Source organism: Bubalus bubalis, chromosome 18 (assembly GCF_019923935.1).
Source record: "Bubalus bubalis isolate 160015118507 breed Murrah chromosome 18, NDDB_SH_1, whole genome shotgun sequence".
Lineage (NCBI taxonomy): Eukaryota > Metazoa > Chordata > Mammalia > Artiodactyla > Bovidae > Bubalus > Bubalus bubalis.
This window is the reverse complement of record NC_059174.1, coordinates 46,891,582-47,024,162: the sequence shown is the minus strand read 5'-3', so window position 1 is coordinate 47,024,162 and position 132,581 is coordinate 46,891,582. Positions and strand designations below refer to the sequence as shown.

Genomic DNA, 132,581 nt, shown 5'->3' with positions numbered 1-132,581 from the left:
GTTCTCTAGTAAGTAAAATGACATTCTCTTTGCCATTCCAACAAATTAAACAAGGAGGGGGCCTTCGGGGCCTCCAATCTATAGCCTGTTGGTTAGAAGCCCAGGTGAAAACCTGGACTTATGACTGGCATCTTGGGTGGAGGGAGTGGGGAACAGTCTTGTAGGACTGAGCCCATAACCTGTGGAATCTGATGCTATCTCTGGGTAGACAGTGTCAGAACTGAGTTGACTTGTAGGATATTTATCTGGTGTCTCAGAATGGCTTGGATATGTGGAGGGAAAAAAATCCCCACACATTGGAATTGGGGATACAAAACCCTTTAACTCTGGACCTGAGTTTACTTAATAAATCTCAGAGCTTTGAGATTTAATCTCTATGCTTTGAGGAGTTCTATTTCCCACACTCCTCTCTGGGTTCTGAGGCTCAGAGATGTGAAAATCCCTTTAAATTATAAACAATGGGAAAAAAAATCTAGTCATGCCTATTTAGGGAACATAACTGGTTAAAATTAACATCAGATAAAAATAAGTTAAAAAGGGAAAAAGTGAAAAAGTATTCTTTGGAACGAAAAGCTATACAAACTACCCTGTTACTGATGAGTCAAATGAGAAACTGACCTGCAATCTACAAAATCATTGGAAGAAACAATAGTGAAATACTTCAGATTGAAACCTGTGGAATGAGGTTACCTCAGTGCCAATTAAAAAAGGCAAAAACTTAAGTTCTACTTTCAGTAAGGTCAAAAGTTTGGATAAAAATGATCGCAAAAGGGAAGAACAAAACTCCAGAACTGGGGAGGAAGGGCTAGTCTAAATCACTGATGAGGGACTTCCCTGGTGGTCCCCTGGTTAAGAATTCACCTTGTAATGTCAGTTCGATCCCTGGTCAGGGAACTAAGATCGCACATGGCATGGAGCAACTAAGCCTGAGTGCTGAAACTATTGAGCCCGAGTGGCACAACCAGAGTCCTAGTGGTTAAGAATTCACCTTGTAATGTCAGTTCGATCCCTGGTCAGGGAACTAAGATCGTACATGGCATGGAGCAACTAAGCCTGAGTGCTGAAACTATTGAGCCCGAGTGGCACAACCAGAGTCCTAGCACTGCAATGAAAGATCCCTCACGTCGCAACTAAGATCTGATGCAGCCAAATTAATAAATATTAAAAAAAAATCACTGATCAGTCAAATTATTACAAATTTAGTTTCCAATGAATGATGATGACCGAAACAGTGGTTAGAGGGAAACTTTTTAGCCTGAAAGTAATCTATGACTTAGAAATTAAGGCAGAAAACCAAGACTCTAGCAGTCAACTTTCAGATCAGAAAACCAACAAAATAGGATATGAGAGAGGGAAGAAGCAATTAGATGAGGGCAGGGGGAGGTGCTTATGGGGATGCAGAAGACAGGAAGAACATGTGGAGTCCATGCACAAAATCACCTTAAAGAAACAGTCCTTGGAGAGGTGGATACACGAAGATCATGCTAGTTGTGGAAGGAAGACAACATATACCCCTAGAGGGTATATTCAGGAGTTAACATTGGATGAAAAACCAGAGTCAAGTGTGGAGCCTTTCCCATCCTATGCATAGACAGAAGGCAGTATGCATAACATTAGCAAGTGAGGGCACATGTGAAGATTCAATAAACACAGGAAACAGCCCTGCAAGAGGAGATGAAGAAAATAAGCAGCATCCTCTCCTCAGAAAAACAGTGCTTAAATCCACACATGTGGGAACTCAAGTCCAGAGGCAAGACTAGGAATCAGACAGCCGCCCACACCTCTGTTGTATCACCTGCAGCCACAGGGTGGCAGGCAACACCCTCCGTTCCATCAGGTACCACACAGACCAGATGTCTCAATTGAAATATGCTAGGTCTGGAGAAGCCCTTATCCCGTGGGGTAACATCAGGAGATGACACACATGTATTTGGGTGTGCATTTGAATGAGGGATAAAATTCTCATGCCCAGAGCTCCTCTGTCCCTCACTGGTATTGCAATCTGTGGCCTCTTGTCTTTTGGGGCGAGAGGAGGGGAAAGAGAGAAGGTAATCCACATTCTAGCAATTACATGGAGAAAGAGACACTTTGGAACTTTTGCCTTGATTTCTTTTATGCATTTACTTATTTTTGGCTGTGCTGTGTCTTCCTTGTGGTGCTTGGCTTCTCCTTGTGGTGGCTTGTTATGCAGTATTAGCTCTTGTTATGTAGTATTAGCTCTAGGCAAGAGGGCTCAGTAGTTGTGGCTCATGAGCTTTGCTGCTCCAAGGAATGTGGAATCTTCCCAGACTGGGGATAGAACCAGTGTCCCCTGCATTGGCAGGCAGATTCTTAACTACCTCTTTTGCCTTGATTTCAGAGGGTCTTTTCTCTTTCCCTTCTCTGTTATATTTACTTTCCTACTATCCAGTTTTGCCACTCCAAACTTGGTTCAAGTCACTTCCCAGAGCTTTCTCAGGGTGAATGTTGAAAGCTTAGACTTACCTCTTCAACCTCTAGAAAGATGCATCCAAAATTCCAACCCGAAAGAATAAAAAAACCAAGATTTGCTTGAAAAGGTTCAGCCTCGGCCTTCTGAGGGGAAAATTTAAGTAACAACTGTCCAGTCTCTGCCCTCTGTTCAACAGCAACTCATGAGCCTCCTTCAGGAGCGGAAGGCAAATTCTTACCAGGCCTACCTTCCTCCATGAAGTTATAGCACAGCACAGATACACAGAGAACAATAACCCAATATAATTTAATACAAATTCAGGAAGAGATGCCCACCATGAAATGTTTATGCAATAAAGTTACTGTTGGTGGGCAGAGGTGGGTAGGAGACTCTAAGGATCGACTTGGAAGTAGGTCTTGAGAAACTCCACTGGTAGAAGTCAGGGGTGGGCATCAGGCTTGGAAGAGACACATAAGCCAAAACTGAATCTGTGCAAACACACACAATTAAGATCACACCAGGGACTTTCCTGGTGGTCCAGTGGTTAAGAATCAGCTTTGCAATGCAGAGGACATGGGTTCAATCCCAGGTCAGGGAACTAAGATCCCACAGGCCGTGGAGCAACTAAGCCCACCTGTGACAACTACTGAGCCCACACACTCTGGAGCCCGTGTGCCACTACAGAGAGTCTGTGCACTTCAGTGAAAGATCCCTCATGACGCAATGAAGATCCTGCATGCCACAGCTAGGATCCGACACAGTCAAATAAATAAATAGTAAAAACAAAAAACAAAAAACAATTACACCAGGTTGAGTGAGGTGGTTTAGGAATGACAGAAAGCAGGGGGAAAAACTGAAAATGTGACGGAGCTTTTCTATAAACTGTATGGAGAATAAAAATGCCAGCCACATCTCCAGGAAGTGTTCATAACAGCATTTTTCAATGAACAGGGTAAAGGTTGGAGCAGTAAAGGAACAGATGAAGGCCAGGCACTTCTCCTGGGTCGTTACTGTAAACCTGGCAGTCAGCAACCTCTGGATGCTACCGTTTCCCCCACGATGAATTAAAGCCACAGAGAGGTTCATTGATAGGTTCAAGGTCAGACAGGTCATAAAGACTGGATTTGGGATTTAAATGAGGCCATTGCCCTCCCAGGCCTGTGCCTAATGCTCAATAAGTGAAAATCAACATCATCTGGTGATAAGTGCAAAGAAAGTATTTCTCCACATCTCTCAAGTTATTCTTTTTGGTTGATGGTTGCTCTGTGAGCTAGACATGACAGAAGAAAAATAAGAAAATGAAAACTCAAGAAAATAAATGTACTTTTAAAGTGATGAATGGTCAAAGAAGAAAACACGTAACATAATATGAGGATGAAAATGCCATTTGACAAAACAAGAAAAATTAGTCCAAAGACTAGCTTAGAAGGAAGCTTGCCTTGAAATGTATCCAAGACAGAAGAACTGGGCTGGAAAAGAACCTCCTAATCTCTATTGAGGTGTGAAAAAAAAGACGGAAATTAGACCAAAAAAAAAAAAAAAAAAAGATCACAGGCCAATTTCTAAACACTGCTGGGTCCAAGGCAAATGAGAACATCCTGGGGACTTCCCTGGCGGTCCACTGGCTAAGACTCTGCACTCCCAATGGAGGGGACCAGGGTTCCATCCCTGGTTATAGATCCCACATGCCACAACTAAGACCCAGCGTAGTCAAATAAATTTTTTTTTTTAAGTCCTGCCCTGACCAACAAACCAGGGAAGAAACTGTGCACCCCAGGGAAGAAGTCTGAGCCCCTTCTATGTCTGAGCACTCCTTTTGACATCTGAGAAAGTCCTTGAATCCTTCTCAGAATAATGTTATAAAATGCATGACATGAAATTTGTAGGATTTCAAGCAACTACATAGAAATGCATCTATCACAATTTTGGGGGGGATATATTAAAAGACTTATCACTTTAGCAGTGTTTCTTTTTAATGGCTGCACATTTCTTGACCCTCCTTCCATTAAGAGATAGGGTCCACAACCTGTCTCTTTGATCCTGGGTGGATTTGTTGTTTGAAACTAACAGAGTACAGCAGTGATTCTATGTAACTTACAAGGCTTTCATAAAAGACCATGCAGCTTCCACCTTGATCAATCACTGCAACACTCACCTTTGGAACCCTATGCCATGTAATAAGTCTGACTACCCTGAGACTGCCAGGCTCTGGGGATGCCAAGGCCATAGGGAAAAGTCACACATAGGCACTCCAGTGGGACAGTCCCAGCTGAGCCCAGGCTTCCAAACACTCCAGCCCAGGCACCAGATATGAGGGAATGAATATCCAGATTGTTTCAGCTGCTAGCTGTTGAGTCTTCCTTGCTGAGAAGGCCACAAAAATTGTGGAACTGAGAAAAAGTTGGCCACACTTGTGTCTTGTCTTAATTCTTTATCCCTACAAAACCCATGAGCATAATATTTTGCTTGTGGCACAAATTTGGGTGAAATTTCTTATGCAACATAGTTCCTGGACCAGCCACTTTAACACTTTACACATGAGCAACAACACTGAGTGAAAAAGCTGACTTAAAACTCAACATTCAAAAAGCTAAGATCGTGGCATCTGGTCCCATTACTTCACGGCAAATAGAAGGGGGAAAAGTGGAAACAGTGACAGATTTTCTTGGGCTCCAAAATCACTACAGATGGTAACTGCACCCATGAAATTAAGAGATGCTTGTTCCTTGAAAGGAAAGCTATGACAAACCTAGATAATGTATTAAAAAGCAGGGACATCACTTTGCCAACATCCATATAGTCAAAGCTATGGTTTTTCCAGTAGTCATGTATGGATGTGAGAATTAGATAATAAAGAAGGCTGAGCACCAAAGAATTGATGCTTTTGAACTGTGGTGTTGGAGAAGACTCTTGAGAGTCCCTTGGACTGCAAAGAGATCCAACCAGTCAATCCTAAAGGAAATCAGTCCTGAATATTCATTGTAAGGACTGATGCTGAAGCTGAGTGACTGAGCAACTAAACTGAACTGATGCTGAAGCTAAAGCTCCAATGCTCTGGCCACCTGATGTGAAGAGCAACTCATTGGAAAAGACCCTGATGCTGGGAAAGATTGAAGGCAAAAGGAGAAGGGAGCGATAGAGGGTGATGGTTGGATGGCATCACCAACTCAATGGACATGAATTTGAGCAAACTCAGGGAGATAGTGGAGGGCAGGGAAGACTGGCATGTTGCAGTCCATGGGGTCACAAAGAATTGGACACAACTTAGCAACTGAACAACAACACTGAGTGGCAGGCTGTCATAGGGAACCATCATTGGGAAGCAGGGACAACCATCAAGCCTATGTGCAGATGTTGTACCATGACATGAAAACTGCTATGGATTCCACTGCTAACAAAGCCCCATACCCAGATGGCCTACATTCAGGATGGAAGGGACACTCCATTTCAGTTGTTCTTCAGTTGCTCAGTTGTGTCTGACTCTTTGCAACCCTATGGACTGCAGCATGCCAGGCTTCCCATCATCACCATCTCCTGGAGTTTGCTGAAACTCATGTCCATTTTCTCGATGATGCCATCCAACCATTTTATCCTCTGTCATCCCCTTCTCCGGTTGCCTTCAATCTTTCCCAGCATCAGGGTCTTTTCAAATGAGTTAGGTCTTCACATCAGGTGGCCAAAGTATTCAAGCTTCAGCTTCAGCATCAGTCTTTCCAATGAATACTCATGATTGATTTCCTTTAGGATTGACTGGTTTGATCTCCTTACAGTCCAAGGGACTCTCAAGAGTCTTCTCCAACACCACAGTTCAAAAGCATCAATTCTTCTGCACTCAGCCTTCTTTATGGTCCAACTCTCAGGTCCATACATGACTGCTTGAAAAACCATAACTTTGACTAGATGGACCTTTGTTGGCTAAGTCTCTGCTTCTTAATACGCTGCCTAGGTTTGTCATAGATGAACATTAAGATGGGGTTTTCTCATGGTCCTCTAAAACTTGGTTCATGGAACTAGGGATAAGTAGGAATCCAGAGTTGGCTCATGGAACTGGGAATAAGGACTCCTGAGTTAGAGGGAGCCAAAGGCATCGAAAGGCTGGTCATAAAGGAGCTGAGGTCACTAACTCAAGTTTGGACAAAAAAAGAGAGAAGAGAGAAAAAGAACAATAACTCAGCAGGGAGGTCAGAAGACTGTCCAATTATGATTTCCAGAGATCCAGGAAAAGGGACACCCATTTGAGTAATGGATTCAGTATGTGGAGAAATACCAGGGAAAGACAGTGGTTTAGTGCTAGATATTTCTACAACTCTCACATAACTAACAAAAACTCCATTTAATTTTAGGTACAATGTCAGGAACCAAGGGATGCTGAGAATCAAGGACAAAGCCTGTGAAGAGGGTAAGGGCTACTTTATAAAGCCCCCAACTCTTTATACTTTATGAAGATAGGGACTTAAAACTTACATGAGGTCGCTCATCCAAGTGTATGAAATAAATCCCATGAAAATAAGGGATCTATCAAGAAATGTCTTAAAAGAGCTTTATTACCATTATTAAAAGAATCAAAACCAGGGATGCATTTTTTATTGCAGTATAATTGATTTATAATGTTGTGTTGATTTCTGTTCTACAGCAAAGTGATTATGTTATATATATAACATATATATATTATATATATAAAATATATATATATTATGTTATATATATAAACACACACATACACACCAGCTTTCCTGGTGGCTCTGACAGTAAAAGAATCCTGCCTGCAATTCAGGAGACCTGAGTTCGATCCCTGGGTTAGGAAGATCCCCTGGAGAAGGGAATGGCTACCCACTCCAGTATTCTTGCCTAGAGAATACCATGGACAGAGGAGCCTGGCAGGCTACAGTGCATGGGGTCGCAAAGAGTCAGAAACAACTGAGCAACTAACACTAACACTGCAGAAAAACAAAAGGGTGCTTTACCCAAGTGGGCTGCAAACCTCCAGTTTTTACTTTTAATACCGAGTCGCTGCAAGTTGGAAGCTAGGAAACCACATGGACCTGCCCAAAGGGTTTGGGCAGCCACCAAGTAAGTTCAGTTTGAAACAGGAGGGACCTAAACATATATATATATATATATATATATATATATGTATAAATACATTCTTTATATTCTTTTCTACTATGGTTTATCTCAGGATATTGAATATAGTTCCCTGTGCTATACAGTAGGACCTTGTTTTTTAAAGGATTACATTTTTTAAACAACAACAAAAATCCTCAAATCTCCTTATTTGACTGTACCTTTCACAAAAGCCATTCTCTATATATCTGCCAAAAAATAAAATTTTAAAGAAACTGGGTATCATTACTAATAATAAGATACCAAAATCAGAAATGTATTTTCCTTTAAAAGAAAAAACATCCAAAGTAACTTGCTGTGACTTTCACAGCTACTTCTCAAAGTAAGCAAGGTTTTATGAAACCTAAGAACTTGTTAGGACAACCAAAACTAAAAATTTGTCTTATCAACAACAACATTCCAAAGCCACTTATTAGAAGATATCCCACTAAATAATATAACTAGCAAGAATAGGATTGTTTAAAGGTTGAGGAGTACATACACAGAGTACTAACACACTCTTAATTAGGCATTTATTTTATTTAATAAACCTGAACCCGTCGGCTAACCCTCCCACTCCCCCACCCCACCCCCAAACCCCTGCCACCACGTGGCATCACCCCCTCCCAGGGCGTTCTGCAAGAGAAGACACCTGCGGAAAAACAAAAGGGTGCTTTACTCAAGTGAGCTGAAAAACTCCCGATTTTACTTTTAATCCCGAGTCCCTGCGAGTTGGAAGCGAGGAAACCACGTGGATCTGTCCAAAGGGCTTGGGCGCCCACCAAGTACAGTTTGAAACGGGAAAGGCTTGGAGATAGCTCGGAATTTGCCACTACGTGGTAAATAGTGTTCCCAGCCAGAGTCCCCAGTTCCCCCGTGAGAGCCGACTTCCCAGAAGGACCCTGAGGAGGTTCCCCCTGCCCGCCAAGCCTCCTTCCTCCCACGTTCCGTAGCCTCTTGCCAGGATTACCCACAGCTTCCAACTCACATTTAGCGCAGTCAGCCAGGATTGGCCCTGCTCTCGTCTGGCACCTTGTGAGGGAGGGCTTCAGGGAACGGTAGCCAATGGGAAACACGATCAACTGTTATTGCTTGGACACGGTTTCCAGGCAACACAAAGGCTACAAGAAAGCAGATACCTTCAAGTATATAGACAGCGCTCTTAGTCAACGCCAAGTGCAAGGGAGGGGAGGTTTCGCTGACACTGTTCGACTCCTTGCCACTCCATGGACGGCAGGCAGCCTTGCAGTACTCCTTTCCCAATTGTGAATCAGTCTGTTGTTCCATGCCCAGTTCTAACGATTGCTTCTTGACCCGCTTACAGGTTTCTCAGGAGACAGATAAGGTGGTCTGGTATACCCATCTCTTTAAGAATTTTCCAGTTTGTTGTAATCCACACAGTCAAAGGCTTTAGCATAGTCAATGAAGCAGAAGTAGATGTTTTTCTGGAATTCCCTTGCTTTCTCTATGATCCAATGAATGTTGGCAATTTGGTCTCTGGGTCCTCTGCCTATTTTAAACCCAGCTTGTACACCTGGAAGTTCTCAGTTCATGTACTGCTGAAGCCTAGCTTGGAGGACTTTGAGCATTACCTTGCTATCATGTGAAATGAGCGCACTTCTACCGTAGTTTGAACATTCTTTGGCATTGCCCTACTTTGGGACTGGAATGAATACTGACCTTTTCCAGTCCTGTGGCCACTGCTGTTTTCCAAATTTGCTGACATGTTGAGTACAGAACTTTAACGGCAACAGCTTTTAGGATTTTAAATAGTTCAGCTGGAATTCCATCTAGCTTTGTTCATAGTAATGCTTCCTAAGGCACACTTGACTTCACACTCCAGGATGTCTGGCTCAGGTGAGTGACCACACCATCATGGTGACCTGGGTCATTAAGGCCATTTTTGTATAGTTCTTCTGTGTATCCCTGACACCTCTTCTTAATGTTTTCTGCTTCTGTTAGGTCCATACTGTTTCTGTCCTTTATTGTGCCCATCCTTGCATGAAACGTTCCCTTGGTATCTCCAATTTTCTTAAACAGACCTCTAGTCTTTCTCATTCTATTGTTTCCCTCTATTTCTTCGCATTGTTCACATAAGAAGGCTTTCTTATCTCTCCTCACTATTCTCTACATTCAGTTGGATATATCTTTCCCTTTCTCCTTTGCCTTTCACTTATCTTCTTTTCTCAGCTATTTGAAAGGCCTCCTTAGACAGCCACTCTGCCTTCTTGCATTTCTTTTTTCTTTGGGACGGTATGTGCCTATAAACGTTAACAAAATCTGTGGATCTCTGCACCAGAATTCTTGTGCTGGGCACCCAAGTCTGACTTGACAGTCAACCCTTCACGCTGTTGGTTGCTCCTTCTCTGAAATTTACATTTGACACTCGAGACCCTCCAGCATTTTCCAAGTGCTAAGACCCTGTTAACAATGAGACTCGATTTTGCATACAGCTGGTCTCATCAATGGGCTAATAAATTAGAAGTAATAAAATGAAGGAAAGGACAGTGGAGATATTAATGCAAGAGATCAAACAGATGCTTTCAGTGAAGGGTCCCTTTGCAAAACCGAACCCAGGGGCAGGTTGCACATTTTTAACCAGCAATTACTACAGAGAGGGCTGGCAGCAGACACTGCATTTAATTCAAGTGACAGCCATTTCAATGTTCCACAGTTCACCTCAGGTCTGAGCACAACACTGCATTTATAGGCAACAACAACCGACAGGTTTCATTTCAGTAAACTCTTTGTGTGGGTATTTAAAATTTTTCATTTCAAAGTGGACGTTGGCCTTCCTGCATTTTTTTTTTTGGCCTCCCCAGAGACCCATCGGGCCCCTTGATTTAATCCCTACCCACTGAGTCTAGAACCCCATTCTTCCACTAGGAGACTGTTCCCCAAATAATATTATTATAGTATAGTATTATGCAGAAAATAGGGGTAAAAACCTTGCCATTCTTCAGTACAGAACCCCACACCAGAAGATGGGGAAAATAGGATTTTAACTAGAATATGCTTTCGTTCTATTTTAATCCATACATTTTTATCTCCTTTACAATTGTTGTGTAGAGTTTCAAAATCAATCAATAAACTTCCTTAGGTTTATCCTTATGTACATCTTCCCTGGTGGCTCAGATGGTAAAGAATCCTCCTGCAATGCAGGAGACCCTGGTTCGATCTCTGGGTCAGGAAGATACCCTGGAAAAGGAAATGGCAACCCACTCCAGTATTCTTGCCTAGAGAATCCCATGGACAGAGGAGCCTGGCGGGCTACAGTCCACAGGGTCGAAAAGAGTCAAGACACCACCAAGTGACTGACACTTCCACTTTGACTTCACAGTGCCCCTTCCACATATGTAAGATGAAATGCAGGCCACATCCCTCCTAGTGACAAGGACTGTGAGACCCACATCCCAGTTCATCCACCTCAGTGCCTTCCAAGGTGCTAAAACCAAACTGCTCACCCCAGAAAACAGATGCCTCAAGAAGTAACAGTGACCCAGCAATTCCTCTTTTAGGTATATACTCAGGAGAAATGAAAACATATCCACAATTCATGTGCAAGATTTTGTGGACATATGTTTTGTCTGGTCTGCAGCAGGGGCCAAGGGGAGGCCTGGTGGGAGGTACCAATGGATAGTAAATGACTGGGTAGGGCAGGGCCTCTCAACAACAAATGAGCCAATTGGAAGCCTGGAGGCTAGGCCTCTGCTGTGAGTGACCCGCGCTAGTGGTAAAGAATCCACCTGCCAATGCAGGAGAGGGGGGTTTGATTCTTGAGGGTTTGATCCTTGAGTTGGGAAGATTCCCCTGGAGAAGGAAATGGCAACCTACTCCAGTATTCTTGCATGAAGAATCCCATGGTCAGTAGAGCCTGGTGATCTACAGTCCATAGCATCGCAAAGAATCAGACATGACTGAAGCGACTGAGCACAGGCAGAGGCGTAACTATTTTTTTCCCAGGTGGATAAACAATTGTCCAAACACCATTTACTAGAGTCACCTTTTCCCTCTCCCATGTTTGTTAATGTTCCAATACCACTGTGAAGTTCTGCAGACAATCTGACTTCTGTTAGGGCAAGTCCTTCCATTATATAATTATCTTCCAAAATTTTTCTGGCTCTGCAAGCCCATTTTGTCTTCCAAATGAGTATCAGAATGAGCTAGTCAAATTCCACTGAAGAAATGATGCTGGGATTCTGATTGAAATGGCCTAGAATTTATAGATTATTTTAGAAAGAACAGACACTTTTAACATTAAATCCACCTATCAGGAACTATGGTATTTGTTTCCTTTCATTCAGACCTTTTATGTCTTTCAGTAAAATCTTAAACTTTTATTCAAATAGATCTCCCATAATTTTTTTTTAAGACCTATTCTGAGGCTGTATTCTAAGACCTAATCTCAGACCTATTCTAAGTTTTTACTTAGCTTTATAATGACTTATATTGTGATTATTACATTTTCTAAGTAATTGTTACTTGTGTGTACATTTTTTAGTGTTGGTCTTGTTTTTGTTTTTTTAATGAAGCATATTTGATTTTCCCATGGACAGAGGAGCCTGATGGGCTACAGTCCATGGGGTTGTAAAAGAGTCGGACAAGACTGAGCAACTGAGCCTGCATACATAGTTGATTTACAATGTCATGTTTCAAGTGTACAGCACAGTGACTCAGTTATAAATATATATTTGTATATATGTATTCTTTCTCAGATTCTTTTCCCTTATAGGTCATTACAAAAGAGTATATTCTCTGTGCTATACAGTAGGTCCTTCTTGGCTATCTATTTCATATATAATAGTGTGTATATGTTAATACAACAGACTGGTTCCAAATCAGGAAAGGAGTACATCATGGCTGTATATTGTCACCCTGCTTATTTAACTTATATGCAGAGTACATCATGTGAAATGTCGGGCTGGATGAAACACAAGCTGGAATCAAGACTGCTGGAAGAAAGATCAATAACCTCAGATATGCAAATGACACCACACAGCAGAAAGCAAAGAAGAACTAAACAGCCCCTTGATGAAAGTGAAAGAGAGTTAAAAAGTAGGCTTAAAACTCAACATTCAGAAAACTAAGATCATGGCATCTGGTTCCATCACTTCATGGCAAATAGATGGGGAAACAATGGGAACAGTGACAGACTTTATTTTGGGGGGCTCCAAAATCACTGCAGATGGTGACTGCAGCCATGAAATTAAAAGACACTTGCTCCTTGGAAGAAAAGCTATAACCAACCTAGATGGCATATTAAAAAGCAGAGACATTACTTTACCAATAAAGGTCTGTCTAGTTAAAGCTATGGTTTTTCCAGTAGTCATGTATGGATGTGAGAGTTGGACTATAAAGAAAGATGAGCCCCGAAGAATTGATGCTTTTGAACTGTGGTGTTAGAGAAGACTCTTGAGAGTCCCTTGGACTGCAAGGAGATCCAACCAGCCCATCCTAAAGGAAATCAGTCCTGAATATTCATTGGAAGGACAGATGCTGAAGCTGAATCTCCAATACTTTGGCCACCTGATGCAGAGAGCTGACTCATTGGAAAAGACCCTGATGCTGGGCAAGATTGAAGGCAGGAGAAAGGGACGACAGAGAATGAGATGGTTGGATGGCATTACTGATACAATGAACATGAGTTTGAGTAGGCTGTCTCTGGGAGTTGGTGATAGACAAGGAAGCCTGGCATGCTGAAGTCCATAGAGTCACAAAGAGTTGGACATGACTGACCAACTGAACTGAAATGTTAATAATATTACTTAATAGGATACAACATTTATGGAATAGGTAGTTTTACTTTATGTACATAAATTATACATACTGTTTTATACCTGGTTTGATTAGTTAACATTATCTCTTGGGAATTTTCCCATCTTGATACACAAAAATATTACAGATATTTCTGGTTTTGTTTTAAGCCTCATACTGTTTCATAGTAAAAATGAGCCATTATCTATCCACTCCTGTACTGGTGGATATTTAAATTATTTTCAATGCTTTGTTTTCAACGCTGTACTGAGCATTTAAAAAATGTTTACCTTTGTTCATTTATGTGATGTGTGACTATAGTTCTAGGTTGGAAATACTCACCCAAGAGCCTGTGAGTTTCAACTTTTAATGGGCACTGAGACTGTCTGTAAACATCCTATCCCAGAAGCCACCCATGAGGGTGTCCATTTCTACCACAGCTGCCAACACATGACACTCAAGACTGTTTGTGGCCCCTTGGACCATTTGTCTGCAATGAGAAAAATAGACTATGTTTTCCTCCCCTTCTTGTTGGCTGTTCTTTTCTTCTAGAACTTCTGTGAGATGAGAATACAGTAGATCTTCGGATTCCTCCATGACCTTCAGCTGTTGTTTCATACTTGCCATTTCCACTGTATCCGGCAAATTCCTCAGATCTATCTTCTTGTTCAACAAGTTCAACTTAAACTGTTTACTGTTCCATCCAGCTCACTTACTATACTGTTTTTATTTCAGTGATATCACTTTTTATTTCCAAGTTATTTTGTTGACCGTTTTTAAAGAAGTAATAACCTCTCACATGTCTGTGTAATTAGGCTCATTCTAACAGTCTGCCCTATTTGCTTTATTACCTCCACCCCTTGGTTTTATAAGTAACCAATTAAAAAGTTTTTATAGAACCTTTATTTATTTTTTGGCTGTGTTGGGTCTTTGATGCTGCATGCAGGCTTTCTCTAGTTGCGGCAACCAGGAGCTACTCCCTGGTTGTGGTGTATGGGCTTCTCATTGTGGTAGCTTCTTTTGTTGTGGAGCACGGACTCAGCGTGAGGGCTCTATAGCTGTGGGACACAGTCTTAGTTGTCCCACAGCCTGTGGAATCTTCCAAGACCAGAAAGTGAACCAGTGTCCCCTGCATTGGCAGGTGGACTCTTAACCACTGGTCCATCAGAGAAGTCCAGTATTCAAGTTTTTACTACAAGGTACTCTGGATGTTGCAAAAATAGTACAGAGAGTTTCTCTGTGTTGGCATCTTTCCCTAAATGTTAGCATCAGAAATAACCATAGTACAATTATCAAAAACAAAAAATGAACATTATACAACATGAGGTGGTTTTCTCCTAAAGATATCGCATGCCACAACTAAAGATCTCACATGCTACAAGGAAGACTGAAGATCCTGAGTGCCACAACTAAGACCCAGTGCAGTCAAGTAAAACAAAAAAAAAGAATAGATCTTAAAATATTGTATAGTCATACAATGAAATATTGTTTTGCCATAAAAAGAATGAAGTAGTAATATATGTTGCAATATAAATGAACCTTGAAAACATTATTCTAATAAAATGAAAGAAGCCAAGACATAAAAGGGCACATATTGTCTGATTCCTTTTATATGAAATGCCCAGAACAGGCAAATCTATAGAAACAGAAAGTAGATTAACGGTTGCCAGATGCTGGGGGAAGGGGAACATGAAGAATGACTGCTTAATAGTAACTGTGTTTCTTTTTGGCCTGATGAAAATATTCTGGAATCAGATAGTGGTGATGGTAATACAACCCTGTGAATGTATTAAAAATTATTGAATAATATACTTTGAAATGGTTAAAATGGTGAATTTTTTCTTATCTGAATTTTACCTTAATTAAAAAAAAAAGTTTTACATAGAGTGAGTCTTCGGAAAAAAATTTAAACAAGTCTTTATTTTTTGAAGATATAAAGATGACAAAATATCCTGGAATAGGATTTGCTTGTAAACTACTTCAGGGTGGAAGAGAGGAAACAAAATTCATCATGACTTGATTACTGAAGCTAGATGATGGGGACATGAGTATTTGTTACTGCTCTATTTCTGTATTTGCTTGAAATTTTCTAAGCCCAGTCTTTTAAAAGTTTTAAAATACCCATCAATTCTATTCCTAAGTATATACCCAGGAGGAATTAAAGTTTATGTCCACACAATGATATGTACCCAAATGCTCACAGCAGCTTTATTCATAACAATCAAAACCTGGAAAACCTAGAAATAGTCCAAATGTAAATGTCCATCAACAGGTGAATAGACAAACTCTGGTTCATTCATATAATGGAATACTACTCGGTAATAATATAAATGAACTTCTAAATACATGCAACAACATGGATGCAAACACTGAGTGAATCAAGTCCTATATGAAAGATTACATATTGTGTACTTTCAATTATATGATATTCTAGAACTTGCAAAATCAATCTATAGTTTTAGAAGTCAGGATAGTGATTGCCTTTGTGGGGCAGTGAGTGGAAAGGAGCACACAGAGATCTTCTGGGAGGGCTGGAAGTGTTCTTTCAATATTTCTCCATCTATCTAAGTGCTGTTGATGTGTCCTCTTTTATATATGAGAGCATGCTCAGTCACTCAGTCGTGTCCAACTTTAGCGAGTCATAGCCCGCCAGGCTCCTCTGTCCATAGGATTGTCTAGGCAAGAATACTGGAGTGGGTTGCCATTGCCTACTCCAGGGGATCTTCCCAACCCAGGGAACGAACCCGAGTCTTCTGTGTCTCCTGCACTGGCAGGCAGATTCTTTACCACTGAGCCACCTGGGAAGCCCCTTCTTTTCCGTATAAATACTAACAAATGCCATACATCATTAAGCCTGATCCATGTTGTGCACCTCAGCACTTATGCCCTGGCATTGGCCCTGCCCATGGAAGACACCTGCATGTGCAGAGCCCAATCCTGGAAGCCTCTCCCATCAGTGCACCTTCTGATGCATCTGCAGGTGGACTCTCTGACTGAAGCCCTTCCCACATATAGCACAGGGGTAGGGTTTCTCCCCTGTGTGCACCCTCTGGTGCCTCTTGAGGGCTGAGTGATGCCTGAAGTCCCTGCCACAAGCCGCACATCTGTAGGGCCGCTCACCCGTGTGGACTCTCCGGTGGATACCCAGGTCCTTGCTCCAGCTGAAGCACTTCCCACAGGCCTCGCACCGGAACGGCCTCTCTCCCGTGTGAACACGCTGGTGCAGGTAGAGGTTGGCTCTCTGGCTGAATCCCCGGCCGCATGTGTCGCACAGATAGGCCTTGTCTCCTGCATGGCCCTGCTGGTGTCGAGCCAGCGCAGAGCGTGAGGTGAAGCGCCTGTCACATACCTCACAAGCGTGGGGCTTCCTTCCTGTGTGGACACTCTGGTGGATCTGCAGGGCTGCCCTGCGGCTGAAGTCCTTTCCACACTCATGGCAGCTGAAGGGTTTCTCACCTGTGTGGATGCGCTGGTGGATGGAGAGGTTGGAGCTGCGACTGAAGTCCTTTCCGCACACACTGCATCTATAGGGCTTCTCACCTGTGTGCACTCGCCGATGGATGGACAAATTGGAGCTCCGGCTGAAGTCCTTCCCACATTCTTCACACGTGTGAGGTTTCTTTCCCATGTGCTCCTTCTTGTGCCTTCTCAGAGCAGATCCTGAGTGGAAGACTCCAGAATACTCCATACATCGGTAGGGCTCGTCTCCTGGGAGGAGCACAGGAAGGTTAAGGTCCGCTGTCCTTTCACTGAAGGCTTTTCCACACATGGCATATGGAGAAGGCTTCTCTCCAATATGGGTTTGCTGGTGAATTAGAAGGTTTCTGAGCTGGCTGAAGTCTTGGCCATGCTGGGGACAGTTATAGAGTTTTTCTCCTGGAGATACTGGCCAAGACAGGATCCCATCATTCTCATCCCTGACTCCTGGGACAAAGGAAATTAGATGATGAAAGTGAGCAGGGGGGGCTTCCCTGGTGGTCCAGTGGTTAAGAATTCACCCTGCAGTGTAGGGAACATGGGTTTGATCCCTGGTCTGGGAAGATCCCAAGTGCTGCAGAGCAACTAAGCCCTTGCACCACAACTACCGAGCCCATACTCTAGAGCTGGCAAGCTGCAACTACTGACCTGCATGCCTAGAGCCTGGGCTCTGCAACAAGAGAAGCAACTGCAGTGAGAAGCTTGTACACCACTACTAGAGAGTAGCCCTCACCTGCCACAACTAGACAAAGCCGGTGTATAGCAACAAAGATCCCACACAGCCAATAAATAGATAACAAATAAAAAATATATATTAAGGAGAAAAAAAAGAAAGTGAGCGGTGGTTTTGTCTAAGGCTGCACGGTGCTCCTGAACACTCTCAGACAGTAGTAGTCAGGCAAAGAAACTTCACTGAATAAAGAAGTGCCGCTGCTGGTCTCTGTCTTTCTTACTTTACATCTTCCATTTCTGCTTCAAAGGTATGGGGAAGATCATTGAGAACCTTTTCCTTAGTAGTTGCTGTTCAGTCACTAAGTTGGGTCCAGCTCTTTGTGACCCCATGACTGGCAGTATGCCAGGCTTCCCTGTCCTTCACCATCTCCCAGTTTGCTCAAACTCATGTACATTGAGCCATCCAACCATTTCATCCTCTATCACCCCCTTCTCCTCTTGCCCTCAATCTTCCCCAGCCTCAGGGTGTTTTCTAATGAGTCAGCTCTTCACATCAGGTGGCCAAAGTATTGGAGCTTCAGCTTCACCATCATCCTCCCCATGAATATTCAGGGTTGATTTCCTTTAGAACTGATTGATCTCCTTGCTGTCCAAGGGACTTTCAAGAGTCTTCTCCAGCACAATTCGAAAGCATCAATTCTTCAGCACTCAGCCTTCTTAATGGTCCAACTCTCACATCCATACATGATTACTGGAAAAACCATAGCTTTGACTATAGGGACCTTTGTCAGCAAAGTGATATCTTTGCTTTTTAATACACTGTCTAGGTTTGTCAGAGCTTTTCCTTAAAGAAATTAAATGTTACTAGAAACACCAAGTCAAATTCCATGAGCTAAAAAGCATAGTTATCAAAAAGTTAAAAATAGAACTTTCATATAAATATGGAGTGAACATCTGTCAAAAGTATTTTTTGTTAATATATTTATTTATTTGCAACAGGTCTTAGTTATGGCATGTGAACTCTTAGGTGTGGCATGTGGGATCCAGTTCCCCAACCAGGGACTAAACCTGGCCCCCGCCCCTGCATTGAGAGCACAAAGTCTTAGCCACTGGACCATCAGGGAAGTCTCTGTCAAAAGTTATAATGAGGAACCAATAAGATGGTAAGTTTGGTTCCAAAGGCATTTTGGAGTTTAGGCATTTAATGCTTAAAGTGTGTATATATATATATATATATTTATTTATCTATCTATTTATTTTTACCTCCAATCAAGTAAATATTTAGTATTTTCAATTAAATTATTGGCATAAAAAGTCAAATAATACATATTTTTAAAGTTGCTACCCACCCCTTCATGGATTCATAGGATTATTAATGGCATTTTCTCCTGGCTGACTGGTACTCACCTGAATAAGAGCTTCTTGGTATTGTTTCTTCCATCCACACATCATCTTCTTGTTCAAAATGGAAAATCATTTCTGGTTCAGACAGCAGATGCCCTGCTTGAGAGAAAAGACATGTTGATTAGGGCAATGTGGTATGGACAAGGACCCTCCCACAAGTCAAATCTTATCTTCTGGTATTTGTAAAAGGTGAATACAACATTGGGAAAGGTGAATAAAACCGTTAGGCATCAAAACCACATTTTATATTTTTGTATATTATATATATATACACACGTATACATATATATATATATACACACATATACATATACATACACACACACACACACACACACACACAGGCATGCAAACTCAGTAGCTCAGACATGGCCAACTCTTTGTGACCTCATGGACTGTATCCCACCAGGCTCCTCTCTCCACGGAATTTTCCTAGGGAGAATATTGGAGCTGGGTGCCATGCCCTTCGGGGTTCTTCCTGACCCAGGGATCGAACCTGAGTCTCTTGTGGCTCCTGCACTGGCTGGCGGATTCTTTATCACTGAGCCACCGGGAAATCCCATATATATATATATCCACACACACACACATACATATATAAATATATATACACAAAAACCGTAGAAGGCAATGGCACCCCACTCCAGTACTCTTGCCTGGAAAATCCCATGGATGGAGGAGCCTGGAAGGCTGCAGTCCATGGGGTCGCTGAGGGTCGGACATGACTGAGCGACTTCACTTTCACTTTTCACTTTCATGCATTGGAGAAGGAATGGCAACCCACTCCAGTGTTATTGCCTGGAGAATCCCAGGGACAGGGGAGCCTGGTGGGCTGCCGTCTATGGGGTCGCACAGAGTCGGACACGACTGAAGTGACTTAGCAGCAGCATACACAGAAACACACAAATAAACAAATAAATACATATTTTGCTTCTCAAAACAAAAAACTGTTCTAGGAGTTCCAGGGAACTTCAGCAAAGAGGCCTATTTGCAGTTTGTGTGTGTGCTAACTTGCTTCAGTTGTGTCCAACTCTTTGCGACCCTATGGAACCATAGCCCGTCAAGCTCCTCTGTCCATGGGATTATGCCCTCCTCCAGGAGATCTTCCCCACCCAGCGATCGAACCTGCATCTCTTACATCTCCTGCATTGGCAGGTAGGTTCTTTACTACTAGCGCCATGTGGGAAGCCCTATTTGCAATATACAACAGTAATAATTCTCAAAGGGTTGAACAGGCAGTAATGATTCTGTGCCCAAATTCAATATCCAGGTATCAAACCCAGGTCTCCTGCGCTGCAGGCAGATTCTTTACCATCTGAGCCACCAGGGAAGCCCTGTATTATCTCTTTAGTCTCCTTTAATTTGGATAGGAACTGGCATCTCCCGCCTTCATCCCAGGTATCTTAATGCTTTCTCAAATCTGATACCCACTACCATAAGGGATCAGGAATATGTGGACCGCTAAATGCAAATCCCCTCAGGATTTATTCCATACAACTGAACCAGCAGGAGATCAGGTGGGTTCTAGAAGATATGATTCTCACCCAAGGAGATGAGATTCCCAAAGTTCTCCAACATCACTTCTCGGTACAGGTGCCTCTGAGAAGGGTCCAGATGCTCCCACTCCTCCTCGGTAAAGTCGACAGCCACATCCTTGAATGTCACTAGCTCCTAAAAGAACAAACATGGTTATCCTCAGGTATACCTATCCCCACAGAGGAATGCAGCTGATGAGCACCAATGAATTCTGAAGTCTATATGTGGTCCTGGCAGTCTCCAGGGTCCTGAATCAGACTCACTTAGGTACACAACTATGCATCTGTTTGTATTATGTAGAATAGGGGGCCCCAACCTCTAGGATCTAATGCCTGATTATCTGAGGTGGAGCTGATGTAGTAATAATAGAAATAAAGTGCAATAAATGTAATGTTGCTTGAACCATCTTAAAATCATCCCCCACCCCTACACTGCACTGGTCCATGGAAAAACTGTCTTCCATGAAACAGGTCTCTGGTGCCAAAAAGACTGGGGACTGCTTATATAGAACATGGAAAAGATACAAGAGGCAGATTTAACAAAAAGAAAAAACAAAACTCTTCAGCCCTTAAAGTTTCTCTGGTAAGAAGAGTCAATTTCAACCAGAGCACATGAAAGGCTATATAATTCCAGAGGTGCTATCCACACAACAAATCTCAGTTTTGAGATATACTCAGGGAAGGGTCTGGAGAAAGAATCTAGGGTAGACTGGGGCCATGAGGGCAGGTACCCTGGAGAAAGCCAGGTACTAGCCTTGTGGGATGGTTAAAATGTGAATAGAGGAAAGTGGGGAGTTCCAGCTGGCAAGAAAAAGGAGTGGACAGTCGTGTGGGAAGGAGCAAGTCAAAGATCTAAAATAAGGACTCTGGTTAATGAGACATGTTATCTAGGAAACCTCCCTCTGATGATTATATACTAACAACGTTTATTTTGGACTCCGAATCCCCACTCACACATCCACAGTAGAAAGGTATACAAACTCTTGGTACAGTCACATGAAGGATTAATATTCAGTAGCAGTTCCCAAAGTGTGGTTCAGGGACCCATGAGGATCGCCAAGCTCCTGTCAGCGGTGTCTGTACAGTTAATATTATTTTCAATAATAATTCTAAGATATTATTGGGCTTATCCACTATCATTCTCTTACAGTTAAAGAGACGAATTTTTCAGAGGCTACATGATGTGCAATCTTGCAATAAAGAAACTGAGGAAGCAGGGGAGGAGCCAAGATGGCGGAGGAGTAGGACGGGGAGAACACTTTCTCCCCCACAAATTCATCAAAAGAGCATTTAAATGTCGAGTAAATTCCACAAAACAACTTCTGAATGCCGGCAGAGGACATCAGACACCCAGAAAAGCAACCCAACTCTTCGAAAGGAGAGAGAAGAAATACAGCTCCATCCACCAGAACATCGACACAAGCTTCCCTAACCAGGAAACCTTGACAAGCCACCTGTACAAACCCACACACAGCGAGGAAACGCCACAATAAAGAGAACTCCACAAACTGCCAGAATACAGAAAGGACACCCCAAACTCAGCAATTTAAACAAGATGAAGAGACAGAGGAATACCCAGCAGATAAAGGAACAGGATAAATGCCCACCAAACCAAACAAAAGAGGAAGAGATAGGGAATCTACCTGATAAAGAATTCCGAATAATGATAGTGAAATTGATCCAAAATCTTGAAATTAAAATGGAATCACAGATAAATAGCCTGGAGGCAAGGATTGAGAAGATGCAAGAAAGGTTTAACAAGGACTTAGAAGAAATAAAAAAGAGTCAATATATAATGAATAATGCAATAAGTGAAATTAAAAGCACTCTGGAGGCAACAAATAGTAGAATAACAGAGGCAGAAGATAGGATTAGTGAATTAGAAGATAGAATAGTAGAAATAAATGAATCAGAGAGGATAAAAGAAAAACGAATTAAAAGAAATGAGGACAATCTCAGAGACCTCCAGGACAATATTAAACGCTACAACATTCGCATCATAGGGGTCCCAGAAGAAGAAGACAAAAAGAAAGGCCATGAGAAAATACTTGAGGAGATAATAGTTGAAAACTTCCCTAAAATGGGGAAGGAAATAATCACCCAAGTCCAAGAAACCCAGAGAGTCCCAAACGGGATAAACCCAAGGCGAAACACCCCAAGACACATATTAATCAAATTAACAAAGATCAAACACAAAGAACAAATATTAAAAGCAGCAAGGGAAAAACAACAAATAACACACAAGGGAATACCCATAAGGATAACAGCTCATCTTTCAATACAAACTCTTCAAGCCAGGAGGGAATGGCAAGACATACTTAAAATGATGAAAGAAAATAACCTACAGCACAGATTATTGTACCCAGCAAGGATCTCATTCAAGTATGAAGGAGAAATCAAAAGCTTTTCAGACAAGCAAAAGCTGAGAGAATTCTGCACCACCAAACCAGCTCTCCAACAAATACTTAAGGATATTCTCTAGACAGGAAACACAAAAACGGTGTATAAATTCGAACCCAAAGCAATAAAGTAAATGGCAACGGGATCATACTTATCAGTAATTACCTTAAACGTAAATGGGTTGAATGCCCAAGCAAAAGACAAAGACTGGCTGAATGGATACGAAAACAAGACCCCTACATATGTTGTCTACAAGAGACCCACCTCAAAACAGGGGACACATACAGACTGAAAGTGAAGGGCTGGAAAAAGATTTTCCATGCAAATAGGGACCAAAAGAAAGCAGGCGTAGCAATACTCATATCAGATAAAATAGACTTTAAAACAAAGGCTGTGAAAAGAGACAAAGAAGGTCACTACATAATGATCAAAGGATCAATCCAAGAAGAAGATATAACAATTATAAATATATATGCACCCAACACGGGAGCACTGCAGTATGTAAGACAAATGCTAACAAGTATGAAAGGAGAAATTAACAATAACACAATAATAGTGGGAGACTTTAATACCCCACTCACACCTATGGATAGATCAACTAAACAGAAAATTAACAAGGAAACACAAACTTTAAACGATACAATAGACCAGTTAGACCTAATTGATATCTATAGGACATTTCATCCCAAAACAATGAATTTCACCTTTTTCTCAAGCGCACATGGAACCTTCTCCAGGACAGATCACATCCTGGGCCATAAAGCTAGCCTTGGTAAATTCAAAAAAATAGAAATCATTCCAAGCATCTTTTCTGACCACAATGCAGTAAGATTAGATCTCAATTACAGGAGAAAAACTATTAAAAATTCCAACATATGGAGGCTGAACAACACGCTGCTGAATAACCAACAAATCACAGAAGAAATCAAAAAAGAAATCAAAATTTGCATAGAAACGAATGAAAATGAAAACACAACAACCCAAAACCTGTGGGACACGGTAAAAGCAGTCCTAAGGGGAAAGTTCATAGCAATACAGGCACACCTCAAGAAACAAGAAAAAAGTCAAATAAATAACCTAACTCTACACCTAAAGCAACTAGAAAAGGAAGAAATGAAGAACCCTAGGGTTAGTAGAAGGAAAGAAATCTTAAAACTTAGAGCAGAAATAAATGCAAAAGAAACAAAAGAGATCATAGCAAAAATCAACAAAACCAAAAGCTGGTTTTTTGAAAGGATAAATAAAATTGACAAACCATTAGCCAGACTCATCAAGAAACAAAGGGAGAAAAATCAAATAAATAAAATTAGAAATGAAAATGGAGAGATCACAACAGACAACACAGAAATACCAAGGATCATAAGAGACTACTATCAACAATTATATGCCAATAAGATGGACAACGTGGAAGAAATGGACAAATTCTTAGAAAAGTACACTTCCAAAACTCGACCAGGAAGAAATAGAAAATCTTAACAGACCCATCACAAGCACGGAAATTGAAACTGTAATCAAAAATCTTCCAGCAAACAAAAGCCCAGGTCCAGATGGCTTCACAGCTGAATTCTACCAAAAATTTAGAGAAGAGCTAACACCTATCCTGCTCAAACTCTTCCAGAAAATTGCAGAGGATGGTAAACTTTCAAACTCATTCTATGAGGCCACCATCACCCTAATACCAAAACCTGACAAAGATCCCACAAAAAAAGAAAACTACAGGCCAATATCACTGATGAACATAGATGCAAAAATCCTTAACAAAATTCTAGCAATCAGAATCCAACAACACATTAAAAAGATCATACACCATGACCAAGTGGGCTTTATCTCAATAGATGCAGAGAAAGCCTTTGACAAAATTCAACATCCATTTATGATAAAAACTCTCCAGAAAGCAGGAATAGAAGGAACATACCTCAACATAATAAAGGCTATATATGACAAACCCACAGCAAACATTATCCTCAATGGTGAAAAATTGAAAGCATTTCCTTTAAAGTCAGGAACAAGACAAGGGTGCCCACTTTCACCATTACTATTCAACATAGTTTTGGAAGTTTTGGCCACAGCAATCAGAGCAAAAAAAGAAATAAAAGGAATCCAAATTGGAAAAGAAGAAGTAAAGCTCTCCTATTTGCAGATGACATGATCCTCTACATAGAAAACCCTAAAGACTCCACCAGAAAATTACTAGAACTAATCAATGACTATAGTAAAGTTGCAGGATATAAAATCAACACCCAGAAATCACTTGCATTCCTATACACTAATAATGAGAAAACAGAAAGAGAAATTAAGGAAACAATTCCATTCACCATTGCAACGGAAAGAATAAAATACTTAGGAATATATCTACCTAAAGAAACTAAAGACCTATATATAGAAAACTATAAAACACTGGTGAAAGAAATCAAAGAGGACACTAACAGATGGAGAAATATACCATGTTCATGGATCGGAAGAATCAATATAGTGAAAATGAGTATACTACCCAAAGCAATTTATAGATTCAATGCAATCCCTATCAAGCTACCAACGGTATTCTTCACAGAGCTAGAACAAATAATTTCACAATTTGTATGGAAATACAAAAAACCTCGAATAGCCAAAGCGATCTTGAGAAAGAAGAATGAGCTGGAGGAATCAACCTACCTGACTTCAGGCTCTACTACAAAGCCACAGTTATCAAGACAGTATGGTACTGGCACAAAGACAGAAATATAGATCAATGGAACAAAATAGAAAGCCCAGAGATAAATCCACGCACATATGGACACCTTATCTTTGACAAAGGAGGCAAGAATATACAATGGATTAAAGACAATCTCTTTAACAAGTGGTGCTGGGAAATCTCGTCAACCACTTGTAAAAGAATGAAACTAGAACACCTTCTAACACCATACACAAAAATGAACTCAAAATGGATTAAAGATCTAAACGTAAGACCAGAAACTATAAAACTCCTAGAGGAGAACATAGGCAAAACACTCTCTGACATACATCACAGCAGGATCCTCTATGACCCACCTCCCAGAATATTGGAAATAAAAGCAAAAATAAACAAATGGGACCTAATTAACCTTAAAAGCTTCTGCACATCAAAGGAAACTATTAGCAAGGTGAGAAGACAGCCTTCAGAATGGGAGAAGATAATAGCAAATGAAGCAACTGACAAACAACTAATCTCGAGAATATACAAGCAACTCCTACAGCTCAACTCCAGAAAAATAAATGACCCAATCAAAAAATGGGCCAAAGAACTAAATAGACATTTCTCCAAAGAAGACATACAGATGGTTAACAAACACATGAAAAGATGCTCAACATCACTCATTATCAGAGAAATGCAAATCAAAACCACTATGAGGTACCATTTCACACCAGTCAGAATGGCTGCGATCCAAAAGTCTACAAGTAATAAATGCTGGAGAGGGTGTGGAGAAAAGGGAACCCTCTTACACTGTTGGTGGGAATGCAAACTAGTACAGCCACTATGGAGAACAGTGTGGAGATTCCTTAAAAAACTGGAAATAGAACTGCCTTATGATCCAGCAATCCCACTGCTGGGCATACACACTGAGGAAACCAGAAGGGAAAGAGACACGTGTACCCCAATGTTCATCGCAGCACTGTTTATAATAGCCAGGACATGGAAGCAACCTAGATGTCCATCAGCAGATGAATGGATAAGAAAGCTGTGGTACATATACACAATGGAGTATTACTCAGCCATTAAAAAGAATACATTTGAATCAGTTCTAATGAGGTGGATGAAACTGGAGCCTATTATACAGAGTGAAGTAAGCCAGAAAGAAAAACACCAATACAGTATACTAACACATATATATGGAATTTAGAAAGATGGTAACAATAACCCTGTGTACGAGACAGCAAAAGAGACACTGATGTATAGAACAGTCTTATGGACTCTGTGGGAGAGGGAGAGGGTGGGAAGATTTGGGAGAATGGCATTGAAACATGTAAAATATCATGTATGAAACGAGTCGCCAGTCCAGGTTCGATGCACGATACTGGATGCTTGGGGCTGGTGCACTGGGACGACCCAGAGGGCTGGTATGGGGAGGGAGGAGGGAGGAGGGTTCAGGATGGGGAACACATGTATACCTGTGGTGGATTCGTTTTGATATTTGGCAAAACTAATACAATTATGTAAAGTTTAAAAATAAAATTAAAAAAAAAAAAGAAACTGAGGAAGCAGTTTTCTATTAAGGCAGACATTAAAGATGTTAGCAAAAATACAAAACATTTCCATTCTTTAAATTTTTTTTTGTTTGGAAAATAAGGTGTTTTTTTTTTTTAATGTGATATTAACTATAATGGATTAATTTTTGAATGGATTAATAAATACTTTAAAGTTTTGTTAGTTTGAACTTCTGATCTGGTAATATTGATAACCCACATAACAAAAGCCACTTTCAAAAGTGTAAAGGAGTCCTGATACCAAAAAGCTTTGGAAATTACTGCTCTACAAGAAACGAAAATAAACTATATATCCATGAAATAACACAGATCAATCTCACAACAAACACTGAGAAAAGACAGACACAGAAGAGTACTGTATGTATCCAGCTTCTATTTTAAAAGTTCAAAATCATACTAATCTACAGTATGAAAAGTCAGAATAGTGGCTATCATTATGGGGAAACACGGGTTCTTTCCTAGGGAGGGGTTTGTTCAGAGTATAAAGAGAAGACACAGAATGGCTATGAGGGGAAATCAAGGATGGTGCAAGGATCAGACAACAGAAGAGTGTCACACCGCAGCAGCCTGGTCTCTGGTCCATTTTTGGCCTAAATGTTAAGCCTGCCAAATAAAGAATAAGGAAAAGAGGATTTGCAAAGGGCTATTAACTCATGAGGTGGGGATGATGGGAGTACACAGAGGCAAGCAGAGTGTCAAGCCAGACTACACGGTCCTTCACGCAAAGCTGAAGCACTAAAAAACAGGTGATTCTGGGTAAAAAACCCAGAAATCCTTCTTTGAACTGCCTTCTTCTTCTCTGAAATAGTTATCTCCTGTATACCATACAGATTTTTTTTTTTTTTTTTTGAGAGGTGAGTTGTTTTTTATGTTGTTTCTGTTCACAAATTATTTCTCATTTAGGTTAAATACCCAGTGAACCAACATGAACCCTAAGTATACCAGCTGATGAGTTTTGACAAAAGAATACCCCTGTGTAACTCACATACCAATCATGACATAGATCATTTCCATCACTCCAGGAAGTCCCCTTGTGTTGTTTGCTCCTAGTTGATTCCCTGTCCTGACTCCTTGCTCTCAACAACCAATGATCTGCTGCCACTGTCAATTAATCTAGCCTGTTCTAGAATTTCGTATAAATGGAACTGATTCCGACCAGGATTCTTGGCCTTTCCCAATCAACAGAAAATGACAAGAGGTTAGGTAAGAAGTTCAAGCAAGGCCTTATTGGGTTTCCTGCAGCAGCAGAGGAGAATAAAAGCAAGTAAAGCCTTCCCTTGCTCGCTCACTGGCTCCCTCCCCAGAGCTGGTTCCTTATACAGGATGAGAGTAGGGGTGTGTCCAGTGGTTGGGCAGGAGGAATGGCTTAGGTGTTCTGTCTACCCCTTTGTTGATGCTGTGTGCAAGGGGCATGTGTAAGACCTGCTTTTGCTCCCAACACCTTGGTTTTGCTCCTAGCTCTTCAGAGCTGGCAGTTGGGGTTTTTTGCCCTTTATGTATCTTTTGTCCAGAATTTGCCCCAACTGTATATGCACAGTTATTGCAGTTATTTTTAGTCGCTTATATTTTTTTAGCATTTTGTTGCTCAAGGAGACATTTGTCCAGGTGTAAGCCCTGCATCACTGGAGCAAAGGGCCCCAGGTCCCACCCTGTCTGAGAAGTACACAGCACATATCTGCCTTATCTTTTACCTTATATTTTATCTGGTATATCTTTCATATCTGGCTTATCTTTCTCAGCCTAATGCTTTTGATATTTATTCCAGTTGTTACATGTATCAGCAGTTTGTTCCCTTTTTTTTTTTTCAACTGAGTAGTTCTTAATTATATGGATTAAGACATATTGTTTATCTACTTATCAGTTGACGGTCATTTCTGGTTTGGGGCTATTATAAACAAAGTTGTTAATAGTCATATACAGTTTTTTTTTTTAATATAATTTTATTTATTTTTGGCTGTGCTGGGTCATCGTTGCTGCACGGAGGCTCTTGTCTAGTTGCAGTGCGCAGACTTCTCACTGTAGAGGCTTCTCTTGTTGCAGAGCACAGGCTCTAGGGCTCATGGGCTTTAGTAGGTGCAATAGTTGCAGTTCCCAGGCTCTAGAGCACAAGCTCAATAGTTGTGGTGCACAGCTTTGGTTGCTCCGCGGCACGCAGGATCTTCCCAGACGAGGGGTCGAAGCTGTGTCTCCTGCATTGGCAGGCGGATTCTTTACCACTGAGCCACCAGGGAAGCCCCTAGTCACATACAGATTTTTGTGTGGACATATATTTTCATTTCCTCTGGGTAAATACCATGGGATTTCTGGGTCAATGGTAAGTGTGTGCTTAATTATATAAGAAACTCTAAAACTGTTTTCCAAAGTGTATTATACTATTTTACACTCCTACCAGCAATGCTCAGACATTTTGAGAAACTGGAGTAACATATGTCTAGCCCAGAGCCAGCACAATATACGTGTTGCTCTCCTCCCCCAACACCCCCAAAATGAGGTATGTGGGTGATATTTTCAGGGAGAGAAGGCAGACTCTAATTTACCTGTAATCTGGGCATGTCCTCCTCTTCCTGAAGAAGGACAGAGTCTTCAGAAGGCAGTGCTGGGTAAAAAGAAAGAAGCTGTGAAAAATGAACTTGGCTCACTGAAATAGACCAGTATCTTTGTTACCAAGAAGGGAGAAGGGGGCGTTATATTCAGTTGGTGCCACTGGTTCTCGTTTATCATTACTTGACACACCCTCCCCTAGAAAGATTTTTCTTCTTTGTACTTTCACAGATAGCCTTTCGACCCTGATACTTTCTTCCCAGCCCCCCAAACACTCAATGAATACCTACTATGTGCTTCAGCAGTGATTTAACTCTCACCTTTCTCCTTAGCCTCTGAGGTCATTCCAGCTTCAATATGGCCCCACATCCTGCCCGCCCTGTTAGGAAGGGAATCCCCGCAGCCCAGTGGCTCTGCTGGGGGAATCTCTCTTCAGCCTCTCCAAGCTCCACCTGGAACATCCAGAGGGAGTTTCAGGAGGTGTTGTCTCCACGAAAGACGGAACTCCTTTATGTGGGGGGCCTCCTGCGGCCTTCATGCTCAGGTAGCTGTTTTGTTCCTGTAGGCAGGAGAGGAGATGTCCCAGCAGCCCCGACTTCAGGTTAGGGCCTGGACTCTCTAAGTGAGGACGCTGTTAATGAACTAAAGTATAGTTAAGGTGATAAACATTTACTAAGCATCCACTGTGTACAAGGCATGCCCCTACTTCCCAGGGGTACCTGGCTCTGACTTTCTCAAGACTATAGGTTCACAGGTTGATCCAGTCACATGGCAGCAAATGCTGCCACCTCCATGAAGATTTCCTGAAAACTTCCCACTGTGGGATGCATGCGTGCATGCTCAGTCATTCAGTAAGGTCCAACTCTTTGTGACACTATGGACTGTAGCCCACCAGACTCTTCTGTCCATGGAATTCTCCAGGCAATAATACTGGAGTGGGTTGCCATTTTCTCCCTCAGGGGATCTTTCTGACCCAAGGATCAAACCAGTGTCTCCTGCATCTCTTGCATTGGCAGGCGGATTCTTTACCGCTACACCACCTGGGAAGCCCCACTTTGGGATGTTAGTTGCTCAGTTGTGTCTGACTTCTCAAAACCCCATGGACTGTAGTCCACCAGGCTCCTCTGTCCATGGGAATTCCCAGATAAAAATACTGGAGTGGGTTGCCCTTTCCTTCTCAGAGGATCTTCCTGACCCAGGGTTTCCTGCATTGCAGGCAGATTCTTTACCATGTGAGCCACCAGAGAAGCCCTTTGAGATACAGATCTATAATTCTCAAAAGGCAAACTTGTGAAATTCTTGAATTTCTCTTTTTTTTTCTTTTTTTTTTTTGGCTATCAAATCAGTAAATGTTTTAAAATCCGAAAAGCTTCTTGTTAGAGAGGCTATGGGAAAATGATCAGTCTTTTATGCTTTTAGAATGTAAGTAGGTACAGTCTTCTGGAGGACAGCAATTTGATTGTGTCCATCAAATGGAGGGGGCAGGTAGGGTCAGGAAGCACGGTTATGAAAGTGAACAAGGAAACTTTAGGAGGTGATAAGATATATTGGTCATCTTGACTGAGATGATGGGTTTCATGAGTATATTGAAATGTCAAAATATATAAAATTGAACACTTTAAATACATGTAGTTTATCATGTGTCTGCACTCAGAAGGGCTTTGCAGAGATACAGCCAGGCCAGTGACTCACATGTCACGTGTGATACCAAACTCGAAACTGGGATACCTCCACCTTTTACACCTGGAACTGTAACTTCCACTGAGACAAGAAAGGACATACAACTCCCCTTCGGTCCTCATTGGTCAAGAGTGTAGAGAATTCTCTTTTGCAGATAACTGGGGAGGTGATTGAGGGCTTCCCCAATGACTCAGTGGGTAAAGAATCTGCCTGCAATGCAGGAGACACAGGAGATGCAGGTTTGATCCTTGGGTTGAGACGATCTCCTGGAGGAGAGCATGACCAGAGCATTTCCAGTATTTTTGCCTGAAGAATCCTCTGGACTGAGGAGCCTGGTGGGCTACAGTCTATAGGGCCTCAAAGAGTCGGACACGACTGATTGACTAAGTATGCACAGACATGGCAGTGACCATAGGTGTGACCTTCCTGGCTTTGCTACCACAGAGGCAAGTACCCAGGGGAAGGTCATTCAACTCCAAAGCATCGGGGAGCTTAGCGAAGCTGCTGACCACTTTGAGCTCAGGAGTTTCTCAGATGCAAAGTGGCAGCAAGCCTTTGGCAATCCATAGAGGGCCTGGCTGGAGAAGAGCCCATCCTGGTGTCCAAGACAATCTGCCCATCCCTCTGATAACACATCCCTAGGCTCACTTATAGAAAAAGCCCACTGAGGGACTTTCCTGGCGGTCCAGTGGCTAAGACTCTGCACTCTCAATGCAGGGGGCTCAGGTTCGATCCCTGGTCAGGGAACTAGATCCCATATGCAGCAACAAGAGCTCTGATGACGCAATTAAAGATCTCGCATGACACAAGGAAGATCTAAGATCATGTGTGTAGCAACTAAGACCCAGCGCAGCCAAATTAAAATAATTTTTTTTTTAAATAAGTGTTAAAAAAATAAAAGCCCACTGAGTCAGACATGAAGGTGGTTTCACAGGAGCACCTACAACAAAAGTGAGGATACAAGATTTTGGCCCCGCCTCCTCAAAGTCCAAGTTATCTCCAAAATAAGAGACACCAGTATATATTGTCACCATAAACACCAAACCTCACGACATCCCTGTTGGCTTAGATAGTAAGAATCTGCCAGGAACGCAGGAGACCCAGGTTCGATCCCTGAGTCAGGAAGATCCCCTGGAGAATGGAATGGTTATCCACTCCAGTATTCTTACCTGGAGAATTCCATGGACAGAGGAACCTAGTGGACTACAGTCCATGGGGTGGCACAAGTCGAACACGACGAGCGACTGACACTTTCTTGACCCCTACTACGTCTCAAATCAAGGGGCACTTCCTAACTCCTCTCTACAGCTCCACACATCTAGCTGCCCTCATAAACACCTAAGAACTTACAGCCCCATAAGCTGCCCCTCTGGACTAAGAATGCTGCCTGCCATATAAGTAAACAAAGGATGTTGTGGCCAGCTAGTCAGCAGCCACTGCAGCCAGCCCGGAGACAGGCATATTTACCCTAGACAGTTAAGGTGCATATCAAAGGAATGACTTCAGGGAGCCCAGACTCCTGCACTTCCTCATACAAAGAAAATCGCTTAGTTCATTAACTTTAGCTGTCCGTTTTTTTCTAATTAACAGTAATCGTTTCTTGTTCTAACTACCTGGATTTTCTCACAAAACCCCTATAATCCTGGCTCCTCCTTAGCTCTTCAGAGCAGTCCCTGAGAGCCATCTGAGAAAGGCCACCAGATAAAACATAAACTTTTAGGTTGTGCGTTTTTTTTTTTTTTTCCAGTCAACACTCCCAAAGCCCTGGACCCTGTTTCACTGTCCCTTCCCCATCAACCTGGGGTTGCAAAGCCCCAGTTGCCTCGCCAACCAAAATGCCCGGCATAGGCTGTCTCCCAAATACAAGGAACCCTGCCCTCCAGCCCCTTAACCCATGGATGCCTGCAGGCCACCAACCTCGGGACCATTGTCATAGAGATTCATCCCTATTTCTATAAAACTAAGATGCTCCCTGCGTCCCCCATCAGACCCCGCGACTCCCGAACCTTCGGTTTTCGCCTTCCCCTTTCGCACGATCCGGGGACCTTCGGCTATTCTCGCTGCCTTCAGCCAGTAAAACTGGGGGACTCACCTCTCTAGGCCTGGAGGTCTTGGGCATAGAGGCCGCCACAGGGCCTTCACCAGCCTTCGTTCCACGCAATGAGCCCGATACACCCGCACCGCCGACCCAGAAGGCCCAGCCGATGGGGTCTGGGCGCAAGCGGGCGCGGAGGCCTGGCGGCTGGACCACATCTCCCAGAAGCCCCTGCGCAGGCCGGGAAGCTCTCCAAGCCCCGCCCCAAGGCGCGATCCGGGCGTGGCGAGGCCAGAGCAGGTGAGCTCCGGGTCTCACGTGGAAACTGCTAGCTTGCGAGGGCTGGGCGTACAAACACAAAACCAGACAAGCGCCTCGTCCTATTGTCTACAACCAGAAATAACAACACCTGTAATTTCTCGATTCAGGCATAACTGTGTTTAAGCTTACATGCATGCAGTGCTGTGTCACTTCAGGCGTGCAGGACTCTTTGCGACCCTATGGACTGTAGCTTGCCAGGCTCCTCTGTCCACGGAATTCTCCAGGCAAGAATACTGGAGTGGGTTGCCATGCCCTCCTCCAGGGGATCTTCCCGATCCAGAAATCGAACCCACCTCTCTTCCCTCTCCTGCGTTGGCAGGCGGGTTCTTGACCACTAGGACCAGCCAGGAGGCTCTTAAGCTTGTATCCTTTCATATAAATATTTGTCCTCTTTGTTGTCGCTAAGTCCCAACTGACTCTCTGAGACCGCATGAACTGCAGCATGCCAGGCTTCCCTGTCCTTCACTATTTGTCTTCTTAACCTGCTTTTAAAATCATATATATTGAACATTGTGTTCTTCCACAATGTTTTGTAAATTCTACATGCCATCTATGTAATTAATGTATTATCTCATTTTTGTTAGGTTGCTTCAAATTACTAGTATTGCAGCCACCACTGCTTGTGTTTGTCACTGACTCAAAAGCAGGGAACTGGCAGGGAACAGGCAAAGCTTTATACTGAAAAAAAAAAAAAAAAAAAAAGGAAGGCTTCAGGTGTATTTTGATCGGAGGTCATTGTCCAAAAGAAGCTAGAGGTGAGCCAACTACAAAAAGTGCAACTTTTGTGGTTGGTTTGGAGGTGGTGATTTGGTTTTCTCTGGTTGGTTCTGAGTTGGAAGCAGAGGCAAAAGATAGGGAAGCTAGCAGTTATTGACCAAGTCTTGAGAGTTCTGCACTGGTTGCTGCCAAGTTTGTAGTTTGGTTTTCTGGTTTCTGCAGATTTTGTGGGTCAGAGTTCTATCATAATATACAATCTGGCACTGTCTGTTTGTATATCTGTTCTTTCAACTTTAGTGGTTTCAAACAACAGCAATCATTTATTATCTTTCATGGTTTTTCTGGGTCAGGAATTCAGAAACAGCCTAGCTGGACAGTTCTGGCTCAGACTTTTCTTGATGGCTAAACCTGGAACAGTGTGAAATTCCAGGAGCAACTGGAAGCTGGCTGGACATCTATTTCGTGTAATCTCAAGGGTTTGTCCATGTGGTTTTTCTCTGTGGGCTAGTTTCAGCTTCTTAACAGCATGGTGTTAGTGTCAGTCAGTCAGTCGTGCCCAACTCTTTGTGACCCTGTGGACTGCAGTCCACCAGGCTCCTCTGTCCATGAGATTTTCCAGGCAAGGATACTAGAGTGGGTTGCCATTTCCTTCTCCAAGGGATCTTCCCAATCCAGGGATCGAACCTGGGTCTCCTACACTGCAGGCAGATTCTTTACCGACTGAGCTACACAGACATCTTACACTGTAGCTCAAAATCCTGAGAAAGATCCAGATGGAAGATGAATCACCTCTTATGGCTAGTCTCAGAATCACAGAGTATCATTTCCCCTGTACTTACAGTTTTAAAAGCCCATCCAGATTCAAAGGGAAAGAACATGCACTCCACTTCCTGATGGGAAAATAACAAGGTTCTGGAAGACCATGTGGAAACAAAAATATAGTTATGGCAATTTTTGGAAAATACAATTTGCCATGAACTACAAACAGATCAAAGCAGAGAAAGCAGTTTTAATTTCACTCTGCTATTAAGACTGGCTATTTATATTGTTGTTCAGTCTCTAAGGCCTGACTCTTTGCAACCCCATGGACTACAGCACGCCAGGCTTCCCTGTCCTTCACTATCTCCCAGAATTTGCTCAGACTCATGTCCATTGTGTTGATGATGCCATCCAACCATCTTATCCTCTGTTGCCTCCTTCTCCTCCTGCCCTCAATCTTTCCCAGCATCAGGGTCTTTTCCAATGAGTTGGCTCTTCTCATCAGGTGGCCAAAGTATTGGCTCTTCAACATCAGCATCAGTCCTTCCAATGAATATTCAGAGTTGATTTCCTTTAGGATTGACTGGTTTGATCTCCTTGCTGTCCAAGGGACTCTCAAGAGTCTTCTCCAGCACCATAATTGGAAAGCATCAATTCTTTGGTGCCCTGCCTTCTTTATGTCCAACTCTCACATCTGTACATGACTACTGGAAAAACCATAGCTTTGACTATACAGACCTTTGTTGGCAAAGTGATGTTTCACCTTTTTAATATGCTGTCTAGGTTTATCATTGGAGTAGGAAATGGCAACCCACACTAGTATTCTTGCCTGGGGAATTCCATGGACAGAGGAGCCTGGCAGGCTACAGTTCATGGGGTCGCAGAGTCAGACACGACCGAGCAACTAACACAAAACACAGGTTTATCATAGCTTTTCTTCCAAAGAGCAAGCTTCTCTTAATTTCATGGCTGCAGTCACTGTCCAGTGATTTTGGAGCCCAAGAAAATAAAATCTGCCACTGTTTCCATTTTGTCCTCATCTATTTGCCATGAAGTGATAGGACCAGATGCCATGATTTTAGTTTTTTGAACATTGAGTTTTAAGCCATATTTTTCACTCTCCTCTTACACCTTCATCAAGAGGATATTTATATTAGTGAGCTGAAATTATCTGTAGTAAGTAGGAGTGATCAAAAAAATCATGATCTTTAATTAAAGTTTAAGAGGATCAGAGAAGACCTAGCTCCACTGAGCATGTACTTCTTTAATTAAACTTTAAGAGGATCAGAGAAGACCTAGCTCCACTGAGCATGTTTAAGGTGATAATGAGAGTGAATTTCCTGGTGGTCCAGTGGTTAGGATGCCACACTCACTGTCAAGAGCTCAGGTTCAGTCCCTGGTAGGGGAACTAATATCCTGCAAGCTGTGCAGTATGGCCAAAACAAACAAACAAACAAAGAATGACAATGTAAGACAAAAATGAAGCTGTCTTCCTTTACCCTCCTTGAGTATTAGGTTCAAAGTGATAATAATTGATAAAGATTATTCTGCACAATTAGAGTATTAGGGCTAACTGAGACTAACTCAGACTGAGAATTTGTCTCAGTGAAAAGAGCAGGACTAACTTAGAGACTTTCTACAGGATCCAATATTACAGACATGGAAAACTCCTAACCCCAAATACTTTAACTACCTACAATAATCTCCTAAACTTAACTTCTTACTCATGTATTTTAGTTAAGTAAACATTTCCCAGATGTGTTCATTTCTCACAAACATTAATGACAAGTAGGAGGGAAAAGGTTTCATGGTCAAATTACTTTGTGACATGCTAGAATATACAGGTTGAGCTCTGGGGTCTGTTGTGGTGAATTTCTGTACTTTTTATTCTACTCCACTGACCTATTTGTCAATCCTTAGACAAATACCACAGTCTTTATTGGTTTATCATAGCTCTATACCAAGTCTTGAAATCTGAAGTTCTCCAATTTGTTCTTTTTCAATACTGATTTTGGTTGTTCTAGGTCTTTGGATTTCTCTATAAAATTTAGAATGCTTTTATCAATTTAAAATTAAAAAAACATTCTGGTACTTTGACTAGGAGAGTATTGAATCTATAGGCAAATTTGGGGAAATTTTACTAAAGACATTGAATTTTCCAATCCATAGCCATGGTATTGCCATCTGTTTAGATCTTTTCTAGGGAATTCTCTGGCAGTCCAGTGGTTAGGACTTTGCACTTTCATTGCCAGGGCCCAGGTTCAATCCCTGGTTGGGGAACTGGGATCTCACAAGTTATGCAGCGGGGCCAAAAAAAAAAATATCTCGACTAATTTCCCTTGGCAATGTTTTGCAGTTTTCCATATAAAGATCTTTCATATCTTTTACTAAACTTATTCCTAAGTATGATTTTATCTTGCCCTGGTTTTCTTGCTATCATGGGAATGAACACCTTTCATACCATACATTCAAACTGCAGTGAGAGTTGAAATTCTGTGATTGTTTTAACAACCTCTTTCCCACCTCCCACTACATCCTCATACTAAATGCATGTCAATGACTGGATTCATTAGCTGTTTTAAAGACTCTTCAAACGAGAAGTAGACAGGGTATAAATGAATGAACACAGTGATATTCCAGCAGGTCAGATAACTCTTGTTTATTTATAAAATATATCCCATTCTGTCAAATACTGATAAGAAAGGTGCAACTAGAAGACATTGAGGATTGATATTTTCACTTATAATATTTTAGTTATTTAAATTCTAGAAATTCCATGCAAATTGTCTTGTGTTGTATTCCAAGAACCCCTTGCTATCCAAGTCTATTTGGTTTCCAAGTTCAAATACTAAGGAACACTGTATTAACTAAATTGATTTGATTTCCAAATTTAAAAAAGTGAGTAGCAAGTTTAAATAAAGATTTTTAGAAATGTTTTGTTCCAAAATTCAGATTGTGACAAGTATTTATTTCCTTTCAATAGATTACTAGATTTAGCTTGCTAATTTTTAACATTGCATATTTTCATAACTGATCTGCGCATATTATCTTTTTGTGTCCTTCCACCAAGTTTTATCATTAGGGTTGTGACAGATTCATAAAATCAGATAACTTGCCACCTCAGTCTGTGTCCTGGACGAGTTCCTAACATATTTCATAATTTCATCTATAAATATATATATATATATATATATATATATGTCTTTAGTGTAGCTGACATTTATTTGTTTAATTTTTTACTTAACCTCATGGTTTGCAGGATCTTAGTTCCCTCATCAGGGATCAAGCCTGGACTCCCAGCAGTGGGAGCATGGAGTCCTAACCACTGGATTGCCATGGAATTCCCCTGACATTTATGTTTTTGGTTAAAAAAATGTTCATTTGGAAGAGAATCTATTAAAGATTTTATACTTCTCGAGTCAATTCTGATATCAAGTCAATCCAATTTCTTTCTAAAAATCATACACTTTGTCCAGATTTTTGGATATATTCTAAAAAACATCTATAGTACTTTTGAGATAAAATTCATACAGTGTATATATTTACCCTTTTAAAGTATAGAGTGGTTTTTAGTATATACACTGCCAATCCCAGAATATTTTAACCACCCAAAAAGATAATGTCCTTTTACATTTAAATAGGTAGTAAGTATGAAAATATTAGTCACTCAGTTGTGTCCAGCTCTTTTGCAAACCCATGGACTGTGGCCTGCCACGCTCCTCTGTCCATGGGATTCTTCAGGCAAGAATACTGGAGTGAGTTGCCATTCCCTTTTCCAGGGGATCTTCCCGACCCAGGGATTGAACCTGGGTCTCCCGCAATGTAGACAGATTCTTTACTGAAAGTCATTTCAGTTTCTCATTCATGGTACTGTTCAGCTGTCATTTGTACTCCCCAACCTGAATCAGTGGTTTGTCTACTTTCAATCAGATACATTTTCTATTTTAAATTGTTTACTTTTGTCATTTATTTCTGCATTTGATAACTAACAATGACTTTCTCTGTCCATATTTTAGATCTATTTTTGCTTGTTTTAGCTCTTTGGGTTCTGTATTCATTTTAATGATCTTTCTAGTACTTTAATGTATGCATGCATACTGAGTATTAAAATTTCCAATACAATTTTGCCTGCCACTCACAGGTTTTTCAATTGTGTTCTCATATTCAACCACATTTAAATAAGGCATATTCTAAGGATTTAGTTCCTTAAGCCACGTTAATCAATAGGAGTACTAAATTAATATTCAGATATCTGTTGACTATCGTTTTGTTACTGTTGCTCATTCTGGTCAAATAATGTGCCCTGTATATTTTCTACTTTGGGGGAATAATTAGGAAAAATATTCTTATCTATTCCTACTTATTTGACAGTTATGCTTTCACCAACCCATCATTATATCCATAGGGTTTCAAATGGGTATTAATCTTGTGCAGCATAAAAATGAAGTCTGAATGTAGACTACCCACAAAAACTTTTTTTCCCTTTTAAAATTTCAAGCCAAATAATGGGGATAGGAAAAACCTTCCTATGTTCCTTACACTCATTTCTCTCTCCCTTTTTAAAAAATAGAAGTGAGAAAGTGAAGTCGCTCAGTCGTGTCCTACTCTTTGTGACCCCATGGACTGTAGCCTACCAGGCTCCTCCCTCCAAAAATATCTGTTTATTTATTTGGCTGCACCAGGTCTTCATTGCAGCCTGCGAGATCTTTAGTTGCAGCGTGGGAACTCTTAGATGCAGCATGTGGGATCTAGTTCCCCAACCAGGGATCAAACCCAGGCCTCCTTCATTGGGAGCACGGAGTCTTATCTACTAGACAATCAGGGAAGTCTCTCATTTGTCTTTTTTCATTATGAATTCTTTGACTTAGATAAAGGTAAGCAACATGGTTAAAATCCTTTCCACAAATAATTGTTGCTTAAGTCACTCAGTTTTGTCCAACTCTTTGTGACCCCATGGACTGTAGCCTGCCAGGCTCCTCTGAGATTCCAGAGAATCCATGGGATTCTCCAGGCAAGAATACTGGAGTGGGTATTTCCTTCTCCAGGGGATCTTCCTGACCCATGGATTGAACCCGAGTCTCCTGCATTGGCAGGCAGATTCTTTATCCTGAGCCACCAGGAAAGCCCTCCACAAATAATAATGGCAATTATGAAAATGAGTGTATCGATGATAATAATGAACAACTTTTACTAGATATTTGCCACATGATAGGAAAAGTTCTGAATATTTATTAATTCATTGAATCATCACAACAAACCAACACATACACCATGATTATATTTACTAATACATAAAAAAGAAAATGTCACTAACATATATAAGTAAAAAGTTAAAAAAAATCTGAAAAGATAAATAATATTGATAATGGTGGTTAATTACCTTTCTCATATGAGATTGGGGTTAGGCTTGGTGAAAGGAATAAGACAGTTTACAAGGACAGAATGTAGATAATTTCACCAACTAAAGTAGATGTTTTAAAAGGAAAAAGCCAAAACATCCAAAGATAAACTTTGGGTCATATTAATCAAGGAAGATTTTATAACCAAAAATAATTAGATGCAACCATAACATGAATAATAAGGTCATTAAAAATGTCATTAAATATATCAATAAAAATAATAAAAATCTCTATATACTGAAATACCAATCATATTTTTGACTATATTATAAAATCAGGTAAAGGTACAACATGTGTACCATGACTACATTTTCTTTAAAAACAAAGTCTGGTAGGATTTGCTCTACCAATTGAGAGTCATTATCTATAGATGGCATGATTACAATTAATCCTGGCTTTTTTAGTTTCTAGTTTTCTGATATTCTGTTTTCTAGTAAGAAAATATAAATGTGTGAAATGAAACAAAAGGACTAAAACTTACTTCAAAAACAAGATCATAATTAATTCTACAAAGAATTAAAAAATACAAAGTCACACAGTTTAAACAGTGTGATACTGGTGTAAGCACAAACATATAGATCAGAGAAGAATAGCCTTGAGACTCAAGCAAATATAAACAAGAATATAATATATCACCAAGAAGGTAGAACAAAACAATAGGAAAGGATAAAACTGTTGATGTGACATTAGTACAAGATGGGGTGGGGGAGTAGAGGGGTGGAGACAAACAAATAGCAATTTAGAATCCAAATTCCTTAGAGTAAAATATATTTGGATTAAATATATTTTAAGAAATATATTTTTAAAATATATATATTTATAAAATAAAAAATAGTGAGAGAGGGTAACTATCAAACCTGAATTTTTTGTTTGTTTAAAAGATCAGGAAGGTGAAAAGAGCTTTAACTTGTATTATTCATCAGTATGAATTCCCTGATGACGAATGAGATCTGAGCCACTACTAAATGCCTTTCCACATTCCTTACAGTTAAAGGGCTTTTCACCAGTATGAATTCTGAGATGTCGAGTAAGGTTTGAGCATTTATTAAAGGCCTTTCCACATTCATTACATTCATATGGTTTTTCATCTGTATGAATTCTTTGATGTTGAAAAAGCTGTGAGTTCTGAGTAAAGGCCTTCCCACATTCAAGACATTCAAAAGGTTTCTCACCAGCATGAATTCTCTGATGTTGACGAAGTTGTGAGCTCTGAGTAAAAGCCTTCCCACATTCCTTACAATCATAGGGTTTCTCTCCCGTGTGAATTCTCTGATGATTAGTAAGTGCTGAGCCACTGCTAAAGGCCTTGCCACATTCTTTGCACTCATACGGTTTCTCACCTGTATGAATTCTCTGATGCTGTACAAGCTTTGAGCTCTGAGTGAAAGCTTTGCCACATTCCTTGCATTCATAGGGTTTCTCACCTGTATGAATTCTTACATGTTGAAAAAGTTGCGAGCTCTTAGTAAAGGCTTTTCCACATACTTTACATTCGTAGGGTTTTTCACCAGTGTGAATTCTCTGATGGTCAATAAGATTTGAGCAATAACTAAAGGCCTTCCCACATTCCTTACATTCATAGGGTTTCTTACCCGTATGAATTCTCTGATGCTGAGAAAGGTATGAGCTACAGCTGAAGGCCTTTCCACATTCTTTACATTCAAAGGGTTTTTCACCTGTATGAATTTTCTGATGTCGAGTAACATGTGAGCCACAGCTAAAGAATTTCCCACACTCTTTACATTCATAAGATTTTTCGCCAATATGAATTCTCTGATGTTGAATAAATTGTGAATTCTGACTAAAGACCTTTCCACATTTCTTACATTCATAGGGTTTCTCTTCATTGTTAATTTGATGTAAAGTAAAGAATGTCTGTTGAACAAATGTGGGCATGTACTCATGAGTGAGTATTTCTTGGCTGAAATGCCCATTTTGATATCCCAGTTGTTTTTCAAAGTGACTTCTATATTCCAAAACATCTCTGAAACTGGAGTATTCAAAGCCATGTTTTCTAAGTCCCATCATTTCCCTCTGGCATGATTCTATTTCGTAAACTTCCTTCTTTAGCGATAATAACTTGGTTTCACACATTGATTCCAGAGCTGAAAGAAAATAAAAGGTAAATATTCTTCTCCCACCTCATTTGTGAAAAGGTAAATTGCTATAAAGAGAAATGGAAAAATTAAAGTAAAAACAATATGTGGTAGTAAATGACATAGAATTTTCAAGTATATCTGTTGAATCTGAAAAATGGACAATACCCCAAAATTAATGAGATGTAAAGTAGGAAGCAGCAGGCAGAATCTATGGAAATAGAAAACCACAATGATTCTCAAATATTGATGTGGACCAGAGTCATTTGGAAAAGTTGATAAATATACAATGCTTAAGTATAAAAGATGACTAGTTGTATATGCATCTATATAGCTTATATGTATATGTGAGAAACAAAGTATATCATCATACAATATGTATTATACAAAGTGGCTAATTTTTTTTTACCCCCATTAAAGGTCTCCTAAGAGGAATAAAAGCATACAGGGAAAGATTCTTGGGCTCTCTGGTATAATAAAGTATAAATTTGATTTTTGTCCCTAGTTCCTAACAAAGAGCTTCAAAAACCCTTTGAATTTACTGAGTGATAGCAGTGTTTTCACTGTGCTAATAAGGTGACTCATGGTGGGTCCCCAGATTTAGGATGGGGACTGTTCACTAGAAAGACCCAACATACGATGAGAGGGCTAGGATTTTCAGCTACTTGACCCCTGGGAAAGAGAGGGAGGCCAGAGATTGAGTGGCTGATGCCCTAATCAATTATGCCAATTAATTATGTTTAAATATAATTATGTAATTAAGCTCCAGTAAAAACTCAACCCCAAAGTTCAGTGGAGTTTTTTAGTTGGTGCTTCACCAGAAGGCTGACACACTTTGACTTCACAGGGAGAGGGTGTGGAACCTCTGCATCCAAAGCCTACCAACTCATCTGATATCCTTTATAGTAAAACTCCAATTGTAAGTATAGTGCTTCCTTGAGTCTTCTGAATTGTTTTAGCAAATTATTGAGCCTACAAGGGGGCATGGAAATACCTGAATTTATAGTCAGTTGGTCAGAAGTGTGGGTGGGACTCACAGCTGGGGTCAGGAGTGAAGGCAGTCTTGTGTAAGGCTGGCTGTTAACCTGTGGGGTTTATGCTGACTCTGGGTTGTTGGGAGTCAGAAGTAAACTGCAGTTCACTCAGCTGGGGATAAAGAAGAATAGGGTCCATAATAAAGGACATATTGGACGTGAGGACATATTGAAAGTGATCAGGGAGTTAGCTACACGGGGGACTAGCCTGAGATAAGTCTAAAGTGAATGCATGCTCAGTCACTCAAATGTGTTCAACTCTTTTTGATCCCATGGACTGTGGCCCACCAGGCTCCTCTGTCTGTGGGATTTCCCAGGCAGGAATGCTGGAGTGGGTTGCCAATCCCTCATCCAGGGGATATTCACGACCCAGAGATCTAACCTGTGTCTCCTGCATCACTGGCATTGGCAAGTGGATTCTTTACCACTGTGGACCGGGGAAGCCCAAAGTCAAAGGTAGTGAACTAATTTGATGTGAGTAGTAGATCAGGAAGACTCAGAATATGTTGTGCTGGAGATTCAGTGAAAATACTATTTGTCTTCAAAGTTTGTGATGCTGATCCTGGGACAAGAGAGAGATTTGCTCGTGTACTAATACCACCACAGAGACTGGGAAGGCCACTGAAGTTTAAGGCATACAGAGAGAAAAAAGACACAGTGCAACAGCATAAGAAACAATACACAAAATGAAAAGACAACCTACAGAATGGGAGAAAATATTTGCAAGTGATGCAACTGAAAAGGGCTTAATTTCCAAAATATACAGATAGTTCATATAGCTCAATATCAAACAAACAAACAAACAAAAAAACCAATCAAACAATGGGCAGAAGATCTAAATAGATATTTCTCCAAAGTAGACATTCAGATGGCCAATAGATATATGAACAGGTGCTCAACCTAATCACCAGGGAAATGCAAATCAAAACCACAGTAAGATACCACCTCACACCTGTCAGAATGGCCATCATCCAATATTTACAAATAATAAATGCTAGAGAGGGTGTAGAAAAAAGAAAACCTTTATACACTATTGGTGGGAACATAAATTGGTACTGTCACTATGGAGAATAGTATGGTGGTTCCTTAAAGAACTAAAAATAGAGTTATTAATACCATAGATCCAACAATCTCATTCCTAAGCATATATTCAGAAAAGATGAAAACTATAATTCAAAAAGATACATACATCTCAATGTTCACAGCAGTACTATTTACAACAGCCAAGACATGGAAGCAACATAAATGGCCATAAACAGATGAATGGATAAAGGTGATATATACACATACACACCCACACACACTGGAATATTACTCAACCATAAAAAGAATGAAATGATGCCATCTGCAACAACATGGATAGACTAGAGATTATCATACTAAGAATCACACAGAGAAAGACAAATACTGTATGATATCACTTGTATGTGGAATCTAAAAAAAAATTATACAAATGAACTTATTTACAAAACAGAAACTTACAGATCTAGAAAACAAACTTATGGTTACCAAAGGGAAAAAGTCAAAGGGGAAAAAGAGAGATAAATTAGGATTTTCGGAATAGCAGATACACACTATTATATATAAAATAAACAAGTTCCCACCATATAGCACAGGGAACTATATTTAATATCTTACAATAAACCATAATGAAAATGAATCTGATAAAAATATGTGTATATATACATATATATGTATAACTGAATCACTTTGCTCTACACCAGAAACTAACACAACATTGTAATACCTATCAGTTCAGTTCAGTTCAGTCGCTCAGTCATGTCTGACTCTTTGCAACCCCGTGAATCACAGCATGCCAGGCCTCCCTGTCCACCACCAACTCCTGGAGTTTACCTAAACTCATGTCCATTGAGTCGGTGATGCCATCCAGTCATCTCATCTTCTGTCATCCCCTTCTCTTCCTGCCCCCAATCTCTCCCAGTATCGGGGTCTTTTCCAATGAGTCAACTCTTCGCATGAGGTGGCCAAAGTACTGGAGTTTCAGCTTCAGCATCAGTCCTTCCAATGAACACCCAGGACTGATCTCTTTTAGGATGGACTGGTTGGATCTCCTTGCAGCCCAAGGGACTCTCAAGAGTCTTCTCCAGCACCACAGTTCAAAAGCATCAATTCTTCGGCGCTCAGCCTTCTTCACAGTCCAACTCTCACATCCATACATGACCACAGGAAAAACCATAGCCTTGACTAGACGGACCTTTGTTGGCAAAGTAATGTCTCTGCTTTTGTATATGCTATCTAGGTTGGTCATAACTTTCCTTCCAAGGAGTAAGCGTCTTTTAATTTCATGGCTGCAGTCGCCATCTGCAGTGATTTTGGAGCCCAAAAAAATAAAGTCTGACACTGTTTCCACTGTTTCCCCATCTATTTCCCATGAAGTGATGGGACCAGATGCCATGATCTCAGTTTTCTGAATGTTGAGCTTTCAGCCAACTTTTTCCACTCTACTCTTTCACTTTCATCAAGAGGCTTTTTAGTTCCTCTTCACTTTCTGCCATAAGGGTGGTGTCATCTGCATATCTGAGGTTATTGATATTTCTCCTGGCAATCTTGATTCCAGCTTGTGCTTCTTCCAGTCCAGCGTTTCTCATGATGTACTCTGCATATAAGTTAAATAAGCAGGGTGACAATATACAGCCTTGACATACTCCATTTCCTATTTGGAACCAGTCTGTTGTTCCATGTCCAGTTCTAACTGTTGCTTCCTGACCTGCATACAGATTTCTCAAGAGGCAGGTCAGGTGGTCTGGTATTCCCATCTCTTTCAGAATTTTCCACAGTTTATTGTGATTCACATAGTCAAAGGCTTTGGCATAGTCAATCAAGCAGAAATAGATGTTTTTCTGGAATTCTCTTGCTTTTTTGATGATCCAGAGGATGTACTTCAATTTTAAAAAAATTCTCAGGAGTTTCACATGAGGATTGTAAATAATAATAAGACAGAGTGCAAGATACTGCCATGGAAGGATGACAGGAGTCAGAAGCAGACTAATGAGAGCTGAGTCCCAAAACTGACAGTTACTCACAACAGGTTCCAAGGCAATTATTTAACCTTTTTAGTCCCCAGTTCTTCATCTGCAAAAGGGAGCTAATCCTTAATTTGTGATTACCAGGAGGATGGGGAAAAGTAGAGTAAATGTTGTTGAGTAAAGTGTTCAGTATATGACAGCTAATGGATATTTTAGGCAAATTAAACAGTTTGAAGACATCAAAATGGAGCCTATTAGAATATCTCAAGCCAGAAACAGGGAATTCATTTCAGTATATTCTTTTCCTCCTACCTTCATAGGATCTTTCAGCAATTTCATCCAGTTAACCTCCTCAGTAATTTTTTATCTCCACTGCCAATGCCCTCTTTCAAACCAGAATCATCTCTAACCCAGACCACTCAAGGAGACTCCTAACCCAGATCCCCAACAAGTTCTCATACTCTCTAACCTATTCAAGGGCCAAAATGACATTTGGCCCAGACTTCCACTGCTCAAAGTCCATCAAAGACTGAATAATGTAGTTCCTACTTGTCTCTCCAATCTCAAGTCACACTCTGCTTTTGCTTGCTCCTGGGGTTGACAACACTGACTTCTTTCAGTTCTTCAAACACACCAACCCTTCCCCTCTTAGAAGGGCCTACACAGGGGTTCTTCCCTTTGCCTGGAGTTTTCTTCTCTATGAACATATCTAAGACTGGACATCCCTATTGGTCTAGTGGTTAAGAATCTGTCTGCCAATGCAGGGAACATGGGTTCCATCCCTGGTCTGGAAAGATCCCAAAAGCCAAGGAGCAACTAAGCCTGTGTGCCACAACTACTGAAGCTGGTGTGCCCTAAAACTCGTGCTCTATAACAAGAGAAACCACCGCAAAGAGAAACCTGCTCACCACAGAGAGTAGCCCCCACTCACCACAACTAAAGAAAGCAGCAATGAAGACCCAGCACAGCCATAAATAAATAAGTAAAATTAAGTAGTAAGTCCTAGCAGTGAGCTTGGAATTCTGAAATAGGGATGACTACAAATGATATTTCAGCATGTCTACAATAACAGTAAAATGATATGAAAATATCTGATTTCTATTCATGTCAAAGTCACAGCAACTACTAATACTATCATGGTTTGCTGCATACATCATAATAGGAAGACATGCTAAATTTCAATTACAGACTACTAGATATAAAGATGCATTTTTTTGTTTTGTTTTCATCCAAGTTCATGAGTTTCCTCAATTCTATCCAAAGGAATCCAAAATTAGCAACCTTTGAGTTAGAGGAATCCTGTAAAAACATGAAGTCACTTCCCTGTTCAAATCACCTCACTCAGAATGGAATGGCTTTACATCCCAGAGGAGCCTGGCAGGCAGTCCAGAGGATTGCAAAGAGTCAGACATGACTGAGTGACTGAGTACAAAATAGAATTCAAAGCCCATACCAAGGCCTATAAGACCTCAAGTTATCTGCAGATACACCCTTCCTCCCACTAGCACGGAGCACACAAACACACATGCATCCTGCTACTTTGCTGCTTTCCTTTCACATAATTCCCTCTTGGCTCATTCTGTTCCAATCACAAAGGCAGGAGCCAAAAAGCTCCTAACTCAGGAACTTCGTTCTTCCTGATCCTTTTGCCTGAATCTTTTCTACCAGACATCTACATTATTTGTTCCCTCACTTCCTTCTTCATCAGAAGGACCTTTCAGGACTTCCCTGGTGGTCCAGTGGCTAAGACTCTATGCTCCCAATGCAGGGGGCCCAGTCAGGGAACTAGATCCCACATGCTGCAACTAAGAATTTCCACACCACAATCAGAAGATACCACAACAAAGATCGAAGAATCCATGTACTGCAACTAAGACCCAGCACAGCCAAATAAATACATGAAAGTAAGAAAGAGATTTATTAAAGAAAAATAATAATAATTCTAAAAAGGCCTTCTCTACCTTCCTTCATAGCATTTATCATCATTTGACATATATATATACATATATATATATATATATATACTTTTTCTCTCTCATCCCCTAGAATATAAGCTCCAGGAGAGCAGAATTTTAAATGCTTCGTTCAATATTATAATCGCAGCATCTGAACCAAAGCTTAGTATATAGTACTGTTCCATAAGTATTCTTTTGGTTCTCCCACTTTATACCGAATCTCTTCTTCTCTGCCCTGTTCATTCCCAATTTAGGCAAAGACCTTTTTGTTTTTCCCAACATCGTCTCTTTAGACAGTGACTGCAATCACTTGTGAGGCTCTAACAGCTATTTCAGTATAGATTAAATCTGTTTCTGAATATTTAGCCCCTGACTTTCTGCTAAGCTCCCCACCATCTGATTCTTTTACCAGGCACTACTTTGTGAAAGTTATTTATGGATATATTTTAACACTACTTTTTAAAAAATTTAATGTGGTTTTTTTTTTTTGAAGTAGAGTTGATTTACAAAGTTGTGACGATCTCTGCTATACAGCCAAGTGACTCAATTATACACATACATTGTTTCTTTTCCATTAGATTTCCCATAGATTTTTTTTCCCACTATGGTTTATCACAGGATAAGGACTAGATTCCTTGTGCTATACAGTAGGACCTTGTTGTTTATCTATCCTATATGTAATATTAACGGTTTACAGCTGGTAATCCCAAATTCCCAGTCCTTCCCTCCCCCACCTTCCTACCTCTTAGTAACCACGAGTCTGTTTTCTATGTCTTGTGAGTCTGTTTCTGTTTTGTAGAGAGGTTCATTTGTTTAGCACTACTTTTTGACTCCAAGTTTTAAACAGCTGACACAATTAGAAAATGCATCATATGGCAGACTCCTTGGTACACATTAGGAAATAAAAAATATTAGATAAAGGAAAAATGCACAACAAACAAAAAACATCAGTCATTGGCGGGCAGCTATAATGAAGACTAGGACTTGGAGCTGGGGCAGGTACATGCAGACATGCACAAACATGCACACACAAACACAGGTATACTGTTTTGGGAGTGGTAACAGGAAACATTTAGTTGGAACCAGAGATCAAATTGCCAACATCTGCTGGATCATGGAAAAAGCAAGAGAGTTCCAGAAAAACATCTATTTCTGCTTGATTGACTATGCCAAAGCCTTTGACTGTGTGAATCACAATAAACTGTGGAAAATTCTGAAAGAGATGGGAATATCAGACCACCTGACCTGCCTCTTGAGAAATCTGTATGCAGGTCAGGAAGCAACAGTTAGAACTGGACATGGAACAACAGACTGGTTCCAAATAGGAAAAGGACTACGTCAAGGCTGTATATTATCACCCTGCTTATTTAACTTATATGCAGAGTACATCATGAGAAACACTGGACTGGAAGAAGCACAAGCTGGAATCAAGATTGCCAGGAGAAATATCAATAACCTCAGATATGCAGATGACACCACCCTTATGGCAGAAAGTGAAGAGGAACTAAAAAGCCTCTTGATGAAAGTGAAAGAGGAGAGTGAAAAAGTTGGCTGAAAGCTCAACATTCAGAAAACTGAGATCATGGCATCCAGTCCCATCACTTCATGGGAAATAGATGGGGAAACAGTGGAAACAGTGTCAGACTTTATTTTTCTGGGCTCCAAAATCACTGCAGATGGCGACTGCAGCCATGAAATTAAAAGACGCTTACTCCTTGGAAGGAAAGTTATGACCAACCTAGATAGCATATTCAAAAGCAGAGACATTACTTTGCCAACAAAGGTCCACCTAGTCAAGGCTATGGTTTTTCCTGTGGTCATGTATGGATGTGAGAGTTGGACTGTGAAGAAGGCTGAGCGCCGAAGAATTGATGCTTTTGAACTGTGGTGTTGGAGAAGACTCTTGAGAGTCCCTTGGACTGCAAGGAGATCCAACCAGTTCATTCTGAAGGAGATCAGCCCTGGGATTTCTTTGGAGGGAATGATGCTAAAGCTGAAACTCCAGTACTTTGGCCACCTCATGCGAAGAGTTGACTCATTGGAAAAGACTCTGATGCTGGGAGGGATTGGGGGCAGGAGGAGAAGGGGATGACAGAGGATGAGATGGCTGGATGGCATCACTGACTCGATGGATGTAAGTCTGATTGAACTCCGGGAGTTGGTGATGGACAGGGAGGCCTGGAGTGCTGCGATTCATGGGGTCGTGAAGAGTCAGACACGGACTGAGTGACTGAACTGAACTGAAGAAGAAGAAAACCTAGCAAGGAACTGAATCTAAAATATAGGTAGGAGGACTTCCCTGATGGTCCAGCAGTTAAGAATCCACCTGCCAAAATAGGGGACATGGGTTCAGTCATGGGTCCAGGAAGATCCTACATGTCAAGGGACAACTAAGCCCGTGCCGTGCTCCATAACCATCGAGCCTGTGCACCAGAGCCCAGGAATTGCAACTACTGAGCCCATGAGCTGTAACTACTGAGGCCCACGCACCTAGAGTCCATGCTTCCAACAAGAGAACCCATGCAATGGGAATCCTGTGCACTACAATGAAGAGAAAGCCTGCACACAGCAGTGAAGACCCAGCACAGCCAAAATAATAAGTAAATTAATTAAAATAAAAAAAAATACAGGTAGGGACTTCCCTGGAGGTCCAGTGGTTAAGAAAACATGCTTCCATGGCAGGGGGCATGGGATCGAACCCTGGTCAGGGATTAAGATTCCTCATGCCATGTGGCATGGCCCAAAAATAGGAAATAAAAAAAGTACAGGTAAAAGAGTTTTCTTTGCAGGGGATATGAAGGGCACTTTCTACTTGAAATTAAGAAGGGTATTGGAGAAAGAGTAGCAGCAAGAGCAGTAAGTGAGGAAAGGAATGGAACAGGTCATTCGTAAACTCATGCTCAAAGGAGTTAGTTTTTCCCACAGGCCTACTGTTTTGATGGGAGCTTCCAAGATCACATCTCAAGGGTGCTGTTTCTTCATGAATCAACTGAGTTATTACCTACAGTTCCCTGCCTTGGTCCAGTCATTTCTCACTTACCTGAGCACAGGCCTCTTGTCAGCTCTCTGCCAATCATCCATGGCTCTTTCCCTTGTTCCAATAAGGAAATAACTTGAGGCTTGGGAATGTAAAGTCCTGCTCACAAGAAAAGATATGGAACATGGTTAGGCTAAATCAGACCCGAATGTAATACCAGTCCCTTGATGATCAAGGAAGAGATGCTACTGTGGGAACAGTCAAAGAAGAGGCTCAGCTATAGCCAACTAGGAGCTGCCCATTTCCCACTCTTCCTTTCCATTTCAGTTCAAACCATTTATTTGAGAACAGGGAGCAGAAATTCAGCTGGTAACTTAAAAAGTAGCTGAGAAATTCACTGCAGAAGAAAGAGACATTCCAGGGGAGAACTCAAAATTACCAGTATAGATATCCTTACCCATTGACACCAGATTGCTATAGTTTTCCAACATCACATCTCTGTACAAGTCCCTCTGAGCAGGGTTCAGGAATTCCCACTCCTCTTGAGAGAAGTCTATAGACACATCACTGAACACCACTGATCCCTGAAACAATAAACACATGTATTATTTGTGCAACAAAAAGAAATATTTCACAAACTAATGTGCTTATATCTGGGGGTAAAGCAAAGAGCAATTACATTGGTATCACTGAGAACCAGTATCTTTGGACCCTAGAAGTAGATGCATGAGTTATCAGTTTATTTTGTATTAAAAAAAAAAAAATTCCTGACTCAGTCTATAGAAAAGGCCCAGAAACAATAATTAACCCAGTAGCAATGAGCATCCCTAGTGGCTAGCTTGTCATCTCTAAGCACTGTATTCAAATAAAAGGAACAAAAGTTGGCAAAGAGACAATTTCAGGACTGAGTCAAATGCAGCGGATGAGTTTGAAAATTCTCAGAAAGGAAGAGAGCTATCAAAAATGACTGGCATCATGTTAAAAGGGTTCAAGAGCCAACTTGAAAAGCCTCCCACCGGCCAAAGACGGCATAATTTGAGGCTCAAATGTAATGGACTGATTAGATCAAAAATGTTTAAATCCATCAGCTCCTAACAATATTGAATAAGAAATTACTAGTCATCTTTGTAGGATTCTAAGACACCAACTCATTATTTTAAAAACTGGTAAAGGACTTCCCTGGTAGTCCAGTGGTTAAAAATCCACCTGCCAATGCAAGGGATCCCTGCCAATGCAGGGTTTGATCCCTGGTCCAAGAAGATTCCACATGCCTTGGAGCAACTCAGCCCATGCACCGTAACTACTCAGTCCATGCTCTAGAGTCCAAACTCTGCAACAAGAGAAGCAGCTGCTCTTCACAACTAGAGAAAGGCCGTGAGCAGCAACAAAGACCCAGGCTCAGCCAATAAGTAAATAAATAATAAAATGAAAACTGGTAAATAGGGGGAAAGAATCAAACATTCTTTCCCATACAAATGTTAGTGACCAAAGAGTTGATGAGATATTTTACTTTAAACACAGTATGCTACCTAATCTATGGAAAATGAATGACAGAATTTAAATATCATTTTGCAACCTCTAATGAATTAATGAATCTAGACAATAATCCTCACTGGTAGCTAACATTACAAAAGGAAAGAGAACCAGAAATAATACACCTCCTAATGGAATCACACATCATCACCTAGGAAATATTCCTGACAAAAAAATCCCAACTGAATCTGATCAAGACCTACATACTAATTCCCAGGAAACACATGATACCCCAGAGAAAATATCAGCAAAATCCAAATAGCAGATAAATGAATCTTTTTTTTTTTTTCTTTTTGAACAACAACAAAAATTGCAAAGAAAGGAAAGAGATGGAAGGGCTACCTACAAAGTAAGAGATTGGGCCCAAATACCCTTAAAATTTTGTTTGTTTGTTTTTCTTAGAAAGAACTGAATGTCAGGAAAGTAAGAAAGAGCCTCAGCTAACTTACCTGGGCCATGGCTTTCGGTATTACAGGAGATGATCAGTCCTCCTTGGGGCTGTTCTCCTGAAAAAGGATAGTGTTCTGAGAAGGCAGGCCTGGGAAATCAAAGAAATATCTAGAGACAACTCTGGCCTTACAGCTTTTGGACTCTCCAGGCAAAATTACTTCCATTTTCCCTCGTCTCAGGATATAACTCTAGTTAGTGAGTGGGAGTCTGGTATAAATCCCCCTCATTCCTCAACTCCAGAAATACCAGGCTTTTGCTGTAGCAAGATGGATCCCAGCTAGTTGAGCCAAAGGAATGAAGAGTCATAATTCCTCTCCTTCATATTGTTACCACTTCGTTCTGTTACAGAAATAATTAGCATACTCTTTTAGGAAACGGAGAGTCCAAGTACAAGTCCTAAGGCTCTTTTATTCGGGGGTCTGGTTTTCCATTGGTATGCCATTTCTATAGACACTGGGCACAAAGTTCAGAGTCCATTGGGAGGGTGACCATGCATGTAGCCTAATGTTCGCAGCCTGGCCTAAGATGGAGTCCAGCTCTGTCTGCTTCCTCCTTCAGTATAAGCAACCCAGGTTCCTGACTCAGCCAAGTGATCCAGGCAAGACCTTGCCCCATCTCAGTGCTGCTGTTGCTCTGTACCCAAGACAGAGCTGCTATGACCTGCTCTGAGTGGACCCCTCCTCTGTAGCCCTCAGGTCCCTAAGCCAGCTTTACCTAAATGGTGCCTGTGGCCAGGCTGTGGCCAGAAACACAGTTTATTCTAATTAGGACTAAGTGTGAAGTGAAAGTGTTAGTTGCTCAGTTGCTCCAACTCTTTGTGACCCCATGGACTGTAGCCCACCAGGTTCCTCTGTCCATGAGATTTTTTTTCTGGCAAGAATACTGGAAGGGGTTGCCATTTCCTTCTCCAGGGGATCTTCCCAACCCAGGGATCGAACTTGGGTCTCCTGCATTGCAGGAGAATTTTTTACCATCTCAATCACTAGGGAAGCCCAATTAGGGCTAAAAACTTCCTTAAGCAATTCTCATTTTCCAAGCCTGAGAAGGTCAACTTCCCCCAACACACAACTACGCTCATATTCACACTGAGGCATTCCTTTCCTTTATGCACTAGCTCTGTTTTTTTCTAAAAAACAACTCCCTGGTGGTCCAGGGGCTAAGACTCAGTGCTCCCAGTGCAGGAGCATTTGATCCCACATGCCGCAACTAAAGATCAAAGATTCCAAGTGCTGCAACTAAGACCCAGTGCAGCCAAATAAATATTTTAAAAAGCAAAAACAAAAACCCCTGCTTATGTATTTTAGCCACACAAAAGTTAAAATGTCAACTCTTCTAGTTCTCAGGTAAGAGCTTTCTTACTCACACATATTTATATCAAAAAATTTTTCTTTTTTCTACAATTGTAATGCTTTCATTACATTTAAGCCTTTAATCAATTATTATTTTTATTTTGGTATTATTTGGTAAAAGACAATGGCATGAGATTATCAATTATAATTTTACTTTAGTAAAAGATATGAGTTAAGAATCCTACTTCATTTTTCCCCAGAGAGGGCTACCCAAATGTACCAAAATCACATATGAATAATATAGTATTCCATGGGACTTAACATGCACCATTATTTTATTGCTACTAAGAAAGGAGGAACTATTTTAGACATAACCTTATTTCATATATGTTGAAATGGGGGGTGGGGTGGAAATGAGCCTTAGAACAGATGACTATGGAATATATTTTCCATACTGATTTAAATGTTACCCTTGGAACTTCCCTGGTGGTCCAGTGGCTAACTTAGAGCTCCCAATGCAAGGGGCCAGGGTTTGATCTCTGCTCAGGGAACTGGATCCCACTTGCCACAACTAAAAGATCCTGCACATTGCAACAAAGATCAGAGATCCCAAGTGCAACAACTAAGACCCTGCACAGCCAAATAAATAAATATTAAAAAACAAATGCTACCCTTATCATAGATGATACATGGGGATTTGTGATTCTACTTTGATTCAGTGATCTGTTTATTATTTTGCCAGTATCACATTCTCTATTTGTTATAATTTACAAATACATTTTAATGTCTAAATAAAAGACTCCTCCACCACACACCTATGAGAATGGCCAAAATCTAGGACGCTGACAACCATATTCTGGCCAGGGTGTGAAACAACAGGAACTCTCATACATTGCTGGTGGGAATGCAAAATGGAATGGCCACTTTGGAAGACAGTTTGGCAGCTTCTTACAAAATCAAACATACTCTTACCATATGATCCAGCAAGCACCTTGATATTTATCCCAAAGAATTGAAAAATTATGTCACACAAAAACTTGTGCACAGATGTTTATAGCAGCTTTATTCATAACTGCAAAAACTTGAGAAAAACAAGATGTCCCTCAGTATGTGAATGGTTAAATAAACTGTGGTACATCTAGACAATGTCGTTTTATTCAGCCAAAAAGAAAGAAAGAAAGAAAGAAAGTGGCCTATGGAATCATGAAAAGACATATACTAAGTGAATGAAGTCAATATGAACAGCTCTATCTGCCAACTATATGACACTCTGGAAAAGGTGAAACTATGGAGACTGTAAAAAGATCAATGGTAGCCAGGGGTTAGGAGGAAGGAAGCAAAGAGGGATGAATAGGTAAGGCACAGAAGATATTTAGGGCAGTGAAACTACTATGTAACACACCATAATGTATGTTACACTTTTAAAACCACATGCTATATCATTATATCTGATGAGTCATCAAAAATTAAAACACCAACTGACCAAGTATTAGAATACAGGATGACTATGCTTATAAACTGCTAGTAAGAATTTAACAGATACAACCATATCGGTCCAGCATTATCTAGGAAATTTGAAAATACAGACATATCTTCTGGCCTAGCAACTCAATTGGTATGTGTATACTCTATGAAAGCATGCACATGTGCACCAGGGTACTTATAAAACAAACAGGAAACCCCAGCGCACCTTGTTTTGGGCTTGGTCAACAGCCATTCCTTTCTCCTCAGGGGACCTCTCTGAGAAAGACAGAGCTGGAGGAAGGAGAAAGGAATCATGAAATGCCAGGTCTTTCTGTGGCTCAGACTGATTAGATAAGAGGTTACTCTGGACCCACACCTACTACCCATGGGAAGGAGGGATGGAGAGAGGTCAGAGGAGTGGAGGCTGTCCTGAGCATTCCTGGTTGCAGAAGGGGAAAAGTCTGCTGCTCAAGACCAAAATCTGTCCTGATCTCACACATCAACCACTGGGACACGCACACTGTCAGCTTGGCACAATTACAGGCACTCTCCAACCGCACACACAGTGCCACAAAAACTTATGCGATCACACTCACATATCCTTACACAGTCATAGACATCCAGTACACTTAGTACTGCTAACGTTCATAAAACCACCATCAGAGGCAGCCCTCAGATAACACAGTCATAGCAGAACAACCACACTCTACACTCCCCACCCCAACACACACGGCACAAAGTTGTATGGGTAACCACAATCACTTGTCCCACTACGGGGTCGGAGCCGCACACTGTCACAATTACACACCACAGAGAGGATATCCACAGTCACACCTGCACACAGAGTTTCGCGCGCATGGTCAGTCACAACGACACACGCACACACAACGCCGCACGGTCACATAAGGTCACAATCACACACATGGATTCCCACACTTCCCCCTCCCCCAGTCCTAACAAATCATACAGGCCCAAGACTTCGGACCCGCCTGGACTGTCCCTTCAGACCGTCAGATATGCACATCCGGAACCTAGACGAGCCCCCAGGACCTAGGCTGCTCACCTGGCACTTCCCCTTCCCCGGAGGCCGAGGGTCCCGCAGGCGAGTGAAGGGTCGGCCCTGTACGCGCCAGGGTCTCTGGGAAATGTAGTCCGGAGCCAGATTCGCTAGGACAAGATGGCTGCTCGCTCTCGGACTTTTCTGCACCGCCTGGGGCCAAGTTACACCTCTTCTCCCCTCTCGGAATTGCTGCCAAGAATCTTGAGATACAGATACAGTCCCCACATTCCAGAGACAAGCTTCCTCCAAGGGCCAGGCCAATCCCATGGAGTCATATGTCCCCTGAGAAATAGAAAAATGTCGCTAGATTCGCGCCTAAAGTAGGTTAGAGAAGCAAGAACTTCTGGGAAATGTAGTCTAGAACCAGAATGTGTGAGGCGCCCGCCTAAGTAGAAGATTGTCTTGGTGGTTGTTGTTGTGGTTTTTTTGTTTGTTTGTTTGTTTTTTGCACAGAGCTTGCTGCGGTGGAGGACAGAGTGGCGCCCAAGACTCTTCTAGGAGTTGTAGCTTACTCTGAGAATATTCCAGATTGACTAAAGCACCATTTTTGCCTTCCTCCGTGGATTAACGTGGTGTGTGATCTGTGCTAGTCTGGGAGCTGAAACCTAGGAGTCTCAGATAGGAACACTCAGCAGGAAAGTGAAGGAGAGCAATCAGCGACTCCGGAATGGGGCGGATGGGGACGGATTATCAGGCGCTTCCAGCAGTTTGTTTGTTGTGCATGGTAATGTTGACTTTGATGATGGCCCCAGTGAGTAAAGCCACAGGTGAAATTGGAGTTACCTCACTTTCTTCATCTGGAAAACAGTGACCATTTAGGGTGCATGTTCTGGTACTATCAGTTTTGACTTTTGGAGAAGCAAAAAGCAAACCAATGTGTCTGATACATAGTTTCAGACTTGTCTTTTAAAAATCATAGCTCTGTGTTTTGTATGGCCGTGGATCCCACACCCTTCCATGCCTTAGGATTTTTCATGGGTACAGCTTGTCTCCCAAGAAAGCACAGAAGGCTGCAAAAAAGTTTATTTGGAGGTCTTAGGAACTGCAATTTGGGAGACTGATTTGGGTAAAACCAAAATAGTGTTCCAGAAGAGAAAGAGTCGGGGACTTCCAAAGGTAAACCCCACAAAGTTAATAACATTGTTTGGAAGGAATTATGATTGACTTTTGAAGGAGGAAACAGACAGAACAGGCTCCATCTTGAAAGCAGGACTCCATCTTGGGCCAGACTGTGGACTTTGAGCTATATGCCCAGTATCTATGGAAATGACATACCAACTGGAAAAACCAGGCCCCCTGGATGGAAGAGCCCCAGGGCTCATACCTAGACTCTGTTGCCTAAAAGAATACCCTGATTATCTGTGTAACCGAATAGAATCATAAATTCCATCATGCTTATTGGGGTATGACCACGGGCCTATTGATAATTGTCCACTGTTAGCTACCTAGGCTTAAGGCATATGAATCATGGGTTAACTTTGATTGGATCCTTATTTTCCTTTGTTCAGACTAGTTTCAGGCAATTGGGCGGGGGGTGGGTTTGGGCAGTACGCTTAGGTATATAAGGTTTTCAGAAAAACTGGTCAGGGTCCTTGGCTAAGAGGAGACTCTGCCTTGGGCCCGCCGGTGTATAAACTGCACTCCACTACCTGCATTGCCCTTCTGAGTGAGTTTGTTTCCCAGAACACGTGGCTACAACATTTGGTGCATGGGCCGGGAAACTCCTCACTTTGAGGAGACAAGTCCCATTTGGGACTACTCCGAGGCCTTGAGGCTCGAATCTTCTAGAGGGGGGAAGGTGCCTCGCCCTTCTGGAAGGATTCTGCTTCTCAATGCCCGGACCTTTCACGTTAGCAGGTAGTGGACGGCAGCAGGGGAACTGAGCACTCAGGTGAGGAGGAACCCATCTGGTAAAGTGGAAGAGGGGGCCTGATCACCCCCCTGGGAGGGACTAGAAGGGGCACAGACCCACAGGAGCCTGGAATAGGCAGGTGGCAATGATTGCTTGGTACATAGGTTGACCAGTGTGTTAGGGCTTAGGAAGGAAATTTGTGAAATTCATTTAGCTGGTGGTGTCCACGCCGTCTTGGGGAAAATTATTACCAAGCAATTGCTAGGGGATTTTTAGGAGAAAAAAACTTGGTTTTTGTGTGCTTGTATTCTGCCCTCCCCAAAGAGGTGTCCCATCTGCTATGAAATTCTTGACCCCCTCGGAATTGTCAGGCTAGAAGGAGGGGGATACATAAATGAGTACAAATTGGCTTTTCCGGAGACAGCCTGGGATGTGGGATATTTAACCCATCTGTATTTTCATCTGCATCTGATCAAGCCCACCAAAGCTGAATGGACTTTAAAGTTAAGGGAAAAATAGTCTTGGATTACGTGGTGTTCTGGTTTGGCTGTGCTGACCAGCAGGTGAAGACACACCGATCCCCCTTCTCCCTCTGAGATCTGGCAGGTAAGGCTCTTCTCACCCCAATTAGGAAGGAGGCAGAATGGCAATTTAAGTGTCATTGAGTGAAAATATCAGAAGTACATAGGGTACTGAGAACTTCGTGGACAGAACGAAAAGGAAAAGTAGAAGAAGATCCGAGAAGGTAAGCAAGATGGGGGGAAGTGAACCTAAGGCAACTGTATTGGAGTGCATGATTAAAAATTTAAAGAAGGGATTTGGAGGAGACTATGGGGTGAAGATGAAGCCTAACCGCCTCCACATACTCTGTGAGGTTGAATGGCCCCCTATGGGAGTAGGGTGGACGCCAGAGAACACCATGAACTTAAAAATAGTGGAAGCAGTCTATACAGTAGTCACAGGAGAGCCAGGACACCTGGATCAATATCCATATATTGACTCATGGCTAGGGTTAGCTCAACACCCTCCTACTTGGACAAGCTTCTGTATCCAGAAGGGAAAGGGAAAAATATTAATGGCACAAAAATTGACTGATGATAAAAAAGGAAATTCTACAGGATTTGGACGGGGATGACCTGACCCCTCCCCCATACTGGATAATGACGCGCCTGCCTCTCAGTGCTCCACCAGAGCCAGAGGCCGCCTTACTGCCCAATCTAGGGCCAGGTGAAGTTCCTGCAGCAACCACTGCTCTTCCACCAGCTTTCCCGGAGTTCGTAGAGCTGCTGTTTAGGTAGGTTCCAATCCCAGCAATGGAGACCTCTAGTCAATGCCCCCAGAATTCCACCTCATCTGGACCTCTTAGATTGTATCCACCTCTCCCAGTGAGTACTGATGGGAAGGGGGAAGAAAACAGCAATTAGACAGAGGCTGCGCTCTGCCAAGGAACAGGGGAAAGAACCCCACTACAGATGTCCCTCAGAGAGCTACAATAGCCTCCAGTTCAGGACGCATGGGGCAATACCATCAGCCCCCTGTAGCCTATTATCACCAGCCATTTTCCTCTACGGATATATTAAACTGGCAGAGACATGCTCCACCATACTCGGGGGAGCCACAAGCCATGATTAGGCTAATGGAGACTATTTTTCGAACCCACCGCCCTACATAGGATGACATAATCCAACTACTAGTCTCCCTTTTCAGCACTGAGGAAAGACATAGGATCCTAATTGAGGCTAGAAAATGGTTAAGAGAAATGGCACCTGAGGGTACTGCAAACCCGCAGCGGTAGGCAGAACTAGCCACCCCTGATGAGAGGCTCAATTGGGACTGTAACACAGAGGAAGGGAGGGGCCACCTGGAGGGATATCAGGTGACTATTTTACAAGGTCTCAATAGGGGGGCCAGAAAAGCTAACCGTCTGAAGTGATTCAAAGGGAAAGCGAATCACCCTCTGAGTTCTGCAGAATACTGTGCGAGGCCTATAGACTTTATACGCCAATAGACCCAGCCAGAGGCTACTGGGTCTCAGATGGTGATAAATGCAGCCTTTGTGTCTCTAGCCTACCCTGAAAATGTCAGATAGGGGGACACCAAGTGACTCATGAATTTTTATACATCCCTGAATGCCCAGTACCTTTGTTAGGAAGAGACTTGCTGTCTAAACTGGGGACACAAGTGACCTTTCCCCCAACGAAAGACCCACTGTTTGAGTGGGCTCAACCACCTATTTACTCTTCCTCTCAGTAACCCCTCAAGATGAATGGAGGTTGCACAATCTCCCAGCAAGGAAACGGGACGGGCTAAACAGTCAAGAGAGAGAGTTAACTCAACAATTCCCTGAGGTCTGGGCGGAAGACAACCCCCCTAGGCTTGCAAAACAAGTCCCACTGGTAATAGAACTCAAACCCGGTACAATTACGTCAGCACTGCCTTGGGCCTGCCAGACCTTGCTAAGCCATTTACTCTTTATGTGACTGAAAAGGACAAGGTGGCTATGGGAGTGTTGTCCCAGATTACGGGGACATGGGACAGACCAGTGACTTATCTCTAATCAGTTGGACAGTGTTGCCACTGGCTGTCTGGGATGCTTATGAGCAGTTGCCGCAGTTGCCTTACTGGTCCGGGAGGCAACCAAGCTGACTTTGGGCCAAGATTTGTTTGTAAAAGTCTCGCATGAGGTCAACACTCTCCTGCGAGGGGACCCCCAATAAATGGCTGTCAACATCCCGGATTACTCAATACCAGGGACTGTTATGTGAGAACCCCCATGTTACTACTGAGCCTTGTCAGGCCCTGAATCTGGCCACTCTCTTTCTTGTGGGAGAAGGTGGGCCCTCACATGATTACAAGGAAATATGCCAGCAGACCTGACTTGAGAGACCAGCCAATCCCAGACCCAGATTTGGTCCTGTACACCAATGGCCCCAGCCGGGTGAAACAAGGACAATGACTGTCGGGATATGCAGTAGTCATGGAAGAAACCATCGTTGAGGCTAACTGTCTGCCATCACACTGGTCCGCTCAACAAGCCGAACTATATGCTCTAATCCAGGCCCTCCAGCTGTCAAAAGGTAAGAAGACAAACATTTACACAGACTCCAGGTATGCTTTTGCCACACTACAGGGCTCTATATAAGGAGAGAGGCCTTTGACAGCTAGTGAAAAAGATACTAAAAATAAGGAAGAAATTAGGATCCTATTAGATGCTGCCTGGGAACCAGAAAGGGTTGCAGTCATACACTGCTGAGGACATCAAAAAGAGGATACCCCCCGGGCTCAGGGAATAGACTGGCAGATAAGACCGCTAAACAAGCAGCCGAGGGCTTGGGGATGACAAGTGAAACCCCTATTAAAGCTCTCATATTGGCGGAGTTACCTGAGCTAACGCTAGACTCTCCAAAATACAGTGAAACCCAAAACCAACTAGCCAAAGCAGAAGGGGCCATCAAGACTGAAAAGGGATGGTGGGAATTGCCAAGTGGCAAATTATTGGTACCGGAGGAGCTGGCACCCACTCTGGTAAGCCAAACACACCAAGCGACCCATCTAGGCCATAATAAACTGGAAGAGCTAATTTGAAAATATTTCTTGGTTCCCCGCCTTTCTTCCCTATGCAGGACAAAATCTCAGAACTGCACTGCTTGCTCACAGGTCAATGCTGCCTTCAGCACAGACAGAGACCTCCAGGGATTCAGCTAAAAGTATGCTGCCCTTTGAACACCTGGAAGTGGACTTGACTGAAATGAAACCTCACTGACACTACCATTACCTGCTGGTCATAGTATGTACGTTCTCAGGATGGGTAGAAGCTTTTCCTACCTGGACTGAAAGAGCATCAAAAGTAGCCTGGTGCCTGATTAGGGAGAAGTTCCCAGATTTGGATTTCCTACCAGCATTGGATCGGACAGTGGCCGGGCTTTTGTAGCTGATTTAGTATAACAAGTAAGCAAAACTTTAAACATCAAGTGGAAATTACATACAGCATATAGGCCCCAGAGTTCTGGGATGGAGGAAGGAACCAACCGGACACTTAAAGAGACACTCTCCAAGTGGATCTTAGAGACTGACTGTTCCTGGGTGGACTTGTTTCCGACGGTTCTGCTCAGACTCAGGATGACCCCACAGTCCCATGGCTCTTCTCCGTACAAAATTGTGTATGGGAGGCCCCCTCCCATAATATAACAGGTGTCCACAAATTTATCTCAGGTAAGGGGAGATGAGATTTCACCACAGATGGAACAACTGGGTAAGGTAATAAATCAGGTAACTAAGTTTGTACAAGAAAGGGTGCCATTCCCCCATGGGGAACAGATTCACGAATTTGTGCCTGGGAATCAGGTGTGGTCAAGGACTGGAAACACGACTCCTTGGCCCCACATTGGAAGGGTCCATATGCTGCTGCTGCTAAGTCACTTCAGTCGTGTCTGACTCTGTGTGACCCCATGGATGGCAGCCCACCAGGCTCCCCCGTCCCTGGGATTCTCCAGGCAAGAACACTGGAGTGGGTTGCCATTTCCTTCTCCAATGCATGAAAGTGAAAAGTGAAAGTGAAGTCGCTCAGTCATGTCTGACTCTTAGCGACCCCATGGACTGCAGCCTACCAGGCTTCTCTGTTCTAATTACCCCTACAGCAGTTAAAGTTGCAGGCGTCATTCCCTGGATCCACCACACGAGGGTGAAGAGAGCATACCACGCAGATCTGGAGGACGCTGAGTGGACTACACAAAGGGATCCCACTGATCCCCGTGAAACAAAGGTCATCTTAAAGAAGAAAAAGAGATGAAGCTCTACAATCAACTGCTGCTACAACGATTTGCCCATATCATCTTGAGACTAACCATAGTTTCAGTACAAAGAGGGACCTGTGCTATAATTAAAGTTGAATGTTGTGTATATATTCCCGATTTATCTGGCTATATATCACCCACCCTAGATGACAAGAAAGGTCAGGTATAAGTTATGTCTGATGATAATCTTCCTTTTTGGACTTCAGTCCTATCTTGGGTGAAGGGTGATTGGTGGAAAACTATATTTACCATGGTTATAGTTGCCTTGATAGCTCTGCTTTGTGGACCCTTTATTTTACAATGTATTATGAACTTTGTAACCCAAAGGTTGATGTCGTTCTCCCAAATTGGAGGTCGGAGAGTCAGGGTGCAATATATCCCTATGAATGATGCTCATACTATGAGTTAAGAGCCTCAAGAGGGGGGAATGAAGGAGGAAACAGACAGAACAGGCTCCATCTTGAAAGCAGGACTCCATCTTGGGCCAGACTGTGGACTTTGAGCTATATGCCCAGTATCTATGGAAACGACATACCAACTGGAAAACCAGGCCCCCTGGATGGAAGAGCCCCAGGGCTTGTACCTAGACTCTCTGTTGCCTAAAAGAATATCCTAATTATCTGTGTAACTGAATAGAATCATAAATTCTATTATGCTTATTGGGGTATGACCACGGGCCTATTGATAATTGTCCACTGTTAACTACCTAGGCTTAAGGCATATGAATCACGGGTTAGCTTTGATTGGATCTTTCTTTTCCTCTGTTCAGACTAGTTTCAGGCAATTTGAGGGTTTGGGCACATACACTTAGAGTATATAAGGTTTTCAGAAAAACTGGTCAGGGTCCTTGGCTAAGAGGAGACTCTGCCTTGGGCCCACTGCTGTAATAAACTGTACTCCACTATCTGCATTGTCCTTCTGAGTGAGTTTGTTTCCCAGAACGTGTGGCTACAACACTTTGACTTTAGAAAAGGAAATATTTGTTCTTAAGGGCTAGGCTGTCACTGAGTTATTTTAGGGGAAGAGTTTGATAAGTAGACAGGCTCTTGAGTTATTTTAGGGTCAGGGTTTTCTAAGTATCTTGAGTTTCTGAAAGTTAAGATTCTATCATAAGTCATACTTTCTGAGATGTGTATAAGTCATACTTTCTCCATGGTCTCCCCATTCCATTTTCCAGATCTCTATTAGTAAAATTGATTGAATATTGATTTTCCTTTCACAACTTTCAGTCTCCTTTTGCAGCATTTAGAGTTATACTTTATTCCTTTCCAGTCTTCCATAGTTTGATCCCTGACTCTCCCAGTAGATAGGGGTGGGCATGAGGGTGGGTGGAAGGATTCATTAGTATGATCAGTACAACAGCTTAGGTATGAATCCTACCCCTTTCATCTCTTAGAATCCATTAAAAGCCACAAATGGAGACCAAAACAGAAAACTCAAGTTTCGGTGAAATGAGAAAGGAAAAGCCCATGAACACCAAAATACACAAAAGCAGTTCCCAATACAGTTGAGATTAGGTAAAAGCATCTCAGAGAATGAGGACTGGTAAGCAGAAGTGAGAGTGAGGCTTAGAAGCTAATAACCTCTATTAAAGAAGACTACAGACATAGGGGAAAAAATCATTTCAGGAAGACTAGGTGCTTATCTTGGAGAAGGCAATGGCAACCCACTCCAGTACTCTTGCCTGGAAAATCCCACGGAGGAGCCTGGTAGGCTGCAGTCCATGGAGTCACGAAGAGTCAGACACGACTGAGCGACTTGACTTTCATGCATTGGAGAAGGAAATGGCAACCCACTCCAGTGTTCTTGCCTGGAGAATCCCAGGAACGGCAGAGCCTGGTGGGCTGCCATCTATGTGGTTGCACGGAGTCGGACACGACTGAAGCGACTTAGCAGCAGCAGGAGCAGCAGGTGTTTATCTTGAAGGATAAACTTAGGAGAGGGAACTGCCATGAAGAGAGTAGAGGTCAAGGAGAATAACATACGGAACTCATGCACCAAGATCAGGAGTCATGTTTAAAGAAAAATTTATCCATAAAATAAATATGTCTCAGTTATTGATCCATAAGCTAGAAGAAGACTCCAGCATCAGAGAAAACCTTCAGTTGCTTAAAGGAGAGAAATAGGCTAGTGTCAAGTTTCTACTCAATAAAATTTAGCACCAGAAGTCAGTGGAACAAAGCCAAGAGGATAATCAAGAAAATGAATGTCAAATATTTTTGTTAACAATCAAGTTGAAATTCAGGTATAGGTATAATTTAGGATCACCCTAAAATGAGGATGTGAACTAGGGTGACTTGAGAAGCAAGGGCAGTACTATAAAGGATAGGCTTGTTTCTTCTAACAGAATAAACAGGATGGTGATTAAAATGTAAAAATAGCTGAAACTAGAGCAAATGAAAAAAGACACTAAAGTTTTAGCTGAGCCTGGAATAAGTGGAAGAAGATAGAGGAAGGAGAGTAGAATGAGTAGGACTTGATGAAGCAGAATTTGCAGGAGACATTCTTAGGACAAGAAAGCAGGGTATGGATGCACCAGTTACAGAGATGAGGGAAGAAAAGAACTGGGTAACAAAGAAACATGTGCAATAAAATGGCTTGTTAGGAAGATTGTGAACTTCCCTTGTGCCTCAGATAGTAAAGAACCTGCCTGCCAATGCAGGAGACACAAGGACACAGGGTTCAATCCCCATGTCGAGAAGAAGTAGGAAATGGCAATCTCCTGAAGTAGGAAATGGCAACCCATTTCAGTATTCTTGCCTAGAAAATCCCATCGACAGAGAAGCCTGGTAGGCTACAGTCCATGGGGTGACAAAGAGTTGAACACGACTGAGCGACTAAAACTTTCAGGAAGATTGTAGGCTTCAGATTATGACAATCCTGAGATTCAAATCCCAGTTCTGAAAATTACTATTTGCGACCTTCAGTAAATGACTTGTGCTGCATGCACAACGTCATCAAAAATCTTGATAAACGTATCTTCTTCTCAGGAATATCATATGGATCAGGGAAAATGTGTAGATTCACTTATACAAAATAAATGCTCAAAAGCTATTGAAAACATCTCGACTATAGTTTTAAGACCAGTATTACCCTGATGCCAAATTCAGATAAAGATATTAGGAGAGAAAAGAACCAGAGGCAAATATTGTTTTTGAAGATAGACACAAAAATTACTAGCAAATGGAATCCAAAAACATATAAGAAAGATGATCACTCACCTAGAGCCAAGCATCCTGGAATGTGAAGTCAAGTGGGCCTTAGGAAGCATCACTACGAACAAAGCTAGTGGAGGTGATGGAATTCCAGTGGAGCTATTTCAAATCCTGAAAGATGATGCTGTGAAAGTGCTGAACTCAATATGCCAGCAAATATGGAAAACTCAGCAGTGGCCACAGGACTGGAAAAGGTCCGTTTTCATTCCAATCCCAAAGAAAGACAATGCCAAAGAATGCTCAAACTACCACACAATTGCACTCATTTCACACGCTAGTAAAGTAATGCTTAGAATTCTCCAAGCCAGGCTTCAGCAATACATGAACCGTGAACTTCCAGATGTTCAAGCTGGTTTTAGAAAAGGCAGGGGAACCAGAGATCAAATTGCCAACATCTGCTGGATCATGGAAAAAGCAAGAGAGTTCCAGAAAAACGTCTATTTCTGCTTTATTGACTATGCCAAAGCCTTTGACTGTGTGGATCACAATAGGCTGTGGAAAATTCTGAAAGACATGGGAATACCAGACCACCTGACCTGCCTCTTGTGAGAAACCTGTATGCAGGTCAGGAAGCAACAGTTAGAACTGGACATGGAACAACAGACTGGTTTCAAATAGGAAAAGGAGTACGTCAAGGTTGTATATTGTCACCCTGCTTATTTAACTTATATGCAGAGTACATCATGAGAAACGATGGGCTGAAGGAAGCACAAGCTGGAATCAAGATTGCCAGAAGAAATCTCAATAACCTCAGATATGCAGATGACACCACTCTTATGGCAGAAAGTGAAGAAGAAGTAAAAAGCCTGTTGATGAAAGTGAAAGAGGAGAGTGAAAAAGTTGGCTTAAAGCTCAACATTCAGAAAACTAAGATCATGGCATCCGGTCCCATCACTTCATGGAAGATAGATGGGGAAACAGTGGAAACAGTGGCTGACTTTATTTTTGGGGGCTCCAAAATCACTGCAGATGGCAATTGCAGCCATGAAATTTAAAGACGCTTACTCCTTGGAAGGAAAGTTATGATCAACTTAGATAGCATATTCAAAAGTAGAGACATTACATTGTCAACAAAGGTCCATCTAGTCAAGGCTATGGTTTTTCCAGTAGTCATGTATGGATGTGAGAGTTGGACTATAAAGAAAGCTGAGCACCAAAGAATTGATGCTTTTGAACTGTGGTGTTGGAGAACTCTTGAGAGTCCCTTGGACTGCAAGGAAATCCAACTAGTCCATCCTAAAGGAGATAAGTCCTGGGTGTTCATTGGAAGGACTGATGTTGAGGCTGAAATTCCAATACTTTGGCCACCTGATGTGAAGAGCCGACTCTTTGGAAAAGACCCTGATGCTGGGAAAGATTGAGGGTAGGAGGAGAAGGGGATGACAGAGGATGAGATGGTTGGATGGCATTATCGACTTGATGGACATAGGTTTGGGTGGACTCTGGGAGTTGGTGATGGACAGGGAGGCCTGGCGTACTGCGGTTCATGGGGTCACAAAGAGTTGGACATGACTGAGCAACTGAACTGAACTGAATATGATACAAATAACCAAATTTATTCTAGGAATACAAGCGTGGTCCACCATATGTAAACCAATCAAAATAATTCATTATATTAGCAGAATGAAAACAAAAGCCACATGATCATCTCAATAGATCCAAAAAAGCATTTGATAAAACCCAGTAACAATTCATGGTTTAAAAAACAAAACAAACATTCAAACCAGGAATCGAAGAGAACTCCTTCAACCTGATAATGACACCTGTGTACTTCAAAGGACACCAAGAAAGTGAAAAGACAACCCAATTTCAAATCATATATCCGATAAGGAATTTGTATTCATGATATATGGAGAATGGTTACAACTCTAGAAAAGGATAAATAACTCAAATTTTCAAATGGTCAAAATATTCGAATAGACATATCTTCAAAGAAAACAAATGTGCAAATAACCAATTAGCACACTAAAAAATATTCAACACCATTAGGTGTTATTTGTATTAGGAAAATGCAAATCAAAACCAAAATGAGATAGTATTTCACCCACACTAGGATGACTAGTGGCTCAGATGGTAAACAATCCACCTACAATGTAGGAGACCAGGGTTCGATCCCTGGATTGGGAAGCTCTCCTAGAGAGGGAAATGGCAACCCACTCCAGTATTCTTGCCTGAAAAAATCCCATGGACAGAGGAGCCTGGCAGACAGACTAGAGTCCGAAGGGTTGCAAAGAGTTGGACATAACTGAGTGACTAAGCATGCATGCATGAGGATGTCTAAAAATAAAAAGTTTGTAAAACTTAAAGATTTATCAGCATCAAACTTAATATTTGGAAGACTTTTTTTGTCATCTTTTTTTTTTTTAACATTTTCATCATCTTGAATATTTACACAATGTCTGAAGAGCAGATGAGCTAACAATGTCATTTTTTTAGGACACATGGAAAGGACAAACTGTTTTCAACAGCTTTCCCCCACATTGTGGGCCTAACGATTAGGACAGCTCTTAGCCACCTTGAACTTCTTGAAACTCACTAGTGATGCTTGATAGTTCTCGGCGTTCCTTTTTTTTATTTTTGCCTCCTGTTATACCAAGGGGTGAGGGAGTGAGACTTTGGGTTATCAGGTGGTCATCTGGGAAGCAATAGAGGTAGTCTTGTGCAAAGGATGCTCTGCCAGACCTCAGAATTTATGGGTTTGGAATCTAGCCTTAGAGAAAAGAAACGTTGAAAAATAAATAAAAGCCCAGAGAACACTGGTCAACTGACAAGACTAGAAGGAAAGATAACTGAGAACGAGAAATGACTGCAGCCTTAGCTGTGTTGAAGGCAACCCAGGGACCATTAGATATATTTTTAGCTCCTTCAGAAGTGAAGAAACTGACAACAGTACATAATTTCTGAACATTTTGGAGCCTGATCTTGGTTTTTCAGTTGTTTATAGACAAGAAGAACCCCAAGACCTAAAAAGAGACCAGTAAGTAATAGAGGGCTCTGAAGAAATAGAAATTCATACTCTGGTGAGACAGCCTTGTATTCTACCAGAGCAGAATAACAGAAAGCAAAGGACATTTACAATTCACATTGAGAGCAAATGCAAATTACAGTGTCTTTTCTCTGAGCCATCACCCCCTTCTCCTTTTACATACACTTTGTTTTTATATTAATTTTTTGTATAGTTTAATATGTATATGTGTCCGTATATAATCTGGCCAAACAAAACATGTGCTATTTTAACTTTTTATCTTAAACACTTCTAGACAAACACAAAAGTAGACTGAATAGTACGAACACCCTCTTCTTACCCACCCAACCCATGTACCTTTCAGCTCTAACAGTTATCAACCATTTGCCAATCTTGTTTCATCTAGTCCTCTCTGAATTTTTTTTTCTGTAGTATTTTATTTTATTATTTAAAAATTATTTATTTTTGGCTGCTCTGGGTTTTTGTTGCTGCACATGGGTTTTCTCTAGTTGAGGAGAGTGGGGGCTATTCTCTTATTGTGGTGCACAGACTTCTCATTGCTGTGACTTCTCTTGTCGTGGAGCATGGGCTTAGTTGCCCCGCAGCATGTGGAATCTTCCCTGACCAGGAATGGAATGCATGTTTCCTGCACTGGCAGCCAGATTCTTAACCACTGGACCACCAGGGAGATCCCTGACTTACTTTGTTTAAAATGACTTCTTCTTCATAGTCATAAAGGTATATAATTTAAAACTGTTTTTTAATCTTTTTGCTACTTTTTATCTTGAAAAATTCAAACAGAAAACTTGAAAGAAACATCTGACATATATCTACTGCTTAAATGCAACAATTATTAACATTTGGTATAATTATTAGCTCTGTGTGTATATTTGTGTGTGTAAATATCTGTGCACAAAATACCAAACAAGAAGTCATTTCCCATTATCTTATTTTTTTTTTTTTGGCCACACATGCGGAGCATGCTGAACTTCCCCAACCAGAGATTGAACCCAAGCCCTCTGTAGTAGAAGCACAGAATCTTAACCACTGGACTGCCAGGGAAGTCCTCTCATTATTTTAACTGGATAAAATTTAAATGTTAAAAATAGCCCCAAGTCCCCAAGCAATTTTCTAAAATACAAGTAAAACAGAATAAATACAATGCTTATAAGTAACAAACTGTCACATTAGGATTTAAAGTGTTTAACATCTTACTTCATAGCAATTAATATGGCTATGCATCTGTTTTGTTGACCCTTGGCACACTTTTTATGGGTTTTCCAGGTGCCACAGTGGTAAAGAATCCGCTTGCCAGATGGATGGAGGAGACGCAAGAGACTCGAGTTCGATCCCTATGTCGAGAAGATCCTCTGGAGAAGGAAATCACAACCTACTCCAGGATTCTTGCCTGGAAAATCCCATGGACAGAGGAGCCTGGTGGGTTACGGTCGTGGGGTCGTGAAGAATCAGACACAACTTATCGACTAAGTAACAACAAGAAACACTTTTATGCTATCTATACCTTATTCTGATGGAGTACCATTTGTATTTACAGTGTACATAGGGGCTTTCCCCATACATCATTTTGTTACTTTTCCCTCCTTATTATTAATCATTGGCTGGAAGATGTTGTATTGGGGATTAAATATATTCTATGAAGTTTTGGTATAAAAAAATAAAAATCAACAGGAATTCTAGTCCTAGAAAACTTTTAACTGGCAGGTTTTCCGTAAGGTGTGCTGACTGACTTGAATAGTTTTAAACATCATTCTTCACCCCTAAATATTTCATTATGTATTTGCTAAGCATAAGCACATTCTATCTAACCACAAGAATATTACCATGCCATACCTAAGAGAAAGCAGAATAGTTTTGAAGTATCATATAATATTCAGTCCATGTTAATAATTTTTTCCATTTGTGCCCCCAAATTACTTTCAGAGTTTTTCTTTATTTTTTGTATTATTATTTTTAAATTTATTTATATTTTTGGCAGCACTGAGTCTTTGTTGCTGCATGTGGGCTTTCTCTAGTTACAGTGAGCTGGGGCTTTGGGGCTGTTCTCTATTCTCTAAGCTATTCTTATTGTGTCTTATTGTGATGGCTTCTCTTGTTGCAAAACTCGGGCCCTAGTGTGCCTGGGTTTCAGTAGTTGTGGTGCAGGACTTGGCTGCCCCAAGGCATGATCCCAGACCAGGGATCAAACCCCTGCCCCCTGCATTGGCAAGTGGATTCCTAACTACTGGACCACCAGGGAAGTCCTCAGTTTTTTTTTTAAAAAGCGTTTTTTGTTTTTTTTTTTTTTTAAAGCCAGGATAGGGAACCAGAAGTCAGTCAAGATACATGCATTGCATTTAGTTGTTCTTTTACTTTATCCCTCTTGATCTAGAACCACTTTTTTTCTGATACAAAATTTTAAGAGTCTGTTCCATTGGTCTTACAGAATATTCCACATTCTGAATTTTTCTGATTCTTTAAACTTAAAGTATTTCTTAATTTGTTCCTTTGTGACCTATATTACCTGGAAGTTAGATCTAATACCTTGTTTAGATTCAGGTTGAGCACTTTTGGTAAGAATACTTTGAAAGTTATGCTGGGTATTTTATATTGCATCACATTTTCCACCTATAGTAGAAAATACAGGTAAATATCTTTAAGACTTTGAGGTGGAAGGGATTTCTTAAATAAGATGCAAAAATAAGAGGAAAGAGGATAAACAGTTACAGAATTACTGAATTCTCAGGTACACATGATTCTGTTTCTTGTTTTTACATTCTTTTTCTATTTCAGTTGTTATATAAAATACTCTGTTTTTAAAGTTTAGTTTTACAATCTAATATCTTATAACGTGATGTCCCTTTCTTCTCCTTTCATCAGAATATTCTTTGCTATGCTTCTTACATAAATATACTGGTATACCCATCTTTAATAATCTTGTCAAATAATAAAAAATCCTCTTGAGATTTTCATTGGAATTGCCTTGAATCTATATTAAATACGGCAAGAGTTGACATTTTTCCTATATTAAGCATCCATTCCATAAACGTGGGATATATATCCCTTTATTGAGATCTTTTAGGTCCTTCATTAGGATTTCACAGTTTTATACATGAAAATCTGTGAAATCTCCTCTTAGAGTTATTTCTTAGAACTTTTAAAATTGCTCAAATGGAATATTTTTTCTTTTCTATTTTCTGATGGATTATTGCTGACATACAATTAATTTTTGTTTACAGTTGATTTCTTTTAATCCCTCCATTGTTGCCAAATCAGTTTATTAGTTATATTTCTTTTTCATTTGTTCTTCTAGGGTTTGCAATTTTTGATACCTCCTATTTCCTTTCCTTGTCTTAAGAATGCATGCTCCTTTCTTACCGCTCTATTATCTTAACATGGAGCTCTGACAAGGACTCCCTCCCTGACCAAACTCTTGAACGAGAACTCTCTGAGGCCTTGGCATTCTGTCCTTGGCCTGCTGAACCCAGTTCAGCAAGAAGACTGCCAAACAAGTTTAACAAGAATCCCCCCAATTCTTAATATCTATAACCAAGTTCTTCTTAGTAATTTTCCATCCATTGACTTCTTTGACCTGCCTGTTAGCTGTCCTAAAAAATAATAGTTTTCCTTAAGTACTTTTAGCCACACATTGACCTGGAGGAGGGCATGGCAATCCACTCCAGTGTTCTTGCCTAGAGAATCCCATGAACAGAGGAGCTTAGTGGGCTGCAGTCCATAGGGTCACAAAGAGTTGCACAGGAAAGAAGCGACTTAGCATGTGCATGACCATAGCTGTCCCTATTATTGTATTTAGAACTGAGTTCATTCTCTCTCTCCTATATGAATAGACTTGAGCCCTACTGCAATAGTTTCCATCAGGTCTTCCTTGCCTGTTTGACTTGTCCAATGCAATTTTTCTTTTACATTTCCATCTTGAAGTTTACTTCATGATCTGAAAAGCCTACTGCCACTACAGCAAATATATCTGCATTCTGGGAAGAAGGAAGAAAGAAAAAGCTGATAGAAGATAAGAAGTGTGGACCTTTCATTTGGGTCATCTCGCTTCAAGCAGCCCTCTCAGGAAATATTACAGAAGGTACTATACAACACTTTTGCCTCCATCTCAGGGATGGAAACTTAATCACATGAACATATCCATGGGAGTCAGGATATACAAGGGAGGAAGGATAATCCTTCAGCTGGGCACATTGCTGCTTCAATTAAAGTCTGGATTTTGTTATCAAGGAGAAAAAAGAAAGGTGATATATTAGGTTGCATGTAGCTGTGAGTAAACCATATAGGGGTTATTATAGTTAAGATGAGAGATAATTTTTTTTTCAGCTCTGTTGAGATATAATTGTCACATAACATGATGATTTGATACATTGATATATTGAGAAATAATTTCCACAGTAAGGTTAGTTAACACATCCATCACCTCACATAATTACCTTGTGTGTGGGTGTGGGTGTGTGTGTGTGGGTGTGGGTGTATATGGTAAGAACATTTAGGATCTACTCTATTAGCAATTTTCAAGTATATAATACAGTATTGTTAACTACTGTCTTTGAGGACTTTACATTCACAGCCCTCCCCCCACCTCCACCCCCCCCCCCAAAAAAAAACAAGGGATGGGGAGAGTGTTAGCTGCTCCAGAATTTCCATATAGGACAAGTTACAGAGGAGTCAGAGATGGGACTTAAGGCTTCATTTATACAGTAAGGACACTGTTATTACTTAGATTTTAATTAAGAAGTAAATAAAAAATAATAGTTTTCCTTAGGTACTTTTAGCTACACATTGACCTGGAGGAGGGCATGGCAATCCACTCCAGTGTTCTTGCCTAGAGAATCCCATGAACAGAGGAGCTTAGTGGGCTGCAGTCCATAGGGTCACAAAGAGTTGCACAGGAAAGAAGCGACTTAGCACGTGCACGACCATCTTAAAGACTATTATTATTTTATTGTTGTCGCCTACTATAGTTTTCCTTGCAGTTGTTAAGGTGAAGGCTAGTGAAGATTAATGGGGATTCAAGTCTCCATTCCCCCCACCAGCCCTTCCTGTGTTAGTCACTCAGTCGTGTGCCACTCTTTGCAATCCCAGGGACTGCAGCCCGCTAGGAACACTGGAGTGGGTTGCCATTCCCTTATCCAGGGGATCTTCCCTACCCAGGAATCGAACTCAGGTCTCCTACATTGCAGGCAGATTCTTTACCATCTGAGCCACCAGAGAGCTAAGGACTATATTCTAACTTCTAACCCTGTTTGCCCCAGTGCTTTCTTGCATTAAAGGCTATACCACCCTTCCTCAGCGGATTGCCCATTCTAACATTTCTCTGTCAAGTCGTTTCATCCAGGGGTGGATTCCCATTCTGACTTCTCCACACTCCCTGAGTGCTTGTCCCTGCGGCAATCCCTTGCTGTTGTTTAGTCGCTAAGTCGTGACCCACTCTTGCGACCGCAAGGATTGTATCCCGCCAGACACCTTTTATATGAGATTCCCCAGGCAAGAATACTGGAGGGGTAGTAAGCCTTGCCTTTCTCTAAAAACCAACCAAGGGCTATTTCTCCGGTGTACGGAATGGACACACTTCCAAGATGGCGGCCCGCTCGCAGACGCACCACTGGGTGCAGCCATGTTCTCTACCCAACAGCGCTCCACCCCCCGCCCCCGGGAAACTGCACCAAGTCTCTTAACGTCTCTTCGCCCTGTTGAACGCGACTGCCAAAGTAACCCGGAGCATGCGCAATGCCAACCATCCATAAGGGGCGGTGCTAGAGGTCTGACCGGAAGCGGAAGTGCCTCGCGGAGGGTTTTTTTTGGTTTTTTTTTTTTTTTTGCGGCTTGTGTGGGGAGCATTTTCACACTTTATTTCCGAGAGGTTTCTGTGGTGATTTTGGTTGGTCTTGATTAGGAGTTCTGTGAGGTCAGTGATGGAAGGCTTGTCTGTGGAGTTAGTGATGATGGTTTTCGGCTTCAGTGGTGGGGGCTCGGGTCTGTGGCGTCCCTTGATTGGTATCAAACAGTTCACTGATGGGGTTCTGGGCAACGATGAGTATCTTTAAGATGAATTTTGGGCCCAGTGATAGAAGTCTGTGGTCAGTGGTAGGGCTTGGGGCGTCAGCATGGGGTCTGTCATGAGCTTGTTTTCTAAACATTCACAAGCATTTTCCATAGTGCTCACATCTCAGTGTTTGGGTTTTTGTTTTTGTCTTTTTTTTTTGAATTTCAATTTTTTCTTTGACCCGTGAATTATTCAGAAGGGCATTCTTATTTCAAATAATGCCTCTGGGTGAGGCTCGAGGGTAAAAATTGCTTATGGCCCAGTTCAGGGTCAGTTTTCATAAATGTCACACATTTTTTACGGAAAAGCAATGTGTGTTCTTTAATAATTATATTGTTTCATAGCGAATGTATTTCCATATTATTTTCTCTGCTCAATTATTTACCGAGACAGGTAAACTCACATTGGAAAGGTTATTTGTCCTCTTGCCCTTCTTTCTGCCAGTTTCTGGTTTGTGCATTTGAAACTATTATTAGGAACAGTTATTTTTATTTTTAGTAATAGTTGTACCTAAATAACTCAAAAGATACTATAGCCATTTAAGCACCCACCGCTAATTTATAAAAGAGCTCATTTTCCAAAATGCTTTCCAGCATTTTAAAAAAACCTTTTACAGTTCTGAGGGAAAAATTATATCTAATTGTTCTAATGCAGTCGGCCATCTAAATTTCCTTTTTTGTGAATTTGCATGTCCTTTGTCACTTTTTTAAAAATCTCTTTGATTGCTAGTTTTTGTTGTTGTTGTTGTTGTTGTTTTTTAACCATTAGGGATAACCTGTCATCACATATTGAAAATTTTTATGTATATATCTTCATTTTTATTTTTAAGGTGTATCTTAATGTATACTCAGAAATATTTGTTTTTTCTTTTATAGTTTCTGAGTTTTCTCTCATTTTTAAGTTAGATCTCATTTATAAGTTAGATATTTATAAGTAAGATCCCTCCTACTCCACCAGAATGCTACACAAATGTATTCTCCTAAAGTTTATTTTAATATTCTTTGAGGTTTTAAAAATGTATATACTTAAAGTACTTATTCCTGTTGGAAATCAATCTAAAGTATAGTGTGTGATGGGGATCTAGTTTGTTTTGTTGCAGGTAAATGGCCAGTTATATCAACACCACTTATGCAATGAATTTCTTGTGTACATTCAGTTGAATGTCACATACAAAAATCATTAAGTAATACATACATACATCATTGTCTGGTCTGTTGTTTTCCTTGCTTTGATTATATTGTTTTTATATTGTTTTAATATCTAATAGTGATGGTAATTGCTGATATTTATTGCATGCTTCTTGTGTTCCAGGGAGGTGTTGAGTACTTTATAAGCACCATCTCATTTAATTTTCATAATTCTATGAGGTAGGCACTTTCATTCTTATTTTTGAAACTAAAGCTAAAATAACTTCATTTTCTCATAGCCAAAAAATAGCTGAGCTGCAATTCACATCTTTAGTACTGTTTCTCTGTATCTCATGTTTTCCCCCATATTTTACCGTGAATAACTTATCACAGGATTTGTTAAACTTTCTGTCCTTCACAGAGTGCGTGTATGTTCAGTTGCATGTGACTCTGTGACCCCACAGACTGTAGCCCACCAGGCTCCTCTGTCCATGGGATTTGCCAGGCAAGAAGACTGGAATGGGTTGCCATTTCCTCCTCCAGGGAATTGTCCTGATGCAAGGATTGAACCTGTGTCTCCTGCATTGGCAGGCGGATTCTTTACCACTGAGCCAACTGGGAAGCCTGTACTCCACAGCGGTAGTTCTCAAAATGTGGTTCCTGAAACAGCAATATTAGCATCACCTGGGTACTAGTTAGAAATGCAGATTTTGGGGCCCTGCTATGGTCTGAATATTTGTTCCTCCCAAATTCATATGTTAAAATCCAAACACCCAAAATTATGGTGTTAGAAGATGGGACCTTTGGGGAATGATTAAGTCATAAAAGTAGAACCCTGGTGAATGGGATTAGTGCCCATACAAAAGAGACACCACAGAGCTCCCTAGCCCCTCCCACCATGTGAAAACACAGCTAGAAGGTGCTGACTTTAAACCAGGAAGAGTGCCTTCATCAAAACATGTTCGTGCTGGCACCTTGATCTTGGACTTCTCAGCTCCTAGAACTGTGAGCAGTAACTTTCTGTTGTTTATAAGTTACCCAGTCCGTGGTATTTTGTTAGAACAACCTGAATAGTCTGAGATGGGCCCTATCCTAGACCTGCTGAATTGGAAACTGTTAGAGTGTGCAGATTTTTAACTGTATTAATATTTTAACAGACCCTCCAGGTGATTCGAATGCACACTCAAGTTTGAGAACCACTGTTCTGTGGTGTCTGGCTCAGGAAACTACACCTTGGAGTTCCCTGGAAATGTTGATGTGATGACTGACCATGTGGACATTATCTTTCCAGGAGCCCCTGGACTAGATCTTCCTCCAGATTTCACCTCACCACTCTTCAGAGGCTCTGCTTGAGTTTATATGTGCACCAAACTTTAGTTTGCTTAGAGAATAAAGGTTGAGACCCAACATGACCATGCCAGCTAATCGGACCTCTCCCCAGAAATCCCTGGGCCTGGCTCCAGAGGAACGTGGCGGCTCATGTGAGGTGAGGAGGAGGAATCCCAGCGGGTGGAAATTCATCCTGGGAGTAGTTTGATCTTTACAACAAGGTTTTGGATTAAGATGATACCTAAAGTTATTCCCAACCTTGTTTTTGGTATTTGTTTCATTTTGTTTACTATGTAACCTTGATGTCCCAGCCAGTCAATGATAATAAAAGAATTGAAAATTATAAATATAGATTCAGAAGTCAAATGTATTAACTATTCACAGCAAAACAATGCTCGAAAATAATCTGGAAGTGAAAAGTTTAAGTTAAAGTTAGTCACACAGTTGTGTCTGACTTTTTGTGATCCCAAGGACTGTAGCCCATCTGGCTCCTCTGTCCGTGGAATTCTCCAGGCAAGAGTAGTGGAGTGGGATGCCATTTCCTTTTCCAGGGAAAAATAATCTAGAGAAATAATTTATCTCAAAGAAATAAAATGTAAATTGCAGATGAAATGGGTGTATTTCTAGGAATATATTAACTTTCCCATCAAATCTTTAATTACCATTTACTATATTTTCCCTTGTAGGCATTATGACTTTTATTTAAAAAATTCTACTTTTAATAAGATTGAGATTGGCCAATGCCAGTTTTTCACAGAATGTTTTTATTGCTTTCAGAGAAAACTCCGTTTCTGTTACTTTTTCTTTCTTTACTGAGATCTGCCATTTTTTTTTTTAACAATTAAATAACAATTTCTTAACCTGTTTTTCCAGAATTTATTCCTTGGACTCTTATATACCTATTTACTTAATTAAGTTGTTGCTTGTTTTAGTGAATTCCTTGAATTCATGGTGAATGTGTTTAATTGTGTGGCAGCTTATTTCTAGCATGTTCCTTTAAATCTCCTTTTTCTTTCATTCTTTTTGCTTATAGTGTCTTTGTACATTAGATTTTTATTGTTATCTTTAAGTAAGGAGATTTTTTCCCTGGACAGATTGTTTATAAGAAGCTCATTTGGTGTGGAGGCAAAGCCACAGATATGACAGCTTCTTGATTCCTTATTTAATTATTGATGGCATAGGGTTCAGGGGTCAGGGTTTTGGTGTGAAGTAGGTTGTGCAAATGTATGAAAGAGGAAGATTAGAGCATATATACTCTTTTCAAGTATATAGGGGGACATTTTCAAAGAAATGATAATGTTTTAAGCCTCCTGCTGCTGCTAAGTCGCTTCAGTCACGTCCGACTCTGTGCGACCCCGTAGACGGCAGCCCACCAGGCTCCTCCGTCCCTGGGATTCTCCAGGCAAGAACACTGGAGTGGGTTGCCATTTCCTTCTCCAGTGCGTTAAGCCTCCTAAACAGAATAAACATATTGAAAAGAGGCAAACTAGAATCTTTGAAGACAGTTAAATGAAGAAATAAAACAGATAGCTTTTAAACATCATAATTTTAGACATTAAAAACCAAGAGCATCTTTAAAAAAAATTTTTGTATTTATTTATTTTTGACTGTGCTAGGTCTTCACTGGTGCCAGCGGGCTTTCTCTAGTTGTTGTGATGTATGGCCGTCTCATTGTGGTGGCTTCTCTTGTTGCAGAGCACAGGCCCTAGAGCACACAGCCTTCAGTAGTTGTGGTGCACAAGCTTAGTTGCCCCATGGTATGAAAAAACCACAAGTATCTTTAATACTTTCTCTGTCCTGTCCTCCCTACATGCTTATTCCCTCCTCTGAATTCAGTGACCTGCTTTATACATATTAGTACAACTGAATCATCATCTCCATACTAGCTCTGTATCCATCTGCCTAGTGTCCCTCCTTGTATATGTTTTATCACCTAAACTTCAATATGTACAAAATTTATTAATTCTTGTCTTCTTCCCCCAGCCTCCACCTCTAGTCCTTAAATTCAACTGTGACCTTAGAATCTATAACAACACAAAACTGATAACTGAGAGTTACTTGAATCCCATTATCTCATCTTCACACTTGGTATCAATTTTACCTCCTTAATAATTAATATCAAAATGTTCTATAGCCTTACTACAGCCTTACTTAGGTAAGTAAGAAATTTGTATTCTCCCACATGAATTATGCAGTGGTTTTCATGACTAATTTTCCAGTTTTGCTCATTTCAGAATGTTCTCTTACGAAAATAATCTTTCTTCAATATAGTTTTTCAACTTTTATTTGTTTTGAAATAATTATAGATTCAAAGAGCATTGCAGAATATAATACAGAGAATTCTTCCATAAATTCCAGTTTATTGTGGTGCATGGTTATTTTTATTCATTGCTGGATCCAGTCTGCCAGTATTTTGTTTAGAATGTTTGCATCTAAATTCATAAAAGAGATACTGGTCTGTAGTTTTCTTTTTGGTACTGTCTTTGTCCTGTTTGGTATTAGGGTAATAATACTGACTTCATAAAATTAGTTGGGCTTAAGTAGAAGGGCTTCCTCCTCCTTTACTTTCTGAATGGGATTATGTAAAAATGAGACTAACGCTTCTTTAAAAACTTAGTAGAACTCTCTAGTAAAACTATCTGGGCCTGGAGATTTTTTTCCGGAGATTTTTTAATTGAATGGTTGTGGGATTATCAATTTATCTATGCCATAATGTAAGTTTTGGTATTTGTGGTTTTTGAGGAATTGGTCCATTTCTTCTAAATTGCTGACTCTTAACAGCATAGAATTTTTGTATTCCCTTATTTTTCTTTTAATGGCTGCCAGATCTGTAATCATAGACCTATTTCATTCCTGACATCAGTGATTTGTATCTTTTTAATCCTTGATTACTAGGTCAGTTAGCAAGATTTAGCAGTTTTATTTTTTTTTCCCCCAAATAATACATTGTGTGTTACTGATTTTTCTCTAGTTTTTTAAAAAAATTGTTTTCAGTTTCATTGATATTTACTTTCTATTATTTTCTTCTTTCTGCTTGCTTTGGGTTTATTTTGCCTTTCTTTTTCTACTTTCTTGAGGTAGGAATTTAGATTATTGACTTGAGAACTTTCCCCTTTCCTTTTTTTTTTTTAAATTGATGTAATTGACGTATCACACATTAGTTTTAGGTATATAATACTATTCAATCTTTGTATATATTGTGAAATGGTCACCACAATAAATCTAGTTTTCATCACACATAGTTACAGATGTTTTTCTTGTGTTGAGAACCTTTAAGATATTTATTAACTTTCATAAGACAGTTATATTTCTAATTTTTTGAGGAACTTCCATAGTATTTTCTGTAGTGGTTGTACCAGTTTACATTCTTCCAGTAATGCACAAGGATTCCCTTTTCTCCACATCTTTGCCAACACTTGTTATTTCTTGTGGTATTTTTTGTTGTTGTTTTATATGGTGGGCTTTTTTGATAATAGCCATTCTAACATGTGTAAGGTGGTATCTTGTTGTGACTATAACTTGTATTTCCCTGATTGTTAGTGATGTTGAGCATGTTTTTATATATCTGTTGGAAATCTGTATATTTTCTTTGGAAAAATGCCTTATTCAGATCCTCTGCCCATTTTTTATTTGGATTGTGTTTCCCCTTTTCTATAAATTTCCCTTTCAGCATCTCACAGATTTTGATATGTTACATAATTTTTACCAGCCAATAAACATAAAAATTTTGATTTAGTTAGTAATCAAATAACTGTAAAGATAATAATGCATTACCATTTTTGCCTAGCATGACAAAGATTTTAAAACGACAGCACTCAATGGTAATGAGAGATAAGATGAGTTGATATGTAGTATTTTTCATTTTCTTCCAGTTCCATGTATTTTCTAAATTTCTTTTGAGGATTTCTCTTTGACTTGTAGTTTATTTAGAAGTGTGTTGATTGATTTCAAGATATTTTGTGACTTTTCAGTTTTTGTTATTATTTTCTAACATAATTCCTTAGGAGATTTTTCTGTTGTCTTTTTGTTACTAATTTTTACTTGGATTCCATTATTTTCAGAGAACAACTTTGCCTTATTTCAGTTCTTTCCAGTTTGTTGAGATTTATTTCACAGCCTAGGATATAGTCTGTCTTGGTCATTGTTCTGTGGGTTCTTGAAAAGAATATGTATTTTTCTTTGTTGAAGTATCCTATAAATGTTGATTAGATGGTGTTTGCTTTTCTGTAGCATTGATAATACCCTCTCTGTTATTTCTGCAATTTGCTGAGTGTGGGATATTCAAGTCCCTATAATCCCTTTTTTAAGTGTTTATGACTCCAGGTGGAAATAAGTCATTCCTTCAATTACGCAGTTCCAGACTAGATTTTTAAAATATAAATGGTCAAAAAAAAAAAAAAAAAAACTTTATTATGAAAAAAATGTAAACGTATCCAAGAGTAAAGAGAATAGTATAAGAAACCCTTGTATCTATTATACTGATCACTCAGCTTTAGTAGTCATCAATATTCTGTCATTTTTATATTAACTAAAGTCACCGTCCTCCCCAACTGCCAGATTATTTGCAAGTAAATTCCAAAAAACATTTTATCTGTGAATACTTTGATGTATATCTCTTAAGATATGAGAATTCTTTTTTTTCCTTTTTGTTTAATGTAACCATAAAGCCATTATCACACCTATAACATAGTGACAGTAATTTCTAGATATCATCTAATATACAGTTTTTATTTGAATTTCTCTTAAGATCCCCTGGATGAAGAAATGGCAACCCACTCCATTATTCTTGCCTGGAAAATCCCATGGACAGAGGACCATGGTGGGCTACAGTCCATGGGGTTGCAAAGAGTCAGACACAACTAAGCATGCACAAAGACATACATACAAACATGCCATAAGTATCTTTTTAATGTTGGTTTGCTTTAATTAAGAGCCAAACAAGGTCCGTAAGTTGCACTTGGTTAGTATGACTTTGAAGTCTCTTTTTTGGGGGGGAGGGGAGGAGTTGGGGAGCACAGCACAAGGCTTGTGAGATCCTAGATCCCAACCAGGGACTGAACCCGGGATCTCGGCAGTGAAAGCTCCAGCTTCCAACCATTGAACTGCCAGGGACTTCTCTTAGTCTCTTTTAATAAAGAAAAGATCCCCCTCTTCCCTTCTGTGGCCATCACTGAAGCACCAGCAGCCAAAATGAAGTTCAGTCCCTTTGTGACTTCTGACCTAAGCAAGAATCGAAAAAGGCATTTCAGTGTGCCTTCCCACATTCGCAGGAAAATTATGTCTTCTCTTTCTAAAAAGCTAAGACAGAAGTACAAAGTTTGATCCATGCCCATCCGAAAGGATGATGAAGTTCAGGTTGTATGAGGGCACCACAAAGGGCAGCAAATTGGCAAAGTAGCTCAGGTTTACAGGAAGAAATACATCATCTACATTGAATGAGTGCAGCAGGAGAAGGCTAATGGCACAACTCTCCATGTGGGCTTTCACCCCAGCAAGGTGTATCACCAGATTAACACTGGACAGAGACCGCAAAAAGATTCTCGAAGGTAAAGCCAAATCTCGCTAAGTAGTAAAGGAAAAGGGCAAATATAAGGAAGAAACAATTGAGAAGATGCAGGAATAAAGTCATCTTGTCTACAGCTTTCATTAAAAACTGTTAAAAAAAAAAAGATTCCCCTCCATATTTTTATCTTTTATGATTAATTTTTTGAAGAAACGGGTCATTTGCTGCCTTCTGGATTTAGCTTATGTTTTAGCCTTGATATTGTTGAACATTTTCCTCTACACTTCACATTGTTGTTGTTTAGTCACTAAGCTTTGTCTTACTCTCTGTGACCCCATGGATTATAGCCTGTCAGTTTCCTCCGTGGGATTTCCCTGGCAAGAATACTGGAATGGGTTGACGTTTTCTTCTCCAGGGAATCTTCCCAACCCAGGGAGTGAACCCCCATCTCCTGCATTGCAGGTGGATTCTTTGCCCCTGAGGCACCAAGGAAGCCTTATGTATGAATAATTTGTTGGATCTAGAGGCTTAATGAGTTTCAGGCTGTATTTTTCTTTACATATCATATCAGGAGGTGCATAATACCTGGTTATCTCTTTTTATGATGTTAAAATTGTTGATTTGTTTCAGATGTTCTTAGCTCATTCATTCATTTTAAACTTCTCTTCAACCTTTCACATGAAACAGTTGAGCAACCTTTAATGATTATTGTCTAAATCTATTATTTCATTATGAATTATGAAATGATGTTATTCTGGTTCTATCCTAACTTCTTAATTAGCCAGAAAGCATTTTGTAAGAAACTGTTCCTCATCATTTGTTTGGTTATTCTGCAATACAAAAAATTTTTAATATAAATCTGATTAGCTTAATTACCTTTACTTAAAGTGGAAAATTCATAGTTCTGCTATGAGCAAACTATTTTCCCCATAACCAGCTTCCTGGCATGTCATGCAGACTTCTCTTCATTTACATAAGTTATTTGCTGTTCTCCAAACTCATCGTGTATTTTCCTATATCCACACCTTTGGTTTTGTCTTTTCTGGGAAATGACCTCCCTCACCCCCCCCCCCCCATTCTGTATTATATTTCTCATCTTCTAACTTAAATTCCTCAATTAATGTAAACTTACACCCCCATGTAGAATGTATTTTTCCTTTTTGGGGACCTCAGTGTTTTCTACATGGAGATTCACTTTTTAACCCTTTAGTGAATTTGTGACTACGTTTTTTTTTAAACATAGGTCTTGTTTATTTTCTAAGTCTTTTAAGTTGCTAGAAGATTAGAAACATAAGTAATTTATTTTTGTGTTTCCAGGACTAGCATAATGGGTTGACCTAAATTGATCAGAAATTATATTGTAGGTTATTCATCCAGTTGCTAAAAAACTACAAGAGAGCCTTTTTCAATCTTCAGTTTTGAAAAGTGAGTAATTGACTGATCATAGTATAGAACAAGGAGAAGGCAATGGCACCCCACTCCAGTACTCTTGCCTGGAAAATCCCATGGACGGAGGAGCCTGGAAGGCTGCAGTCCATGGGGTCGCTGAGGGTCGGATACCACTGAGCGACTTCGCTTTCACTTTTCACTTTCATGCATTGGAGAAGTAAATGGCAACCCACTCCAGTGTTCTTGCCTGGAGAATCCCAGGGACGGGGGAGCCTAGTGGGCTGCCATCTATGGGTCGCACAGAGTCGGACACGACTGAAGTGACTTAGCAGTAGCAGCAGTATAGAACAATGGAGAAGGCAATGGCACCCCACTCCAGTACTCTTGCCTGGAGAATCCCATGGATGGAGGAGCCTGGAGGGCTGCAGTCCATGGGGTCACTGAGGGTCAGACACGACTGAGCGACTTCACTTTCACTTTTCACTTTCATGCATTGGAGAAGGAAATGGCAACCCACTCCAGCGTTCTTGCCTGGAGAATCCCAGGGACGGGGGAGCCTGGTGGGCTGCCGTCTATGGGGTAGCACAAAGTCGGACACGACTGAAGCGACTTAGCAGCAGTAGCAGCAGCAGCAGTATAGAACAATAGCAAAAATTCTTTACTGGACTTCTTTCTTCCATAAAATATTATGTAGAACTAGATATTTAATATACACTCTGTATAGACTGAAATGACTTAGCACACACACATGCACACTCTATATGAAATATTATTTTTTAAATGTTCCTGATTTACACAAGTATATGCATTTGTCAGAACTTCAAATGGTACTCTGAGGGTTTGTACATTTCATTGTATGTAAGGCTTATCTTAAAAACAATGAAAATGTGTTATACTCTACTTAATGATTTGCATTTTTGAAGTATTTAGAAGGAAGTATACTGGCACCTATAGTTTTTGAAATGCACAGAAAAGTAAGATGGATTGATGGATGGGTAAATATGTGGTAAAAGCAAGTAGAGTAACATGTTAGTGATAGATTCTAAGTGGTAGTTATATAGGTTTTCCCTATATAATTCTTTTACATTTTCTGTATAAAAGTTCATAATAAATTTTTAGGGAAATGAGGGGGGTGAGGTTTTTTTAAAAAAAAAGGTAAACTAATAACTACAAAACTCAAGTTCTATATTCCTAAATAAAGTGTCTCCATCCTCCAAATCTAACTATTCATGCTGAACAGGAATGTGCCCTTACAGGGATCAGTGTCCTTCAGGGACGTAGCTGTAGATTTCAGCAGAGAGGAGTGGCAGCAATTGGACCTTGATCAGAAAAACCTGTACCGAGATGTGATGCTGGAGACCTGTAGCCACTTGCTCTCAATAGGTAAGCACAGTCACCTGGGTGTCTGAGGGAAGGCCCCCATGAGAGTGTTCTTATTCTCAGGTGCTGAATGCTATGAGACATCTGACTTATATGATGCTTTTGCCCTAATTTGTGCAGAATTCTTTTTTCCTTTTGGGCACTGTGAATATTATATTTGACTCTTAAACAACACAGGGGTTGGAGTGCAGACCCCCTGCACAGTTGAAAATTTACATATAACTTTTCACTTCCCAAACACTTAACTACTAATAGCCTACTTCTGACTGGAAGACTTACCAATAACATGTGAAAGTGTTAGTCCCTCAGTCATGTCCAACTCTTTGCGACCCCATGGACTATAGCCTGCCAATACTGGGGTGGGTATCCATTCCCTTCTCCAGGGGATCTTCTGGGGTTGAACTTGGGTCTCCTGCATTGCAGGCAGATTCTTTACAGTCTGAGCCACCTAAGAATCCCTACCTATTGGGCTTATGTTACCTATTTTATTTATGTTATTTATTTTATTATATGTTTTATTTATCTTATTTATGTTATTTACCTATTTTATTTGTGTTACCAATAACATAAAGTCAATGTATATTTTGTATATTGTATGTATTATATATTGTATTCTTATAATTAAACTAGAGAAAACAATTACAAAAGAGGCACACTTATAGTAATGCAGTTCTTGGAAAGCAAAGTTATAAAACAGTAAGAAAACTAAGACATTATTAATTTTATGTTAAATATCATTCACCTTATGCCTATGTAAGAATAGTCTGTCAACCTCAGTACAGGTCTTATGCATGACGTTCTACATGATGAATACTTAGGCAATGATGATGATGAAACTAAAACTCCTCATACAGTTCTTATCAATAGATTTTCACAGGAAGACACATGCATATACAACAGATAAGTTTATTAACTGTATAGCACGATGAGTATTTACTGCTTTTTAGGTGGAAGTAGATCATCATAAAAGTCTTCATCTTCATCATCTTCACATTAAGTGAGCTGAGGAGGAGGAAGAAAAGAAATTGGTTTTGCTGTCTCAGAGGTGGCAGAGGCAACAGAAGTGGGGGAGGTAGAAGAGTTGAGGCTGGAGAAGCAGGCACACTCAGTTTAACTTTACAGAAATACATCATAATTTCTGTCTTAACTTTTTCACTTTTTCATTTCTCTAAAAATGCTTCTATACCATACCAATCCTTCATCCACCATTTGCTTTAGTTTAAGTGCCCATATCACAGAAAGGTCCATGTGGTAAAAGAAGTCAGAAACAGTCTTAAGCAAGTGGAACCCATCTGCTAGACTGTCTCATGTCAGTTTGTTCTCTGGCACTGCTTCTTTTATGTCTGTCTCCTATCATCTGGAACTGATTCGGAAGCCCTCATATTTACCAAGCCTGTGGTGTGATGTCTATTAGCTCTTGAATTTCTCCAAGATCCATATCTTCAAATCCTTCACACTTTCACCTCCACCTTTTTTGCCTTATTCACAATGTCTTTCATGATTTCCCTGATTGGTTCTGCTGTAAATCCTGTAAAGTCACGCACAACATCTAGACAGTTTCTCTGGCAGGAATTTATGGTTCAGGCTTGATGACTTATAGCTTTTTCTATAACAAGAATGGCATCTTCAGTGGTGTAATCCTTCCAGTCTTTCATGATGTTCTGTCAAGGTTCTCTTCTTTAGCATTGGCATTCCTTTCTGTGGACTATCATGTATAATAAGCTTTAATGATCCTTGTGATCCCCTGATCTAGGGGCTACATTAAAGATGTGTGTCTGGGGACAAGTAGACCACTTTATCACCTTTGGTGTTGAACTCATGGGGTTCTGGGTGGCCAGTGGCATTGTCCAATATCAAAAGAACTTTAAAAGGCAGTCTCTTACTGGCTAGGTACATCCTGACTTAAGGGACAAGCATCAGTGGAACCAATCCAGAAAGAAGTTTCTTGCTGTTCAGGCCTTCTTGTTTTACAGCCAAAAGACTGGCGGCTGATGATGATTTTCTTAAAGGCATCCAGGAACTCATGTGTTCCCTTTTGGTCAGCAGAAGCTGCTTGTCCTGTTATCTTTTTTAAAAGCCAAACCTCTTTCTAAATTTATCAAACCATCTTTTACTGGGATTATATCCTCTTTCTTTAGGCCATTCACCTTCCTTTTGCTTTAATTTATCATATAGTATTAGAGTTTCTAGATATACTTCTCTTATAGCAATTCTAAACCCACATAAAAACTACATTTAAAAAAAGTTTATTTTTGGCTGTGCTGGGTCTTCATTGCTGTGCGGGCTTTTCTCTAGTTGCAGTGAGCTGGGGCTACTCTAGTTGCAGTGTGCAGACTTCTCATTGTGGTGGCTTCTCTTGTTGCAGAGGGCATCAGTAGTTGCAGCACACGGGTTCAGTAGTTTGGCTCCCAGGCTCTAGAGCACAGGCTCAATAGTTTTTGTGGCACACAGGCTTAGTTGCTCCACAGCATGTGGGATCTTCCAGGATCAGCGACTGAACCTGTGTCTCTTGCACTGGCTGGCAAATTCTTTACCATTGAGCCACTTCCCTATGCAGGTAAGCCCCAAACTCCACTTTTAATAGAAGATAAAAAAGTATTTCTTAAAAAGTGCAAGGTTTTTGTATCTTCTGGTTTAGCTACAGCAATGCTTTATGAATTTCTTTTTCTCTTTTTAGAATGGTCCTCATACTGAGTTTGTTTATCTTGAAATGGCTGGCAACCACAGCTTTTGCTTGGAAAATATTTTCAATAAAATTCATGTGAGTGGACCCATGCAGTTCAAAGCTCTGTTGTTCAAGGATTAACTGTACTTTGTTCTCAGAGATACATGGTTCAGATCAGATCAGATCAGATCAGTCGCTCAGTCGTGTCTGACTCTTTGCGACCCCATGAATCACAGCACACCAGGCCTCCCTGTCTATCACCAACTCCCGGAGTTCACTGAAACTCACGTCCATCGAGTCAGTGATGCCATCCAGCCATCTCATCCTCTGTCGTCCTCTTCTCCTCCTGCCCCCAATCCCTCCCAGCATCAGAGTCTTTTCCAATGAGTCAACTCTTCGCATGAGGTGGCCAAAGTACTGGAGTTTCAGCTTTAGCATCATTCCTTCCAAAGAAATCCCAGGGTTGATCTCCTTCAGAATGGACTGGTTGGATCTCCTTGCAGTCCAAGGGACTCTCAAGAGTCTTCTCCAACACCACAGTTCAAAAGCATCAATTCTTTGGCGCTCAGCCTTCTTCACAGTCCAACTCTCACATCCATACATGACCACTGGAAAAACCATAGCCTTGACTAGGTGGACCTTTGTTGGCAAAGTAATGTCTCTGCTTTTGAACATACTATCTAGGTTGGTCATAACTTTCCCTTCCAAGGAGTAAGCATCTTTTAATTTCATGGCTGCAGTCACCATCTGCAGTGATTTTGGAGCCCAGAAAAATAAAGTCTGACACAGTTTCCTGAAAAACAAAGCCTCATTGAACAATAAGACTTTATTGATTGGGCTCAGAAACTCAATTCAGTTCAGTTCAGTCGCTCAGTTGTGTCCAACTCTTTGAGACCCCATGGACTGAAACACAATTAGCTGGACCTTAATCAAGCAATTCAACTTTTTCTTATAATGGCACTTAGTATGGGTTCCGTGATATTTTTCAAGGTTTATGGTATTGAGTGAACATGAAAAAGTACATGAAAACCCAGGGAGACTACTTTTTAGTGCTATGTGCAATTTATTGGAGAGAGGGATTGCTCATGAAGTGATGATTAGGGTGTTTTAAGTGGATATTCACAGCACTTAAACTTACTGAAATAGCAATAGGAGGTAGCTACAAAATTATTACAGCAGTACAGTATGTACTACAGTTTATGCAGTTATAATTTATTATTGCATCTTTACATTTGTCTACATTTCTCAGGACTGTGAATGGTGCCATGTACAGTTATAAGTTTTTGGGTGCATAAATTTTGATAAACTTTAACATTTTAGAATAGATTTGTGTATACTTTATGGTGAATCTGCCTGCAATCAGGAGACCCCGGTTTGATCCCTGGGTCGGGAAGATCCCCTGGAGAAGGGAAGGGCAACTCACTCCAGTATTATTGCCTGGAGAATCCCATGGACAGAGGAGTCTGGTGGACTATAGTCCATGAGGTTGCAAAGGGTCAGACATGACTGAGCACAGGCAGAAGCAAGCAAGACCTTTTATCATTTCTCATGAACAGGATATCAAGTTCCTGAAACCGAGGTTTTCATGTTGGAACAAGGAAAGGAGCCATGGGCATTGCAAGGTGAGGGCCCATATCAGAGCTGTCCAGGTGAGTGAGAGTGACCCAGACTGATGGGACACAGGGGAGTAAATCTCAGCCATCTTGAGAAAGGCTGGCATCTTTGAATTGCTGTTAGTATGACTCTTCTGAAAGGTTCTGATTTTTTTTTTCTTGAAAGCCCTTGACATTGCCCTTTGAAATAACTAAATGCCTTCGACATAAATGCCTTTTTCAATTCTAACTATCTTCTTCATTGGCTTTTTGGCCTCTGGATCACATGCCAATCTGCCTCATTAAGTATTTTCTTTTTTTCTTGGTTATGCTCACTTTCTCTAACACTCTTTTCTTTCTGCCTTCCCCATTGTCTGAGATTCACTCTTTATGTATTCAGCTGTTTGTGGATTTGCTTTCTTTAAAACTTAGTATGTGTCACACACTCCCATTCCTGCTAGTCCTCTCTCATTTCTTATTGTGAGATGGTTCTAAACTTTATCTCCAGTCATGTTCTCTTCCTGTTTTCTCCATAGTCACTGACTTAAGATTTCTCACTTTCCCATTCCCTATGCCTTTCATCCAACTGATTACTTAGGGCTCACTGTTGCTTAACTGTTATGAGTACCTTTCTGACTTTTCCTTCCAAAATTACTTGAGACTTCGTACTGACTGGGGACTCTGCCTGGCTGACTGATTTTTGAAATTGCTTTATTTCTGTACTTTGCAAGATGAGGTTTGAGTTTGATCATGTCTTCATTCAGGATGCACTATCATCATCAGTATGAGTAAGGATTCTCTATAATTTTTTTTTCTATTTATTCCTTTTTTATTCTTTCCCCCATACTCATCTCACTTCCCATCACAGGCAATTGTTTCTTATGATAGAAAGATACTTTTCAGTTCATATGTGATCTTTTAAAGTTTAAAATGACTTGGGGTATGTATTATTAATTTATATAAATGTTATTGTGCTGTATATCTTGTTCTTTGCCCTTTTTTCACTTCTGCACATAGTGAATTGAGTTCATAAAGTTTATTCTCTAAATAAACTGAATTCTATCCCATGTGTTTCCTATCACCCCTGTCACCAAGTCTACTAAGTCATTAATTCACCCTCATCACTCTTTTCATTGTGTTCAACTTGGATGAACCATATAAGCCTCTCATCTTGCCTTAGCTAGCTGCTCTTTGAGCTAAAATCATTCTCCTTTGAGAAGGAGACTTTGGGTTTCAACCTCAAAAATTTTCTATGTTGAGAGGGAAGGTGATGCTACAAATGACGTTGTGTTGTATTTTATTCTAGAAGAATTGTGGCAGATTGGTGACCAGATAGAGAGCTATCATCAGAGAGAAAACAGATCTTTAAGAAATGTGGCTTTCATCAAGAAAGTATTGACTATACAGAGGGATTATGCATATAAGGGCATAAAAAAAATAATTCGTGTGAGCCAAAACATTCCTTCCCCAAAGAGACCTCATCATCAATGTGACTTATTTGGAAGTGCTTTAAGCTGTAATTTAGATTTATGCAATCATAATAGAAACAGTGCATCAAAGAACATTAATAAGATTACTGAATATGGTAAAATTTCCTCCTATACTAAACAAGAGTGTACTCCAACAGGAGAGAAATTACGGGACCATAATCAATGTGGAAAAATTCTCAGCTATAAACAAGTACCCTCTCAACATCAGAAAATTCATACTGGGGTGAAATTTTATGAATGTCCTGAATTTGGAAATATCTTCACTCAGAATTCACAACTCAAGGTACATACGAAAGTTCATACAGGAGAAAAACTCTATGTATGTATTGACTGTGGGAAGGCTTTTGTACAGAAGCCAGAATTCATCACACATCAGAGAACTCATACTCGAGAGAAGCCCTATAAGTGCAGTCAATGTGGGAAAGCCTTTTTCCAAGTCTCTTCTCTTTTCAGGCATCAGAGAATTCATACTGGAGAAAAACTCTATGAATGCAGTGAATGTGGGAAAGGCTTCTCTTATAACTCAGATCTTAGTATACATCAGAAAATTCATACTGGAGAGAGACACCATGAGTGCAGTGAGTGTGGGAAAGCATTCACACAGAAGTCCACGCTCAAGATGCATCAGAAAATTCATACAGGTGAGAGATCGTATATATGTATTGAATGTGGACAAGCCTTCATCCAGAAGACCCACTTGATTGCACACCGAAGAATTCACACTGGAGAAAAACCATATAAATGCAATAATTGTGGGAAGTCCTTCATTTCCAAGTCACAGCTGCAGGTACATCAACGAACTCACACAAGAATGAAACCGTCTATGTGCAGCGAATATGGAAAGGTTTTCAACAATAATTCCAACCTCAATACACATAAGAAGGTTCAAATTAGAGTGAAATCTTCCATATGTACTGAATGTGGTAAGGCGTTTACCTACAGGTCAGAGTTGATTATACATGAGAGAATTCACACCGGAGAAAAGCCTTATGAATGTAGTGATTGTGGAAAAGCCTTCACTCAGAAGTCTGCACTCACAGTGCATCAGAGAATTCATACAGGAGAAAAATCATATATATGCATGAAATGCGGTCTAGCCTTCATCCAGAAGGCACACTTGATAGCCCATCAAATAATTCATACAGGAGAGAAACCTTATAAATGCGGTCACTGTGGGAAATCCTTTACTTCCAAGTCACAACTCCACGTGCATAAACGAATTCACACAGGAGAGAAACCTTATACGTGCACTAAATGTGGGAAGGCATTCACTAACAGATCAAATCTCATTACACATCAGAAAACTCATACAGGAGAGAAATCCTATATATGTTCTAAATGTGGCAAGGCCTTCACTCAAAGATCAGATTTGATTACACATCAGAGAATTCATACTGGGGAGAAACCTTATGAATGCAGTACCTGTGGAAAATCCTTCACCCAGAAGTCACACCTCAATATACACCAGAAAATTCACACTGGAGAGAGGCAATATGAATGCCATGAATGTGGGAAAGCCTTCAACCAGAAGTCAATACTCATTGTGCATCAGAAAATTCATACAGGAGAGAAACCCTATGTGTGCACTGAGTGTGGGAGAGCCTTCATCCGTAAGTCAAACTTTATTACTCATCAGAGAATTCATACTGGGGAGAAACCTTATGAATGCAGTGATTGTGGGAAGTCCTTCACCTCCAAATCTCAGCTCCTGGTGCATCAACCAATTCACACAGGAGAAAAACCATATGTGTGTGCTTTATGTGGGAAAGCCTTTAGTGGCAGGTCAAATCTCAGTAAACACCAGAAAACTCATACTGGAGAGAAGCCCTACATCTGTTCTGAATGTGGAAAGACCTTCAGACAAAAGTCAGAACTGATTATACACCATAGGATTCATACTGGAGAGAAACCTTATGAATGCAGTGATTGTGGTAAATCATTTACTAAGAAATCACAGCTCCAAGTGCATCAGCGCATTCATACAGGAGAGAAGCCTTATGTGTGTGCAGAGTGTGGAAAGGCCTTCACTGACAGGTCAAATTTGAATAAACACCAGACAACACACACCGGAGACAAACCCTATAAGTGTGTCGTCTGTGGGAAAGGCTTCGTTCAGAAGTCAGTGCTCAATGTGCATCAGAGTATTCACACTTAAGAGAAACAGTCTGAGAGAAACCTCAGTGAGATCAGATCTGATTTTATATTATGAAATTCATGCAGCAGAAAATATGTGTATTATCTTAAGTAGAAATGCTCCATCATAATGTCACATATTAGTATACAGAAGAGGATCTCTGAAAGGGCCCTAAGAGAGGGCCCCTTTCCACATTGTCACCAGCCTCAGTAAACCCTGAGGCATTTATACTGAGAAAGAACTTTGTCAACTTGGTACATTAGTGGAATTTTTCTCATGAAAACTATAATGGAACACTGTTAGAAAATTCTGCACTGGAAACATGTGAAGTCATGTTAATGATAACCCTGTTTAATGTGGAATAGGTAACATGCCAGTAAGCTGAATGGTAGAACAACATAATATATATGATAATGATAAGCCCTGAGTTCTGTGAGGTGTTTGTTGCAGAACACATTGTCTAACAGAATTTTGGGTGACATTCTTCTGCTGAATCTAACATGGTCCTGTCTATACAGTTCCCTATTGCATATTTTTATCAAGAAAGGGATGCCACAATAAATGAAAAATTATTTTTGTATACAGTTGACTGCCCCATTATCCTCTAGCACCCCTCGTTAGCTATCAGTAGATGTCTTCAACACCCATGCAGCACATTGTCTTCTGACTGCTATAATTGCATTATGATTGTCCATTCATGCTAAACACTGTGTCTGCTGACTACCCTTATCGCCCAGATTTATTGACCCTTAATTATTGTTCCCATTACCTTCAGGAAAGCTTCTGAAGTAAGGATGTTCAGGTCATCTCAGTCAACTCGTCACCTCAGTCTCCCGTTTGCTGTCATAGTTTTTCCAGCTCATTTGCCTTCCTTAATGACTTGCCCTTTATAATGACAATAACAAATCACTAACTCATAAAAACAAACCTCAACATTACCTTCACTGTCTTCTTTCTATCCATCTTCTTTCCATACACTGCACAAGGACCTTCTCCCCCATGTCCCTCAAACACATCAAATTAGGTCCTGCCTCAGGGCCTAATTTGCATTTACAGTGCCCTCTTCAAAGAGCACAGTTCCTCATATCTGTGTGCTTTACTCCTTCATGTCGTTCGTCCAGCAGCATCTCTTTGCAGAGGCCTTCCCTTCCCTATCTGACTTAAAATTCCATCCCTCTCTTCCTCCTTTATCATTCTCCATAACACTTATTACCACAGTACCTTGTATATTTCACTTGTCTATGGTTCCCATTCTAGAATGTTTTTTTTTCCCATTTTGTTCACCATAGTGAACTTAGACCCATGCCTAACGTACAGCAGTCCTTCCATGAATGCACATTATGGAGTGTTGACCCTGCTCTTCTCACGATTTCCCTTTGATGCTTTCTATGTGTGTGCTGCGCTCACTCAGTCATGTTCAATTCTTTGTGACTCCATGGACTGTAGCCCACCAGGTTCCTCTGCCCATGAGATTTTTTTCCGGCAAGAATATTGGAAGGGGTTGCCATTTCCTTCTCCAGGGGATCTTCCCAACCCAGAGATTGAACCCCCATCTCCTGTGTCTCCTGCATTAGTAGGCATATTCTTTACCACTAAGCCACCTGGGAAGCCCTGTGCTTTCTATATTGCAGCATAAGATGCTCTGATGGGGAGAACCAACTTACCTACTACACAGCAGGCTTTTTCACCTTCAGTCCTTCCTTCCTGTCCCAGAAGTTGTCACATCATTGTAAACCTTTTGGTCTGATGCCAACCCATTGAAGGAAAAGAGAACTGAGGCATAGGAAATCAGTCCCATATAGATACTTGATGTTTCAAGATTCCCTTCAATGATTCCAAAATACCCCAGTCAGCTCCAAAGTGATCACAAAAAAGCATGCTCATTCTGCCCAAACATTCACAACCCTGCCCTACCCCAATTGCACCTTGACAGGGCCTTGCCTACCTCCTAAGCTGATGTACAGACCTGCTTATCATGCCCTGACAGGTCTGCCCAAAGCTGCTAATTTGGAGAAACCAAGAGCAGAGAGAGGGGTTGCCTTTCCTTGGATGTCAGGTGGGCAGCCTAAGACAGAGGGAGCAGTGGCCTCACAAATGCATGCAGAGGAACCGATTGAATGATCAGCTGTTGGGTGGCCAAACTGGTTCCTCCAGGTCAGTCCATTGACAACGCTGAGAGTGGGCAATAGGTGGTACAGAATTGTTCTCACCTTTGTGAATAGCAGCATGGGGATTAAGAATGGGGACAGAACCTGGTGGACGTAGCAGGACTAAGGATTCTCATATAATCTCCAATAATCAAATTGGGCAGTGATTAGTGGCATGTCCCATTACCTTGATAATATCTAATCCATCATTAGCTTTTCTTTATCTCACTGCTTCACAGTAACTGATGAACCCACTATCTTAGAACAATATCTGGTGACCCACTACCACCTTTTACTGCACCCAGTATTGCTTCTGGGGCTTCACTAAATGGTGACACAGCATTATCCCCCAACTGGGGACAGTGTTTGCTAACTCCTCAGGAGAGTGTCTGGAGATCTCGCCATTATCCCCTTCTTAATCCACAATGTCTGGACACCCTCCATTATCCTCCTTTTACCTTATTCCATCACTGTGTCACCTCTTACTAATTCCGGGAAATAATGTCTGGAGAACTTCTTCATTACATCTTCCAGTTAACCTCCAGCATAATGTATATTACTTTGCCTCATTTGGGAAATAGTCTGGTAACCTCCATACTCCTGATTTATTCCCATTTTCACCTAAATCATGACTGATGACCGCTTACAACAATCCTTGTAGTAGGAAACCATAGTATAACCTACCAAATCCAACTTTTAATATTATCTCCTGATTCTTTCATGACACCTCTATCTGGATGACTTTTGTTTCCCTCCATTAATTGTCTCTTATAGTGATAGTGATTCTTCTATTACCCCCACACAGCAGTGTTTGTAACCATCCCCAACACAGTATGTGGTGATGCTCCCAGTACTCTCTGAACATTGGTGTGTTCTGTTCATCTGCTTCCCTATCCCCAGGTAAGGGCAATGACTGATATGACATCATAGACTTCACATTAGCCATCTCTGTAGGACCCCCATTAACAACTCGTACAAAGTCTTTTGATGACCATTACCCACTAATACAGTATCTGTGACTCTTCCATTAAATCCTGGTAATACCTATTTCCCTATTTGCCCCCAATAACATAGTGTCTACTGGTTCCCTGTTGCTCACATTGCTTCATCAGACCACTTAGTATGGCTCCTGCAAGTCCCCCAGCATTGCTTGTTCAAGTCCCCACTGTTTGCTTGGACAGGAACCCTTTGGGGATAGAGAAGGGATAAGGAGAGGGTAATAGCCTCATACACACTCTCCAGGGAATTGTTGGCCCAGAGTAGACTGTGGAGGCTCTGAGGCCCCCAGGAGATCACATACTGAGATACCGACTTACTACATGAGTGATGCAAGCAAAATAGCTAAAGTTGTCAACATGGATTAAAATCCTGGTGCCAACCCTGGTGCCCAGTAACCTCCCCTGAGCCTTGATTGCTTCACCTGTAAAATAGATTTATGGAAGATGAGGGGATTTAATATGGTTCACATGAGGGGAGCAGAGCTAGTGCAGACCAAGGAGAGTGTCCCTATTGTTAATAATATTACCAGTTATAAATTGACACAAGACCAACCTCTGAATGGCTGTACCCAAACCTCACAGAGGGAAATGTATGTTATTTTATAAATTACTTTCAACTATATCTCTTTTATATTTACTGTAACATAGTATCATAGTGCTGCTGTGCTGTGCATAGTTGCTCAGTCCTGTCTGGTTCTTTGTGTCCCCATGGACTACAACCCAGCAGGCTCCTCTGTCCATGGGGATTCTCCAGCAAGAATACTGGACTGGGTTGCCATGCCCTCCTCCAGGGGATCTTCCTAACCCAGGGATTGAACCCAGGTCTCCTGCATTGCAGGCAGATTCTTTACTGTTTGAACCACCAGGGAAGCCCAAGAATACTAGAGGGGGTAGCCTATCCCTTCTCCGGGGGATTTTCCTGGCCCAGGAATCGAACTGATGTCTCCTGCAATGCAGGTGGTTTCTTTACCAGCTGAGCTACTAGGGAAGCCCAATGTTATAGTACTTAGGTATTTTTAAAATTTAGATTTACTGAGGTATCATTTACACACAGTAATAGTCACCCTTAAAAGTGTACAGTTCTGAGAGTTTTTGACAAATGCAGCATAAAATCAAGGAGTCAACACTACAATCAAAAAACAGATTCTTCACTACCCTAAATTCCTTCCTGTCTCTTTAAAAAATTATGAGTATTTCTTTCTTAAATGTTCTTTTTTTAAGTGGAGTATAATTGCTTTACAATGTTGTGTTAGTTCCTGCTGTACAACAACCTGCATCAGCTGTATGTATACATATATCCCCTCCCTCTCATCACCTCATCCCACCCCTCTAGATCATCACAGAGCACCAGGCTGAGCTCCCTGTGCTATACAGCAGGTTCCCGCTAGCTATTTTACACATGGTAGAAAGGTCCTATCCCTTTTTGATCAATCTACTTCCATCCCCTCGATATTGCTTATCTGTTGCCTGTTTCTATAGTTTTGCCTTTTTCACATGTCATGAATGTGTGTGTATCCATATAAATATGTAAGTATGTATCTCCTTTTGAGTCTGATTTCTTTCATTTAATGTATCTGAGACTCATCCATATGGTTGTATGAGATACAAATGAAAGTATGGTGATGAAAAGACACTGGACATAGTCATCAGGAAAATGCAAATAAAAACGATAATGACATACCATTAATGCTTGTTAGAATGGCAGTGAATAAATAACATAGTACCAAAAGTTGGCAAGAATGTAGAGCAATAGACACTTTCATGTATTGCTGTGGGAATGATACCCAGTAGTATATCTACTATGGACAAAAGTTTCACAAGTTCTTATAAAGGTAACTATATACCTATCCTATGACCCAGCAATCCCACTTCTAGGTTTTTACCATAGAGAAATGAGAAATTATGTATGTACTTGAATGTTCATAGGAACTGCATTCATAATTACCAAAAGATTGGAAACAGCCTAAATGTCCATCAATGGGTGAATAACTAAATACAGTATAGTACATCTATACAGCTGAGTTATGACACAAGCTCCAACGTGGATGACTCTCAGAAGTATTATGTTTTACTGTACGATAAATTATGTTTGATAAAAGATTATTTATTAGAAATTAGATGATAAATATATATAATTAGATTTGTACATTAGTTATAATTTTATATTGCATATCATTAAATACTATAACATATATAATATAGTACACTGCAATATCATTGTATATTCCTATTACAATAAAAATATTTTATATGACATATAATATGTACTATATGATTATATATTAGAATATGTAAGTTTTTCTATTTTGCATATCAGTCTTTCACATACAATTTTGGTTATTTGTATTTTTACAAGTTTACATTTAATGTTTATAGTGTAAAGTTATAATAAAAGGGGAATGGGGTTGGAAAACCCTTTAATTGTAGCTGGTCACCATTTTTATTATCTATCAACATGCCCATTCTGGCTGCTCTTAACATCACAGAAGCTTGTTTCTCTTTGGGCCTTTGCCTGGCTGTGTTCTCTGAGACTCTGCTTCCTCATTCTCCATGAAGCTTGCTGTCCTCTCCTTGTTTGGAGAGTTTACACACACAGCACTGTGTATGAAGTAACACACTTCTTGGGGTCACTCACTATTTTGTACTGTATTTGTGCTGCAAGTACCACCCTCTGACCTAATATTAAGTGTTTCTTTTTCTGATTTATTATTCTTTCCTCCCCACTGGACCATAACCCTCATGATGTCAGGACTTTGTCTTCCTCCTGCTGTGTCCAAGGCACCCAGCATGGCACCAGCACAAAGCAGAGACTCAGTACAAGTTTGTTAAATGGATGGATGAATGATATCAATAGCACTGAAGTTGGCCAAGTGCTCCACACAGATTGAACTAAATTTGTGGGGAGGAAAGAGAGGATAGGAGGGTTGGTTGGATCAAACCTGTGACCCCTCCACTGGCAGATGAATTCTTATCCACTGTGCCACTAGGCACGTCCCAGAATTACTTTCTGCTTCAATGCAAAATCCTCTTTCAGGATGCCTCACATAGAGTGGGATGAATTCATTCTTGGATCTTCTTGGTCTTTTTATTCCTGTTGTCCAGTGACATCATCTGCATATGACCATTTTTGTTTCATTCTTAAATATGTCCAATTTTAACTCTTCACTTTTTCTTACTAGCACTTAATCCCATCCTAGGGAGTTCCCTGGTGGTTCAGTGGTTAAGACTCAGTACTTTCACTGCCATGGTCCCAGGTTCAATTCCCAGTCCCTGGTTAGAGAACTAAGATGCTATGCAAACATACAAAAAAAGAGAGAGAGAGAGAGAGAGAGAAAAGATTAATCATTCATTAAGTATTCATTACCCAGATCCAATGATTATCAACACTTCCCCAACTTTGTGTTAAGAAAAATTATCAAAAACCCAGAAACTATACTGTGTCACCCTTTGTGCCTTTTCAAAGTCATACTAGAGCATGGTCTAACAAACCCACCCAAAGTCTAATAAATCATTCTTGAGAAAGTTTTCCTAAACTCAGCACTGTTTGCATTTGGGCCCAAATAACTCTGTTGTACCAGGTTGTTCTCTGTGTGGTTGAAAGCATCCATGGCATCCACTCCTCCCCCTAAACTGTCTCCAAAGATTGCTTAATGTTCCCTGGGGATTAAAACTCTCACCAGTTTGAGAACTCACTGCTCTGGTAGAATGTACCCTTGTTTAGGTCACTTTTTACTACTAAGTAGGATGCAGACTACATAGATAAAATGTTAACTTGGCAATTGGTACATTTCATATATTTGTTCTATATAAACTGATTCGCTGAAGAAAAGATAACCTTCAAGCTTATGGTTTTATTGCCCTATAGGACATTAGTTTTATATCTATCTAACTTTGCAGTCTTATTGCAAGATTCTTTATTCCACTGACTATATACCTATTTGTGTGTGTGTGTGTGTGTGTTATGCTGTCATTTCTGACTCTTTGCAACCCCTTGGACTGTAGCCTGCCAGGCTCCTCTGTCCATGGAATCTTCTAGGCAAGAATACTGGAGTGGGTTGCCATTTCCTACTCGAGTGGATCTTCCCAACCTAGGGATTGAAACTACTTTGAACATCTACTTTGCACCAAATCTCCAATCCTGCTAGTTCCCTCATTAATAAGTTAAATGAATATCTGTACAAGTTCTAACTTTTTGAAAATTATACTTTGAGACTTGTATCACCAATTACTGCCACCACCAACACCCTTGACTCAAGACAGGACAGGATGGGGTGTGGTCTTCGCTCATGCCAGGCTACTCTCAAGATCTATCTTGATCCAGGAAACAGGTCACATTCCACCCTAGATCCAGAACAGTCTTCACTCGTGCAAGGGCAAAGGCCTATTTCTGCTCAGGCCAAGGCATAGTTCTTTCTGCTCCAGATTAGGGAAGGGCTATGTCTCCTTTTATGCCAAACTTGGGGCCTGGCATCCCTTTAAATGATGACAGTGTAGAAGGTCACCATATCTGGTTCAACAGGCTGAGACTTATCAGCCTAGGGAATAAATAAGAGCTGATGGTCATTGCAAGCTAGGTTAGCCCAGAGCCTTTAATTTGCCAAACCACGAATCCTTGGAGACTCCTTTCTCTAATGGCTCTGTCTGGGCCTCTAGAGAGGGCACTATCATAAGCCATAAGTTCTGTGATGGTCTCACCAGGGCCTCATCTTTCCACAAACTAGGGTAAAGTTCTGTCAGTTCTTTCACATCTCTCTCTTTTCCCTACTAACATGATCTCTCAAAACCCTGAACACTTTTTGGCTTCAAAAAGTTAAGGTACAATTTACATATAATAAATGCACAAATCATAAGTGTTTACTTTGATGAGTCCTGACAATTATACAGACTCTTGAAACTTCCACCCTAAACAAGAACATTTTCATCACCCCAAGAGATTCTCTTCGGAGTCAATAGTTACTAGAGTCAACTGCTTTCTGATTTATAACTCAGTAGATTTGTTTTGCCTGTTCTTGAGCTTCACATAAATTGAATCCTACAGTGTATACTCTTTTTTTAAACACTCTTTTTACCCATTTTCTTGTGTATTCCTTTCCCCCACCAGGCCACACCATCTTGAGTATTCTTTATTTTATCGGAGACCTCAGGCCTCTCTTTGTTCCCTAATTCAGTGCCTTAGATATGTTGAAGCAAAATTTAACAGTAACAAAAAAATTTTAACAATAATGGTAATGATCTTTGTTGTTGTTTAGTCACTAAGCCATTGTCTGACTCTCTTGCAACCCCATGGATGTAGCCCACTAGGCTCTTCTGTCTTATGGGATTTCCCAGGCGAGAATACTGGAGTGGGTTGCCCTTTCCTTCTCCAGGGGATCTTTTCGACCCAGGGATCAAACCTGCATCTCCTGCACTGGCAGGTAGATTCTTTACCACTGTGTTACCTGGGAAGCCTGTGATGATCCTTTACCTTTGTATAAAATAGACATACCTGGCTCTGAGTCCTTCTTTTTTACTTATTAACTGAAAGATTATGGATTGGTCACCTCATCTCTATACTGCATTTTCTTTAGGATGGTGATGATAACACTGTTCTCATGGTGTTTGTGGATATCCTGAAGTTTGTGGTGGGTGGTTTAGTCACTAACTAGTGTTTGACTCTTTGCAATGCCACGGACTGTAGCCTGCCAGGCTCCTCTGTCCATTGGATTTCCCAGGCAAGAATGCTGGAGTGTGTTTCCATTTCCTTCTCCAGGGGATCTTAAATATTTCTAGCTCTCCCCATTCCAAGCTTATGCTAAGATTGTATTTCATGTGGTTGGGTGACTACTCAATTAGTAGTGAGAGGAAATGACTTGTGTCATTTCTGAGGCAGAGCATTTAATTCCAAGCATAAGACACTCCAAGACTCTCTTTCCTTTTGCCTTTATGACTGGTGCTAGAATGAGGGTAGCCCTTGAAGTGAGAAGGCCAGTGACAGGCCAGGCATGTCACAGGCACTCTCTAAATGGTCATTTTTGTTAATTACTGTAATTATTTCTAAAGTGTCACATAAACCCACTTGTATTAATTCAAATGAAGCAAGACTCTTAAACTCTTTGTTAAATTTTAAATATCTAGCAGAACCTTTAATTTCTCTGTTATAAGTGAAGAAATGGCTAAAATCCTCTCTGATTTGATAGAACAATCACAAGTTTAGGAGCTTGTTCAAGAAATCCAGAGAGATCACTTAGAGCATTTTTACCAAAAGTATCCAAATTAACTACTGCTGAATAACAAATTACTCCCAAACTCAGTGGCTAAAAACAAATATTTATGACAGTCAAGGATATGCAAGCTGCTAGCTGGGTGTTTCTGAGTCCCTCATGTGGTAGCAGTCTGTGTACTGATGGGGGCTGCAGTCATCTCAAGGCTTAATTAGGGTACAGTATTTGTTTCCAAGGTGACCCACTTGATACAAGACGACCTCAGTTCCTCCTTGACTTTTAGCAGGATATCTCAGCTCCTTGCTACATGGGCCTGTTCATAGTCTGTCTCAGTGTCCTCAATGACATGGCAACTAACTTCTCTCAGAGTAAGTTATTTGAGAGAAAAAGCATGAACACTTCCAAGTCAGAAGCTGGGGTGTCATTTACAACTTACTCTCACTTCTACTGTATACTATCAACCTCACTGATCTGCCTTGGTACAACATGGAAGGGGGCTACACAGGGTGTAAATACCAGGGGATAGGAATTGTTGGGAGTCATTTTCATTTTATTTTTACTTTATTTTAAATTATTTTTTGTTTGCTGGGTCTTCGTTGCTGCATGCAGGCTTTCTCTAGTTGCAGCAAGCAAAAGCTACTCTCTAGTTGTGGTTCGTAGGCTTCTCATATGTTCTTGTTACAGAGCATAGGTCCTAGGGTGCATGAACTTCAGTAGTTTGTGGCATGAGGGCTTAGTTGCCCCAAAGCATGTGGAATCTTCCTGGACCAGGGACTGACCGGTGTTCCCTGCTAATGCAGGCAGATTCTTAATCTCTGGACCACCAGGGAAGTCCAGGAGTCATTTTAGAAGTCAGATGTTACACCACTTGTTTTGACCACCAAATAGAATTATGGGTTTATTTTTTAAAAAGCTATTTTCATAGGACAAACCAGTCATTTCGAGAGATGTTCCAAAACAATTCCTGTGATGTGCAGAGCCCCCTCCAAATACCTTCCCTTTTCTTTACAAAATTAAGTTTCTTTTCCTCGTTTGTTGGACTTGCCTATGAGTTTTACTGTAGCTTGCTTGTCTGGAATTGCAGTTCCCTGCAATAAACCCATTGCAGTTTCCAGAATAAACCCATTTTCTGGTAAAATAACTGGGTATTTTATTTTTAGTGTGAATAGAGTAAAGCCACCTATGACAAAGAACCGGCTCTTCACGTATTCTTTCAATAACCGGCGAAGAACCTGGTACCTGCCCTTTCTTGCTGAGCCGCCCCCCTAGTAAAGACTCCTCTTCCTCCAGGGGCCTCAGGCTCCCCAAGAGAAACGCTTCTTTCTTCCGCTGTTCATCAACAAACAAAGCTGGCCCAGACAAAGTTGTACCTTGCTTTACGGACGTTCCTCCTGGGAGATGGCCGCACACACCGCATTTTAAGCTGTATAACACGTACGCGGCCATCTTACCTCACTGCCCTACTGGAGACAACGAAATCTTAATTTCCCAGTCAGGGAGCCGCTATAGTGACCTCAGGAGATTTGAGCTTCTGAGATGCTAAAAGCAGCAGTGATATCTGTGTTTAGGGACCCAGAAACACTTGCTTCTTCCCGCCCTAAAATAGCCTAATCGCCTAACAAAGGGTCTAGTCATCCGCTGTACGGTACCGATTCAAACATGGCCGCCCCCTGCAAGCGGTTGGCTAGTGCGCGCAGCCATAATACCTGCCGTTGACATTCAGAAACCCAGAATCCTGTTCTCTGGAAAGATGCCAGGTGGCGGCAGCCAGCCTCAAAGATGCGACTGAGTCTGCGCACGGCCACTCGTTTTGGGAAGAGCTCATACCGTGGAGAGGCAGCGTGGTACGGCAGTCAATTTCAGGTTATGGGCGCGGATGCGGGGAAAATGGGAAAGATCAATGTGAGAAATAGTCAAAATTCAAGACGTGTGTAGGATGGCGATCAGACGACTACGGTGGCCCGACTGGGTCAGTCATGGATACCCGTAAGGGTCAGAGACTGAGGGGACTGAAGGGTTAAGTGATTGGGCGTCTGAGCCTCTTGGGAGAGAGTCTGTGGTGGCGGGTTTATGGGAATCAGCGTTAGTGTCTGTGAAGAAGATGGATTGGGAGTATGTAGAAATCAATAAACTAGCGTTCTTGACTGACAGAATGCGTGGAAGTCAGTTTATAGTGATCTTCAACTGTCTTGACAAATGAGTTTCTTCGAAGACGCTGATTTGATCGGCGTTAGGACTCAGTGATCAGAAGCCTGAGGGGTCAGTGACTGGAGGTTCTAAGTTCTGTTTGGGTACCTGAAGCTGGTGATTGTGGAAACTTCGAGGTTCATCCTCACTGAGGGTGGTCAGTGAGGATCAATGTTTGGAGAAACGCTTTAGGCAATCAGTGATGGAGACTCCCTTTAGATCATCGCTGGAGAGGAATCTGAAGATATCAGTGACCCGACTTGTGTAGATCAGAGTATGGGGAATAGCGGGATCAGTGGAGGAGGGGGTTAGTGCTTTGGGACGGTCAGTAATTGTGGGGGGAGGTGGGACAGTGAGAGTCAGTGATTGGTTCCCAGTCATTGGGATATCACTGGCGATCAGTGTGGGTTTGCCATCAGAGATCTGCCTAATTCACTGTTCCGCAATCGGAGTGGATCGGTGAGTTTTGTAGTCATTGACTAGTGGTCTTTGATAGTCATATTTGGACATTCGGGGGTATCTGTGACCACAAGGGGCACTGAGAATTGTATATTGGAGACACCGGCTACGTCTGTGATTAAGAGGCTTACTGCCGGTTGATGCTGGGGCTTGCCAAATGCAAAAGTTGGGAATGGGAGAGGCAAGGAATTGAGGCTGCACCTCGCACAGTGATATTCCCCAACTAATTACCAGCCAGTTCCATTAAGTTGTGAAGGCTAAAGCCCACCTCAAACTATTTTTGAAACCTCCCTCTCCAAGAATTCCCTGGCCTTTCAGTGGTTTGGACTCCCTAAGTTCATTGCTGAGGTCCCATTTCAATCCCTGTTTGGGGAACTAAGATCCTGCAAGCCAATCAGAGCAGCCAAACAAACAAACAAACAAACAAAAAAACAAAAAAAAACAAGCAAAAAAGAAAAACAAAAATAAACTTCCTTCTCCCTTTTTTTTTTTTTTTGTTCCCTACATTAATGAAAGTACTCTAAAATGAGCTAAAGTAACATGTTATTTAAGATGGGGCTTCTGTTGCTTTTGCCAAGGATTTAATGCATATTTCTCCTAATATTTCCTTTAAGGTTCTTTCTAGAAAATCTAATGAGATGTCCATCTGTGACAGCATCTTAAGAGTGAACCTGGTTTCTAAAAATCTATTCTGACTCCATGGCAGCTAGGATGGATGTAACTTTGCCTGTGGTTAGAAAACAAAGAATTTACTGAGTAAGTACCTAAGTCTAATGTAAAAGATTTTGTGGAAGGAGCAAACCTTCAGAACATTTGGAAATTATTTTAATCTGGGATTAACTTAAAAATAATGTTCTTACCACACCAAAAAAAAAAAAAAAAAAAAAAGAAAGGAAAAGAAAGGTAATTCTGTGAGGTAATTATGAAGATGTTAACTAATCCTACTGTGGTAATCATTTTGCAATGTATACATGTATTAGATCAGGGCATTGTACACCTTAAACTTACACAATATTATCTGCCTATTATATTTTTATAAGGCTGGGGAAAATATGAATTATGGAGGGAAAAGAAACTGGACCTGGAAGTTACTGTGTTCTAAGAATATTTTTGCCTTGTTCTGTGGAGGTTTTTTTAGGCATGGCACATTTGACTTCCGTGAATCAGTGCCTTATAAAATTCTGGTAGAACAATTCAGTAAACATAAAAGCACAGTAACAACCAACCACAAAGACAAAAGTTAAAGCTACTTGTAGAAACTGTTCTTCACCGAACTTAAAATCAAGCTAATGGTGAATAAGATGGACTGAGACAAAATCACAGATGTAATGGAAATAAGATTTTAACCATTAGCTTGATAAAAGGGTGAGATGCTGAAACAGTATGTGTTTTTATAAATGTTACAATCAATCCTTCTGTAGTCTTTAGACAAAACATGAGTATATCATCTTAAGCAACAAAGGAAGTTAAGAGATAAGGCAGGTAACATCTTTCAGAAGCCATCAGTGTCAAGCTTTCATTTTTAGAGCAGATAGCCCCTGCTTTTTACATGCACAGAATCCAAAACAGGTAGTTTCTGTGACTCAGCACGCATGTGTATGGGTAAGGAGTTGGGACATTTTCTTTTTCTTGTTGCTCTTTTCCTTCACCTATGCTATGCCTAGTGCCAGGTTTGGGAGCAAATACTTTTTTTAAGTTTTTAACATAATTTTTTAAATTGAGATATAAAATACATATAATAATATACATTCAGCTCAATGAATTGTCTGTCACAAAGGGAACAACCTCTGGGTAATGTGCTCAGATCAGAAAACAGAACATTATAACACCCTGAAAGCTCTATGATACCCGTTCCCCATTGCTACCCTACCATGGGGAACCATTTTCCAGTTCTTACATAACAGATTAATTTTGTCTGTCTTTGAACTCTAATTAAAAGGAATATTCATACCTGATGGGGTGGCAGTAAGTGACTCATGTGAAAAATTTTTTTTAAGTTTGAATCCAGATTGTTGCATTTTTTTTAGGCAACAAACATTTTCTCCAGATTATTTCCAGGCATAACACACAGTCAGTCAAGTATTCTTATGTTAAAGCTACAGCTCAGTGAATTTTTACATTTCAGAGAACTGTGTAAACACAACCTAGATCAAGATATGCATCACTTCAGGGACTTCCCTCGTGGTCCAGTGGTTAAGACTCCACGCTTCCACTGTAGAGGGCCTGGGTTCAAACCCTGGTTGGGGAATTAAGACACCTGCATGCCCCAAAACACAGCCAAAAAAAAAATCTGGGAAGATATCCATCATTTCTAGCACCCTGAAGCCTTCCTTCTCAGTCAATACCCACTGCCACCCTGGGTCTAATTCAATGGATTAGTTTTACCTGTTTTTGAACTTGAGTTAAATGGAATCATAGAAATTATTTGAAGCCAAAACATTCATACAATGTGGAAGTTTTGTCTTGAAATTCTGAAACCAGACACACCAGGACAAAATTTTATTCTATTGCCCTACTTGGCCATTTGAGATTGCTTGTTTTCTGTTATTTCCTTTGGGATCCAAACACATGAACGTTTAAGTGGATCCTCTGGTTTGGAGTAGATTTGGAGTCAGAATCCTGTTAATGAAGTTAACAGGTTAAGGCTGGTTCTTCTTTGTAGGTAATTTGGAGGGGGCCCTAAGAGCCCCTGGTCAAAATCTCTTAGCCTTTGGAGACTAACCATTGGCTGCAGTGACCTGAATAAGGCTAAGAACTTCCAGGGAATTCCCTGGTGGTCCAGTGGTTTTTTTTGGCACTTTCACCGCTGTGCCCTGGGTTGGATCCCTGTTTGGGTAACTAAGGTCCCACAAGCCATGGGGCATGGTCAAAAAAAAAAAAAAAGAACCTCCACGAGGTTGCCTGCCTGCCATTTGATAATAAGCTGTTGACATGATGTCCCTTTACCCCTAATGTAAATTTCCTGAGTACAAGAACATTTTATTCTATGATCACAAGATAATTATCAAGAGCAGGAAAGTTAACATTGAAGCAGTATTATTATTATTTTTATTATAGTAGTATGAAGTGAAGAAAAAAAAAAACGCACAACATTAAAACTGTGAATTGAGTTTTATTCAGTCTTACCTATAAGCACTATAGCTAAGCACTATAGCCCAGGAGACAGCCTCTCAAATAGCTCTGAGGAATTGCTCTGAAGAGGTAGAGGAGAAGCCAATATATATATAAACATGATTTGGGGAAGGGGGACTGGGAAATCATGTAGTCAAGCATGAAAAGATGACTGCTAATCACAAAGAAGAGACATCTCATAATTTTAGTGCTTTTCTGTGTTTAGAAGATGGAGCAATCTGGGGTCCTTGAAATTCTTCTTAGATATGCATCTTAGCTATCTAGGTGCCCTTCATCCGAAGCACAGAGTGCCTCCTGTTTTTTCCCTCAGGGCATATCGTTGGTAGGCACTGGCAGTGGCTAGTGACTTAATACTTGTAGAACTGAAACGGTGAACAACATTCTTTGTTTACAGCAGTCTCATCCATAGACGTTATTTAGATTTCTTTAATTGTCCAATAATATCCTTTATAACATTTTCTTTTCTGGTCCAGGAATATAATCCAGGTATACATGTTGCATTTAGTTGTCATATCTCTTTGCTGCTGCTGCTGCTGCTAAGTCACTTCAGTCGTGTCCGACTCTGTGTGACCCCATAGACGGCAGCCAACCAGGCTCCTCCGTCCCTGGGATTCTCCAGGCAAGAACACTGGAGTGGGTTGCCATTTCCTTCTCCAATGCATGAAAGTAAAAAGTGAAAGTGAAGTCGCTCAGTCATGTCTGACTCTTAGCAACCCCATGGATTGCAGCCTACCAGGCTCCTCCATCCATGGGATTTTCCAGGCAAGAGTATTAGAGTAGAGTGCCATTGCCTTCTCCGGTCATATCTCTTTAGACTCCTTTAATTTGAAATATTTTCTCAGTCATTTTTTGCCTCTTTTGACCTTGATGTTTTGAGGAGTACAAGCCAGTTATTTTTATAAGATGCCCATCAATTGAATTTTTCTGATTTTCCTCATGTCTAGAGTCATGTACATTCATGATTGCTACTGGAGCAGTGGTGTGTTCTCAGTGTCCTGTATCAGGAGATGCCTGATGTTGGTTTGTCATATTGGTGGTAATGTTCACCTTGATCATTTGGTTAAGGTTATATGTACCAGGGTTGTCCACTAGAAAGTTATGTTAGTAAGTATCTTACAGGGGCATTTTTTGAGACCATGTAAATAACTTCAAACTTTCATTTACTAGTGCTAGTATTTTTAAAAAATATTTATTTATTTGGCTGTACCAGGTTCAGTGCAGCATGAAGGATCTTTGATCTACCTTGTGGCACACAGGATCTTTCAGTTTTTAGTTCCCTGACCAGAGATCGAACCTGGGCCCCCTGCATTGGGAACGAGGAGCCTTAGCCACTGGACCACAGGGAAAGTCCCTCATTCACTAGTGTTAGTATTTTCTTAATGACTCTTGCCTGAATCAGTTACCACTGTTATGGTTGCCAAATGATGATTTTTCTAGTTCCTTCTATATTGATTAGTTCCTTTCTTCTACATTGATTAGTCAGAGCTTTCCTTTATCCCCCATGTATTTATTGGTATAAATAAAATAGTGTGTCCTAGTTATATATAAAACAGAAGCTATGGGACTTCCCGGGTGGTCCAGTGGTTAAGAATCCATCTTGCAATGCAGGGGATGCAAGTTCAATCCCTACTCGGGAAACTAAAATCCCACATGCCTCGGGGCAACTAAGCCCAGGCGCCACAGCTAGCGAGATCCCACATGCCACAACTAAGACCTGATGCAGCCAAACAAATAAATAAATATTTAAAAACAAAAACAAAAAAAGAGAAGCTACACTTCTTGGAAGTGTAGCTTCCAAGAAGATTGGAAACTTACAATCTGTTTTAAATGTTGAGTTAGATCATGAGCCAGAGCTCAGATCTTCTAAATCTCAAAGAAAACATCTTGAGAGATTGACCAGTTTACAGAGAAAGAGTTGTCAGATCATGTGACAAATGACCACATAGACAGGAAACCTCTAGGGTCCCACTTTGGTCAGATAGATTTCTAAAGCGCTGTCATAGAGAGGGATTTGGGAGTAAGAGAAGGAAAAGAAATGGACTGTCAGAAATGTAGTAGAACTGCCAAAACCTGATGAAATGGTCCATACATGTTGTGAAAGCTAAGTTGTGGTTTTGTTGATTCTGTGACAGTAAATTATATAAATCATATTGTATTTTTTAAAAAATCAAGGTGGAAAAGGTCAGATGAGATTATGTGGGATAGTTTCTTCAGTTGAGTTTTGCCAAGCTGTGGGTAGTTTTCTGTGGTTTAATTTTCTGTCTTGATTAAATATTTAGTCACAGAAATTAGAAAATACACATGAAAAATGGAAGACATCAGCAGATACAAAAGGAGAAATTAATCAGTTAAAAAAGGAAAAAGGGATAACTGATAAATCTGATTTTTTTTTTAAAAAATCAGTAATTTAGATTAAACCACTAGCAAACCTTATCAAGTCAAGAGGAAACTGGGACTTTCCTAGTGGTTTAGTGGTTGACTCCTTGCTTCCACTGCACGGGGCATAGGTTTGATCCCTGGTCTGGGAACTAAGATCTCACATGCTGTGTGAAGCACCAAAATAAATAAATAAATTTTTAAAAAAATTAAAAAATTGTGAATTATCCTATTGATAATTTTAATATAGTTCTGACATTAGACATTCAAAGAATTTACTTATACTCTTAAACTATGGTTCACTTTTTTAAATGATTTAAGCCTTATAGTTATTTCTTTAATTAAACATCTTAATTAAAAGTAACAATTGTTTGCTCTCATCTGTTAAAAATGATTTTTTAGGGAATTTCCTTGCAGTCCAGTGGTTAGGACTTGGTACTTTCATTGCCTGGGTTCAATCCCTGGTCAGAGAACTAAGGTCTTGCAAGCCACACAGAATGGTGGGGAAAAAGTTTTTTTGTTTGTTTTTAATGGCAGCCCTTAATAATCTGCTGGATGAATAACAAAGTTTAACCTTTCAGTAATTGTTTGCACCACCGTTTAAATAACCATTAGTTTTATTAATGTTGCACAGTTATTTTACTTTGCTTTGAGTTCCTTTTGTAATATTTTCATAACAGGTATAGAAGCCCCTTTTCCAGAATATACTTGGGGCCAGGTGTTTAAATTTTAAGGAGTTTGTTTTTTAATCCCTTTCAGTTCTTACTTGGTAGCAACTTTTGTTTCCTGGAAAGTCTGTTGTATGTATCCACATTCTAAGTTGAATGGCACCCTTTTTTCCCTCTACTACAATGATGTAAAGCATGGGTTTTTGTCCAAGATTTACATAGGGAATTTGCAAGTTCTGAAACAAGTCTGGTCCCTCACAGCTCTGTTCTCTTTCTCCATTCTCCTCCCCACCCCCATCTTCACAGGCTGCAGATCTTTTCCCAAGAACAACAGAAAATGATTGAGTACCAGGTAAGTGCGATATTAATGAGCCTACTTTCCCTTCCTGGGAAAACTGGAAAATATATGCATTTCAACCACGTATGCTTTGTCATAGGTTGAGTTCTCAGGAAAACACTTGGGGATGAAAATTTGCACACAGGAGGTTTACTAGGGAGGCTCTTGTAAGTCAGTGAATGAGGCAAGGTGGGCAGAGGGAGTTGTTGAACAGAGGCATCAGCTGATCTTATAAGATGCTCTAGAGCTGGTAGTTGTTGTTGTTGTTTTGTTGCTCAGTTGTGTCTGACTCTTGCCACCCCATGGACTGTAGCCCACCAAGCTCCTCTGTCCCAAGCAAGAATACTGGAGTGAGTTGTAATTTCCTTCTCCAAGGGATCTTCCCAATGCAGGGATTGAACCCATGTCTCCTGCTTGGCAGGAGGGTTCTTTACCATTGAGCCACCAGGGATAGTCCTCAGTGTTGTCGAGTGGAGGCAAGGAAGCCTTTGTATTCTGAAATCAACCAGTCATTGGTTTAGGCTGCCCCAGGAGGGGACATAACATTGGTTAGAGTAGCTCCCTTTGGCCAAAGGAAATTCCCAATAGGTTTCATACCTGCAATCGCCAGTTGTCTCCTAGCAGCTGGGAGAAGTACCTTAGTACTGCAGGGAGATTTGGGTGGAACACCACAATCTCTCTCTCCACATAATGACCTGATGGCCAGATACTTACTACACATACTACTCTCCCCTTTTTGCCCAATTCAACTATCCTAGACATTTTACCATTATACCTAGAACCATGCTTTAAAAAAAAACAACAAAAAACAACAAAAAAAAACAGTGTACATAATGCTCCATCATATGCATGGAATATTTAACCCATCCTCCATATTATGGACATTTGGGTAGTGTCCAGGTTTGATATTTCAAGCAATGATGCAGGAAACATCCTTTGTTGGAATACAGATTTACAAAGGAGCAAGTCCAACGAGAGTCAGTGGACTTCCTGGTAGCCCAGCAAACAGGCAGACATGCCCCATGATTTCCATTGGCCAAAAGGAGGAAGCATATTGTTATTTCCAGGAGAAAACTAGCTTTTCAGGGCACTTGTTTTTAAGAGCGACCTTCTTAGGGCAGCACTGCTGCTATTGGTGGTCCTAGGCATAGGCACCTGCTGGAAGCTTGTTAACATCCAGAGTGGCAAACTCCACCCAGACCTTCTGGATCAGGTTAACTGTGGGTGGGGCCTGAGAATCTTTGTTTAACAAGCTCTGGATGATCCATTTGTGCTTGAAAGTATGAGAAGCACTGAGAGAGTGAACAGAATTTTTAACAATCACTGACAAATACAGAAGCATGTTTTCAACAGTGGTTCAACTCTTCCCTTGGAGTTGAGTGTTAGCACCACAACAAAACTCAGTTCTCCAGGTGGCCAAAACCATCATGTCTTAGCCTCCCAATGATGTAACAATGTTTTCTATCAAAGTTGCAGGAAGTTTGAACTCCTCTGTGCTTTGTGGCCCATGTGTAATGACAGGAAAATTCTCAATTTCAGTTATAAGAAAGTCAAAATACAAATATTTCTTTTGGTGGGGCTGGTGAGGGGGCAGGAAGATTCCTCCAAGTTTATAGAAGTTTTGATTTTGATCCAAGGTGTCTACATTGAGGAAACGATGAACTGCTCATTATTTGAATTACTGTCATTCCTCTTTAAGTGTCTCTGCTAGTTTTGCAGCAAACAGTTGAACATCTTATCCCCAGCAAGTCTCAGTGTGAGATGTCACCAGTTCCCCCGCCTTCCTCACTGACTTTTGATGGTAAAGGAGATGGTGAAGGTCTCCTTCTCAGCCCCTGAGTTCCTGCATTCCCACCTTTCAGAGTCCTTTCTCAAGCAAGAGCATCTCTTTCTGGAAACCTATCCATGCCTGCCTGCTTTCCTAGGTTTTTTTCCTTGTCCCTACAAACATTGTCAGTAACTTCAACCCTAGAAACCATTACTGCTTATAACCCAAAAAGTCCTTTCCTTTCTCTCCTGAGCTCCTTCATCTTCTGAATTGATTTCCCTGCTCTTAATGTGTCCACTCCTGCTTCTCATTCTTTCTTGAGTCCAAAATTCTCTCTTCCCACTTAACTGAAACTTTTCTGGTCAAGGTCCCAGGTGACCTTGCTGAGGCTAAAGGTAGAAGATGCTGTTTGATTATTCCACTGAATTAAGACTGTACCTTTTGCCTCCTCCTCATGTCTGAAAGGCAGCACCATGTACTGGGTAGGAGCACAGAACCTGGAGCTGAATTGCTGAGTTTGAATCCCTATCCTTACCATCTGTACAACTTTGGCAAGTCCCTGAACCTCACTGCCCCAGTTTTCTTTAATATGGGAATAATGGCACTTACTTCAGAGAGTAGAATTAAATGAACTAATATGTGTAAAGTGCTTGAAATAGACTATTTGTCCTTATTATGTGTTTGATTATTATTACTAAGTTTAGGCCTCCTTCCTTCATGCCAGGGATAGTGCTTCCCTACATCTTCTGGGGTTTCTCTTTCTATCTTCTTATGTCTTAGACACTGATGTTCCTGTGGGTTTGAACCTTCTCTGGGGTGCCACTCTTTTTCTTTTTTTTGGCTGCTTACATAATCTTAGTTCCCTAACCAGAGATTGAAGAGATCACTGCCTTCAGCAGTGAAAGCTCAGAGTCCTAACTGCTGGACTGCCAGGGAAGTCCCGGTTTCATCCACTCTTAAGGTGGGTGCTGGTGAGTCTGCACGTGGCTCCCTCCTCCATATCTAAGCCCAGGCCTCCTCCAAGAACTTTAGACCCCTTTGTCTAACATCTGTGCCTTTGGCTGCCTTCAGTTTAATGTGTGCAAAGTTGAATTTTTTCTGTCTCTTCTTCCCTGTTTCTCATCTCAGGAGATAATACCAACCCAAACCCCCAGGCAAGCCCAGACCCTGAGACTTACCCTTGACGTCTCCCCACCTTCCATCTCTCACACTCAGTCACCAAGTCTTCCTGATTTTAGGACTTCCCAGGTGGCGTGAGTGGTAAATAACCCACCTGCCAATGCAGGAGACCTAAGTCTTGCTGATTTTACAGCCTCAGTGTTTCATCCATCCTTTTCATCCCTATGTTTGGTGAAAATGGAATGGCCCTTTAGGTGCAAAATTATGTCTCTTCTACTTTTTTCTCTTCTGTTCTATTCCCCCCCATTCTGTTTCATCCCATCCCATCCCACTCTACTCTACTCCATCCTATCTCATCCCATTCCAGTTAGGTCTGTTTGGGGAATACTGACCCAGAGCCTGTCACCCAGAGCTACGCCCTGTGCTCTAAGATGAAGCCTGATTGCTGCTCACCCGCTACCACAGTATGCTGTTCTGGCATCAGTGAGGGTGTCTAGTTGGCACCTTTTCTGTTCCACGCCCTTTGTGTGAGTCTTAGGGTCCCAGGTGCCAGCTTCCATTGCCTCCATCCTGGTTTTGGTCCTGTCTTCACATCTACTTATGTGGGCCACTCCTCAAGTGCCACACTAGCATTCATCAAGGAGACCTGCAGTCTCCTGGGAGTGGAGAGTGGCTGCTCTCAGCCCCTTTGTCTCTGCAGCGCCCTCTCAATGCTTCTTTCCTCGGGCCACTCCCAGAGGTGGCGGGCCAGTGCCACTGCCACTGTGTAGTGTGCTAGGGCTCTCCACCCCATTAACACCCTCCCTTTTTCTGTCCTTTAGAATTGTTTTCCCTTTCTTAACAGATTTTTAAAATATTGACTTACAATCTTTTTTCTCATTAAGTAACATAGGTACCTTTAAGTGGCACTGTCTTATTCCAGGCACAGTCTAAAGGCTTGACATATATTAACTCATTTAAACCTCATACTATAATAACTGAGAGACATACATTATTATTGTCTCCATTCAACAGATGAGAAAGCTGAGGCAGAGACATTAAATAGCTTTCCCAGGGTCATGCATTTAGTGGTGTAGCCTGTATTTGAACTCAATAAGTCCAGCCCCAAAGTCCATGCTTTTAGCTGATCTGCCCTATTGCCTCTCGTGTCTGTCAGTGACTGTAAAGTTAGACAGCAGTCCACAAAACCACCTTTGCTTCTTTTTTTAAAAATTAATGAATTAATTTTTGGCTCTGCTGGGTCATCATTGCTGTTCGTGGGCTTTCTCTAGTTATAGAGAGCAGGGGCTACTTTATAGTTGCGGAGCACGGGTTTCTCATCACAGTCACTTCTCTTGTTGCAGAGCACAGACTGTAGGGCACGCGAGCTTCAGTAGTTACGGCACACAGGTTTAGTTGCACTGCAGTATGTGGGATCTTCCCAGACCAGGGCTCAAACCCTTATACCCTGCATTGGCAGGCAGTTCTTAACCACTGGACGACCAGGGAAGTCCCCAAACCACCCTCATTCTGGCAGCATTTGTAAGTTTGGAGGTTTCCAACACCACCCTCAGTTTTGATAATTTGCTAGAAAGACCCACAGAATGATATATTCACAGTTAGGATTCATTACAGCAGATGTACAAAGATTAAAATCAGCCAAGAAAAGAGGTGCTTGGGGCAGAGTCCAGGAGAGTTCCACACACTGAACTTCCATGTGTCCTCTCCCAGTGAGTGTGAACAGTGAGAAATTCTCCCAACAACCATGTGTGATGGTACAGAGTATTGCCAACCAGGAAGCTCACCTAAGCCTTGGTGTCCAGAGCTGTATTCAGGGTTGGTCAAATAGACATGACCTGGTAGTGGAGGCTGAGCTAATTGATGCCTGTGAGCCAGAGCTTCTCCCAGAAATCATGTTATTAGAATATCTGGTGTAGCCCAAGGCCCCAGGTAAACCAAGACACTCTTATCTAGGAGGACATTCCAGGGGCTTAGAGATTAACTCATGGGAACTGAGGTCAGACCTTTCCTTGGGCAAGGTTAAATTCTCTAGGTCACTTCAAGATATATCTAAAGTACTAAAGGAAAATTTATTTACTCACAAGAGTAGAGGAGGTTTTCCCCCCAAACTAAACAATTCTCCAATTCTGTGCAGACCTTACAAGTTAGGGGCTCTGTCTCACAAGACTGCCCCCTACTACCACTTCAGATGCCAATTGCAAATCCCAGGTTATCATCTGAACTTCTGACCAACTGTAACCACACAGCTCAGACTGGGACTTCAACCCAGCCAAAATCCAGACTGGGACTTGAATCCATTGTCTTTTCATTGAAATCACGTATCCGGTCTCAGGACTTAATGAAGCTCAGGTTTTGTATGTCTCATCACAGGAAGAATTCAGTGAGAGACAAAGTGGTAGGTAAGAAGTGGATTTATTTACAAAGATATACATTCCATAGAATATGGTCCCTTTCTTAAGGTGAGAATGGCCCTGAGAGAAACACACACCACAGAGAGAGTGGGAGCCATCTCAGAAGGCAAGAGACACCGAATGTGGGGTGCTTAGTATTTATGGACTAGGTAATTTCATAGGCTAATGAGGGAATGCAGAGTTCCAAAGAATAGCAAGGAGAGATAAGAAAGCCTTTTAAAGTGAACAATGCAAAGAAATAGAGGAAAACAATAGAATGGGAAAGACTAGAGATCTCTTCAAGAAAATTAGAGATACCAAGGGAACATTTCATGCAAAGATGGGCACAATAAAGGACAGAAGTGGTATAGACCTAACGGAAGCAGAAGATATTAAGAAGAGGAGGCAAGAATACACAGAATAACTATACAAAAAGGATTTTAATGACCCAGATAACTACAAAGGTGTGATCACTCACCTAGAGCCAGACATCCTGGAGTCTGAAGTCAAGTAGGCCTTAGGAAACATCACTATGAAGAAAGCTAGTGGGGGTGATACAATATCAGCGGAGCTATTTCAAATCCTAAAAGATGATGCTGTTAAAATGCTGCACTCAATATGCCAGCAAATTTGGAGAACTCAGCAGTGGGCACAGGACTGAAAAAGGTCAGTTTTCATTCCGATCCCAAAGAAAGGCAGTGCCAAAGAATGTTTAAACTTCCACACAATTGCACTTGTTTCATATGCTAGCAAAGTAATTCTCAACATTCTCTAAGCTAGGTTTCAATATATGAACCGAGAACTTCCAGATGTACAAGCTGGATTTAGAAGAGGCAGAAGAACCACAGATCAAATTGCCAACTTCCGTTGGATCATCAAAAAAGCAAGAGAATTCCAGAAAAACATCTACTTCTGCTTCATTGACTATGCTAAAACCTTTGTTGTGTGGATCACAACAAACTGGAAAATTCTTCAAGAGGTGGGAATACCAGACCACCTTACCTGCCTCCTGCGAAACTTGTATGCAGGTCAAGAAGCAACAGTTAGAAACAGACATGGAACAATGCACTGGTTCCAAATTGGGAAAGAAGTGCGTCAAGGCTGTATATTGTCACCCTGTTTATATGCAGAGTATATCATGCGAAGTGCCAGGTTGGATGAAGCACAAGCTGGAATCACGATTGCCAGGAGAATATCAATAACCTCAGATATGCATATGACACCACCCTTATGGCAGAAATTGAAGAGGAATTAAAGAGCCTCTTGATGAAGGTGAAAGAGGAGAGTGAGAAAGCTGGCTTAAAGCTCAACATTCAAAAAACCAGAATCACGGAATCTAGTCCCATCACTTTATGGCAAATAGATGGGGAAACAGTGGAAACAGTGACAGACTTTATTTTCTTGGGCTCCAAACTCACTGCAGATGGTGACTGAAGCCATGAAATTAAAAGATGCTTGCTCCTTGGAAGAAAAGTTATGACAAACCTAAATAGCATATTCAAAAGCAGAGACATTACTTTGCCCAAAAAGGTTCATATAGTCAAAGCTATGGTTTTTCCAGTAGTCATGTATGGATGTGAGAGCTGGACAGTAGGAAAGGCTGAGTGCTGAAGAATTGATGCCTTCAAACTGTGGTGCTGGAGAAGACTCTTCAGAGTCCCTTGGACTGCAGGATCAAACCAGTCAGTCCTAAAAGAAATCAACCCTGAACATTCATTGGAAGGACTGAAGCTGAAGCTGAAACTCCAATACTTTGGCCACCTGATGCAAAGAGTCGAATCATTGGAAAAGACCCTGATGCTGGCAAAGACTGAAGGCAGAAGGAGAAGGTGATGAGAGGACGAGATGGCTGGATGGCATCACTGAACTCAATGGACATGAATTTGAGCAAACTGTGGGTGATGGTGAAGGACAGGGAAGCCTGGAGTGCTGCAGTCCATGGGGTTGCAAAGAGTCAGACATGACTGAGTGACTGAACAATAAATGGGAGGATTATTCCATCTATTTTGGGGAAGGGTAGGGATTCTCAGAAATTGGGCTGCCACTCACCTTTCTGGCCTTTTATGGTTGGCCTCGTAACTGTCATGGCACATGTGGGTATGCCATTTAACATATGCTAATGTATTACAGTGAACATATAATGAGGCTCAAGGTCCACTGGAAATTGAATCTTCCGCCATCTCGGACCTCATCAGTTCTGACCAGTTTTTGTCATAGCCTCCATAACTGTGTCATTCTTTTAAAAGTTGTGCCCTGCCCCTTTCCTTCCTGTTTCACAACCAACTATAAATTGAGGTCCCTCCCCATTGATAATTTTCTATTACTCACAGAACTCAGGGAAACACTTTACTTATTATTACAGATTTATTTTAAAGGATATTATACAGGATATAAAGGAACAGCCATTGGGCTTCCCTGGTGGCTCAGATGGTAAGGACACTGCCTGCAGTGCAGGAGACCTGGGTTCAGTCCCTGGGTCAGGAAGATCCCCTGGAGAAGGGAATGGTAACCCACTCCAGTGTTCTTGCCTGGAGAGAATTCCACGGACAGAGGAACCTGGCCGCCTGCAGTCCATGGGGTTGCAGAATCAGACACGACTGAATGACTAATACACACACAAAAGGACAGCCAGATAAAGGGGTATGTATGGCAAGATACAGAAGGGTCCTGAGCGCAGGAGCTTCTGTCTCCAGAGAATTTGGGGTACACACCCCAAACTGGATATGTTCATCAAACTGGAAGCTCTCCAAGGTTTTTATGGAAGTTCCATTATATAGGCATACTTAATTACATTGTTGGCCTTTGATGATTAGCTTAATCGCAAATCCCTTTCCTGTCCTCAGAGGCTGGGGGCTATATGGCTGTAGGTCCCAACCAACTAATACCTGGTTGGTTCCTCTGGTAACCAGCCCCCATCCTCAAAGAGTTACAGCATTAGTATAAACTCTGTTATGATTGACATGAGCTTGTTACTACTAATAAAAGACCTTCCTATGACTCCTGTTGCTCTGGAAGTTACAAGGGTTTAAGAAGCTCTGTGCCCAGAATCAGGCAAGAAGACCAAATATATATATTTCTTAATACATCACAATATTACAACAGATGCTTTCTTAGGTTAGTACCTGTGGAGCTCTCTCAGCAGCTATCCTGTCCCAGGGCACAGGGCTTTTTGAAGAATTTGTTCTCTGTGCCCTAAATCAGAGGACTGACTGCACGAACATTATCATCTGAGGCTTGCCAGGCTGTGGAGCCTCCTTCCTAAACTATATTCCTTCTCTGGGTCTCTAGCTGAACTCTCCTGCCATTGGCCTCTTACTCATTAGTGTGCCCTGGGGCTCTGGCCTGAGTGCTCTGCTCATCCTGTCTCCTTGCAGAGAGATCCCACGCTGCAAGCTACCATGTCTGTGCTGGCACCTCCTGTAACTTTAGCTCTGTTCCTGACCTTGATCTTGACATGGCTCATCTATTCATCCTGGTGCCTGTCAAGTGTCTCCACCTGTGTGTCCCCCACACGGCGTGTCCTCTTCACTTTTGCTGTTTTTGTCAACTCGTTTACCACCACCATCACCCGGTTGCCTTTGAGATACCTGAGTGTCAACCTTAGACCTTCTTCACCCCCCACAACCAGTTAAGGAGCAGGTTCAGCTCTTCCTCACAGTGATCCTTCTCTGTCTCACTGTTTCTGTCCTACTTAGGAGCATTATCTTCCATATGCATTAGTGCAGAGTCTTTCCTTTCTCCTCCCTCCAGGTCACCCACCACATTGCTCTTTCCATCCATTCACCTGCAAACTATCTGTGAGTTCTGTATCTCTTATAGGCAGTATTCCTTTTTTTATCCGGTCTAACTGTCTCAGCGTTTTTGGAGCATTTAATCATGTGTTAAATAAACCTTCTAGTTTAATATATTGTTGTTCAGTTGCTAAGTCATATCAGACTCTGCGACCCTATAGACTGTAGCCCACCAGGCCCCTCTGTCCATGGGATTCTCCAGGCAAGAATACTGGAATGGGTTGCCATTTACTTCTCCAATAATTTAATATAATTTAATATAAATGTAATTATTGGTATGGTTGGATTTATATCTATCTTTGGTATTGGGTTTTCTATTTGTCCCATTTGCTTTTGTTCCTCTGTTTCTTTTCTCTTGTGTGTGTGTATTTGTGTGGATTAATGGGATATTTCTTAGAATTCTCTTTGTTTACTTCAGTACACCTCTTTGCACTATGAGTTTAGTGATTACTGTAGGGATACAATGTATGTCCTCATCTTTTCACAGTCTGCTTAGAGTTAGCATTATACCACTGGGCACAGGATGCAGGAAACTCACATGCCTTCTAGAATGTGCTTTCCACACACACCATTTCCTTGATAGATTTCTTATTGTCTTCCAGTCCACCATCTCATAACTCACAGGCCTGTGTACTCTCCCCTGTAATTGAGTAAGTTGCTGCCTTTACACATCACTGTTTGCCCCATGCCTTTGTTCGCCCTATGCTGTTCCCTCTGCAAGGAACACAGTTTCTCCATCTCTGCAGAGAACACTCAGCTGCATACACATCCCTTAGCACTGAAGCCTCACTACACTGATAATTTTTTTAAATATTTATTTATTTGGTTGCACTGGGTCTTAGTTGCAGCACATGGAATCTTCTGTCTTCACTGTAGCACGTGGGATCTCTAGTTGCAGCATATGGGATCTAGTTCCCCGACCAGGGATTGAACTCAGGTCCTTGCACTGGGAGTTCAGAGTCATTTCCCCAGACCACCAGGGAAGTCCTAGACCCTGATAATTTTAGTGGACAGTTCACTTCTCTGCATACTAGAGCTCAGATACCCTGCTGTTACATCCCTTACCATCTCACCCTGATGGCCTTACATATTGCTGTCCCAGCCAGGCTATGAGCTCCTTGAGGTCAGGAGCCATCCATGACTATGTCCCCAGTGACCAGGACTGGGTCAGACACATAGTCTTCAGTCAATATGTGTTGACCCAAAGTATAAATGACAGTGGCTTCCAATCCCACCATATAGAGCCCAAAGCCAGGAATAGAAAAGGTAAAAAAGATAAATGATCACAATAAGCTCTGACCTGGGACTTCCCTGGTGGTCCGGGGGATAAGAATCCACCTGCCAATGCAGGGGACATGGGTTCGATCCCTGGTTCGGGAAGATCCCACATGCCTCGGGGCAACTAAGCCCACGTGCCACAACTACTGTAGCCTGCTTACCTAGCCCATGCTCCACAACAAGAGAAGCCCCTACAATGAGAAGCCCAAGCACTGCATCAAAGAGCAGCTCCTGCTCGCTGCAACTAGAGAAAGCCCACATGCTACAAGGAAGACCCAGCACAGCCAAAAAATTAAGTAAGTAATTAAAAAATAAGCTCTAACCTCTGAACATTATAGAAAGTCAGGACCATCCACTCCTGCCTGAATTTTCCCCATGTGACCCAGTGTCATTTCATCTTCAGCAGAGACCTGTGTCATTCAAGGATGTGGTAGTGGGCTTCACGCAAGAGGAGTGGCATGGGCTTAATCCTGCACAGAGGGCCCTGTACCGGGATGTGATGCTGGAGACCTATAGCAACCTCGTCTCAGTGGGTAAGAACAGTTCTGCTGCACAATCTATATCACGCTTGAATGACCACCTTTCTTCTTTCAGTTGCTAAAAGTAACTGAAGTACCGGGACTTCCCTGGTGGTCCAATGGCTGAGACTCCGAGCTCCCAGTACAGAGGGCCCAGGTTCATTCCCCGGTCAGGGAACTAGATCCCACATGCAGCAACTAAGGCTTGGTGCATTAAAATAAATAAATTAAATTATTTAATATTTTTTAAAAAGTAACTGCGGAGAAGGCAATGGCACCCCACTCCAGTACTCTTGCCTGGAAAATCCCATGAAAGGAGGAGCCTGGCAGGCTGCAGTCCATGGGGTTGCTAAGAGTCGGACACGACTGAGCAACTTCACTTTCACTTTTCACTTTCATGCATTGGAGAAGGAAATGGCAACCCACTCCAGTGTTCTTGCCTGGAGAATCCCAGGGACGGGGGAGCCTGGTGGGCTGCCGTCTCTGGGGTCGCACAGAGTCAGACACGACTGAAGCGACTTAGCAGCAGTGGCAGCAGCAAAAAGTAACTGAAGTACCGAATATTTCCTATGTGCCAGACACTTTTAGCCACTTTGTTTATTATTTCTTTTAATATTTATTTATTTGGCTGTGTCAGGTCTTAGTCGTGGCATATGGGATCTTCATCGTGTCATGTGGGACTCGCTAGTTGTGCTGCAGGGGCTCAGTAGTTGGGATGCATGGCTCCAGAGTGCATGAGCTTCAATAGTTGCAATGTGCAGACTTAGTGTCTCTGCAGCATATGAGATTTTAGTTCTCTGACCAGGGATCAAACCCATGTCCTCTGCACTGCAGGGAGGATTCCTAACCACTGAACCACCAGGGAAGTCCCTGGCCACTTGAAACATATTAACTTCTGTAATCTTCATAAGTGCTTTATAAGGTAGGTACTGTTAGTACCACTCTTTTACACATTTGGGAACTGAGGCAAACAGGTTAAGTCACTTGCCCAGTGTCACCCAACTAGTACATAGCAGAGCCAAAGTGGGATTTGAATGCCAGCAGTCTCCTGCAGTTTGCATTCCTAACCCTTATACTGTGTTGCCTCAGCAAGTGTGGCTTGAGTATCAATGGTCCTGGATGACTAGTTCCTTTTGAGTTCCAGACAAGGTGTGTGTATAGTCTCCTCCCAAGTACAATGTCTGTTGTGCAGCCTTTAATGTTAACTGAATGGCCCTGAAGATCATGGAGCTCAGCCCAAGGCCTGGATCATTTCTCTGGAACAGGTTATGAAGGCACCAAACCATACGTGATCCTCCGGCTGGAGCAGGAAGAAGCACCCTGGATTTGTGAGGCAGCATGCTTAGGCTGCCACTGTCGGGGTAAGTATGATCAATCCAGCAAAAGATGTACTATGGGAGGCTGGCAGCTTTAGAATTTTGTTGAGGATCCAGCTCTTCAAAGCCTGAGAGCTTTGAAGCAGCTGGAGACATTTCTCTGAGAGCTTTGTTTAGCCTTCTTGGTGACCTCTCAGGTTCCATGCATCCCACTCCATGTGCTTGCTCCATCTCCCTTTCTCCAGAATCCTTGATTTCTCTTTCTCTCTTGAGGTTATCAGTACATTTCTCTTTCATACTCAGGGATTCTTGCAAATAAGCTTCTGTGAGTCTTCTGTTCTTGCTGCTCCCTTTCTAACCTCTAACAGTTTTGGGGTAAAAGGCCCCAGACCTGCCTGCCATACTTACAGTCTCACTTCCCATCCTTTCTGAATCCCTTAAATTATCCCTGAGTCCCTTAATTTCCTTAAGTCACAGAGGAGGAAGCAGTGAATTCCAGGAAGTGACCAAGAACAGTTGGGTAGTGAAGGAGGCTGAGGTTAGCCTGTCTTAGTGAAGTCACTCACTCGTGTCCGACTCTTTGCCACCCCGTGGACCGTAGCCCACCAGGCTTAACCCCATCTATTTAATATTCAGAATAACTGCCCCTCTCCCATCAGCTCTATAAAATTTCTCAACAATAATCCCTGGTACTCTGAGTGTTTGTAGCCTATTCTTTAGGATGCCTCTGGATTTCTGCTTCTTCAGTGAAGTCATAAGTTTAGCATGAAAAGCCAGTGCCATCTGTTTCCAGATCACTTTATGCCATTTATACTTAGTGTTGTAATCACATAGTTGAATTAAATATTAGATAACACCTTCAAACATTCAAGTCATTTTCATGCTTCTCCCCAAAATAATATCTTTAGGATTACCACTATCCAGCTTTCACTGGTTGTAGTAGGGACTGAAACAGCATTAGAATTCCTGGCCAACACTCAGTGTGCACTCACTTTGTGCCAGGTCTTTTCTCAATTTTACATATATCAACTCATTCAACCCTTAAAACACTTGTGAGGTGTTTATTACTAGCCTTTATTATCCCATTTACAAATGAGGAAGCATCATAGAAAAGTTAAGAAACTTGTATAAGAACAAATAACAAAGTAAGGGACCAAATGAGGATTTGAACTCAGGTGGTCAGGCTCTAGAACTAGTATTCTTTTTTTTTTGGCCATGCCACATGGCACGTAGGATCTTAGTTCCCTGACCAGGGATTGAACCTGTACCCACTGCAGTGGAAGCTCTCAGTCTTAACCACTGGACTGCTGGGGAAGTCCCTAGAACCAGTATTCTTAACCATCACACTCTGGTGCCCTCTGAGGTGTATTTTGCTTCATGAAATTGCTCATCAACCTTCCTGAAACCATTGTAACCTGGTTATCAACTTTTTCTTTCCCATCTTTCAAGAATTTTATATAATTGTAAAAAAGTTATCCAGTCAGCCCTCCTTTCTAAGTGCTCTATATCCTCTCATATTAATACCCTGGTTGCAACCTAGTCTTTTCTGTCTTCTAGACTTGATTCTCTTCTCAATGGTGTAACTCCCTTAAAGAGTTCATCCATTTCTGAAACCATAAGATCCTCACAACTAGCCTCTTTGCCATTTTACCAACTTTTATCCCCCTTGTACCACCTAGGCTCCTCTGCTCACCATTTTACCAGTCTGTGGATCATCTCCATAGTTGTAGCCACTCATCCCTGTTTTGGGGGGACAAAAACTGAAGTCATCCTCTTTTCTACTTGCTATCTCCCTTCCACCCCACATGCACACAAGTGCACGCATATACCTACCTCAGCTTACTTCTCATTCCAGTGTTTTGCTACCATGAACTCATTTTGAGTCTTCTCTCTAACTGTTCTATGCATATGTGCTAGTTCTGTTTTTTTTCCTTTGAAAAATGACTTTAAATCTTCCTGTCTACTTTTCGTTTTCCTCTGACTTCTCCTAAAGTTGAACCCAAATTATCTCATGCCTGAATATCTTTAAGTCAGGAATTCTTAATCATTTTTGTGCCATAGAGCTCTTAAGCATTCTGGTGAAGCCTAATAGATTCCTTTTTTATGTATGTAAAAAAAAATCCTTAGGATTACATGAAAAACAAATTACTAAAATATAGTAATTAACTGAAATAAAGTTGGAAAATGCAATGTCAAAATATTAATGATATTAGTAGATAATAGTAGGTATACTTCCTTATTAATACATTAAATAGTGAGATCTAACAGGTCATTGTCATGACCTCAGAATAGAGATGATTGTAAACACATTTTGAGAAATCTTTGACAGGTATAATGTGACATGAAAATACCTTATTCACAAAGTTACAGGAGCTAATACTAGTCTGTTTTGGTGTTCACATTCATAATCAAAGGAAATGTGAAAATAAAGGAAATAGTGAAAATAAAGCTGTAATTTTTTCCCCTATCCAAGTTCACAGCTCCCCAGATTTCTGTATACCAACTTAAGAACTCCTGCTTTAAACTCTAGTTAGTTTGGTTAATTCCTTCTTTTATCTAGTTCATCTTAGAGCCCTGGCCATTTATATTATGTCTAACTAGCTCAACATGATAAGCTCTCTGACTGCTGTATCAATGCTTGTCAAATCATAATATGATAAGCATTGGCAATTTGTTAAAATGCAGAATCTGATTCTGTAAGTATAGGGGTGGGGCCCAAGATTCCGCATATCTGTCACGATATCAGTTCCCAAGTGAGGCAGATGCTGACCATTGAGAACCATGCGCTGGTTAAAGTGCTATATGACATTTAAACCTCTTTCCTCTGTAACAGGGATAAGCAAACTTCAGCCTATAGGTTAGCCACCAAATTTTGTGAATAAAGTTTTTATTGGAACACAGGTGCACACCTCTCTGTCTGTGTTCTTGCCATACAGTGGAAAAGTTAAGTAATTGTGACCAAGACCATATGGCCCACAAAGCCTAAAATATTTACTGATTCTTTAAGAACATGTTTACCAACTACTGCTCTATAATATCCTCTCTTCTTTAAAATTATTCCTATCTTCTATGACATGGTCCATTCCATTTGTGCCAGTTTCTGAATCTTCTATTCTCATATGACACTTCCCTGCATTCGTGCCTTTAGTTATGATCCATGCCCTCTATTCATATACTGTGCACCCTTAAAAGTTTTAGGGCATTTCCCAAATAGTTTTATTCCAGATCATAATCACAGATTAATAAGGACAATTTTCCTATACTTTCTCCAGAAAACATTTGGCAAGTTAACATCCACAGGAAAAGGCGGCAAGACACGCTTTTGAGGCAAGGTCCATTCATCAGCAGGAAAACGTTCCCCAAGGAAAGAAGCCATGAATGTAATAAGTGTGGGAAAATATCACATCTGAGTACTGACCTTTTTCCTTCAATTCAAAACTCCAGTAACTGGGACTTTTGTGGAAAGAGTGTGAACAATAATTTAGACTTAACTGGTTTTAAGAAAAACTACTCAAAAAAGCAAGATGAGTGCTATGGATATGAAAAACTGTTACAACATACAAAGCATGATAGAAGACAAAATGAAGAAAAATTCTGGGAATGCAGCCACTGTGAAAAAGCTTTCAGCCATAGCCCAGCACTTATGTATAAACCCCCAACAACCAATTCTCTTGTGTACAAACGTAAGAGGGTTCCACCTACAGAGAAACCCCACGTCTGTACTGAATGTGGAAAAGCCTTCTGCTACAAGTCTGAATTCATTAGGCATCAAAGAAGTCACACTGGGGAGAAGCCATATGGATGTACTGACTGTGGAAAAGCCTTTTCACATAAGTCAACCCTCATTAAGCACCAGAGAATACACACTGGTGTTAGACCCTTTGAATGTTTTTTTTGTGGAAAAGCCTTCACCCAGAAGTCACACCGCAGAGAGCATCAGAGGACACATACAGGAGAGAGACCCTTTGTGTGCAATGAATGTGGGAAGTCATTTGGTGAGAAGTCATACCTCAATGTACATCAAAAAATACACACAGGAGAAAGACCCTATCGTTGTAGAGAATGTGGAAAATCTTTCAGTCAAAAGTCATGCCTCAATAAACATTGGAGAACTCATACAGGAGAAAAACCTTATGGATGCAGTGAATGTGGCAAAGCATTCTATCAGAAGCCAAACCTCAGTAGACATCAGAAAATTCATGCTAGGAAGAATGCTTATAGGAATGACCTAAAAATAGTAGGAAAGCCTTGAGCAAGATATCTTATTTCATTATATGTGGAGGAATTCATCCTTAGGAAAAATCTCATATTTAATGAGTTTTGACCAGGTGTTTCATCATAAGGCAAGTCATGTTCCAATTGTGATAGAAAATTTTATACAAAAGATTATAGAAAATAGTCTATATTTAAAACAAACAAGATCACTTTGGCTTATGAAAGTTTAAAATATATTAAATGGAATGATTACAGAACACAAAATATATGTGAAGAAAATTAAAAGTATATTATGGTATGTCTCATAGTGACCCACATAATAAGCACTATTTATATTTAGAATTATAAATGTGAATTTAAGTTCAATATCAAACACATGTTTAGAATGCCATTCACCAAACTTTTTCACTCTAAATATCACCATTGTCTTTTGGTGTCTTTACATACATGTGTGTGTGCTCAGTTGTGTCCAAGTCTTTGTGACTCCATGGACTGTAGCCCACAAGACTCCTCTATCCATGGAATTTTCCACACAAGAATACTGGAGTGGGTTGCCATTTCTTCCTCCAGGGGATCTTCCCAACCCAGCAATTGAACGCACATATCCTGCATTGGCAGGCCTATTCTTTACCACTGAGCCACCTGAGAAACCCTTTAACAATACAAGCAGCAACAATAATAATAGCATGACCAGCTATTTTTTTTAAAAGCTTTAACATATTAAACCAGTATATTTTCTGTCTTTTTGTAATACATGTAAATGGCCATAACATTTGTTGTTGGTCCCTTTTCTGAATAATAATGTTTTTAATATCTTTTGTTAAATTAGTCAAAAACTTTATTAAATGTTTTTAACTTTAAAAAGGCACTTATTTTGCCTTTATTATTTTATTATGTAATCATATTATTAAATAATAAACATTATTTGTTTTGCCTTTTTCAGTGTTAAAAACAAAGCTAAGGAATAGTTTTACAACTTAACATTCAGTGAACAAAATGATGACTCAGCATATTCATTACTTAATAGACAGTAGTGTTGGCACTAGTGGTAAAGAATCTGCCTGCCAATGCAGGGGATGTAAGAGGCGAGGTCTGATTCCTGGGTCAGGAAGATCCCCTGGAGGAGTGAACAGCAACTCACTCCAGTATTCTTGCCTGGATTTGGACAGAGGAACCCAGCAGGCTACAGTCCCTACGGTTGCAGTTGGACATGACTAAAGCAACTTAGCACATGCACACAGAAAGTAGTGTGGCCCTGATATATTGTGCACTATTCCTGTTTTCTTAGCCTTGCTTAAAATACCTTGCAGCAAATTAGTAGGAGAGATACTTTTTATGAGTCTTATAATTGAGAAATATTTCATGTACAGACCAATAAAGGAGAATTCCTTTCTTTTTTTCCCTCCAAATTAATTCAGCAACATTGATTTTTTTTCCTTCCCTATAAATTTCCCTGCTAGTGTCCTGGACACTGATATCCAACTTTTTTCATCATTCCAATTCAAGTCCATCTCTTTGAGCTGCCATGTCATTTATATAAGAAAACAGATGGTCACATTGTTCAAGATTTGTCTCCCTGTAAGAATGCCTAATCCAGAATGAAAGAGAAAATATAATCAAAGATAAAGATGTATTTAAAAGAATGATAAGGGGAATTCCCCAGTGGGCCAGTGGTTAGGACTCCACCCTTTCACTGCTAAGGGCCCAGGTTCAATCCCTGGTCAAGGAACTAAGATCCCACAAGCTGGAAGGCATGGCAAGAAAAAAAAAAAAAATTTCATGCAACTATAGATCAACATATTTTTGAAACTGGAAATAGATGCTATTCTAGCAAAATGCAAGCTATGAAAATTGCAGTACAAAGTGGAAAACTTGATGGAACAATTACCATTGGAGAATTTGGAAAAGTGAAAGATTCATGATTGAAAACTGCTCCAGGCCTAGATGACTTCATGATTCATTTTACCTAACTTTTAAAGAAAGAGTAATTCCAGTGTTAGTTAAAATATTTCATCCTATTGACTATGCTCCCCAATTTATTTTATGAAACCAGAACAAGTTTTAACACCAAAACCAAATAAAGGTTTGGCTGGAAAACAGGAAACTCCAGACCATCCTTACTCATGAATATAGGAACAAAAACTATAATGAGAATAATAGAAAACAGAATTTACCAGTATACCTAAACAGTAATATATTATAATGACCAAGGAAAAGTCATCATGATATGAAGAGCCAATACAATAGTAATAGGAAACATATCAATAAAACTAACTTAGGAGAGAAGATGCTATCAATAGTTGCTTATAAGGCATTTAATGAAATTTATAAACATATCTAATAAAATACAAATTAAATTATGAGCAATGATAACTACCTCGAGTTTCTTTACCAAAACCCTATAGTATATGTTATGCTGAAACCATTATTTATTTATTTTGAAACCATTTTTAAAATCAAGAATTTAAGAGTTTAATAGATGTCCACTGTCATCTATTTTTACTAAAGATTATCTTGGAAGTTCCAGTGAAGGTGATAAAAAAGAAAATTGAATAATTGTTTTTTTTGTTGTTGTTGTTGGGAATAGCTTGTTAGAAACCCGTTAACTTTCTTTTTTTTTTTTAATTTAATTTTATTTTTAAACTTTACAATATTGTATTGGTTTTGCCAAATATCGAAATGAATCCGCCACAGGTATACATGTGTTCCCCATCCTGAACCCTCCTCCCTCCTCCCTCCCCATACCATCCCTCTGGGTCATCCCAGTGCACCAGGCCCAAGCATCCAGTATCGTGCATCGAACCTGGACTGGTGACTCGTTTTATATATGATATTATACGTATTTGTTATGAATAAGGTTTTAAAAAAGGTAAAACTCTTCCCTTTTGCTGAT

The 132,581-nt window shown here is 40.9% G+C and overlaps 2 protein-coding genes, 1 long non-coding RNA gene, 1 other non-coding gene and 1 pseudogene across 19 annotated transcripts; 4 read left to right on the top strand and 1 right to left on the bottom strand.

Moving 5' to 3' along the window:
• Nucleotides 1–15,179: 15,179 nt before the first annotated feature.
• On the bottom strand, nt 15,180–57,820 carry LOC123330255 (zinc finger protein 316). Its single transcript, XM_045163213.1, has 9 exons — nt 57,298–57,820; nt 53,481–53,537; nt 51,956–52,082; nt 51,562–51,657; nt 41,365–42,554; nt 33,311–33,640; nt 20,386–20,512; nt 18,845–18,940; nt 15,180–17,212 (listed from the first exon to the last, which is right to left on the bottom strand). The coding sequence occupies exons 2-9, from the start codon at nt 53,487–53,489 to the stop codon at nt 16,242–16,244; spliced, it is 2,946 nt and encodes a 981-aa protein (XP_045019148.1). The 5' UTR covers nt 53,490–53,537; nt 57,298–57,820; the 3' UTR covers nt 15,180–16,241.
• On the top strand, nt 37,259–37,330 carry TRNAE-UUC. The gene has a single exon. It is a non-coding gene; the product is annotated as a tRNA-Glu (tRNA).
• Nucleotides 57,821–58,831: 1,011 nt separating the features above from the next.
• On the top strand, nt 58,832–64,054 carry LOC123330257. The gene is made up of 2 exons (XR_006546030.2): nt 58,832–62,223; nt 62,770–64,054. It is a non-coding gene; the product is annotated as an uncharacterized LOC123330257 (long non-coding RNA).
• An 11,846-nt stretch (nt 64,055–75,900) lies between these two features.
• Nucleotides 75,901–130,254, top strand: LOC102396719 (zinc finger protein 585A). Of its 16 annotated transcripts, none has more exons than XM_044931238.1 (6): nt 75,901–76,042; nt 77,492–77,547; nt 78,599–78,793; nt 86,785–86,911; nt 91,130–91,195; nt 92,472–95,369. In XM_044931238.1, exons 3-6 carry the CDS (start codon nt 78,716–78,718, stop codon nt 94,808–94,810), a joined length of 2,610 nt encoding a protein of 869 aa, XP_044787173.1. In that variant the 5' UTR covers nt 75,901–76,042; nt 77,492–77,547; nt 78,599–78,715; the 3' UTR covers nt 94,811–95,369. The 16 variants fall into 16 exon arrangements, with proteins under 16 accessions (XP_044787173.1, XP_044787177.1, XP_025125605.2 ...); XM_044931242.1 differs by having other exon boundaries at nt 91,130–91,222; nt 92,793–95,369; XM_025269820.2 differs by having other exon boundaries at nt 91,130–91,222.
• LOC112580391 lies at nt 78,800–85,698 on the top strand (annotated as a pseudogene).
• Nucleotides 130,255–132,581: the final 2,327 nt, after the last annotated feature.

What these genes read in the sequence shown, in the direction of transcription:
- LOC102396719 (XM_044931244.1), top strand. Translation starts at nt 78,716, where the DNA reads ATGACCATGCCAGCTAATCGGACCTCTCCCCAGAAATCCCTGGGCCTG. An exon ending in AACGTGGCGGCTCATGTGAG is followed by an intron (nt 78,794 to 86,784) that starts GTGAGGAGGAGG and finishes GTGCCCTTACAG; the next exon opens with GGATCAGTGTCCTTCAGGGA. An exon ending in CAGAAGTCAGTGCTCAATGT is followed by an intron (nt 94,789 to 129,238) that starts GCATCAGAGTAT and finishes TGAATTCATTAG; the next exon opens with GCATCAAAGAAGTCACACTG.
- LOC123330255 (XM_045163213.1), bottom strand. An exon ending in TAGCAATCTGGTGTCAATGG is followed by an intron (nt 51,658 to 51,955) that starts GTAAGGATATCT and finishes TCTTGTGAGCAG; the next exon opens with GACTTTACATTCCCAAGCCT. An exon ending in AGACCTCCAGGCCTAGAGAG is followed by an intron (nt 20,513 to 33,310) that starts GTGAGTCCCCCA and finishes TTGTTCTTTTAG; the next exon opens with GAGCTAGTGACATTCAAGGA.